We start from the raw sequence: 115313 nt of genomic DNA on the forward strand, positions 1-115313 counted from the left end.
GAGGCTCCAGGACAATCGTGGAGGGTTGGCAACCCTAGGGGCGGGTTGGACCTTGGCACAGGGCTGGCCATCCCTGAGCACCCTCCTCTCCAGAGCCCCTTGCTGCGATGGCTTCCATGGGAGTTACTTTGTGGCAGCAAGAGAATTGGCAGGGCCACCCCAGCCCCGCCTCCTCCAGCCCACCCCGCATGGCCCCCGCCGGGGGTCCTGAGGCTGGCAGAGTTGGTTCTGCACTTGGCTCTCTGTGCTGTTGCTATTCACTGAGACCCTGCTTATGGCACAGCCAGAGCAAAGGACAGCTACAAAGCCAGGGTCGGCTCTAGGTTTTTTGCAGCCCCAAGCAAAAAAAAATTGCCCCCCCCCATTTTTTTGGCTTTTACACAAGTTTGCACTTTGCCATTTTTTTGACTGTTTAAAATTTTACAAAAATGAAAACAGAGAATTTGTAGTTAGTGAAATAAAACAATTCCCTACTAGTGTACTCATTTAATTTTAACAAAATCACAATTACAAACAGTTCGGGTTCAACTGTACACTGTAATGAAAAATGTTAGTGTCTTCCCATGCGCCCAGTTTCTCATACAATAAAAGAATTTATATGAACTGAATTTTTCTGGGTTTCGTACTTGTGTAGTCTTTTAATAATTCAGTGAAATCTACATTTTTTGCGATGGTCCTTTCAACTGAAATTCATGCCAGTCCTAACAAACGATTGAGACATGGTGGACCTCAAATAATTTTTTCGTAATTTCAGTTTTGAGAAACTGCGCTCACCAGAAGCCGCTGATACTGGTAATGTTAAAAGACTGCGTAATGCTATTGCAGTGTTTGGAGTGAGGTGTTTGGGGCTGTACATCCCGCCTGTGGGCCCCCAGCCCGATCTCAGACCCGTCCTCACCCCCGCAGAGGGGACAGTAACTGACAGAGTGGCTGGGGGGCGGATCAGCTGCGGGGAGGGGGGTGGACCAGGGGCGCCCACCCAGTGCCGAGCTGCCCGGAGCAGCGGGTCCCTTACCAGGTGCGGGTCCTGCCCCGACCCCGGGCTCCCCTCTACTCGGCTCCCGCTCCTCCGCCACTTGTGACACGAGCGGCGGGGCAGGCGGGGGGAGGAGCCACATTGCCCCGCTCCCCTGGAGGCGGGGGGCCAGGGAAGGGACCGCCCCCAGGCCGGGATCCCCACACTGAGCCCACTGCCCCGCCCCAAGCAGGGGCTCATTGGTTGACTGAGCGGGGCCAGGGGGAAAAAAAGGATGGCCAGAACGCCACCCCTGGGAAAGTGCAGCCCCATGCACATGGTTGCGTTGCTGGTGCCTAGAGCCGGTCCTCTACAAAGCTGGCCCCAGATGTCCCTGGTGCAGCTGCCAGATGTTGACAGCATATGACACCCCAGATGGGATCTGCCCCAAACACACTCTCTGCCAGCAGCCCCCTCCCTTTAAAACAATCCCCAGTTTGCAAGGCCTCTGTCGTCTGGCTCCACGATCCTCCCCAAAGTGAGATCGCTGAGATTGGAGGCAAAGTCTGGTGCTCTTTGGAAGTACAGACAGGGTAGTTGGGTATGTCAAGCCTCCTCTTGTGTTTGGAGAGTGAAGGCTGGGGCAGTGCTGAGGGGAGTGGGGGCAGCGCCTGGCTAGGAAGGGATGGCAGGCGGACCCTGCGACAAGGGGAGCTGTGAGATCTGACATTGTCCCCCTCAATGTCTCATCATTCCATCAGGCACGAGTTGCGGGTGGGGGGGAGCCTTTGAGAGAAAGGCTGTTTTAGGGTTGCTGGGGATGCTGCCCATGGAGCCTTGCTTTCTGATGCAGACAAATGGCATCTCAGAGGCTTCCACCGCACCCTTCCCCAGCAAGATGTGAAGCCAGGACTGTCCCTTGGCCCAGGCTCAGAGGAACATAGGAGCTGCCAGACTGGATCAGAGCCAAGATCCTATCTCCTGTCCGTGACAGTGACAGTGACAGTGGCCAGCACCAGCTGCGTCAGAGGAAGAGGTAAAACCCTGCAATGCACAATTACGGAATAGGGAATGTTTCTTCCTGTCCCCCCATCAGGTAGCTCATGCTGCAAAGCAGCAGAGTCTGTAGCCTCCTTTTCCCTAGCTAAGGTAACTGGGGTGGGGCGGGGGGTGCGGCATTCTCATTATCCATGTACATGTATAATGCAATTTCACATCCTGCTAAGCACTTCGCCTGAGTTCTGTTTTGTGGCAGTGAGTTCCGCAGATTAGTAAGGCACTGTGTTAACAGTATTCCCTTGTATCAGCTGTGAATGTGCTGCCTTTCTGTTTCATTGGCTGCCCCTTTGGGCTGGTATTAGGAGACAGGGTTCCTCCGTGGGCCTGGGCACCTGGTAAGCTATTCGTTTGTTCCAGCACTCCCTAGCCCTGCCTGGCTCCCCCTCTCCCTCCTTCACTCACTCAAATAGCCCAGCCCAAGCATCTCCCTGATCGCTGTACAGTGTCACACACGGCTGCTCCTGGTGTTTGGAGATGCCTCACTGTGATCAGGCCTGGTTTGGGCTGCTGAACAGTGGCCCCAGTGCCAATCCCTTTTGGTCTAAGACAGCAGCCTGCCCAGGTGCTGCCCTGCCTACAGAGGGTTTTGTTTAATGCTAGTTTTGTTTATGAGCTGGTAGCTGTAGAGCTGTTCCCTGACACCCCGCTCCCCTGCAACCATCCATAGGCTGCAGCGAAAGTTTCCCGTCTGCTCCTTTCATTTCCCCTGAGCCGCCTGTCATTCTCTTCATCTATTGGGCAAACAGTGCTGTCTGTGTCTGGTTTTCCCTGTAATGAGTGGTGCTGGAGCTTGCATTCACATTCAAAGGGCTGCTTGTCAGCTCAGATAGATTTTTCCCTGGAGCTTTATTTTCTTTTCTTATTTATTTTTACCTTCTGCTCTTTGTAAAACTTGCTCAGCACGGGTAAATCTTCTGATTGTTCCCCATTTGTATTAGGATGACAACCACAGCCCTCAGCTGAGATCAGGTCCCCATTGTGCTAGGCGCTGTACAGACAGTCCATACCCCAAAGAGACACGACAGACAAAGAGTGGGGACAAGGAAAGCGTCTTATCCCAGTGATGACCGATGGGGAATTGAGCAGCAGAGTCTGAGGCTGGAATTTTCTGAGGAACCTAAAGGTAGGTCGGTTCGCTTTGGTCGAGGTAGCACACTAAACATAGCACTGTGGCTGCAATCGTATGGGTAGCAGCTTGGGCTAGCCACCCATGTACAAACCTGCCTGACCCCTTGGGTTTGTACTTGGGTGGCTAGTCCCAGCCACCAGCTGTGTCACCGCAGCTACACTGCTATTTTTAGCACACTAGCTCGAGCTGAGCTAGCGCGTGTTCATCTACCACCCACTCTGGGAAGCCTGCTCCCAGCAGCCATGTAGATGTACCCTTAGATACCCAACTCTCAGTACATGTCAATGGACTTGCACCTAACTCCCTTAGGCTGATTTGAATATCCCAACCTAGATGATTTGGCCAAGGTTCGTCCAAATGGTAAGACCCCCTGGGTCAGGGACTTGTCTTTTCATTGTGTGTGTAAAGCCCCTAGCACAGTGGGGTGTTCGTTCCTGACTGTGTCCTCTGGACTCTGCTGTAATAAGAGAGGGGAATTTTCAAAGACACCAAGGCACCGACTCCCTCTGGACCAGAGGTGGGCAAACTATGGCTCGCGGGCCACATCTGGCCCGCGGGACCGTCCTGCCCAGCCCCTGAGCTCCCGGCTGGGGAGGCTAGTCCTCAGCCCCTCCCCCACTCTCTCCCCTCCCCTGCAGCCATGCCTCCAGTCGGGCAGCGCTCTGGCCAGCCGCTCCTGCCAGGCAGCGTGGCAGCATGGCTGGCTCCAGCATGGTAAGGGGGCAGAGAGCGGGGGGGGTTGGATAAGGGGCAGGAGGTCCCGAGGGGCAGTCAGGGGACAGGGAGCAGGGGGCGGCTGGATAGGGGATGGGGTTCCAGGTGGTGGTTAGGGGCTGGGGTGTGGATAGAGTTCGTGGCAGTCAGGGGACAGGGAGTGGGGGAGTGTAGATGGCGGGGGTCCTGGGGGGCGGTTGGGGTGGAGATTCTGGGGGGAGGGTCAGAGGACAGGGAACGGGGGGAGGGTTCGATAGGGTGTGGGAGTCCCGGGGGGCCTGTCAGGGGGTGTGGGTGTGGATAGGGGTCGTGGCAATCAGGGGACAGGGAGTGGGGGGCGTTGGGTAGGGGGTGGGGTCCCAGGGGGCCTGTCAGGGGATGGGAGATCCTGAGAGGGGGCGGTCAGGGGTCAAGGAGCAGGGGGGGTTGGATGGGTCGTGGGTTCTGAGGGGGGTGGGAAGTGGGAGGGGGTGGATGGGGGCGGGGGCCTGGCTGTTTGGGGAGGCACAGCCTTCCCTACCCAGCCCTCCATACAGTTGTGCAACCCCGATGTGGCCCTTGGGCCAAAAGTTTGCCCACCCTTGCTCTGGACGGTCATCCTAGCTCCCATTTATGCCTTTGAAAATCAGCCCCAAAATTTGTGACAGTGCCCAGAACTGAACCCAGGTCTCCTGAGTCCAGTCCAGTGCCTCAACCACGTCATCATCCTTTGGCTGTAATTAACCCTTTAATTTGGTAGACAGTTCCCATGCACTGAATTAAAATCAATGAGAACTGAGTATCCTCGGGGCAGATTTTCAAAGGTATTTAGGAGCCTAAATACCTTTGAAAATTTGGCCCCAAGTCCCTTCTTCAGCTTTGAAAATTGCACGCCAGGACTTTACTCCTTCCCTGTGTAGCCACAGGTCTCTGTTGCACACAACTGGCGAACAGCTTTTCATGGCATTGAATGGGAGCGCTGTCGCCAGTTTGGATTGGCTGATTTCATGTTAGCTTTTCAGCACATTTCAGTGTCATCTACTCTTTGCATCAGACACATGCAAACATGGGAATTGCCACAGGCCTATAATGCAAATATTTTTTGTTTGAAAATGGCCTGATTTAGAGCACATCTGGTGGCTTTATAGAAAGAACCATTTTGCAGATTGTAACAAACTGAACTGAATTTTGAGTCTTTTTTATGTTGGTCTATTTTGCTGCCCTCAACAGGAAAGGAATCCGATAAACCTGATTAAGAATCATTGAATATAAAATGTTTATACATTTGTTATCCTGTATTATAAGTCAGAAATCCTAATTATTACTCCTTAGCTATACTCTGTATGCCAGTTTCCTCTTGCATTATATACCGTGACCTGGCTTATATTACTGCACCATATACAAATCAATAAGGATTCAACATATTGCTTATAATCTGGAGATTTTGATGATATATTTTTCTAATTAGTTGGCCAAATTCTGTTGTCACTTACCCCCCACAATAGGGCCCAGTGCATATAAATGTGAACAAACTAGGAGTGAGTTTGGATATTTCTTCCCTTTCACTCCCTATTCTGAGTTATGAATGTTTTTGTGTCTTGGTTGCTCCAGCAGAATTCTCTGAAATCAAATCAGAACTACCTGAAAGGCTGAGGCTGTTTGGATTACGTGTTCTAGTTCCACTCATCTAGAGAGATCTTTGAGTCACATAGCTTGAATCCAGGCCCAGGAACAGAACTGAGAATACAGCAGATTTGTCAGTCCCCTCCCCTGTGGTATATTGAAAACTACTTAAAATGCAGGGTTTTTTTTTCCTGGTCCTGCTTGCAGCCAGAGAGCTCTGTACAGAAGTGTATGATCAGAGGCAGTCTGCAGACCACCTAGATTAAAAGAAGGTGGGGTGAATTGTGTCACTCCATTTTTAAGGAGCAGCCTGTTTTGTCTCACTCTGTTTTTGGGGTTCTGGTGAATTCTAAGAAATAGAGCAGCGTTAAATTGTCACCGTCCACCAAGGGTGTTTTATGTTTTATTATCTAACGTCTCTGTGTGTGCCATGAACATGATTTCCCCCTCTACTCCCAATCTGAACTTTCCTAGCCCCAAATATTTAAGAACTGACTTAAATCCATCCCTGTAGAGCAAACCACTTAAGCACAGCAGTGCCTTTCTAAGTAGGGATAGACAACTGAATTTGGGCCTTACATCACAGGGGGCTTCAGACCGTGGGGGAGGGAGGGAGGCAGGTCCACTCTGCTCCCATCTCTTGAAAATGGTAGAAGAATCTCTGTACAATATAAAACAAGCAATAGAACAAATGCTCTTTCTCTGGCACTTTTGTCACCCTCATCATACTGCTGTCTTGCCCCCATCCCAAACTCTTCAGGTTACAATTCAATGTACCTTCTAGAGCCCAGCAGTGCATCTCAGCAGGGCTTTGTCCGGATGCCTCATTTGTGCAAACTCTGAAGGGCATTTTTAGTAGATATTCTCATGAAATAAAGGGGCAGAGACAAGCCTTTGACATGTGTTAACACCCTGCTAATAGGATAGTCTCTGACATGTGTCTCCATGTGCCTCGGGGTGTGAAAGACATGTCAAGTGGCTAACAGCCTGAACGTGTTGAGATTTACAAATGGCGCGAAGCCATGTAAGGGAGTGGGATCTCGTGGACACAGTAAGCCGTTGGGGGAGTTGCGGCATTGTGACACTTGACATGACGAGTGTGTTCATGTAGATGTTTAAGCCTGACGTATTGTGCGGAGGTGTTTGCACACACAGCTAAGGAATCCCTATGGAAATGAGTCCACTGCACTGTTAAGAATACCAGCCCCAGTGGCACAGGGTGATCTGATGAGCGATTCAGGAACAGGTACCAGGGAAATGAGAAGACTGCCAGCAAACCTAGGGTACTGCCTGTGGCAGGCGATTGAGACACAATGGCATTCCTTTCTAACTCGCCAGGCTGCCCAGCCAGCCCAAGCTGGCCATGACAAAGCTTTGTAGTCCCATGTAGACTCAGCCCAGTTCCTAGGGGTAAGTTTCTGTATCATAAAAAGCCCCAATGTGACGGGCAATAGCTAGCAGGAGAGACAGCAAAGGCCGCCTGGGCTAAGGGAGGTTCTGATCTCCCACGTAGCACTGGGGTGCATTGGTGAGATGGTGCTGGGACGCTGGCCCTGTGCAGACTTCACTAGTGCCGGGGAGTGCACTCTCCAGGGCCAGCGCGCCACTTGCCAGCGTGACATTTCCTGGGCGAGAGCCTGAGAAAGGCGCTAGAGATCGCCTGCCGAGAGAGCGCCGCATGCTTCCTGCGGGAGAAACAAGCCAATTAGCACCCCTTGCTGAAGTGATGCATCCAATCCAGGCTGGCACGCTGCTGAGCAGCAGAAGTGACAGGTGCACAGGAAAGCCAGGGTGCGGACAGCAGCAGCTCTGCCCACACAGCAGTGACAGACACCTGTCCTTAAGGCTGGTGGAAATGTTTCTGTCCTGTGGAAAATTGGGGTGGTGCACAGGGGCTTGATGAAGTGAAACTTGCCTGGGGAAGTGCCTGGTTTCATCCATTTTTTTCCCCATCAAAAACTGAAATTGGGGGTGTCGGTTTTTTCAACAAAAAATCAAAACTTGACATTGAATTTTTGAGGAAGGGATCTTCTCTTGCACTCCTGTGACGGTGACCCAGCCTGTGCCAGGCCAGGCCCCCATGAAGGGAGCTCTAAGTTGGGCCGCTGCCAAGAGCCCCAAGCAGCTGTTACAGCACCAGCAATCACTGGGCACAGGGATGCCCCAGAAGAACCCCTTTTCCCAAGTCACAACTCCCTAAACTGACCCCAGTGACAGAGGTAACATAGAAACGCCTGCCCTATATGATACAGCATTCTTCCCATAGCCTGCTGAGCTGGCTTTCAGGCCACTGTGCACTAGAGGAATGGTCCAAAACTGCCCTTATTTATTTATTTGCACTACCGTCATTCCTGGGGGTCCTAGTCATGGACCAGGACCACATCACAGCTAAGCATCTGGCCCTGCATGTCTGCTATGACCTCGGAGCTACTGGCCATGGTGGGATACAGGAAGCTTACACAGGGAGCAGTGCAGGGGGCCTTCAGCGCCAGAGACTACTGGCCATAGTGCTCTCAGTTCAAGGACTGGATTCACTAGGGATGCACGGGGATTAGCGACAGTAGGGCGGGGACCCTCTGCTTTCTGTTTGTAACTGGCTGACCTCCTCTTTTTGTGATTGTCACACCCAGGCCCCACTATAAAAAAACATTCTTGGAATTTCTGGGCCTGATTCCCCTTTTGCATCGGTGTAATGCCATTGAAGCCAGTAGTGTAGGACTGGTATATGCAAGAAGAGAATGAGACCTCCTGTCTCCTAACTCTCTGCAGGACCCGAACAATCCTCCTGCGACTGACCGCTCCTTTGGGGAACCAACTGGGAAGCTCCATTGTACAAGCTCAGGAGCCTATAGGCTTACAAACAGGACCGAGTATGATCTTAGTGCCTGTTAACATGTAATTGAAACAATCTTAGCTGCCTGTTTGACAGAGGCTGATTTTACCAGTAGGAGCCTGTGTTTTCAGAAACACTCATTCAGATTTTCCACCCCATCTTTCTGGTCTCTTCCCCACCCCTTCACCAGATGGTAGAGCCACAGTTCCAGAAGACATTTATTTTAGACAAACTACTTGATCATCAAAATCATTAGCTCAATCTGGAGGTGGTTCATTGATGCGTAAGATAAGGAGAAGTAAAGCGAGAGCAAACCCTACCCAATCAGCAAGCACTTGTTTACACTAAGCTCCGTGCTGTGGGTGAGTGGGTGTTTTGCTTTTTGTTGTGTTGGGGTTTTTTTTAATATATCCATATGGCCGCTGGATTCTCCGTGGGAGCTGAAGGAAATAGCAGAGTTAATTCCTTAACTAGACATTCCATACAGTCCATAAATGGACTCCATGCTGTTCTAAACTCATGTGCCTTCCCCTTGTTAACATCATTCCGCTGCATTTCCCCTGCTTTTGGCATGGTGGGTGAGTCTTTTTACAGCTCTGTTTATTTGTCGTTATTACCATTCAGCCTCCCAACGCCTTCCAATCTGTGTAAGCCTCCTGCCGTTGGAAGACTCCCTTTCTGCCTGCGCTCCCAGTATAATTCTCTTCCCTCTGCATCTTGAGGACACTCTGGTGTGTCACCTCGCACCATTGCTTCCTTAAGCCGTCTGGTGTTCACAGGGAATCCCATCTGGAAAGTGGCTTTCCATTGTCCGCTCAAGCGCTAAGTGGAGGTTTAATCACTTGCTGCAAAGTTCGTGCTGAACTGTTTCAATGGTGAGTGAGTAAAAGCAGGGGCTGGCGCAGCCAAGGGCATGGTCACATTTCCAGCCTCTTGTTGAACAGTTACGATTTATACCTAACCATTTCCCCAGAGAGTAATGTCGCCGTTGCATGTCGCATTCTGGGTAGTTCAACCTCTGCGGATTGAGTGCTGGCATTCAGCTGCTGTGAGACCTAGCCAAATCACCTCTTGTGAATCATGTTTGTGAATTTTGGCTGCTTTATGGTTTGAGCCAATAATTAAACTTTGGTTTTTTGTTTCTTTAATTAAAAATGGCTTTTGGCATACAGAGGAAATTGTGATGAAAAATTCGGTGCCAATGTTCAGGTTTTCATAGAAACTTTGAACCCCCACCTCCCCCAACGTCTTGTGTATTCAGCAGCTGAGAAACCAGATTTTTCAGTTTACATTTATAACTTTGGGTTGCTGAAAATCAAAACTTTTCGGTTCTTCTGGGAACCCCCCACCCCAAGCCGCCAAAGAAAATGGAAAAAAATAACTGAAATCTTTTTTGGGGAAATGTTCTGACCAGCTCTAAGAGTTAATCTCCTTAAGACACTGCTCTGCCAGGTGGGGGCTACCAAACTCTTCACTGGCCTGGCCATGAGGGCTTCCCCTTCCTCCCTTATTCCCACACCCTTTCTCTTGCTACCCCCCACCCCTCACTGTACCTCTACCTCCAATTCAGTGTTGCCAACTTTTTTCTTAAAACCCCAGCTCCTAGAAGTAAGACATTGCATGAGAGCTCTCAGCTTTCCTTAAATAAAAGGTAAGCTTCTAGCCATCATGTGGGAGTGGGGGGAGCTGGAAACGGTAGCCCTAGTGCACCCTACCAGCTCAGACACCAGAAGGGAAAGGAAAAGTACCCAAAGTGTATTTTTAAATCTCTGGCTTAAAAATCATCTCTCTTGATGTTTTGTGGAGAGGGAGGAGGTTGGGCTGTCTCCTGATTTCTTCAATGACTGCAGCTGGTCAGACTGAATCCAACACTAACGCATGTAATTAACCAAGCTGTGCCAAACCTTTTCTATCTTCATTTGCTCGTATGTTATATATCCCTGTCCCCTACCCTTCATCTGCTGTGCGTCTTAGGGCTCGTCAACACGGCAAGTTCAGGTGAATTAACTAAAGGAGTGAAATTAATATACACTGGTTAAAGTACATGAAGCGCTCATGTGAATGCTCTCTTTAGAAGCAAAGTGGCCTTAGCTGGCTGTTAACTCAAGCCACGGTCTTACCTTTGAGGCTCCTACAGGCAGGTATAGCCAATATATGTTCCTGGTCAGTCCATCCAGCCTTCCCCAACCTGGCTTATTCCCTTCCCACCTCATATGTTTTACTTGAGATTTTTTTAAATTTATTTATAACACAGGCACACCCCAGATCTGAATTTGCCCATGTGGTGATCAGAGGTGATTTAAAATGTAAGCAGAATGGTATTTCGGGTGCCATCATCCTGAGATTGCATTCTCTGCCCACCCCTCTGTTTCCAGTAACATAGTCGAGATGAGGAATTATTTTGTTGTAATATTTTCACTGCAAGAGCAATCGCCGGGAACAAAAACCGAAAGCCTCAGAGCTGTGTGTCTGCGCAGTGATTATAGCAATGCAGTCTAGGTGGGAATTTCATTACCTGTTGCTTCACTATCCTCTCAGGGCTGTCTCGCTCAATGCAGCAATCGCTCTGATCTGTAACTTCCTTCTCTGGTGGAGAAGGTGGATGACAGAGGTTCTAATATTGGTGCCCATCATTGTTGTTTCTTGGTCTGGAAAGGGTGAATGTGTCAGCCGACCAGGATGAGGCTGGGCACAGGCCTAGTGGCCAGGATCAGAGCCACAGTCAGTCACCAGAGCCAGGGTCAAAACCGGAGGTCAGGAATGGGATACCAGAGCCAGGGGGTCAAGCCGGAGTCTGGAATCAGGAGCCTGAGCCAGGGGTCAGAACCGGAGGTCAGGAAATGGAGTAAGCAGGGGATCAGGTAAGGAAGGGCTCAAGGCAGGGGTGGCACTGAGGCAAGACTAGGTGCAAGGCAAGAGGGGCAGGAACAAGGTGGCGTGGGCACAGTGGCGGGCATGAGCACTGAGAAGCCAGCGAGCTGCTGCTGTTGCTGACTTACAAGCTAGCCTGCTGGCCTCAGCAGCCAGCTGTATTGAGGAGGCTGCCTGGACACCAGCAATGCTGCAGGTCCTGGTTCCTGACAGAATGTTTACTTGAAATTGACGTTGGTTATCATACGGGGGCTCATTTTATCTTCTTCATATAAAGTTTTAAAAAGACTCTTCAAAAATCTTATCTGAGGGGCCGCCAATGCCTTAAATGAGCTAAGGATGGTAAGAGATGTCTCACCTGGGTCTGCCTCCTCCGCCGCACGCCTGCTGCCATCCCTGCCCAAAGTGGCTTCAAAGCCCTAGCACTGGTGTGGTAGTGTCCGGTGCTCATTTTGTGCAGGTGTAAGTGACCAAACAAGCACCAGGCCTGCGGTGAATTGGGCCTAATTAGCACTAGGCAACATCTTTTTTGAACAAAAGGTATTCTCGTTGAAAAGTGCCTGTCTTTGATTTTTTTCCCCCTGCAACATTTTGATTGAAATGATCAAAAATCTTCCTTTATGGTGTTTCCATTTTTGAAATAAGATATCTTCCAAAAACATTCTTAAATGTTGAAACTATTTTCAGAGATTAATTTTTTTGGCATCACCTGGTGGGATTTTTTGAAACATTTGTCAAAATGGAAAATTATAAACTTGAAGTGAGAAATGTAATATTACAATAAACAATTTGTAAACACTTGTTTTCCAAAAAATGAAATTAATCATTTTTTTAAAATGACACCATCTTGAAATTTGTCATGATTTTTTGCCCCAATTCTCCACCTGCTCTGAGCCCACTCTATTCTACGATCTCTTTCCAGTATGTCCCCTACACATGCATAAGAGAGGAACTTAGAGATGGAAATGGAATTAACACAGGAGCAGTGTCCCTACCAAAGTAACAGGGAGGGTGACCAGGGGTGAGTTGGGAGATAAACACCCACAGATCCATCTGGGAGAAGTAGCAGCCTGCTGTTATTCCATTGTGTGCATTGGCTTCAGTGATTAAGGGGCTTGTGTTGATCCTCTATGCAGGAGTGAATTTCACCCAGGGACCTTCTTCTTAACCTTTGACAAGGCAGCAGCGCTAAGGAAGTTCTCAGGAGTTGTGCTGTGAACATCAGGCAGATTCCAGCTGGCGTAGCTCTGTTGAAGTCAGCAGAGCTATATGGAGGTCAAGGGACCTCTGCCAATTTACACAAGCTGAGGGTTTACACCCGCCGTCCCCAATACAAATCAAAAGGAAATTCCCCATTTCCAAAATGCAAACCCACTTGTGAGAAACTGCCGTGTCTTTGGTACCCTCTTTGCAGCAGCAATTCCGCCCTGATGTGGTTTATTGTTTGGGGAGAGATTCCTTTTTAAGTTAAACTGAAATAAAGCTTGCTCTGTTTAATTTCTGAAGGAACCTGCCCAGACTAAGGTCCTCTCACTATTCTTATTTTAATTCCCAGAAAACTTGTTACTTGCACTCTCCATACACAAGTGCGAGGGCTGAGAGTCCTTCTAACCTCCTGTTGAATGATGTATTTCCCATGAAACATGCCTTCTGGAATGGCTTTCTCAGGTTCTCACTGTGTATTAACTCAGCACACCCTTGGCTGATGTTGTCTCTCCATCCACAAAGGTTGGTAATTAGGGTAAAGCAGGTTGCTGCGACTTTGAAAGCACCAAAATAATTTTTTTAAAACCAGTGTGACCTCCGACGTCTAAATCCGAAACTGTGTGTTTGGGGGAGAGTGGGAGAAACAAACCCAAGACTGACTTGCAAAATGCTATGCAGAGGAATAGGATCAATGCTGTTATTTTTAAGCACAGTTTCAAGCTTTTTGCCACTAGCCACACTGTACCCTCCTGTGTTGTGAGGTCAGCTTTCATAGGCAAACCAATGTCAGGTGTGTTCAGTAGCTGGCTGAGTCAGAGAGAAGGACGGCCTTCTGGTTAAGGCATTGGACTGACAGTCAGGAGGGCTTGGGTCTATTCCCAGCTGCAGGCAGTCCGTGGGAATACAACTTTGGTCTTATTGAAGTCAATGGCTAATTGTCTAATGATTCCACTGAACATAGCATTGGGTCTTCAATCTCTCTGTGCTCGTTTCCCATTTGTGATGGGACTAATACTTCCCTGCTCCTGGGCATGTTGTGAGGCTACCTGCACGACCGAGTGCTAATCACATAGTACGGTCATGAGCACCAAGAAAAGCCGATACAACTCAGCCGTTACTGAACAAACGAAACCCTACCGGGTTCTACGGCAATGCTCCAGAACGCCGCATCTCACTAGCGCGATGCTGCAGGACCTGAAGTCGTTGCTCCTGTTTTCTGATGGGACAATGTTTTTTTCGAGGTCAGGAGTGTCATTAACACCATTTTACTGGCCAAATTCCACCTAAGTGACTTCATTCTCCATAGCTACGTCCCCCTCGCAGTTTCAGTGGGATACTGCTCATTCTCACTTCCCGCCCGAGACTCCTGAATGCTGTAGCCACTTTTGTGGGGGAACGTAGCAGCTGGCTACCTTTCTGCCTACATGATGGTCCAGACCTGGGTCCAATTTCAGCTCTACCCTGGACTTTGTTGCATAGACCCTGGTCCACAAAGGGATTTAAGGGCCTCCAGTCCTTTGAGGATCTGGGCCTCAATGCCCTCTCTCTAAAATGGAGAAAATAATCCTTCTAATTCACAGCGGTGTTGTGAGGATAAATACACTCGAGATGTGGGGTGCTCAGATGCTGTAGCACTGGGGCCATATAAATCGAAGAGGTTGGCTTTTGACACAGCACTCCTGGAGGTGGGATACCCCAGCTTGGGCAGCCAGGGTTTTTCATTGTATGTCCTAGGTCCCAGATTTTCGATGCAAATGTCTGTCTGGTGGGAGCTTGAGCCAAGTGTTTCGTTCCGTGGGAAGGATGAGGGAAGGAGTGTTCCTGTGGCAGCTGGCCCCGCCTACCGTTGAAACACACGGCAGAAAGGTCACACGTGTTAACATGCTCAGCACGGCGCACGCTGGGAGTGTGTTAATGCACCAGGTCTACCTCCCACTGGACCGAACGACATGGTTCATTGGGGTCATATTCTCCTCTCGCCATTCAGTCTGTGCCAGTGCCCTGCCCCCTCATCCGATTGCCCGTCTGGCACTGCTCAGTTGGGGAACGGTACTAGGAAGTTCTCCCGGCAGTGATATTTTCTGGCTATGTTTTAATAGTCGCCATTTAAAAGGGAAATCTGCCTGTGCCTAAGACATCGGACTCCTTTCCCCTTGTAAGCCAGGCAGCAGTTTGTGCTGCCAAAGAGCTCAGAACAAAACCTGCTAGCCCAGGGCTCCATGATGGCTTTGGCTGCTGTGCACGGTGGCGGTGTGCGGCTCCACTAGTCGTGACTGGAGTCACGGTGCCCATGCAGGCTGGGAACTGCTCTTTGCAGCAGTTGTCCCAGGGCCAGTGAGCAGGTAGGGGGATTGCCGGGTTCCCCTTGGGGTGTGTAGTGCCCCAGGCAGCACTGTGGTCTCTGCATCTTGCACTTAAAGGGCACGTGAAGAAACATTCCGACCGCCCGTGGCACAAGCGCACAGGAGTTAGGGGGCTGGGCTTTACCCCAGTCTTCATCCTCTGTGCTCGGGGTGCCAGTGGGGTGTGATTTGGGCATCTTTATATCGGGCACAAGCCAAGACCACGCAACACAGGGAAGCTTTTAGAACTGACTGTCCATTTGTTTACACTGGCATAAATCAGGAATGACTCCACTGAACTCTATGGGCCTGATTCTCCCCCTGTAACTCGGTTGGGTTTGGTGGAGCCACTCCTGAGTTACACCCAGGTAAGTGAAAGGAGAATCAGACCCATGGCATTTACTATATTGGCACCTCCATGTCATAAAGTCAGAGACATCCACTGCACACAAACGCTGGTATATTTCCCTGGCTGCATTTCTGCCTCCTGTGCAACCAGTGTCTTGTGCAGCATGGGGCTGATGGAAGACAGCTTGCAGTGCACACAGCTCCAGCGTCCTGTGTTATCCCACAAGCTGGTTAGATTTACTACACTCCTGTTTGGTAGAACGAGGCCAGTCCTAATGTGCATCCCCTCGGTCTGCTGCTCCCACAGTACAATATGATCATAAATGACACGAAACCCACACGCCAGTGAAAGAGCTCAGGGCTGCTTCTGTATTTTTCTATCCAGGCAGAATTACTGTTGGGCCCAGATGGAGCCCACTTTCTCTGTCAGCCACGAATGATCTCTGTGTCACAAACAGGGCACTGGAGGGATTGTTTTCCCGACTGGTTACTCTCTCTTCCCCTAAGCTTCCAGAGCCTGCTTCTCAGTTATGTCAAAGCCTCTTTACCCCACCCTGGCAGCATAAAGGGGCCTCAGATTGAGGGGGAAATGGGACCCTGAGAATACCATATGCAGAAGGCCTCTCAGGCCAATGTAAAACTGGCCTAAGGAGTTTACCATGGCCCATCTGCTCTCACAGTACTGCACTACAGCTAACTCTTTTAAGAGGCAGCAGGTTTAAAACAAATAAAAGGAAGTATTTCTTCACACAACGTATAGTCAACCTGTGGAACTCCTTGCCAGAGGATGTTGTGAAGACCAAGACCATAACAGGGTTCAAAAAAGAACTAGATAAATTCATGGAGGATAGGTCCATCAATAGCTATTGGACAGGATGGGCAGGAATGGTGTCCCTAGCCTCTGTTTGCCAGAAGCTGGGAATGAGTGACAGGGGATGGATCACTTGATGATTCCCTGTTCTATTCATTCCCTCTGGGGCACCTGGCATTGGCCACTGTCAGTAGACAGGATACTGGGCTAGATGGACCTTTGGTCTGACCCAGTAGGGCCATTCTTATGTTCTTATTCTCTGCTCCCCACAGCCTGCAGGGGACCATGAGAAGCAGGGTGTGAATTAGAGCAGCTGGAGCCTGGGGCGGGCTCTGTTTGACCCCAGAATACCAGGAGCACAAAGGTGACTTAAAGTTTGCCCCCTAGTTCCTGCCCCCAGTGCAGTTACTGAGGGTCAGGACCTGTGTCCTCCCAGTATCCATGTCAGGTTTGAAATCCAGGACAGCTAAAACACAGTCACCACAAATCCCTTCATCCACTCCAATGGGGACTCTTGCACCATGGCTGCAGGGGGGTTCTTAACTCTTTGCTCACATAAGACTTATCTATGCTAGAACGTCTCACTGGCAAAAGTCCTGCCAGCGGACTGCTACTGACAGCTCTTTTGGCCGAGGGCTTTCACGTCTGGCTGCCATCTTGCAGTGTCAGGTTGTACCGGCAAAAGACTGTGTGGCATGGTGGCTAGGCATCCCCCACACCACGCTCCAGTGCATTGCCTTGAGGGAGATTTTTTTGCCATGCATTGTGGGAGACCAGCGCCGTTCTTGGTTTGGGATCAAATTCCCACCATTCCCTCTGGTCAGGCCCATAATCTGCTTGTTTCCACACCGTTTTGCAACCTCTCCACCATCTTGCCATTGGAAACAGGGTTGCTGAATGGCTCGGCGGAGCTCTCTTGTCTGTTTTAGAGACAGGGCAACTCCTGCTTTTGTATTTGCGGAACCACCATCCTGGCTACCCAGGCAGCAGGGAAATGGCGAATGCTGAGGAGGTGTGAATGTTACAGACATGAATGACAGTGGCCAGGCACTGTAGGCATTCACTGACCAGATGCATGCAATGGACAGGGGGCCTTGAGGGTGAGCGATGCGGGGGGGACAAGGGGCGGAGAGGAGCGAGCAGTGGGCCGGGCCTCAGGGGGAAGAGGCGGAGTAGGGGTGGGAAGAGGCAGAGTGAGGCCAGGGCCTCAGGGGAAGAGGCAGAATGGAGGCAGGAAGAGGCTGAGTTAGGGCGGGGCCTCAGGGAAGAGGCTGAGTGGGGGCTGGGCCATGGTCCATGTGCTGGTGGCCCCCTCCTTCTAGGGAGCTTCTGGCACTGCTGACAATGGAGTGATGGTTCGGGCCCATGAAATGAGCGACAAATGTTGGCACCGGATCATTAAGGAAATCTGGGTTGATGAGCAGAAGTTTTGTCTACGGAGGCCACGTTTCTGGCGTTGGGTGCAGCACAAGGACACCAACATAAAAGCTGCTCTGACTGGAGAAATAGGTGGCCATCACGCTCTGGAAGCTGGCAACCCCAGATTGCTATTCGTCAGTGGGCAACCAGTTTGGCATGGGAAAGTCTGCAGTGGGGGCAGTCATCATCCAGGTGTACAAGGGCACCGAGCACCTCCTGCTGTACAGCACTGTGACTGGACAGTGTGCAGGAGATAATAGGTGGAGTCACTGAACTGGGCTTCCTGACTCGGATGGAACAACAGATGGGAAACCCCCCTCCCCACCTTGCCTCTGAGCACATAAACAGAAGGGGAGACCTCTCCCTTTTTATGTAAGTGTTGGAAGCTCATGGGGGGCCATTTCACTACTCTTAGCATTAGGTGGTCAGGAAAGGTCCGGGACGCTGATGTATTTAGGAACACAGGACTTTCGGACAAGCCGCATACAGGGACATTCTTCCTGGACCAGCACATTCCTATCTGTGGGGTTTCTTTCAATGCCTACTGTGATTCCCAGGGAGCCAGCCTCCCCTTTGCTTCCCTGGCTCATGAAGCCATCCACCGGGCACCTGGACAGCAGCGAGGAAAGATGTAACTACCACCTGAACAGGGGCAGGGTGGCTGTGGAGAGTGCCTTTGGCAGACTGTAGGGTCGGTGGAGATGCCTCATGAGTAGCCTGGATTTCAGTGAGCCAAATGGTCCTGTTGTTACTGCCGCATGTTGTGTTTTGCACAACACCTGGTAGTGGGATCCTCCCTCCATGTGGCATTTAGCTCCACATGATAGCAGCAGGTCTGGGAAATGGTATCAGACTTTTTGTCACTGTTCTTTGCCCTTTGATAAGCCTGATGTAGCTCCTTCTCCTTTGCCGAGCAGCAGGACTCATCCTGTCGTACCCCTGCTTCTGTATCTCCTTTGCAATATCGCAATAGACATCTTTATTCCTGTGAGAATCCCGCAGGTGGGTCTGCACTGCTCCTTCCCCCCCACAGGATGAAACCATCCAGGGCTGCAGAATGAGGTTGAGCTGGAGTTTTGCCTGGAACCGTATGTGTGCAGTAACAAAGGTGGGCTAGCACTGGCAGGAAAAGAGGTGTTTCCAAAACACACTGGGGGGCGGGGGGGACTTCCAGGCACTGTGACTCCTGGGCAGCTGAATTCCAACATTTGACCAGTGGTCGCTGCCGTGGGGACAGCAGTGGGATTGTTGCTGGAGGACTGCTTGTAGTTGTACCTGTACTTCGGTATCCACACAGGCATCGTACTGGTAGAACGGTAGTGGTAAAGGGCTTATGTTGCTTGGGGAACGGGTCTAAATTCACCAGCAGAAGGGCAGGGTTTTATTGGCAGGACTTGTAATTGAGAGTGGACGCAGGCAAGGCTGTCCGGCAAGGCAAGTTTTGCTGGCAAGACTTTGTAGTGTAGCCCAGGCCCTAGGGGAAGGGTGGTGGGAGCCAGGCAAGGAAGGGGTTAACAGCTGCACAGCAAGGGAGAGCACCTGACCTGGAGAAATTAGGGAGGGCCAGTCTTTCAGGTGGGGCTTGTTGTCCTGGGCTGGAGGGAGAGCTGTGGAGCCCAGCTGGCTGCAGGACACTGTGAGTTAAAGGCTTAGATCTAGAAGCTTTTCTTACGGCCCCCTGTCCTGCTTTCTCTCCTCTGGGTTTGGGCGGAGGGGCTCCTGGAAGGCTGTGGGTACTGACCAGGCTGGGGAAGGAAGGCTGCCAGGGGGCCGCTCCCACATTCACCAGTGGTTGGAGGGAGGCACCTGGCCAATCCAAGCGCTGATAAACAGGTTGGTTATCTGTTAGCTGCCTGCCAAGAGCTCTTCGGGTGGCTGCACGTAGCTGTGGAAGATTGTCTGCAAAAATGTCTCCTGGGACCGCAGCTAATCCCCCCTTCTCCAGAACAGTAGTGCTGCAGCTGAGCTGTTGTGTGCGGTCCTCAAAGGCAGAGAGGAAAGCTCTACGCCCATGTGCATGGAAATGCAAGATCTGGACCCTCTGGGGTGGCAGGCCTGACTCAAGGGGTGGCAGCCCTCTGGATTTGTGCCAGCTGGGAGGATCCAAGCTCTTCGGGGAGTTAGGTCAGTAATTCTACACTTGGCCTACGTGGTGCTAGGTGCTGTACATACACATAGTAAGAGCTAGGACTACCCCAAAGACCTTACAATAGACAAAAGGAGGGGAAACTGAGACACAGAGCTACCAAGGGCCAGATTCACAAAGATACTTTGGCACCTAAAATCTAACATTTTGGCGCTACTGAAATTCTCAAACACCACTGCCCCGCCACTGCCTGACCCCAGAGAGACCCAAGGCCCCATGGGGTCCAAGTTTCTGCTAGTGGGCATGCACAATGCTGCCTAAATCCTGCTGCTACCACTAATGAGCTGCTCAGTGCCCCAGCAGAAGCTGCAGCCCAAACTCCGTGGCCCTAGCCTGTCTCATCAGCGGGCCCAATCCTGCAGACATGTTCTGAGCACACCTATAGCAGGAGGCCTGATGCGGGTTGCAGAGAGATGGAGGGGCAATGGAGTGCCCCACTAGGCTTACCGGCTTCTGAGGATCCCATTCTTAGGTACCAAACTCTGCCCAGTCATTGTTTGGGGCACTTAACTTGGCACTGAGACTTCCCCTGGGTGCCCAGGGGTCAGATGTTGCCATGTCTATGTCAGGGGTCGGCAACCTTTCAGAAGTGGTGTGCCAAGGCTTCATTTATTCACTGTAATTTAAGGTTTCGAGTGCCAGTAATACATTTTTATTTACAGGGGCCAGTGGACGGAACCCCAGACGGGCAGTGGGCTGAGCGGGTCCAGCGGCTGGGACCCCAGACCGGCAGTGGGGGTGGCAGACGGAACCCCAGGCCAGCAGTGGGCTGAGCCACTCGGCCCGCTGCTGGTCTGGGGTCCCAGCCGCCAGCCCCGCTCAGTCCACTGCCAGTCTGGGGTTCTGTCCTGCCAGCTGCAGTCCTGGCCACCAGCCCTGCTCAGCCCGCTGCTAGCCCGGGGTTCCATCCATCTGCTGGCAGCAGGCTGAGCTGGGCTGGCGGCTGGGACCCCAGGCTGGCAGCAGAGTGCCACTGTAAATCAGCTCGTGTGCCGATTTTGGCACGTGTGCCATAGGTTGCCGACCCCTGGTCTATGTCTATTGTGAATCTGGCCCACAAGTGACTTGGCCAAGGTCACCCAGGGAGTCTGTGGCAGAGCCGGAATTGACCCCAGATCTCTGGCCAATACCTTAATTGCAATGCCATCCCTTCTCTCCACTCCCAACAGCCTCTCCAACCCCAGGTGGGAAGGGTAGGAAAGGCTCCCCCTTCCAAGGACCAATCCAGTCTCCCCAACACAGTCTTTCGGTCGGGGAGGAAGACTGGAGCATCCCCATAAGGGCTAATGAAGATTGTGTCACTCCAGCCCGAACTGGAGATCTCTATCACTGTGTGAGGGGGGGGAAAGCTTTTAACACCCCCCCCTCCCCTGCTTTCTGATCTCATTACTGAGGGAGACAAATGAGTTCTCAAAGCCACTCCAGTTCTGGCTGCGGCAGAGCTGTCATCATCAGCTAACTGCCTTATGCAGCCTCGCTAATGGGGACTTGCTGGTCATTTCAGCTTGTTAAAATTATCTCCCCGTCATTGTGCATGCAATATGGTTACTTTGCTGGGGACACAAGGGCTCACTGATTCCCTCTGTCATAGCGTGGGGCCAGGAATGGTGTGATCTGCTGGAATCACGGGAGCAAGGAGGAACGCTGAGAGCAGCTGGCAATGCACATGAAGGTCCGAGCTGGTCCCAGGGCTGGGACCTGGGGATAAAAGCCATCCCTCCCTGTTGGTCAGACCGCTGTCCTGGGGGGCAGGTGCCAGCAGGTTTTAGTCTTTATTGGCTCAGGTTTGCAATGGCAAGAGGCAGGTTTATGGTTGCTACGCAGCTATTTATAGTGAACGCTCTCCTTTCCATCTGATTCATGGCCCATTGCCACCAGTTGAAGCAAAGTGGCCCTCGAGGTAAAAAGGCCTAAAATGAAAGCCGGGGAGTCTGACCCCGCCTATCTTTGCTGGAAGCATGCTCCCAATCTTGCTTTTAAAATATCAGGGAGGGCCCCTGCCTTACTTTAATTTGAAATAATCTGTTTCAGCAGTGGGCCCAGCCTTTCCACAACTGGGGGCACCAAGGAGAGCACACTGGTTCTCCACAAAGTGCCAGGGAGCTAAGGTGAAGGTCAGGAGTTCTGGGTTCAGTTCCTGGCTCTGCCACAGACTCCCTGTGTGACCTTGGCCAAGTCACTTTTGATCTCTGAGTGCCCCAGATGGGTAGTGGGGGTGGGAATTTGGCCTTGGTTGGGTAGGATGTAAGCTGTCCGGGGCAGGACCCGTATCTTGGAGGGTGTGTGTGTGCAGTGCCCATTGGGGCAATTGTAATTTGTTTTAATCTTTAATATGGGAGGTTAATACAGGAAGCGCATGGAGGCAGGTGTCTCAAAGCAGGAGAAAAGGGCTTGGCTGTCTCTAATTCTGGGGGAATCTGTCTATGTGGGAGCCTTGGTATCTCATGCTTGGGAGAGAGCGTCAGTGTCTCCAGTTGTTGGGGAGCCCTCTCCTTCAGCACCCCCTACCCACAATCCTCCTGTCCCCCCAGGGGGGAGAGTCCACCCATCCTTCAATGGCCCACATCATTACTTTGGGGGGCTGGCAGCGAGGCCCACTTTCCTGCCCTAGACAGTCTCAGGTCTCAGACAGGGCAGCTCCTCCCCGATCCCCCAGCATGCAGCGGAGTTTGCTTTACCCCCACTGGCCCGAAACGGGCAGCTTGGCAGAATCCTAGGCATTCGCGAACAGCCGAAGCCCTGGCTGGGTAGCGAGTGGGATGGATGCAGCGGCTGCCCCATGGGTTGGACTGGAGCATACCTGGGCTCACTTGCGTACCGTGAGCGGTGATGCTCACCAAGCTGGAACTTCTCCCTCAACTGTTTATCTAACTAAGGCTAAGGACTTGCTAGGCATTGCTAAATAGTCACTGACCTGAACCTCCACGCTGGCTCCTGGCCTGTCTCTGTTAGCCGGCCTGGAGGGATTGCAGAAAAACCACACGTTCGCTGGGATGTACGTTTGACCTAATAATCTACCTGACTGGACTTCAGTGGAGCAGTGCTGCTTTACACCAGGGTCTAGCCCTATAATTTTATTTTCCGGTAACTGATACAAACTGTCAAGTGCTTGTCTGTCTGCTGCAGGAGTGAAATTCACATTGCTGGCAGCAACCTGCCTGCAGCAAGCACTCGGCTTATCTCTGCACACAGCACAGCTGAGCTTGTGCCAGACTTTTTATTGGTAGAGGCATGGCTCAGATGCTCCAAAGTCCCAGCCTGGATTCTACCCAGGATATCTTGGCCATGCTGTGAGATAGTCTGTAGCCTCTTGCACCTTTTTTCATTGTTCATTATATCCCTGCCGTGTGCCCCTAGTGCATTCAGCATTATGAGCGTCTTGTAGAGATTTTCAAAGTAGCTTATTTTAGCCACCCAGCAGCCTTGAGGGTCAAGGCTCCTTTCTCAGCGCTCAGTGGAGCCTGGAAACCCTCGGAAGGAGAAGCAGTGTTCACTCCCTGCAGCAGTCAGAAAGCTGAGAGCCCTTCAGCATCACCTACAAGGACATATCCCTCGAGATGAATCGGTTTCTAGGCATTTGTTTAACCCTCTGCCTGTAGCTGCTTTTTCTTTTTGCCTCTAACCAGAAGTCCAGTTTTTCATTGTGATCTGGCCCCTCTGCACTACTCAGGGGGTGCAAAGAGGGTGGCCCCCTTCTGGTGGAGGGGAACTTTCTCCATCAAGCTCAGAGAGCTACCACCTATGCTATCTGCCCCATACCCACACGCCCACTAGTGCAGAGAGTGTGTCCGAGCTTTGCTATGCTGATCCTCCACTGCTGTAGGATCTTTTAGGAACCTTAAACCAGTTACATAAATTAGAGCAGCCCATAGGCTGCTGTAACTTGTGCCTGAGCTGAGCCCGGCCCAGATGGGCCCCCAGGATCATGGAGCAGCAGCTGGCTCCCTGTTGCCATCCTGCCCATCCTGCTGGGCTGAGCAGAGCTCAGATGGAGTGGAGAGCTTAGCCAAAGGCTGTTCCCCAAGAGAACATGCCAAAGAACTGGGGAGAAGGAAGCGTAATCTCTAGCTTTCACGCACTCAGCACTATCGGTTCCCGAAGCGCTGCACAAGTGCTGGGATTGGTTTGCTTTGGAGGGTGGCAGGGTCCCTCTCTGTGTCACAGTCCGCCCCTCGCTGTGCCCCTCAGGGACGTGTGCCCAGGAGAGAACTCTAGGGAGCAAAGGAGGAGCCAAGCCTTTGAGTAGCAAATATGCCAATGCAAGGCAGCACTTGCCTGGTCGAACTTGTGCTTTCTCTGCCCCTCCCTCCCCAACCCCCATACGAACGCTCCATCCAGCCCTGTCCTTGTGAACCACAACAGCCCCTGCTTCTGCTGTCCTACTTCCCAGCCCAGTGTGGTTAATGCATCTGGGTCCTTATCTAGAGACTCCCACTACCCCCGTCCTGCCCCTTCCCCCAGCTGTGCTGCCAGTGCCCCTCAGTCCTGACCGCAGCACCCCCTGCCATTCCAGTCCTCCCCTAGCCCAGCCAATGCGCCTTCCTCTTCTCCTGCAGCTGCCCCTGCTCCCATGGCACGTGTTGCACCAGGAGGGTTTTCAGTGCTTAATTTGTGCCAGTATGTAGCCCCGGCACCTCTGGGACTGGCAGTTCGTAGCCCTGGCACCTCTAGGCTTGCTGCATCAGTTATGAATATTAAAAAAATTCCTTGAGCCCCGGCACCTCTTTATTACAAATTAAACACTTCTTGGGCCAACTTCTAATTCTTCCCTCATGCAGGAGCCTGGCTGCTGTCAGCTCCCAGGCCAGCATGGCCCTCTGAGCAGGGCATGACCTGTGCCCTCCAGAGACGCCCCACAGTGGGCCATTTGTTATTGAAGGGTGAGAGTGAGCACCCTGGTCATGCACGGCCCCCCGGGGCTGCTTGCCTGCTCCCAGTGGGGGCTGGGAGGGCCCTGCAGAGGTGTGAGGGGAGGGCAGGCTTCCATGCCCTCCAGAGGCTGCATCTCCACCTCCCCTGAGTCAGAGAGAGGGAGCGGGAGACCAGCCCAGGGCCGAGCCCCTCCATCACCCTGCTGAGCCCCATCGATAGCCTTCGCTGGGGCAGTGGTTTCCATATCCCATTAATGCTGCTGGAGTTTGGCCTCAGCTGGGCTTCCCAAACCTGCCATGGAGCAGTGGGGGGTCCGGGGGACTCTGCTCAAGGGAGCAGGGGCCTGACCCAACACAACACTAATCACTGGGGGCCCCAGTGGAGGAAAGTAGTTCCGGTGCCTCCCCAGCCAGTCAGCTGTCTTGCAGTGCCACTTCCTGGCTTCCCTGGGAACTACAGGGCGAATGCCGTGGTGAGAGAGCCCCACCGGTGTATCTGATGAGCTGCAGTTTTATGGGAAATAACAGGGCTTATTTTCATGTGTGTGGGGGGGCGGCTCTCAGTCTCCAGGATCTATGGATGGAGCAAGTCTCTTCACCTTGTCCTGGAAACTCCCCCGTGGCAGGGTCCCTCTCTGTGTCACAGTCCGCCCCTCTGTGCCCCAGTGACATGTGCCCAGGAAAAAGCCCCACACTGGTGGCGTGGTTGACAGACTGGCTATAGAGGGTTGTTACCAGCTGTCCCTGTGCCCCTGTTCATGGCTGTGTCCATAACCCAGCAGGGGCAGGGTGGCCTCGGTGCAGACATGTGGTGTCAAATGGTGGGGAGCTGGTGGCTGTGCGTGGGCTGGGGGAGGTGTCCAGAGGCTCTGTGGTGGCAGAAGGCACTCCCTGGAGAGAGCCCCTGGCTTTGGAGGCAGAGGCTGCTGAGTGTGGCTCTCTGCGTCAGACACGGCATTGGCAGGAGCACAGCAGCCACCGGGCACTAGGGCGTGGGACACTGCACTAGCCACTGGGGAGCAGGGCAGGGGGCCTCCAGGAGTGTCACCCCAGGAGACCTCAGAGCCCCCTAACTCCCCAAAGGCCCAGTCCCAGGAGGGGTGTCATGCACACTGCCAGGCTGCGGAAAAGCATCCTGCCTCCTGCAGCGATTCAGTGGAAGAGGCCCATGCAGTGCTGGCAAAGGTGCCAGCCTGGAGCCCAGAGCTGCCTAGCTCCCCACTGAACTGCTACCAGCCCCTGCTGCAGAGGCCAGCTGGAAGGACCCACCTCTTGGGACAGGGTTGTTCAGGCCTTGTGGCCCACTTGGTCCTTGGCCTCTGGGAAGTGGAGAATAGGAACATGAAGACCTCTCCTCTGTAACTGGACTGAGCTCCCTCTGTGACTGCCAGACTCCTCCCACCAACCCCGCTGGGCTAGGGGTGCTTTATGGGGCCTGCAGATGGTAGCAGCTTTCTGGCACAGATGGCCTGAGCTGGCCAAACTGATGCTCTAAATGGGAACTGTCCAGATAGCAATCCCCCAAACCATCCAGATGTTCACCTGGCCTACGCTAGTACAGCTCCCTTGACTTGCTGAAGGCATGTGTGGGTGGTGTGGCTCTGTCCCGGTCGGCAGCAGTCTGAAACCTTGGGTGCAGCTCCATTTCCGCACTCTGGCCTTGCCATCCTCTAGGAGGTCCCTGCTGGCCTTAGGATAAGGCAACAGCCTGGGCTCTGATGTCAGGGGAGTTGACAAGGGAGGGTGGGGAGTCACCCTGTATTTAATGTGCTTACACCAGCAGAGGGTGGGATCTGGGATCAATCGACCAGGGTATCTCTACCGCCCTTCCCCATGTGCCTTGTGGGCCTGAGCTCTACTTCCCGGTGAGATCACTACACACCTCCTGTTCCACACCAAAGGGAGAAGGAGGGCCGAGTGAGAGGACTTTCCAGTTCAAAGCTCCCCTGGGATGAGGGGGATCCCAAGCCATCTTTCCATGCTGCTTCCCAACTTCTCTCTGCATGGTAGCGCTTCAGGAGCGCAGGACAAAGCCGACCCAGGCATCGGCTCGTAATGAGCAGGGCACTTGGCTGGTGCCACTTTCGTGAGCTCTCCCCCTCTGCATGAACACGGCCTGGGTATTCCTGTCAGCGAGCGGGGTGGGCAGCTGCTGCCTCTCCTGAGGAATGCACCGGAGCAGGACATCCCTCGCAAAGTGCGCTGCTGGGCAGCTGCCAGGCCATTCACCCCCACTGCAAACGGGGCCCTGGCTGAATCTCCTGAAAGTTCTTCCTGTTGGAAAGTTCTCACTTCTGCCAACAGGGGGCAATGTGATCTAAGTAGCAGTTCCCCCTGCTGTCCTTTGGCTTCCCGCGGCTGGTGCAGCTCCCATCCCCTGGAGCTGGGCGTGTTAACAGATACCAAGGGAGAAACCTGGCTTAATTCCTTCACCCTCTGACCCTTCCCAGGGGCAGGGGGGAGGAAGGGAACGCAGTCTCAGTGACTTAGAGCCTGGTGGCCTTTGGAGCCCATGGAACAGGGCTTCACCAGCCATGGTTAATGGTGGGGCTGGCGTGCGGAGTGGCCAGGAGTTCCCCAGGATGATAAGAGTCCCTGGCTCCAGAGCCACAGTGCAGAAGCCTGGTGGGGGACTCGGTCAACGAGTCAGTGGGGCTGTGCTGGCTTCCGGCTGGCGTGCTTCAGGGCTGTCACGCAGGCCTCTTTCAACTGTATGGAGTCAACACCAGCATGTTTTCCCCTTAAAGTTGGTGGGGAGGGGGAATCACCAGAGATCAGCTCAGAGAGGCCTTCCGGGCTTTTCCAGTCCAAGTTGGGGCTTCGGGGAACCCGCTCAGTTAGCATTTGGGGCCCAGGTATGGTTCTGTCCATACCGGCCTTCACACTGCTGCTCTACCTCCTTGCTCACAGTGACGGAGTCTTCCTTCTCCTCAGCCCTGAGCCAGCCTGCCACTAGTCTGAGACTCTCCTGCCAACGGGATGATGAGCTCAACAGACTCTTCCTATCCAAACGGGAATGTGCAGCCTCTGGTCCCTCTGATGCTGGGCCCTGAGCCGCTCCTCCCCCTCCTCACTCAGTGCTCGATGCTTCCCTCTGCTCCTGGTCTCTGCTGCTGAGGGAACAAGACAAGAGGAAGGCTGGGATGGCATTAAATGCTTGCAGATGGGCTGGTCTCTTCTCTCCTAGCTGTGGGAATATGGCCACTGACGCTCCGCCATTCAGCTCGGAGTGCAGGTGTGCTGGTAGTTTTCTTCTGCCCTGAGGGTAGGGGTGTATTTCAGCCCCAGGACCTGCAAAGGGGGAAGCATTTGGGTTGAGCTGTGTGGAACCTAGTAGCACACCTGAACCCAGGCAGGTGTCGCCTGGCTCTGGAGCTGGTTCTGAAGCTGCGATGACTAGATTGGCAATGTGATCCAATGGGCTGGGAACCAGGAGATCTGGCTTCTAGTCCCACGTTGGCCAAATCACTTCCCCTCCCTGTGCCTCTGTTCCTGCGTCTGTAAAGTGAGGGCAACGATACGTGCCCATCATGGAGACCTACTGGTGGGATGAAGGTCTAGATCTTCAAAGATAGCTCGATGCCTAACTCCCATTGATTTGAGAAGCTGGGCCTGTGCACGTATGGTCTGGGGTGGAAGCCATTGCCGACGCTGGTAGCTTCAGTGGAGTTGTCCCTCCGAGGTGCGGAGTCTGCAAGTCAAAGCAAAATACAAATAGAATGAACCCAGACAAACGGCTGGTCCATCACCTCTCCCACTTCATTTGAGCCCCGCCCCGGGGCATCTCACATCTCTAGCTTTATCTAGACTTTTCAGCCTACCCCTCGTGCGTTAACATCAGGGATGGTTTTGCTATTGATCGGTAACTGGTTTCCTGCAGAGAAATCCTCTACTATTGATGGGGCAGAAGGGGAAGGAGATCTTTAGCCAATGAGCCCCTATTTTTTCTTCTGTGTGAGAGGGGCATGTCTAGCTGGCCCTGCTCTTTGAGTGCAGGAGCTATATAGGAAATTCCTGGTTGGCCTGTGCTGGCAGCTGGAGGAGAGACACCTCGTTCTGAGGCTGGCTTGTCTGGCCATTGGAAATGCTCCCTGCAGGCAGACAGATGGCTATGCTGGGGTTGTGTTGCCCAAGACAATCCTTCCTGGCCTTGATGCAGAGCCTTCCTCCTTTGAACAGGCGATCGCGTGGGAGCATGAAGCAAAGGAATTGGGAATGAAGCACTGTTGGTAAAGAGGACAAATCTTCCCAGTCTGAAAGGTATTTGGTGACGGGCCATGGAAGGACAAAACAGGGCTGAAAATCAAAGCAGTCAGGGAAAGTGGCTCATTAAAAAGACTTTGCAGGATTCTCCCTCCCTCAGTGAGGCCCAGACAATGGGCTGCAGCTTATGAGGCGAAAGACGCTGCCAACTCCACCTGGGATGGAAAAATCGGGCTGTGTTTCTGCCTCTTGCATCGTGGCCAGTAGCAAACTGTCTGCAAAGAATTTTGGGGGGAAGATGCCCAAGGCTGAGTAAGGATCCAGCTTCCTGCTGGCTTGGTAAGGCTAGCAGGAGGAGCCATGGTTTAGTTAGGAAAGAAGCAGATGGGCCTTGAAAACAACCAGGGAAGAGTAAAGTCCAAACCACAGTTGCCTTCCCAGCGGAAGGCAGTGGGCATCTGTTGGGGCTGTAATGCTGGTGGAAAAAGCGAGGGTGGGATTGAGGAAATTTACTCCTCCTGGTCTTCTGACCTTGCCCCATTAATGGTCCTGCTCCTATCTGCGCGATAGCTGAGCTGAATTGCCCCTCCTCGCTGAGCCTATGTTCCTTTGTTCCACCCTCTTTCCAAACAGTCTCCCATCAGTGCAGGACTGCCTCTAACCTGTTTATCATTGAGAATTAGCTGCCGAACAAGATCAGTGACCAGAGACCGAGCGTCTATCTAGAAGTGGCGTGTGAGCAGCCGATACGTGAGCTGCTCTGGCTGGGCTCGTGGGTCATGTGGTGTGTTGCTTACACCCTGTTCTCTGGTGCTGATACTCACGCTGGAGTCCGAAATCATCTGTCTGGGACTGTTTGCTGATGTTTCTGTAGCATTTCTGCCAGAACGCTGGTTTGCTAGAAAGCTGGCAGGAGGTAAATGCAAATGTGGCTGTGCAGCCAGCCAAAGCCAATGGGCATTTCTTTGGATTCGAATGAATATCCTGGGAAATGGTTAAAGACAGAAAGTCCTGGCACCCCTTAGAAGAAAAGGGTATGTTGTTCTGATCCCTGATACAAGATCTTCTGTCCCCTGTGACTGACCTTCCCTCTGCTGTTCTACCAACCACCCAAAATCTGCCTTAGAGGGAACACTGCCTAGTGTGGGTTTCCCCAGACTGCTCTTCCATCATGACGTGAAGAGAGGCCCCATCTTCTAGGAACTCAAATCAAAACTCCCCCCTGCTGTCCCTTGTCTCAGCCTAAACGTACAGGTCCAAATCCTGCTCTTGATTGCATTACCATGGCTTGCTGCCAGGGCTAGAGTGGAATTTGCCTCACGAGCTGCAGTTTTTGCTGAGCGGGTGGCAGAGGCCATGTTACCAGGCAGAGCTACTTCAGAGAGTGACTTGGGGGGTTGTCTGCTGCTCCATGACAGGTGTCCCTGGGCCTCTCCTACACGCCCTCAGAGGACATCTGCTCTGCTACCTTACCCCGGCTCAGGTGGGGAAGCAGCGTCTGCGCTGAGAGAATGGGCTGCTTTGTTCCTGCCAACAAAAGCCACGGTGACCAGACAGGAATAGGGCTGAAGGCTGCAGTCCCATAGCAACCAGTGCTCCTGGCCATCCAGGGCTGGGCAGGCCCTATGCTAATGAAGGAGATTGGAGACTTAAATCCTGATCTATACTTTCCTGTTGATTGTGGGCTCTTTAAACGCTGTAAGTGTCCTTTGCAGAGACCACCAGAGAGCAGCGCAGCATTGCAGTGAGTTGTAATGAGGTGAAATATACAACTCGACCAGATGTAAACAGCACCTTGTGGGACAGACCCCACTTATTGAGAGAGGGTCTGTGGTGCACATCGGTGCCCAGCAAAACCTACAGCCAGGGTTCGCTGACCCTTTAGCTTGGTAACAGAAGACTTCTCATGGACCCACCTCTGTCCCCCAGTGTTTCATGCTGAGACCACAGTTGCAGAGTCTGCTCACCTTACCCACCAAGCCATCCTCCTTATCTCACTCAGATCCCTCCAATGATCTCTGCTTCAGCTGCAAGGAGCGAGTCTCCTGTGCTTGAACAAATCCAAACAAGCAGCAAGTCATTCGTCCTCCTTGTGCTTCCTGGTCCCTCTGCATCCACCTCCTAGGTCCTACCAAGATCTCACGTTCCCATGTAAGCTCCTTGGGGCGGAGACTGTCTGTATCATACGTACAGGGCCGAACACACTGCTGGTGCTTAACAAATTAGAACCGTAGTCAGCCACAGCAAAAGGGAATGCTGCATCTGGCCAGAGGCCATGTTTCTGTGAGCGCCGTTGTACTGCTCTGGGGGTCCTTTGAGTCCTTGTTACTTCATCAATGCACAGCTGGCTGGGGCCTTCCCTATCTGCCCCCTCGCCCTTTCCTGGGGCATTAGCTGTGTTCTCATAGTCACATTCTCCAGTCTTTTCAGGCAAGAAAAAATCAAGTTAATTATCTATTGGATTAGAGGAGATGAGGATGGAGGGAAAACCAGGAAGCCCCCTAACAGAGCGCACTGCTGAGAACTAGCAGCTCATGAGACGAGTGTCCTGAAGACCCTCAAGGGCTTAGACACCTCTGGAGTTAACAAGAGGTTCTGGGTATCTGGACTTCACCCTATCACAGGAGCAGGCTGGATTCATGACAACAGTGTGAGCCTGGAATCAGTGTGTTCGCTGAGCTGGGATGTGCTCAGGGAGAAGGTGGCCCAGCCAGCAGATCCGTTCGGGGGGCAGGCCGTAGGAGGGCTCACAGCCTCCACTCGGAGGCAGAGTGGGGCATTGCTCTCCAGACAGAGCTTTCCTTGTAATCTGGGGGCAAGACCCTTTTAAATTGCGAGATGAAAAGTCATTTCAGATAGGAAACCCAGACTTTTTTGTGTACAAAAGGGTCAGTTTTGACAAGTTTGAAGCTTTTTCCCTCTCTACAAAAAGCCCCCCGTCCCACGGCTCCACTCCCCGTGGAATGGGGCCTCACCTCCCCGCCCCAGTGCGGGAGGGGCCCCAGAATCCATTTAAGCCCTTGGCTGTTTACTTTCAGCTGAGCCACTAGATTAAAAGGTGTCAAGCTGGGTAGTTTGGGGAAAGCCTCTGCAGGGGGATCTTGTGTTTGGAGAAGGGATTTCGCTGCCCCTCCCACATTGGCTGTGAACCCCCTCACCAACAGACGCCGCACAAGCCACAAGCTGGCAGGAGAGCTAACCCTTTCCCTGCTGGACACACACTCACTGTGCCTTTGCTGTAGCTCTGGGGAGCAGCGGGAGGCCGGCACTGATTCCTGCTTGCAGTAGCAGCCCTAGTTAGCCTAGCGTGGGCCATCTCACTTGAGCCCGGTGTGGAGTCGTGTGCTAGGGTCCCTGGCGGACCTGGCCAGGCTTCAGCTTTTTGTGGTCGATGGCAATATTCCTTTGGCTAATCGAAGGGAGAGGGAGCCCTTCCGGGGCTCTGAGAGAGACCGGTTCACAGGCAAAGAGAGAGAAGGAGAACGATGTGCCCACCTGTAGGCCTGTGCTAGCGCCACCTCCTTGAGCCAGCAACTCTCCAGAACTGCCCCACGCCGCAGATGTGGGGGCTGTCGGGCAGAAGAATCCGACGTGTCTGCTGGGAAGCGCGCTGCTGAGGCCCTCCCAGGCAAAGCCAAGCCCCAGGAGCCCAGCAGATCCTGGAAGGGCAGCCAAGACCCAGTGAAGAAGAGCTACGCCCAAGGAGCTAGCGGAGTGGAGTGATGCTGTGGAGCCCCCCCGGCCAAAGGGTAGCTGTGCCCGGGGAGCCTGGTAGAGCACAATCAATCCTATTTTGAGCACCTTCACAATCTACTGTGGGGGGAGCTTTGTTCGTGGGAGGGAGCATGGAAGAATGCCCCTGCTGTTCCCCACCCCACTGCACCCCATGCTCTGTGCAGTGAGAGGCTAGTGGGGTGTTGTAAATCCCCAGGGAGTGGCAAAAGCTTGTCACCTTGACATCCCTCATTTCTGGTTTGCTGTCAGCTCCTGCAGTAGCTATGCTGGGAGGAGGATTCCCAAACTGCCGGTTACCCCAAAAATCCCCCTCCGGGATTCCAGAGAGGGGGATGTTGGGAATCCCTGATTAACATCTCTCTTCCCATGGCTGCCCCCAGATCAGGCCCTGTAACTGATTCTGGCTCTGGGGCGGTAAGGCCAGTCCTACTCCAGTCTGGCTGCAGAGGATGGGCCCGAGCTGAGAACAGGTCCCTCCCTGATGGGGGTGGAGGAGGTCAAGAAACGCTAGGTGATCTTTGACCTGTGGGCTCTGGAGCTGGAAAATACCTGCCTTGTCGAGCCGAGCCTGTCTTCTCTCTCCCTATTGCACCCGATCTCTGCTCCCCCTAAGCCCCTCTGGGACAGTGCACCATGGGGGCCGATTCACCTCGGAGACAGGGCGGCCTGCGTCCTCCGCTATCGGTGCAGGTGGGCGTGCGGCCCGCAATCGGTGCATTGTTGGCAGCCTCCCCAGGAAGGGCTCCAGGAGCTGACCCCCTGGGACGGCCGGGAACATGGGCAGACCGCGCCGGGAAGCGGGTGGGGCACCACCAGCCCCTATAGCCAGACTGGGCTGGGGGCAGCCATGGGTTGAGCTGGAGCAGAACTCACCCCCCATCCCCCGCTGCTGGAGCGCTCTGCAGAGCCTCCCCCGCCCCTTCTCCCTCTCTCTGACTTCTCTGTGTGCCAAGAGCTGCTCTGACTCTGGGCCCCCCACCCCTCCTTTCTCCTGCTTTCTCCTCCTCTTTGCTTTCCCCTCCTCTCCCTGCACAGGGCAGGGACAGGCAATCCAGTGCAGCCAATGTGATCCCAGCAAGGGCTTAGCTGGGGGTGGGCTGTATGGTGCGGGGATGGGGGGGGTCTGTCATTCTTTCTCTGGGCAAGGGGGAGGAGATCTTCTCTCTTCCCCTTTGCTCTCCTCTGCTGCCACTCGTCCCAGAGAGCAGAAGCCCTCTGGGTTCTGGAGGGGGCTGGCTGGCTTGGGGGTGGAAGGCAGTTGGGTCAGACTCCCCCCTTTTCCCTTCCCTAGAGTCTCTCCTCTCCCTCTGGCATGGCGAGGTTCTGCCCAAGCTAGAAGACGTGGAGGGGCATCCCAGGAGCAGAGCAACAGCTGGAGGCAGAGAGGCACCCAGCCACCCACACTGCTGTCAGGGTGAAGTGAGCCAGGATGTCCCAGCTGTCCGTCAACGATCACCTGGAGGGGATCCTCTCGGACTTCGAAGGTAGGGCTGGGATGGGGCGCCTGGGCTTTCGACGGCCGGCTCCTGCTTTGTCCAGGCTGGGCACCTTGTCCCACGCAGCATGAGCTACCTACCCGGCTTTGCTCTCTTACATCCCATTTACCCGCCCGGAGCATACATGTTGTGCAGCACACACAAGCCGTGGGACCAACTACCTCCCCGCTGGCAACAGCAGGCACAGCCACTGAGCTTCACCCCCTCCTGCCAGTGGGGAGCTCCATCCTAGGTCCTTGCCCAAGGGCCTGTGGAAACCAGGAAACAATGCCCAGGAGAAGTGACTCCTGGCGTGTGACATAAAACAATAGCCAGAGGAGGGGGGGAAAGGACCGCCCCAAGCCAGGCTGCTCTCTCTAGATTTGGGAGCCCTGGCTCAAGCTTCCTTTGGGACTTGGACCCAACCTGCATGAAGAGGAAATATTATAACACATGTAAATGGCATTGATCGCACGCCTGGGCTGGGCTGGAACGGTGCCTGGGCCTTGTGTGTGCAGAATATAGTGTGCGTGTGTGCGCAGCTATGCATGTAGTGCAATGCACTTGTGTCAGGGAGTGTGCGTAGGTGTGGTGTATGCAGCACAGTTGTGTGGAGATGGGGTGGGGGGATGGCAGGGGGTTTGGTCTGGGATTTGAGGCTGTCTGGAGGCCTGAAAGCACTAAGCAGTGCTCAGTGGCCGGGCTGGCTCAGGCATTAGACTGAATGCAGGTAATTAAACCCAACCCGCAGTAGGAGTCAGATACAACTTGAGTTTGGAAAAACTCTGGGTCTGGGAGGAAAGCCTGGGAGGCGGGGTTGGAGGGGGAGGCTCCTCTAACCAGCTTGTGTCTGTTGAGACTGGAAGGGGAGCAGGGAAAAAGCTTCCAGTTACCAGCTGTTGCTGTGGCATTGATTCCGCTTCAGCATTTCACAGACTGTAATTAAGGAAGAGCTCTCGCCAGCCTGCAGAGTGCCTGCGAGGCAGGGCTCTTCTCCTTGTTTAGATTACAAGGCAAATGTGCAGCCCAGCAAGCCCGAGAACAATCTCCCCTTTGAGAGCACACCCAGGGACTGGGATTGGGGCCCAGGCCATCACCGCGCTGTCTGTAGTTTCTGTTCGAGGGGGCGGAGAAGGGGCCACTGCATTGTGGGATTGGAAAAACTTGCCCCAAGCTTTTGAGCCCAGTGGCCAAGTGCTTTTGTAACTCTTGGGGTGATGTGGGGCTCGCTCAGTGCTCCAGGAGCAGCTTGTAAGGGGTTCATGGGGTGGGGGAGGGGGGGTCAAAGGGTCAAATATGAGCTTGCTTGGCTTTATTATCTGTATTAGGGTAGTACTCAGGGGCCCTGTTGCACTAGGTGCAACACAAAAATGTGGCCCAAAGAGCCTGCAATCTTGAGAGAAAAATTATGGGAGAAAGGAAGGACTGTTATCCCCTGCTTTGGGGAAACTGAGGCACCAAGACTAATCCCAAAGTCACCCAGGGAGACCGTGACAGAGCTGGGAGCTGCCAGTAAATGGGAGCCAGTTAGCTCCTAAGGGCTCGTCTACATGGGAAAGTTATACTGGCATAAGGTAGGGTGTGAATTTCAACCAGTGTGATATCAGTGTAGCCCCTGTCCCATGTGTACAAGCTGTGCTACAAACCTCTGCTGGCACAGCTGTGTAGTCAGGGGGGTGAAGAGGTGACAGAGCTGTCCCAGCAAAAGCCCCGAGTGTAGTGTCCTGACACCACTGCCAGTGCCCTGTGACCTGCCCCCCTTTCAGCTGGGTCCGTGCCAGGATCGCTGGGCCAGTGCGGTGGTGTAGTTACGCTGGCCCAGCCCTCCTAGGGGAGACCTGGCTCCTCCTGGTCCAGGAGGGCCTTGTTTGGTGGAGCTTGTGTCCCTTGGGAAGTGGTTTAAACCGTGCTGCAAGAAGCCATTCTTAGTCTGGAACAAGAGTGGCCCCGGGGGGGTTATTCCGGGAGAACTAGAGTGGTTCAGTGATAATGATGTAACCGGAAAAGTCTCCCGGGTAGACAAGCTCTAAGCAGAATCTGTGCAAATCGCTGGACTGCAGCATCTCAGCACCTCCTCACTAGGTCAGGACCAGCCTTTGCACTTTCCTTTTGCTGCAGCCTCCTAGGGGAAGGGACTGGGGCAGTGGTAGATGCAGAAGGCACGGATAGCGGGGGCAGGGGAATGCCACTCCTGCAGAGAATACCCCGCGGAGGAGAGAAAACAGGGCCTAGGACTCCCACTGGTGCCCTTCCCCTACAAGAAACGGAAACTGCCCCCTTCTTATCAGTTCTCTGTTGCTCCCTCTGGCTGTCATGGAAATTCTGAGGACGGCTGGGGACGCAGGAGGTGGAAGAGAAAGCGGGACCCATCCTGAGTCAGGGGTGTGGGAGTTTCACACCACTGCCCCCTCTGGACGGGGATCTGCAGCATCCTACAGGTTCCCTCTGTGCTCTTGGAGAGGATCCAAGGCTGTGCTGCTGAGGGATGAGCCAGGGAACTTCGTTCATGGAGCAGCATTGCTAGTCCATAGGAGAAGCCACTGAACTGAGAGCAAAGCTTCTCCCTTCCCTTCAGCTCTGCTTTGTTCAGGGGGGATGTGGGGGGCTGGTCTCTAAGATCTGACAGTCCCTGGCCACCAATCTGCTCCTAAGAGTGGTGAGGGAACCTGAGAATCAGGAGCCCTGGGTTTGATTTCTGGCTCTGTCCCTGACCCTAGGCAAGTGACTTAGGGCTTCTTTCCATGGGGCAATTGTCTGGAGTGACTATTCCAGAATAGCTCCCCGTGGGGACACTGTTCCTAAATAAAGGTCACTGCCCTCTGGAATAATTAGTGCTCTTTGGAAGCTGAGTAATTACTCTGAAACAAAATCATTTTTATTCTGGAACAGAGGGACCCCATGGGGAGCTATTCCAGGAGAGCTGTCCTGGGCAACTTCCCCCTGTGGACAAGCCCTTGGTGTCTCTGTAAAATGGGGATGCTGATTTACCTACCTCATGGGGGTACCGGCTTAATCCACTGGTGTTTGTAATGTGCTTTGAGATCCGTACGTGGGAGGTGCAAAAGCAGTGCCACGCTTTCCCCCACGGTCTCGCTTTCTTGCAGAGGGTTGTTGCTGTGTTTGCAGATGCTGGGAACATTCTAGGAGACAATTCACAGCAGGGTTGCCAGTGCACAATTTCCAGCATGAGTCCTGTGATATTTGGGGATGATCTTAAGGCTCCAGCTCCTGGAGTCAGGTTAATATGGGAGGTTTCAGAGTAGCAGCCATGTTAGTCTGTATTCGCAAAAAGAAAAGGAGTACTTGTGGCACCTTAGAGACTAACAAATTTATTTGAGCATAAGCTTCCATGAAGCTTACAAAAGCTTATGCTCAAATAAATTTGTTAGTCTCTAAGGTGTCACAAGTCCTCCTTTTCTTTTTTTGTTAATATGTGAGACTCTCGGCTTCTATTTCTTTGAAGACAGTTTCTGACCCTTCTGGTTAGAGAGAAAAGCGAGGAGCAGCTAGTGCAGTCTGTACAGTGCTCCATGGGGTGAGCACTGTAGTACCTAATCTCTTTGGGATAGGTGTCCAAAGGGGGGTTGGAGGCTGGCACCTATGGGGCTGACAGTGAGGTCCCTGGCAGTTCAGGTGGTGGTCAGTGCCTCTCCCCCTTGGGTCCCCAAAGTCCCTCCCCTGGTGGGGATCACATGACCTGGCCTTGCTGAGAGTGGAAATGGAGCATCAGGCTGGAGGGGTTGTATCTGCTTGGCCGCTGCAGGCAGCCAGGGGGTGGGAGGTGGAGGATTTCCCCCCTCTAATTATCCTTCGCTCTTTCCTGGAGCCAGTGGCCTCTGGGATCCTGGAGGTGGCTTGGGAGTGAGGCAGGGCAGGTAAGATCAGAGAGTAACCTGATGCCAGGCTCCTGGAAAGCTGCAGCCTGTTATTGCCTGGAAAAGAATGTGCATACCTAGGATGGCCTGCATTAACCCTTCTGCTCCCAGGGAGCCCCTAGCCTAGAGGGACATGGTCCTGCCATGGGCATCTGGTAATGGGTACAGATTGCAGTCTGGGCCCAGCTCAGCGTGGCAGGATTGGTCCAATCTCTGCTAATAATGCAAAGTAAGCAGTACCCAGAGGCAGAGCCCAGGTTGCAAGCTCTCTCCTGTCCCCCATATCTCCATCTCCTGCCACCCTCCACCTCCTCCTCTCTCCCTCCTTCCTCACCATGTGTCTTCATCCCCATTCCTCACCCCTTTCCTCTCCAGCCTTCCGATTCGTGCCATTGACCTCATGCTCCCCTGCCCACAGCCCTAACCTTTGACCCTTGCTCTTTGCTGGCCCTGCTGCCCCTGCCAAGGTGCCATGGCGGCTCCTTCCCCAGCCCGCTCATTAATTGCTGCGGGACTCTGATCTCTTCTGTCCTTGCGTGTGCAATGCTGCCCGCTAGTCTGCTGAGTGCGCAGGCTCGCCTCTGCCTCCTGGAGAACTATCCGCGCGGGCATCGCTTAGAGCAACGTAACATTTTGCTCCTCTGTCGGAAGTCGGAAGCTCTCCGAGCGCTGTGTACACACTGGCTAGGTCTCCTGCTATCCCTCTGGGAGGGGAAAGTAGTGTGTCCTTACTTCACCCCTGGGGAAAGTGAGGCACAGAGAGGCCAAAGATGACACCACAAGTCTGAGCCAGGAAGAGAGGAGAGCTCCCCATGCCTGCCGATCCATGGTGATCACCACTGGACCATGCTGTGGGTCAGTGGCCTGGGTACGGACTGTGCCCGTGGGCTCCATATGTGCTATATCCCTCGTGTGTGTGTGTGTGTGTACTTGGGACTGGTTTTAGCCTGTGGGCTCACCCTGCTCCCTGAAGTTCTATTGGAAGGTGTCCAACCCCACCCCATCCCCTCCGCATTTGATTCCTCACGTGATGCAGCCTCATCAAGTACTGACCTGATCCCCATATGCCACGGTACCAAAAGCCCTCCGTGCACTCAGGCCTTTTTGAAGAAGGCAGCAGCATGGCCTAGTGTGTCGATCAAGGGGCGGAGCTAGGAGAACTGAGTTCTATTTCTCACCCTGCCACTTTCCAGCTATGTGACCTTGGCTGAGTCCCTTTACCCCTCAGTGTATCTGTTACATCGTTTGTTATATGTGAATAATGAAGGTTGCTCACCTTTAATGCAGGGCTTTGCAATCCTCCACTGAAAGGTGTCCACAAGAGCAAAACATTAATACTTCATGTCATTCGTTGCCTGGGGAGTTTCTGGTTATGTGCAACCCAGTCCTAGCTCTGGTGGATCTGTGGGTGCAGAGGACATGCGTAAAGCCAGCCCTGAGGGTGCTGCATGCCCCCAGTGAATTGAAGGAGATATGTGAGTGCCCCATGCTTTGGGTCTGTGAAGCTGTAGAATCCCATAGGATGCCTGGAAAAGGGGGCAAGCCATCCACCTGCTGACCCTGATAAATCCCTGCCCTGCTAGAGAGCGTGTAATAAATGAGCTGGGTCCACGGGCCCCTGACCTCAGTTGTGCACTGGGTGGAGCTAATGGAAGCTGACAGACCAGGTTCTCCAGGGCTGAGAGCAAAGAGTGACCACGACAAGGGAATTACTGTCAGGTGCCCACCTCTGGGCTGGCTGGGGAGCATATCTCCTGCATGGGGAGGCCTCCTGCCCCCATCTCTACTCCACTGCTGGAAGACTTCCTCCTGGTGTACACCCCCCACCAGCTTGGCTCTTTAGGGCTGGCCAAGATTGGACATGACCTAAGTAGAGGTGGACCCACGAGTTAACCATATGGGTTTAGCATGTTCTCCCTCCCCCAGTGCTGCTGCTCGGAGAGGGGCCTCTTTGTCACAGGTATGCAGGGTCTCTCTGCTGTCCTTGAATCATAGAATCATAGAATATCAGGGTTGGAAGGGACCTCAGGAGGTCATCTAGTCCAACCCCCTGCTCAAAGCAGGACCAATCCCCAATCAAATCATCCCAGCCAAGGCTTTGTCAAGCCTGACCTTAAAAACTTCCAAGGAAGGAGATTCTACCACCTCCCTAGGTAACGCATTCCAGTGTTTCACCACCCTCCTAGTGAAAAAGTTTTTCCTAATATCCAACCTAAACCTCCCCCACTGCAACTTGAGACCATTACTCCTTGTCCTGTCCTCTTCTACCACTGAGAATAGTCTAGAACCATCCTCTCTGGAACCACCTCTCAGGTAGTTGAAAGCAGCTATCAAATTCCCCCTCATTCTTCTCTTCCGCAGACTAAACAATCCCAGTTCCCTCAGCCTCTCCTCATAAGTCATGTGTTCCAGACCCCTAATCATTTTTGTTGCCCTTCGCTGGACTCTCTCCAATTTATCCACATCCTTCTTGTAGAGTGGGGCCCAAAACTGGACACAGTACTCCAGATGAGGCCTCACCAATGTCGAATAGAGGGGAACGATCACGTCCCTCGATCTGCTCGCTATGCCCCTACTTATACATCCCAAAATGCCATTGGCCTTCTTGGCAACAAGGGCACACTGCTGACTCATATCCAGCTTCTCGTCCACTGTAACCCCTAGGTCCTTTTCCGCAGAACTGCTGCCTAGCCATTCGGTCCCTAGTCTGGAGCTGTGCATTGGGTTCTTCTGTCCTAAGTGCAGGACTCTGCACTTATCCCTATTGAACCTCATCAGGTTTCTTTTGGCCCAATCCTCCAATTTGTCTAGGTCCCTCTGTATCCTATCTCTGCCCTCCAGCGTATCTACCACTCCTCCCAGTTTAGTATCATCCGCAAATTTGCTGAGAGTGCAATCCACACCATCCTCCAGATTATTTATGAAGATATTGAACAAAACCGGCCACTTCTTGTAAGCTTCTTTTTTATGTTTAAGATCCGCTAGGATTTCACCATTAAGCCAAGCTGGTCGCCTGCCATATTTACTATTCTTTCGACTCATCGGGATGGTTTGTCCCTGTAACCTCAACAGGGATTCCTTGAAATACAGCCAGCTCTCCTGGACTCCTTTCCCCTTCATGTTAGTCCCTCAGGGGATCCTACCCATCCGCTCCCTGAGGGAGTCGAAGTCTGCTTTCCTGAAGTCCAGGGTCCGTATCCTGCTGCTTACCTTTCTTCCCTGTGTCAGGATCCTGAACTCGACCATCTCATGGTCACTGCCTCCCAGATTCCCATCCACTTTTGCTTCCCCCACTAATTCTTCCCTGTTTGTGAGCAGCAGGTCAAGAAAAGCTCCCCCCCAGTTGGCTCGTCTAGCACTTGCACCAGGAAATTGTCCTCTACGCTTTCCAAAAACTTCCTGGATTGTCTATGCACTGCTGTATTGCTCTCTCAGCAAATATCAGGAAAATTAAAGTCACCCATGAGAACCAGGGCGTGCGATTTAGTAGCTTCTGCGAGTTGCCGAAGAAAGCCTCATCCACCTCATCCCCCTGGTCCGGTGGTCTATAGCAGACTCCCACCACTACATCACTCTTGTTACTCACACTTCTAAACTTAATCCAGAGACACTCAGGTTTTTCTGCAGTTTCGTACCGGAGCTCTGAGCAGTCATACTGCTCCCTTACATACAGTGCTACTCCCCCACCTTTTCTGCCCTGCCTGTCCTTCCTGAACAGTTTATAACCATCCATGACAGTACTCCAGTCATGTGAGTTATCCCACCAAGTCTCTGTTATTCCAATCACGTCATAATTCCCTGACATCACCAGGACCTCCAGTTCTCCCTGCTTGTTTCCAAGGCTTTGTGCATTCGTATATAAGCACTTGAGATAACCTGCTGATCGCCCCTCATTCTCAGTATGAGGCAGGAGCCCTTCCCTCACAGACGTTCCTGCCTGTGCTTCCTCCCGGTATCCCGTTTTCCCACTTACCTCAGGGCTTTGGTCTCCTTCCCCCGGTGAACCTAGTTTAAAGCCCTCCTTACTATGTTAGCCAGCCTGCTCGCAAAGATGCTCTTCCCTCTCTTCGTAAGATGGAGCCCGTCTCTGCCCAGCACTCCTCCTTCATGGAACACCATCCCATGGTCAAAGAATCCAAAGCCTTCTCTCTGACACCACCTGCGTAGCCATTCGTTGACTTCCACGATTCGACGGTCCCTGCCCTGGCCTTTTCCTTCCTTCCTTCCTTCCTTGTTCTTACCGCAGCTGGCCAGCAGGGGCTGCTGTGGTAGTAGCGCTGCTGCCTCCACCCATGGGCCTGGGGCAGCACCCAGCCGGGCCATAGAGGAAAAGGCCGAGGTGGGGAGCTCAGACGCAGCTTGGTAGTACTGTGCAGCGGAACACCAGGCCGGCCTCCAAGCAGCGCCCAGGGGAGTTCACTGACATCCCTGTTAACACAGCGCACCTCAGAGGCTGTGAAATAACAGATAAGGCGCGGAGAGGTGGGAATTTGGGCCTGTGAAGGGGCAGCCAGCAGCAGGTGTGACTGGGTGGAGAGCGGAGGAGAACTGGGGTCTGCAATGAGGGGTGGATCACCTCATTCTGACAGCACGGCAACCAGGAACCTCGGCCAGCAAGGCCCAGCTGAGTGAGCTTTGCTATGCTACAGCACCGTGTGTGGGGACCTCCAACCCTGAGGCACAACTGGGTCATCTCCTCTTAGAGCAATTCTAGCCTTAAGCTACAACAGCGTCCCCTCGGACATACTGAATGCACTCAGGGCCGGCCACCTTGCAATACCAGTGTATCACCTTCCCTATAGCCCATCCCCAAGACATGACTGCATCGTCTCCGCCCTAGCACTCAGGAGCCCTCTGCACCCAGATATCTGCCTGCTTCACCTGCCCTCTATCGCAGGACAGCATCCGCTGTGCTGGGACCTAATCTGCATCACCTCTGCTCTACTATAGCCCTCCCCGGGCTCTGCATGGCTTCCTGCTGGAAATGCTGTTCGCTTCTGACTCAGCAACATCAGTCATAGATGCTCCCTCTGCCGTGACGGTGGCTTTAGTTTGGTCCTTCTGTTAGGATCCCAAAAGTCCCTCTCCCCTCTTCTTCCGCAGAAAGAGCAAGTATTCTAACCAGGGTTCATGTACGGAGCACACAGCTGCAAGAGCCTCTGCGCTTCAGAGCCATGATCACCCCCAGGCAGATCTCCCTTCTATACTGACAATAATCATTATTTCCAAGCCTCCAGCCATCTCAGGGAGCAGCACCCGGGTCTTGGAGGACCTCTGGTGGCGGAAGAGCTGTCCTAGTGGTTCAGAGTGGAGCTCAGAAGGAGGGGGAGGAGATGAGTCTAATTTCTGTCTTCCCCCAGGAGATCATAGTCCTTCAAGCCAGGGTTATGGTCTGTGTCCAAGCACTGAGGTGCTCAATGAACCAACACTGCGTTCCCAGCCCCTTCTGGGGAACAGCTGATTAGAATACTGTTGGGTTTCTCTAGCACCGCTTGCCTTCCAGATATCCCGTCTGTTGGGGTTTCTCTAGCACCGTGCCTGGGAGCGGGGCTGAGGGCGAAGCCATGTAGGCAGCCGTCGCAGCTCCGCTGTGTTCAGCACATGCTGGCTTGCAGCATTGGACGGGAGGAGATGTGTTATTGGAGGCTGGCTGACTCTGATAAGCATTAATATGAGCTGGTGCCATTCATCTCCTAAGTCACCGATCAGCTGGGCACAGGTTAGCAGTAAGGGGAATTACATTTCAGGGGCCTATGTGAAATGAACTGGTGGTTCAGGCTGGTTCCTTATCCAAAGGTGGCCACATCATGATAACTACCCTGGCACCCTTGTGGGCATTCTCTGTGCCTGCAAGTGTTGCCACCAGATCAGACTTGAGACTCATTGGCATGGCACTGTCAGGGGAAGGAGATTGCCCTATGTCACTCCAAGTTTTGGCATCTGGATAACTACTAGAGTAGGCAGAAGAGACTTCAGTGTAAAATCTCATGCAGGGGGACTAGCCCCTCTAATAAAGCAGCAGTTGCCTGAGCATGGGTGAATGGCAAAAGGTGAAACAACCGAAGGTTTGGAAGCCGATTGAAATGATTCTCTGAGCTGTGTGAGTCTGCCAACTGGGCTGTCGGTTTCAGGAGCACAGACTGCCTGCTACTGCTTGCTCCACGTACCATGGGTGAAATCCTGCCCCACTGAAATCAACAGCAAAACTCCCCTTGACTTCCTCGGGGCCAGGATTTCACCCCATGTGAAGAGCCTTCCTTCCCCTGTCTTACAAGTTCTGCAGCTGCCCTAGCTGGAATGGGAGGGCAGTGGCCTTGGTCAGGCAGCTTCTCATGCGTGGGTGGTTTCAAGGGGAAACCACTCTCACTTCCATCCTTCTGAGTTTAGTCTCCTCTGAGAGTCAGGGGCTGGGGAGGTGAAGGGTGAACCCCCTTTCCCACACCTGTCTGCATCTCTGGGACCCTTATTTGGCAGCTAGCATAAACCATCACACAGCATTGAACCTGAAGGGTTCTCAGGGAGGGCACTCTGTCCCCTTGCTCCGAGTGGGTACACAGCATGACGCCAGGATGGGGGCTGGCAGTGCACCTGCCCCTTTTGCCCAGCTAGGGTGACCAAATGTCCTGATTTTATAAGGACAGTCCCAATTTTTGGGTCTTTTTCTTATATAGGCTCTTCCCCCCTCCCCCCCACCCTGATCTTTCACACTTGCTGTCTGGTCACCCTATGCCCAGCACTGGGCCATGCACAGCTGGGAATCCTGGGGCACAACCTCACCAAGCCCCATGGGTCCATGGTTTGCCAAGATCTTCACAGACTGTCCAGCTGGGGAAGAGGTTGGATCTCCTTTGTAACCCATGGCACCATGCTTCTGTCCCGTGATTCCCTGCTCTGCATTATCCATTACTGGGCTGGAGGAGGTCACGCTCGCCCAGCTTATACCAGTGCCTGGGCCTTGTGCTGAGCACTGGGAGAGAGCCTGGGAGGAGCGCAAGACCCAGTTCTAGTGAATCCTCTAAAGTGCTGCTCCAGAGCAATGACACTGGTTCAGAGTGTGGAGCCAGGAGCACTGCCCCATGCTCACCCGCCCACCCAGTCTTCCCTCGCTGGGCTTGAGCACAGGCCTCCTGCAGCTTGGCCCTTCACAGGAAGGAGGCCCAGGCCCCAGCGCTGTGAAAGCTTTTAAGTCAGTAGGAGCTTTGCCATCGGCTTTAACGGGAGCCCTGCCGTGTGGGCACAGATAGTGCTAAACCCAGCACGTGGTTTGACGCAGTAATGCGGATAGTCACCAATACCAGCAAGCAGAGCCGTCTGGGCCCTTCCGCGGGTCAGTCACTGCCTGTGCTCCCTCATCCCTGCAGGGCTGAGAATGGGGCTATTGGCAGATCTGTGGGAAGGGAGAAATGAGAGCCAAAGAGCCCTTTGGTCTAATCACAGAAACAGCTCAACCCCCCAGAGGTGTGTGAAGTGGGGCGCGGGAGGGGAGAATGGGGAAATAGCAAATGGCAAGCAACATGCTGTGGAGTGCTGAGATCAGGGCACCAAATGGATCTGTGCTCAGCAGAGCATGTGTGTGTGATGGGGGATGGGAGGAGAGCTGATGAGCCTGTATCTCGGGGAGGCCCCCTCAGAGCAGCTCCATTTGGCATCGTGGGAGGCTGAGGCTTGGCTAATGTGTTTCCTGACCAGATGTGTTTACGAAGGGGTTCCAGCTGTGCGTGCCCACAGCAGTTTGTCTGCCAAGACAGGGACAACCCTGTGACCAGCGCCTTGGGCTGATCATCACACTTTTTACCGTGCAAGTGTCCCGAAGGGCCTTGATTCTGATCTGAAGGGAATCGCCCTCTTCTGCGAGAAATTGGAATTCAGCCCCCTGCCCTGTTTTTCTGATGACGTGCAATGACTGCAAATAACCTCCCCCTCGCAGCTATTCTAACAAGAAGTTTACGCGCTAGCAGACATCTTCCAGCCCTCCCAAATCTCCAGCATCTCAGCGCCTTCAGCTGTTAAACAACCGGGATGTTTTCTCTAGCCCTCTGGCAGCGAGGGAGAATGTCCTTTGGGGAGGGAAGGGATTTACCTGCCAACCGATTCTCCAATTTTCACAACACTCAAAGGTTTAAAAATGAACAGCAGGTTCGCTGGGGCAGTTGGAGAGGATGTAAATCCATGTCTTGCCTGTGAAAGAATGAGCTAATTTTAGGATAATAACTGTCTCTCTCAATAGCAGAGCAGCCTCCGGAGGCTCAATATAAGCATGTGTCCATTATTCTTATTATTACTTTCTATTCACGAGCACCTAATGAGCTCAGCTAGGATCACACCGCCTTTGTGCTAGACACTGTCCAAACACACAGCAGAAGACGGTCCCTGCCTCAAAAAAGTTACTGTCTAAAAACAACACAGATGACCAGATATAGACATCAAATAGCGTTTTTTTCAGAATACAGAAGTTGTAAGTTACAATTGGAATTGGCTGGAGAGCAGAATGTTAATTTCACAAAAAAGAAATCTTTGCAATTGGTTTCATTCCAAACCAGAATGAAAGGGCAAGAGTTGGACACTGTCCATGCAATAACAATTTGAGTGTTTCCGATCTAATCCTGTTGACAGGAAAATGTCGACATTTTAAAAATCAAAACAAACTACATTTTTCAAGGGCGTGAGAGCAAGTGGGGGGTTTCCATTTTTCTTGCTGTTGCGGAAAAGGAGAATTGCAAAGAAATCCAAATGTTTTCACGAAACAGTCTGCATTCTTTGAAATGCCCCTTTTTGTCAAAATTCGCTGTCTCTGGAAATATTTCGCCCAGTTCTGGTTGCAATGTCTCCTGATTTTGCTCTTCACATAACAGCCTCCAGCATCTCCTCTATCAGCTGTCCTAGCCAGTGTCCTCTGCCATGATGCACCCTCAATGCCCTACTTCCACTCTACTCCAAGAGGAAATAGTAAGCCCCTGCCTTTAGTGGCCCTCATGTCAGTTACAGTCCAATAGCTCCTGGGTGGAGCAGGGCATCTTAGCCACATCTGCTGAGTTGTTCCCAGACCACGCTGCTTTTAGGGACGTGAGCAAGCACAGTCCCCATGTGGATATAGATCTCTGTCCATTAGGTCAGAACAGCTCACCTTCCTGGGCATCAAGCAGAGTAGGAAACCAAGCAGGGTGTCTCTTGCCATGGGCAGTGCAAATCATGAGAAAATGCTCCGGGCCATCACTAAGGAAGTGGTAGTTGTGGTTCTCCTCTGTGGTAGCTGGGCATAAAGCTGAGGTCAGTTGTGTACATATGCCACCCACACCTCTTTCCTGGACTTTGCTGAGAAGCCATCTTCGTATCTCGCTGTTTGTGACACCTGCTTGTTGTATCTCCTCTTAAATTAAGGGCAAGCTCTTTGGGGCAAGGATTGTCTCTTACTATGTATTTGTAGGGTGCCTAACACAAATGGGTCTCCACTGCAGTGACATTGTAATACAAACAATAAGATTGCTGCTGGAATGATCTGCAAAGTCATTTAACAGGTTGACCCTGCGCTGTCATCTTTAGGTTTCAGAGTTAACAACCCAGTAATACAAATGGGGCAGTCAACATCTCTCGAAGCTATTGTTTCAGGCTCTCTGCAGACTCAAGCAGACATCCCTGCATTAGTTACATTCGGGTCATCTTTTCAAGTTTGTCTTCACGTCCAGGAGGGTTGGAAACATTTTTTTAAATGAAAGTTTAGATGTGGGGGAAGGGAAGAAGTCTGTGCTGCTGTGGAGTTGGAGAATACAGAGGGTCTTGCTTATCTGGGTCTTTCTGTGTGATTGTAACAGCACCTGGACCAATGGGAGCGGATTCTGACTGGGGCAGCTGCATGTTTCTGTAATAGAGCTATGAACAGTATTCTACACAGCAGTGTTCAAACCAGCCGTGCTCTCCCCCCCTTGTCAAATGCTTCTTCTGAAAACATTCCCCATGACTGAACTGGAATAAAGCACGTGCAATGGACTATATTCCTGCCGGGTGGGAATTCACTGGGGCTGGCCAAAGAAGGGAGAGAATCTGGCCCATTGTGACTGTGTGGTCCGTGTATTTGTTGACTTACGTGTGCTCTTCTTCGAGAGGGAGCCAGACCAACCCCCCCCCCACCCCCCAAACATGCGCACTTCGGAACATTGTGGCTTTCTCACTCCAACCCATCTCCTTCACATTTTTACATCTGTTGGAAGTACCTGCCAGCGGAGAGAGTTCTAGCTGCATTCCCCCCAGCCCCTGTGGAAGATGCCCTGCCACACTCTGAGGGGCTAATTTTGCTCTGTGGATAGCTTTGTCCTCTTCAGCCCTTAGTTAGGTAGAGCAATCGCTGCCTCCTGCCTCAAACAGCTGCAGCCCACCCCCCACCAGCTTCTCCTTTTGCTAGGGCTTCACACAGCCCAGCAGGGAGGCCATCTCATTTCACAAGCTGTCAGTGGTGGTGACTGATGGCTGGCTCACTACAGGACTCTGGCATCAGCTTGTCTGGGGCTCCAGTCCCAGGCTCTGCCAGCAGGGGGTGCTGTAGGGAATGGGGTAGGAGTGCTGGCTGTAGGGGAGCTCCCCTCTACTCCAGTCCCAGGCTCTGCCAGCAGGGGGTCCTGTAGGGAATGGGGTAGGAGCGCTGGCTGTAGGGGAGCTCCCCTCTACCCCAGTCCCAGGCTCTGCCAGCAGGGGATGCTGTAGGGAATGGGGTAGGAGCGCTGGCTGTAGGAGAGCTCCCCTCTACCCCAGTCCCAGGCTCTGCCAGCAGGGGGTGCTGTAGGGAATGGGGTAGGAGCGCTGGCTGTAGTGGAGCTCCCCTCTACCCCAGTCCCAGGCTCTGCCAGCAGGGGGTGCTGTAGGGAATGGGGTAGGAGCGCTGGCTGTAGTGGAGCTCCCCTCTACCCCAGTCCCAGGCTCTGCCAGCAGGGGGTGCTGTAGGGAATGGGGTAGGAGGGCTGGCTGTAGGGGAGCTCCCCTCTACCCCAGTCCCAGGCTCTGCCAGCAGGGGGTGCTGTAGGGAATGGGGTAGGAGTGCTGGCTGTAGGGGAGCTCCCCTCTACCCCAGTCCCAGGCTCTGCCAGCAGGGGGTGCTGTAGGGAATGGGGTAGGAGCGCTGGCTGTAGGGGAGCTCGCCTCTACCCCAGTCCCAGGCTCTGCCAGCAGGGAGTGCTGTAGGGAATGGGGTAGGAGCGCTGGCTGTAGGGGAGCTCGCCTCTACCCCAGTCCCAGGCTCTGCCAGCAGGGGGTGCTGTAGGGAATGGGGTAGGAGTGCTGGCTGTAGGGGAGCTCCCCTCTACCCCAGTCCCAGGCTCTGCCAGCAGGGGGTGCTGTAGGGAATGGGGTAGGAGCGCTGGCTGTAGGGGAGCTCGCCTCTACCCCAGTCCCAGGCTCTGCCAGCAGGGGGTGCTGTAGGGAATGGGGTAGGAGCGCTGGCTGTAGGGGAGCTCCCCTCTACCCCAGTCCCAGGCTCTGCCAGCAGGGGGTGCTGTAGGGAATGGGGTAGGAGCGCTGGCTGTAGGGGAGCTCCCCTCTACCCCAGTCCCAGGCTCTGCCAGCAGGGGGTGCTGTAGGGAATGGGGTAGGAGCGCTGGCTGTAGGGGAGCTCCCCTCTACCCCAGTCCCAGGCTCTGCCAGCAGGGGGTGCTGTAGGGAATGGGGTAGGAGCGCTGGCTGTAGGGGAGCTCGCCTCTACCCCAGTCCCAGGCTCTGCCAGCAGGGGGTGCTGTAGGGAATGGGGTAGGAGCGCTGGCTGTAGGGGAGCTCGCCTCTACCCCAGTCCCAGGCTCTGCCAGCAGGGGGTGCTGTAGGGAATGGGGTAGGAGCGCTGGCTGTAGGGGAGCTCCCCTCTACCCCAGTCCCAGGCTCTGCCAGCAGGGGGTGCTGTAGGGAATGGGGTAGGAGTGCTGGCTGTAGGGGAGCTCCCCTCTACCCCAGTCCCAGGCTCTGCCAGCAGGGGGTGCTGTAGGGAATGTGCCAGCGGCTGTGGAACTCGTGGCGAATTCAGCCCTGAACTCCCTTTGCAATATTTGATTTGAGCCGGGTGACTCTGTTAGGGTGGGCAATGCCCTGCATGCTCCATGCCGTAGCCCAGACGTAGCCTGTTGAAGCAAAGGGGGGTGCAGGGGCGGCGCAGGGAGCAGATCTGATAACCCAGGATGCCCCAGGCAGGATCCTTTACATGTGCTGGTTGGAGGCAAAGAAGCAGTTAGCGTGCTGCTCCCGAGGGGCATGTCTGGAGCTCATGACACTGGTACAATCCAGCAAAGAGAGAGGTGTGAGAGATTATAGGCCTCAGGAGGGGAGCCAAGAGCACGGCTCCAGTTTCCCATTGGGGAACTGCTAACAAAACCCTCTGTTCCATGCAGGCTGCAAAGAGGGAGCCCGGCCGATCGTCTGCCTCCCCAGCCTAGGCCTAGCCCCTCCACCCCACTAAGTTCAGAGCTGGGGAGAGCTTTGGCTGTGCTCTGCCTCATGGGGGGGCTTGCTGGGCGGAGGATTTGAAAGGCAACGCAGCGGAATGCACCATGTAGCTAGCACGGATGCTGTGGGGAGTGGTGCTGGGTTGATTTCTCAGACCGGGGGTCGTGCCAATCTTTCCCCATTTGGGTCCATGTGGGTTTCATACCCTCGGAGTTCCACTTTGGATCTGGGCTTCAAATCTACCATATTTCCCCTGGTGCCAGCTCAGAGCCAGATGGGGGCCAGACCATAAACTTGGGTCTGGCTCTGCCCAAAGCTGATCCAAGGCTTCTCCAAAACCCAGAGGCCGTTTGTGTGAATGCAGCCCCAGCTTGTACGGCGGGCGAGTTTCCTGTGCTTCCAGCTCTTGTTGGGACGCAGAGATGGTCCCAGACCTGATCCCCAAGGGCCCCAAAGTTCAGGGGAGGGTTTGAGCCAAAGGGGAGTCGTGTGGGCCTTTTGCTTTGATTTCTTTGCACAACTCTAGACCCTGCTAGAAGGGCAGGTGGGACTGAACGGGAGGAGGCTGCATGGCCACCGTTGGGGGTAGGAGTCGGCCTGTGAGGAAGGTTCCCGTGGGAGCCACGTGCTGGGTTTCCACGGTGTGGTGTGCGCCCTGGTGTGTATGGGCTGGGGGGTCCTGCTCTAACTCTCCCACCCCTCTCCTCTCTCCCTGCAGCGCTGAAGAGGTCGTTCGATATGGAGGATGCTGAAGAGGCTCCAGCTGTTCCTCCTTCCTGCCTGTTCAGCCCCAGCACACCTGCAGACAGCCTAGCTGCGGGCAATAGGGAGAGCGGGCAGCTGGCCAGCCTCCCACCTCCCACCTATCAATCCCGCATCAGCCTCAGCTCGAGCCCCAGCCCAGCCCAAAGCCCTGTGCTGAAGACCAGGATTAGCACCAGCTTCTCCTTCAACAGAGGAACCATCCAGCTGGCCAGGGCCAACGGCGCCGTGAGCTCCAGCCTGACCCGTGTCGCCTCTTTCCAAGCCAGGCTCGATCCCAACGGCTTCTCCTCCTCCTTGGGCCCGGGCAGCGAAAGCCTCCACAGCTCCTCCTCCAGCTTGGAGTGCCCGCCACCCCCCAGCACACCCCAGAGCGCTGCCCGGCAGCCAGAGCCTCGGGGGCTCAAGGCCGCCCCGGTCACCAGCCCGGCACTGAAGAAATTCTCTTCCCACAGTAATGTCTTCCATTCCGAGGCAGAACGGCCCGTCCAGCTGGTGTCCAAGGCCGGAGTGAACCATGGCTCACTGCCCTCTCTGGACCTGCACATTGCCGAAGATCAGGGCTCCCCCATCCCACTCACTCCTGCCCTGGCTTTTCACTCTGCTGGAGCCTGGAGCAGCAACAGCCAGAACTGTGCCTTGCTCCGAGGGAAGAGCAGCACACCCATTAGTAGGGAGCCTTCCTTCTCTTCCTCTTCCTCCTCTTCCTCCTCCTCCCCACTCTCCGATGCAGCCCAGCGGCCCAGTCTGAGCCCCGCTCCTCCACCCTCCAGGTGGCCACCGAAGCTGCAGAAATTCCCCATCAGCCTGGATGGTTTGATGGGGAAGCCTCTGGATGGCTCTGATCCAGCGCCAAGTGCTGACTCTGCATCCAGACTGCTGCCAAGGACACAGCTCCAGCTCAGCCTCAGCACCAGCCCCAGCCTGTCCCGGCAGCCCCCGGGTAGGGCCAAGGAGGATGCAGTCGCAGCCGTTGTGAGTGGTGTCTCTGCAGTGCCCTCTCCAGGGAAGTGCCCACGTGCCCAGGTCAATGAGAGCCCTTGGCCACCATCTCTGTCTCCTGCTCAAGCTGCTCCTTTCAGGCTCATGTCTCGGCCTCAGATAATGCAAGTGACTTCTCAACCCTCCTTTCTTGGGGGCCCAGCAGCACCCAACCCAAGGGAACATGTCAGATCCGTGGCTGAAAGAGTCAACTCCTTGTCCAGCTCCGAGGTCTCAGGCCTCGGGGCTCCTGCTCCCAGTTCCTGCCCAAGGGAAGCCCCCTACATGGGCCCGACAGGTTCTCCCAGGGTCTTTTCTATGAGCGAGGAGAAGCATGGCCGAGAGAAGACAAAGGAAGGTAGGACTTTTCTCTTTCTTATCTCTCTGGTTGTATTCTGCCCAACACTGCTTGAGGTCAATGAGAGCTGAGCATGATCATCCAGGGCACAGCATTGTCCTGTGTGTTCAAGGCTGCCCTGTCAGATGTCTCTTCTCCTAACTCTGCTGGTGTTGGTGAAAGAAACTGACACCGCATGAGCTGGGATCTGCAGCTGGGAAGCACTGCCAGGCTTGCCAGTCCCAAACAGTCGCTCTCTCTCTTTCTGCGCTTTCTCCAGCTGATGGGAACCTCTGTGCTCGGAGGTAGCAGGCATGAGAAGGGCCTCAGCCAGAGACGTTGCCGAGGCATTTGCCATGCTGGGGCTGATGTACTCTTTGAGCCAGCCCTCGCGTCCCTGGATCAGCTGTTCCTCTGGCTTTGGGGGCCAGTCCCGGGGGAGAGCTAGATGTGGGGCCAGATGAAGGAGCGCAGAAGGGGTTACACATGGATGAGTGGGAGTCTAAGTGGGTGTAAGTTACTGTCACATTCCGGGGTGCAATCCAGACCAGTAAGAGGCTGTGTCACCCCTCCCATATCTTGGGGTGCCTCCCAATGCCTTGCTGCGGTAGCTCCCCTGGGGGCCGCTTACAAGCAGCCTGCCAGCATTCAAGTCATGCCCTGAGCATCTGTGTGCAGCTGAAACCTGCCAGCCACACTGTGGCTTTCACCAGCCTTGGTTACCACATGCAGGGTGACCCCAACATACTCCCAGTCCTGGATTCTCCCCCAAAAATGTGTGTTCTGTACTGCACTGTCCAGCCCTTTCCTGGACAGTTCAGATAACAAAGGTCCATTGTCTCTGTAAAGGAACAATATACAGTAACTTGAGACCTTAAATAGAGTTACCCACACAGTTCACAACACTGGATTAATTTTGATTATAGAACAAAAATGTTTATTTACTACAAAGAGAGAGGTTTTAAGTGAGAATAAATCGTAGGGCATTAACGTTAGAAACGGTTACAAGGAAAATAACGATGCAACGCTTTCTAAACTTAACAAACTAAACTTGGTTGAAGGTGAAGGTCTTACCGCAGGTTGCCAGTATCATTGCTGACCAAGTTTCAGGTCAGGATCTGCAGTCAGAGTCCACAGGCTGTCTTCTTTGGTGGAAAAGAGAGAAATGGCCAGGGAGAGAGAACTTGGGGTGTTTAGTTCTGTCGCCCTTTGAAATGCATTTCCCTGAGAGTGACCCCTCGGTAAAGTTCCTTCCAGCGGAGAGCAAGCAAGGAGACATGGAGTCTTGTGGGGGGAGAGGTTTGCTAAATTGTTTGCTAAGCTGCAGAACTGTTCCTTCCTGGCCAAAGAATGGTCACTTGATAGGTGATTGCCCATCAGCTTCCACCCCTGGCCAGGCGTCAATTTGTCCTTTGTCTTTGAGAAACAGGTACCCTGCTCCAGACTTGTCTAGTAAACACACTTCAGTCATTATTTTAGCTTCTGTTCATAACTTTCCATGTAAATGTTGCTGCGTACATTGCTGGCCAGTGAGTTACTCGTTTTCCAATGAGGCCTCACAAGGCATATTTTGCACAAAGATTATTCCACTAGTGTGCAGGGTGTGAATACAGGGGTGTGTTCCATTGCACTTACACACCGCGGAACTAGGAGGAGGTGTGGCCGAGAGTACGGCTGCACACAGTGATGGCTCGCAGCCATGTTCTGATTGGCCGATCGGGCTTTTCTGATGTGACAGCTCCCAGCACTGCCTGCTGGGTCCTCATCATGAGTCACAAAATCAGTTCAAATGGCTGCTGGGCCACCAAGAGCTGGTGAACGTGAGGCTGGGGAGAGTGACTGGGGCACTTTACCCTGATCCTGGCCTCCTGGTTAGTCCCTTCAGCCTCCAAGATCTCAGGCCTCGGGGCTCCTGCTCCTGGGCTCCGCCTCGCCCAGACTCAGGGGGCCCGGTTGGGAGGCTAAAGGAGGCATGGTTCTGTTGTGTCTCGGTAAGGGGATGCAAGCCCAAGGGCGTCTGTAAGTGGTGTTATGAGGGGTGATTGTCCAATGGCTCTTATTGCTGGGACTGGGAAAAGTTCAACAGGTTAGAAAACTGCAGTGGGCTGGAGGTGATGGGGGCCTGAGAGGAGAATGTGCCTGCTGCATATACCCCTGATCCCACACGCTGGGGGGAATTAGACCCTGGGTTTCACACTACGGGCTCTGTTGAACTATAGCCAGCCTCTTGTCAGTAACTCTGTCCTGGGAACCAGAGCAGACTTAATCTAGACAGGCATCCCTGAACTGGATCTGGAGTCAGAGCTGAGCTGGGCCCCATCTCCAGGATGAGCCAAACTAGCCCCTCTGACCCACATCCTCCAACGTTCTGAGGAGCTCACCCCAGATCTTGGTGCATATCGTGGAGACCCCAGTCAGGGTTCCACCTCACTGGGCGCGGTCTGCACCCCAAACGAAAGACAGCCCTGGCCCCAAGGACCTTACAGCCTGGGTATATAACAAGAGACAACCGGTGGGTACAACAGACAGACAGGGAGCACAAGGCGACCACGAGACCATTGAGATTCAAATAAGTGTTGGGGAAAGGGGTGGGGGAAGATCGAAAGCTCTGTTTGGGCCATGTTGGTCTGGTCTGCCCTGACCTGGTCACAGATATCCCAGCTGGCCCCCATTTCCCTTCTCTCTGCCCCTGGTGATGGGCAGGCCTCCTAGGGCCATTTCTGCTGAGAAGGCAGGTCAAGACACATGGCAGAACCCACGCCAGGGCCATATTTGTAATTTAACACAGGGAACTCGCACCGAAGCCCCCCTCCTTTCCTTGACACAAGGACAGGTGCTGAACTCCAGCATCGTTGCCTCATTTTCCTCCTCGGCCCAGGGGCTGGAGAAGGTGGCAGTTGGCCAAGTGCCTTGCCATGTTTCACCTCCCCGAGCAAGCAGGGCGCAGCTGGCAGGGTTGCGGGGAGCTGGGGCCAAACAGTTCTCTTGGCAGTGGTCTCTTTCAAACAGATCCCTGAAGTGGGACCCTCGGTGAAGACTACGTCCTGCAGAGGCCCCCCATCCCTAGGCACTCCCTACTCTGCAGTGCCATTGGCTCTGTAGACCTGCTCACCGCTTCTGCTGATCCCACTTGCCCCCGCTTTATACTGCACTGTACACTTACAAGCTAGTGAGTTTGCTGGAAAAGCGTTTTGGGGCCCTGTGTGACACTAAGTATCTATCCTGCAGTGATGGATGGTTTCTGTCTTTCCATCCTGTAGTGTCCTATCTATCCATCTAGGGGAATATCTGGCTACCATTACCCCTCGGGTCAAAGTGCCTGACAATCATATAAGGTATCCAACACGCCTGCAAGAGAGGGCAGTGATAATATCCCCATTTTACAGCTGGGAAACTGAGGCCCAGATCCTCAAAGGCATTTAGGCGCCTAATTCCTCTGGATTTCAGTGGAAGTTAGGCACCTAAATACCTCTGAGGATTTGCGCCTAAGTGACTTGCCCAAGGGCAAGCAGGGAGTGTGTGGTGGAGCCGGGAATTGAACCTACGTCTCCTGAGTCTGGCTCCTTCACTGCAAAGATCCTCTTAATCTCGGCTGTTGTCTCCTCCTGACATGGGGCCTGAGCAGTAAGAGCATAACACAAGGATCCCCCCCGCAGGGAAAGCTTTTAAATGTGCCAACCGTACACCCCCGGTGGCTTTCTAGCCACGCCCTCCATGACATGTTCCAAGCAAGACCAGTGATGGGCACCATATCCGGGTTTAAAAGAGCTGGCAAATCTCAGCCCACGCCCTTGTCACCAGCAAGGTCAGAGTTCTCCATTACCTGGAGCCTTCCACACCCTTTGCTTATCACTGTTCATAAACCTGCCACTTACTCTTATCAGCCAGAGACTGGGAAGGTTTGTGGTTCCCACTGGAGAGCTCGGCTCTGCTGGGACAAATCCTGAGCAAATCGACCCAGCAAAGCAGAGTGGTTCCTAGGACCTCTGCATCCCCACTGGAGATGGAGCCTGCCCTCTCCCCTCCCTGTGGCAGATCTCGGTCTGCAGAGCGCAGTGTTTGCTCAGGGTAAGGAACGGACTAGGCCTGAAAGTGGCTGATAACACTGTGCTGTTTGAGCTCATCTCTAAGCCTGTATGCCCTGAGAAAGCTCCCTCTGGGAACAGGGGGCGTGGGGAATGTGCACAGGCTGCGTGCTCGCTCTTTGGAGCGACAAGTGCTGTACAGCGCTGAGTGTGAACTCCGGTGGACAGGCCGTGGGGCAGAGGAAGAGCCCTGTGGGTATCCCAGAGCTCCCGTGGCTGGCGTCCCAGCTGGCACTGACAGGGCAGTCCTGTGGGAAGCTCAAACTGCCAAGGACCTGGCTAGCACTGGGGATCAGACCCCCGGGGTACGTGGCTGAAAGGTCCCATCTCCCAGGAGCGGACACAGAAGTGGGCAGAATGAGCAGGTTTGCAGGGTGATCTGCTCATCACTTCTGCTGGCTTTCAGCATAACAGACTATCTTGCAGAGAGTCCTGCTGTAAGTCTGTAGATGTGTCTGGGGCACAATCCCACAGCCCGCACTCACTCACTCATAGACCTTTCTCCCCAGGTCGCTTACTGAAGGCAGTAGGACTATGTGCTGAGTATAAGCAGAGCCGGAGTTTATGGGGGAACTGGCTGAGGCTGATGAGCAGTCCTGGCTGGCTGCCTTTATGTTAAACCAGTTCTTTACCCCACACTTTGGCAAGGGAAGATTTGATACCAGACCCCAGTTCTCTCCGTTCCGTTTATTTCCTTCTGGACAGTTTTTTGGCCCCTGGGAAAAGATCCCGATTCAGCAAGGTGCTTAAGTCACGAGCAGCCCCACTGCCTGCAACACGATCCCTTGCTGAGTTCATCAGAAGCACTCCAGTGATTTGTGTCAGGGCCTTGCTGAAGCGGGGTCTGTAGCCATTGTCCTGTCTTTGTTGTACTGAAGATTCCATTAAAGCTGGTTCTTCGAACAGCTGATTTCAAAGGCAGCAGGTCCCTGGCAGGGGAGAAAGTAAGTTAGAGGACTTACTGGTACACCCGAGTCCTGAGCAGGGGGCGTGGCCTCAACCAGAAGGGGCGTGGCCTCAACTGGAAGAGGCAGGGCCTTAAATCCCCAGACCCTTTAAATCTTGATTTAAAGGGCTAGGTCTCCAGCTGCAGTAGTGGCAGCTGGGAGCCCAGGGCCCTTTAAATAACCCCTTAGCTACCAGCTGCAGAGGCGGCTGGAAGCCCCGGGGCTCGGGGGCATTTAAAGGGCCCAGGGCTCCAGCTGCCGCTACCGCAGCCGAGCCCCAGGCCCTTTAAATCACTGAGGAGCCCTGGGGGCTCCCGGCTGCCACCGCTACCCCGGGGCTCTGGGCTCTGGCAGAGCTTTAAAGGGCCTGGGGCTCCGCTGTGGTAGCAGCTGCCGGAGCCCCGAGCCCTTTAAATCCCAGCCTGAGCCCTGCTGCCCGAGTCCTGGGGTAGCGGTGGGCGGCCTCCATCGGGGATTTAAAGGGCCCCAGGGCTCCAGCCACCGCTACCGCCCAGGCCCTTTAAATGCCCGCCAGAGCCCCGCTGCCGCTACCCCAGGGCTTTGGCGGCAGGGCTCCAGCGGGGATTTAAAGGTCCGGGGCGGTAGCGGTGGCTGGAGCTCCGGGGCTCTTTAAATCCCCGCCAGAGCCCCCCCACCCCTACCCCAGGACTCGGGCAGCAGGGCTCAGGCGGGGATGTAAAGGGCTTGGGGCTCCAGCCACTGCTACCGCCCCGGCCCTTTAAATCCCCTCTGGAGCCCCACTGCCTCTACCCCAGGGCTTGGGCAGCAGGGCTCAGGCCGTGATTTAAAGGGCCCCAGGGCGGTAGCAGCGGCTGGAGCTCTGGGGCCCTTTAAATCCCCGCCAGAGCCCTGCTGCTGCTACCCCTGGGCTTTAAATTGCCCTCTGGGAAAGCCAGTCCTGGTACGGCACACTGGCTCTTACTGGTATGCCGTACTGGGGCGTACCGGCTTACTTTCACCTCTGGTCCCTGCGCTCCTCTGGAGGCTGTGAAACTCTTTAAATAAATTCCTGATAAGGGACAACCCCTGATTTTGAAGAAAGGCAAATCCCAGCTGCCTGAACCCTGGAGATAAACAAACCCGCACAATGACAGATGGGCCACATTGGCTCTACAGCAGATTCCTTAGACGCATGCCTGGGTCCAATTCAAATTAGGAATAAGCTTGTTCCTCCCGCACCAGCCCTCCTAGTCCCTGAGCATACCTGTTCCTGCCCTCTCCCAAACACAGGGCTCCCCACAAGACTTTCCAGAGGGAGAGCCTCCAGGCATGGCTCAGTGCATACATTGGGACTGCCTCCTCCCGATTCCTCTGGGACTGGAACAAGCCGGCTTTGAGCTTCAGCAGGAACCTTAGCCCTTCTTTGCATGCACGGGGAACCTCCAGCTGTCCAGCTTAGGTATTGGTAAAACGTCCATGAATTTGACAAGATGTTTTGGTGTCACTGAATCTGCAATTTTTTATTTTTTTGCCAAAAAAGATTTGTCCTTTCGCCCAGCTGTCTGGGAGTGTGTGGGGCTGGAAGTGTGTCCACTCCGTTTGGGCCAGGTTTGGGGTTTCCTGCCCTGGTGCTGCCCATTGACCTTTGTGATGGCTGATTGACACATCCATTGCTGCTAACACATCTCAGGGTTGCTTCTGGGTTTCTTTGATCAGTTGTTGATGAATAGCAATTATCTTCCGTCCCCTCTTGGTCCTCCAAGCAGGGGAAGCCAGCATTGCAAGCTCCTTACACTTCCTTTCCAAGGTGCCTCAGACCTACCCCAGAGGGCCCTCCTCTACGAGAGAGAGGATAGTGCAGTCTCCATGGCCCATTCCACCCTTAGCCTCCCCCCAGTTAGTGACAATGAGGATGGTTTTTATCATATGGACACGTGTCTGCCGAGAATTGGAAGGAAGCAAACAAGCTTATGTCATCCAAGCCACCAGACAGCCATCATATGAAAGCAACTGTCAGTGACTCTCCCACCTGGATCCCATCTGGGCCAAGCTAGCGTCCTAGAGGAGAGAGACTCTCCAGTCCATTCTGATCCTCCAGGCCACTCAGGTTTCCTGGGCCTTTCAGTTTCCCTGAGACAGACGAAGGAATTTCGTTTCCCAGTAGCCAAGTTCTAGGCACGAGAAAGCTGCTCAGGATGCAGGCTTGGGCCTGCTCATCTCCCCGGGAAGCTAGCACACCGAGCAATGGGGCAGCAGGCCATGTTTTGCTTCCACTTCTTGTGTCAGGGTCGCCCACAAAGATCCTGGGGCTCCCGTGATAGCGGGGGAAGAGGACAAGCGGCTCAGGGCTGGAATTTCCGCTCCCCTCTTGGGAAAACATCTTGTTGGCCAAGCCCCCATTTTACCCAGTTGACATGAAAGCCCTAACTGCTGAGATCGGAGCTCATGGGCTGTCTGAGGTAGAGGACGATGCCTGCTTCTGCAGTGAGGTGAGGCTATGCTGAGCAGTAGGGGCGGGTCTGTGTTCTTGGAAGGGGGCGATAAAATGATGATGGGACCGAAGGGTTATTTGTATGTCGTTCTTCGGTTCTCCAGTACCAATTCCAACCTCGGATCTCCAGTCTAGCCCCCACCGACAGCAGGGTCTGGAATTGGATTGCTAATGGCTTGCATCCCATTAAGCTGAAGTCTCTCCTGGCCGTCTGAGGTAGCTATCCCATTGGAAGGGGGAAATCTCTGGGCAAGAAAGGGGACGGTGCAGGAGCCTGGTACTTGACTCCCGTGAGTTTTCTCAAGCTCCTGCCAGGCCAGCACTGCTTCAAGTGTGGCAGTTTTCTTGGCAGTTTTCACTTCTGCTTCTGCTCCCATCCAGTCCTGCAAAGAGCAGAGTTGCTCAGCTATGAAAATGGATGGTGGGGAAGCGAGGGAGTGTGAGCTAAAAACTTTATCAAACCTCCCAAGAGTTCTCCATTTCTCCCGCTGCATGCAGAGAGCCATGGGTCTAATACCTCTGTGTATACCAGTGCTTGGAGCATCTATTACCCTGCATTGCCTCTGCACTACCAAAAAATCTTCCTCTCATGCCAAACTGCTGAGCTGGTCACCATTTTCCTTCTAAACATACGGGAGTTGTCAGCTGCTTTCCTCTGGCTCAGGTTACAAAACCAGGAAAGGCCCAAATATTCCTGGGCTGATGTGGGTGGCTTTGTCCAGCTCCTTATATGCATAAACTGACACCGCCGTCAGAGTGAGAACAGACTAGAAGTGACCAGCAGGCATGGAGCAGGCCCTGCCCCAGTGCGAGTGGGATGATAGAAGGGAGGTGGCTGTTGGCACAGATCACGCCTGGTGGGGTGTAAAGGGGACCCCTCCTCTCGATTTACTTAGGCTTGACTGAAGTGGTTTAGGAATGCTTTCTGCTCCTTAGAGGCACCGAGAGGAAGTGGACCCTCAGAGGAGAAGTGTACTTAGCTATTTTGGTGTTTCTTCTTTCTCTTCCTTGCCTCTCTGCTCTGCCTTTCTACCTCTAACCTTCCACTGGCCTCACTTATGGAGCTGGGTGAGCCCTTCTGAAAATGCTGGCCTCTGCCTCCTGGATTCTGAACCAGGCCATGTGGGATGGCTGGATTCTGTGCCAGGCCACATTGGACGACTGGCATCTGTGCCAGGCCGTGCAGGGTGGCTGGTTTCTGACTTATTGATCCTATATAAATAACGTACAAAGCATCTCACCTTCTCAAAGTGCTTTACAAACAGCACGTGATAAAAGTTAATACAATGAGAAGAAAAGAGACTTCAGCTAATTGGAAAGTAGCTTGATTGCTGTGATCATCTCAGCCATTGTTATTAATTAGTAGTATTGCAGTACCGCCTAGCCTGTCCTGGACACCGTTGTGCTAGGTGCTGTACAAACAGTTCCTTGCCCCAAAGACCTCACAGCGACAACTGATGGATACAGTCAGGGGAGCACAAGGAAACAATGAGACAACACAGGTCAGCATGACAGGCAGGGGTATTGGCGCCTAAGCACTGGCCAGTTTTGTGTTGGCATCATGGCAAAGGAGAGTTTTAAGGAGGGATTTGCAGGAGGCCAAACGAGGGAGCTCTGTGGAGGCTTATGGGGAGCTCCTCGAAGTGCTTTGGACACACTTGTGGAGCAGTCAAGTCCTGTGCCGCCGCTGGGGAAGGAGTCGTCTTCTCATTTTACAGAGAATGAAACTGATGTCCCAGTGCTGAGGGGCTGACTGGCAGAGGAGCTGAGTTTCTGCAGCACATATTGACTTTAATTGGTGCCATGGATGCTTAGCACTTCTGAGGATCAGGCCCTCGGGGAAGGTCACCCAAGGTGAGCCAGATCTCCTGGCTCCCTGTCCTGTGCTCGGACCACTAGACAGTGCTAGGACACTGGATATGGAACAGTGATAAGGATGGCTGGGCTAAACACCCATTTGTGTTCCTATAATCTTAGGGCTTCTGTAGATCACACGCTGATTAAACCTTCATCAGTGATTAAATCATTGTAATAGAATGTGGCCCTGGGATTACTCACCTCCTGCCTGGAAAATAAAACAGCTCGAATTAGTCCCTGAATGGGTCTGTCCATAGGGAACCATTATTTTGCGACATTAGCTCTTAATGAGCAGCTTTTGGATGGATTTGTGTGGGTTCCACAGCTGTTACTCCTTAGTCGCAGTGCTTGCACTAATCAGTTGGGGCTTGGTTTTCTGAGCAGCGACTCTCATGGCGAGCTGGGAGAGCGAGTGGAGAGGTCGGCTGTGGTGGAATAACTAGCCATGTGTTTAGAGCCGGGGTGGGCTGGGCAGAAGCAGGAGTACGTGGCACTAGCTGCAACCAGGGAAAGAGAGTCACCAGTGATGGCCTCAATTTTGCTCCCCTATTAGTCAGCAGGAGTTCTTCCGCGGATTTACAACACCCGTGGAGAGCTAATTCACCCCCCAGCAGCAGGGTGACAGGGGGCTGAGGCTGTGATCAGCTCTGGCATCCCATGTTCCCCTCTGAGCCGCGGCTGCCCCTTGCCCCAACCCGGCAGCTTGTGCATCAGCTTGCTTAAAACAGCCGCTCTCCAGCCTAGTGGGGCGGAGGGCAAAGGAGAACATGCAGCACCCTCCTTAGCCCCATGGCTCCCTTCGTTCTGAGCTCCACTGCCTTTAAGACGGCATCGCCGGAGCGCCGCTGCTCCTGAAGGGTCACCCCACGGTCCATCTGGTCTCAGCCATGCACCGTTATATGAACTAACGGTCCTTTTTTGCCATGGCTCAGCCTTCCCGACAGGCCCCGCCTGCAGTAAAGGGCGGAGCCCCCTATGGTGCCACCTCATGCGGCTGTGGCTTCCCACCTGGCACACCAACAAAGGGGACGCTCTTCTCATTTTCCAGACTCCCGTGTGATTGGCCCAGGTTGCCACCTGGCCAGTCCTGGGAGTTCTTTTCCCAAGTGACCTGGTTTCAGGGGGATCCAGACAGCCTTTTGGCAAGGGCCAGCCTTCAGGGGAGGATGCCAAAAGGCTGTCTGGATCCCCCTGCTTGGTAAAGTTATAGGCACAGAGTTTAAGGCCGTCATCTAGTCTGACCGTCTGTCCATCACAGCCCTCTGAACCCCACACGCAAGCCCAGCAACCAGACGTAGACCAGAGTATTACAGCCCCCAGCAGACTGCACTGTTGTGTTCGAATAACACGCTGGGGGGGGGGGGGGTAAAAGAAGCTGACCTTGGCCCTTAGGGGATGTGGTGGTCTGGATGGCCAATGACGATCGGGTGAGTGGGCTATGAACACTGACTCCCCCTCTCACCCCAACACAAAGTGGTCCCTATGGGCCAGGCTCGAAGGCTGCTGGGCAATATGGGGAAACCCAGGGCAGAGTGGATGGAAAGGGCCTCAAATTCCCCTCCCACGCTCTGAGAAGTGGAAGAAGGTCATGATGGAATTCACCAGCGCAGCAGGGAACTCCCTGCTCCACCAGCCCCTCTGGCTAGTTCTCGTCACCTCTGACTTGTCAGCAGGAGGAGGCTGTTTCTGTGCTGGGATTTACCTGACCAGGGGAAGTTTGGTTGGAGAATTTAGAGCTATGAGTAGCATCAAATGAGAATTCAGCACAGCCCAGTGAGGCGGGGCGAGTGAGTCCGAGGCCTGGAATGTAGACCTGGGCACACCTGTGCCAAGCACAGACCTACGCAGCCCCTGTCTGGCTCCTTCCGTTGCCTGAGACCCTGCCCTAAAACACCTCCCTATGCCAGCTTCAGAGCCCAGCACCCAATTTCCAGTGGTGGTCCTGAATGGGCACCCTTCCCACTAGGGGAGCCAGATGAGGCAGAGAAGATCCACCCCAGGGGTGCTCTCCCTAGAGGGGTAACATGAGAGGACTGCGCGAAATGCCAGCTTCTCACACCGCTTTTACACCTGTCTCATTCCATGGTCTGCAATGGAGTCACTCCTGAATTGCACCAGTTTGAAGATCCCCCAACACACACAGAGCTACACACACACACAGCTACAGACACACACACAACAAGCACACAAAGCTGCACAAATGCACCCAACATACACACAGTTACACACATGCACACAGTTACACACACAACACACACACACAGCAACACACACACGCGGCACACACCTCATTTCCTGGCCAAATTGGGCACTTTCAGGACTTTCCCCTGAGCCATGTCTGCAGAGTGCATAGATGTGAAGCGCCATTAGATGCGAAGGGTCACTATCATCTGTCTGTGTTCAGAGCGTGTCCAGATCCTCTCTCCTCTACACAAAACTGACCAAAGCAGGGTACTTTCTTTGTGGAACATAGTGAATGAAAGCGGGATTTTCCACGCAGGTCTTGCAGGACCGGGTGACACTTACGGGGCTGACCAGAAGATTTTGTTACCTATAATAACCTTCCTGCCTTTGCTCCCATTTCTCACCTCACCCTTCAGACCGAGCTTCCCTGCACAGTGGAGCTGCCTGTGTCTGCCATGTGCTGGATACTCACAATGGGTCAATCTCTAGAAGCTCAGAAACTGCTTCCTCTCAGGTTTCTGCCAGTGACCATTGCTGAAGACAGGTTACAGCACTAGGTAGCTGGACTGAGCTGATATGGTAATTGTTATATTCCCACATATGGCCCCAACCCATGGACCGGGATCCAAAATTGGGTCCGCAGAATGCTTCAAAGGGTCGCATGCCAGCTCCTGAGGCTCCTGTCCCACAGGGCTGACTGGGCTCGCCTCCCTGCTCCAGGCACTGCAACCTCCGGGTTCCCAGCACCACGCAGGTTTGGCCCAGCCGTCATGACAACAGGAGTCCAAGTAGGCCAAATCTGAGTGAGTGGCACTGCAACCCTGAGAGCCAGGACACAACTCCACTCTCACAAATTTGGTCCAGTCGGGGGGGCTGAGCCAAACCTGAGCAGTGCTGCAACCCCAGAGTTGCACTATCCAGAGTGGAGAGCCAAGCCCAGCCAGCCCCACAGCATAGGAGCTGCCACTGTGGGTGAGTGCTGGGCAGGACCCGACCAAAACCGCCCCATCCCCCTGACTATTTACGGGGTCACGACAGGCCATAACAATTTATAAATGGGTCCTGAGCCCAGAAGGGTTGAGAACCATTGGTCTAGAGCAGGGGTGAGCAAACTTTTTGGCCTGAGGGCCACATCGGGGTTCTGAAACTGTATGGAGGGCTGGGTAGGGATGGCTGTGCCTCCCCAAACAGCCTCCCCACCCCCTATCTGCCCCCTTCTCCCACTTCCCACCCCCTGACTGCACCCCTCAGAACCTCCAACCCATCCAACCCCCTCTGCTCCTTGTCCCCTGACCACCCTCTCCCAGGACCCTCCACCCCTAACTGCCCCCCCAGGACCCCACCTCCTATCCAACCCCCCTGCTCCCTGTCCCCTGACTGCCCCAACCCCTATCCACACCCCAGCCCCTTGACAGCCCCCCCGGAAGTCCCACACCTATCCAACCGCCCCCTACTCCTTGTCCCCTGACTGCCCCCAAGGACCCCCTGCCCCTTATCCAACCCCCCTGCTCCCCACCCCCTTACCATGCCGCTCAGAGCAGCAGGACTGGCAGCCGCGCCACCCGGCAGGAGCTCGCAACCCCACCGCCCAGAGCGCTGGCAACATGGCGAGCTGAGGCTGTGGGAGAGGGGGGACAGCGGGGGAGGGGCCAGGGTCTAGCCTCCCCGGCCGGGAGCTCAAGGGCCGGGCAGGACGGTCCCGCGGGCCGTAGTTTGCCCACCTCTGGTCTAGAAGATAAGCAAAGAAGCGTATGTAAAGATTTACGGTTGTCTCAAGTTGGGCACCCAAAATTAACATCCACATCTGACTTGCCTATGGTCACAAAGCAAGCGGCTGGGCTGAGAACCCACATCTCCTACTTCCCACCCCTGTGTTCGTGTATTATTAACCACAGAGCCATGCTACCCCGAGTAGGCATAGCCACTGCTTTTGTCAGGGAGAGGGCGGGGCAGGTAGCCAGTGTTTCCCCTTTCTAAACAGATTGGAATAGAAAGAGACTAACCAGCTTGAGAGTGAGAATTGCTGTTTACTCAGCCCTGGCTCAGATAAAGAGGCTTGCCAGAGCATGTCCTGCTTGCAGAGCAACCCTCCTCTACCTGCAATCAACACTTAGCCGATGAGGACCAAACAGCAAGTGGGGCACCAAATTCCTGATGCCAACATGGTACCCCGTGCCCGCCAAATCCTGCCTGTGCACCAGACCCAAGAAGCAAGAACCTCTAACAGTCACAAAGTTCTGGGCAGTGTCAGTTACACTGGCACGTACCTGACTTTTACCCTGATCGCAGCCCCCTTGCAGCCAGTGGGCCCGGTCAAGGCATTTGGAAACTGAAATGGCAACTAAAAGAGGCATCAGTACAATGGCAGAAAAAGGAAGGTGGCTATTCCTTTCTCGCACCCACACCCACACATGCGTGCGTGCTTTTAATGATCCCATTGCTGCAGCTGCAGGACTCCTGCATTTTTACTTCTCAGTCAATCCCGCAAGTTTTTGAACACCCTTACACGTTTGCAAGGTGGTGTCTCCCTTCCCCTGTGCGTGGTTGTTTTGTCACATTGGTGGTGGCGGGTGCTTGGATGCAGCAGAGGTACTGGAGAGGGAGAGAGAGGAGTCCCCTGTGGCACTTGCCGTACAAAGGGTTGCACGCGGGCCCTGGGTGGGACTGTTGTGCTTGCAGCTTCTTGGGACTTGGCAGTATCCCTTTAAGAGAGGCCAATGTGACTTCACTGCTTCTTAGCAACCGTTGCATCACCTGTGCTTTGGTCCCGCCCCGGCACCATCTCCAGTCTCCCTGAGTTCAGTTAGTACCAGCTGGGCCCGAGGTTCCATGGCTGTTTGGGCAAGGAAAGAGTGCCACGCTTGGCTTGTGACATAACGTAAGAGAGCTGGGGGTGGGGAGCAGCCGTCTGGTCCTGGGAGCGAGTGTGGGGAAGGCGGGCTTGGGGGAGACAGGGGCAGGGACACACATCCCTGTGGGGGAGAGGGGAGTGAGAGGGGGCATGGGCACCCCTCCCAGCTGGGGGCAGAGGGGCTCAGGGGGAGAGAGGGGTTCGGGGGGACAGATAGGCAGGGAGACAATTCCCCCAGGTAGGATAGAGGGGCACTCTGAAGGATAATCTGCCCTGGTGTGATTGAGGGGTTCTCAGGGGATTAGAGACGAGTTGCCCCTCCCCAGGCTGGGACGAGGGGACCCCGGAGACCACCCGTCCCCTCCCCCTGGGGCCCTGCAGGGGTTCCCATTCAGCTGCTGGTGTTTGGAGCCGGCCTCACCCCAATACTCCATTTGAACAGTGATTAACCACCTTTGGGACTGAGCAAAGGGTGGGGGTTTTCCCATCCCCATGCCCGCCTCCTCTAAGGTCACAGCCCAGAGGAGTGTGCTGCTCTCCCCTGCTGATGGGCTCAGGTGTCTCCCTGCTGACTCACTGCAGCAGAGGAGTTGTGTCCCACACCCGGGACCCCAGCAGACTGAAGGGGCTAATTAAGCCCCTTACTGGGGTGGTGCGTTCAGAAAGGATCCGTGACCTTTAGCTCCGCCATCCCCTCCTCCTCATGCTCTAGGCGAGACTGGGAGCTGCTCTTTGTCTGGATTCTCCCCCTCCCTCCCTTATTGCTGACACCTGTAAGAGTTTGGGGCTGGGTTGTTTTGTTGCCAGCAGTGATCGGCTGTTGGGGGCAAAGGGTGTTGTGGCATGCACAGGCGCTGCAATCTGCGAGCTCCTTGGGTGAGCTGCTCCATGGGTATGAGCGAGTGGGAACGGTTGGGCTCAGTGTCTTTCCCCCTTCATCATCCCCCCCCGCATCCTTTGCCCTCTCCCAGTCTTTTCCCCACCTCTGATTTCTCTGCCCTTCTCTCGTCACCCCCCTCCCTGACTTTCTCTCCTTGTGACCATTTAGTCCATCCCAGGACTCGGAAATATGTGCGGTGGTGCTGGGCAGTGGAATAGGTGGGAAGTCTAGGAGAACCACCCGGGGTATAAAGTAGGGCTGTCAAGCGATTAAAAAAAGTAATTGCGATTAATCGCACTGTTAAACAATAATAGAATACCATTTATTTAAATATTTTTTATGTTTTCTACATTTTCAAATATATTGATTTCAATTACAACACAGAATACAAAGTGTACAGTGCTCACTTTATATTTATTTTTGATTACAAGTGTTTGCACTGTAAAAAGACAAATTGTATTAGGTGAATTGAAAAATACTATCTCTTTATCATGAAAGTTGAACGTCCAAATATAGGACTAGGTACAAAAATACTGCATTCAAAAATAAAACAATGTAAAATTTTAGAGCTTGCAAGTCCACTCAGTCCTACTTCTTGTTCAGCCAATTGCTCAGACAAACAAGTTTGTTTGCATTTATGGGAGATACTGCTGCCTGCTTCTTGTTTACAGTGTCACCAGAAAGTGAGAACAGGTGTTCTCATGGCACTGTTGTAGCCGGCCTTGCAAGATATTTATGTGCCAGATGTGCATGCTTCAGCCACCATTCCAGGGGACATGCGTCCATGTTGATGACGGCTTCTGCTCGAAAACCATCCAAAGCAGTGAGGACTGACGCACGTTTGTTTTCATTATCTGAGTCAGATGCCACCAACAGAGGTATCTGTTGGTGGTTTGGGTTCTGTAATTTCCACATCAGAGTGTTGCTCTTTTAAGACTTCAGAAAGCATGCTCCCTACCTTGTCCCTCTCAGATTTTGAAAGGCACTTCAGATTCTTAAATCTTGGGTAGAGTGCTGTAGCTCTCTTTAGAAATCTCACACTGGTACCTTCTTTGCGTTTTGTGAAATCTGCAGTGAAAGTGTTCTTAAAATGAACAACATGTGCTGGGTCATCATCCGAGAGTGCTATAACATGAAATATATGGCAAAATGCAGGAAAACAGAGCAAGGGACATACAATTCTCCGCCAAGGAGTTCAGTCACAAATGTAATTAACACATTATTTTTTTAACGTCACCATGGAACCATGTCCTCTGGAATGGTGGCCAAAGCATAAAGAGGCATATCAATGTTTAGCATATCTGACACGCAAATACCTTGCAATGCCGGCTACAACAGTGCCATGCGAACGCCTGTTCTCACTTTCTGGTGACATTGTAAATAAGAAGAGGGCAGAATTATCTCCTTTAAATGTAAACAAATTTGTTTGTCTTGGCGATTGGCTGAACAAGAATCATCGAATCATAGAATATCAGGGTTGGAAGGGACCTCAGGAGGTCATCTAGTCCAACCCCCTGCCCAAAGCAGGACCAATCCCCAATCAAATCATCCCAGCCAAGGCTCTGTCAAGCCTGACCTTAAAAACTTCCAAGGAAGGAGATTCTACCACCTCCCTAGGTAACGCATTCCAGTGTTTCACCACCCTCCTAGTGAAAAAGTTTTTCCTAATATCCAACCTAAACCTCCCCCACTGCAACTTGAGACCATTACTCCTTGTCCTGTCCTCTTCTACCACTGAGAATAGTCTAGAACCATCCTCTCTGGAACCACCTCTCAGGTAGTTGAAAGCAGCTATCAAATCCCCCCTCATTCTTCTCTTCTGCAGACTAAACAATCCCAGTTCCCTCAGCCTCTCCTCATAAGTCATGTGTTCCAGACCCCTAATCATTTTTGTTGCCCTTCGCTGGACTCTCTCCAATTTATCCACATCCTTCTTGTAGTGTGGGGCCCAAAACTGGACACAATACTCCAGATGAGGCCTCACCAATGTCGAATAGAGGGGAACGATCACGTCCCTCGATCTGCTGGCTATGCCCCTACTTATACATCCCAAAATGCCATTGGCCTTCTTGGCAACAAGGGCACACTGCTGACTCAGTGAAGTAGGACTGAGTGGACTTGTAGCCTCTGAAGTTTTACTTTGTTGTGTTTTTGAGTGCAGTTATATAACAAAAAAAATCTACATTTGTAAGTTGCACTTTCAGGACAAAGAGATTGCACTACAGTACTTGCATGAGGTGAATTGAAAAATACTATTTCTTCTGTGTATCGTTTTTACAGGACAAATATTTGTAATCAAAATATACATTTTTGATTTCAATTATAACACAGCATACAAGATATATATGAAAATGTAGAAAAAATCCAAAATATTTAATAAATTTCAATTGGTAGTCTCTTGTTTAACAATGCAATTAAAACTGAAATTAATCGTGATTAATTTTTTTAATCGCGATTAATTTTTTTTAGTTAATCGTGTGAGTTAACTGCTATTAATCGATAGCCCTAGTATAAAGACTCCCCTTGGTGTTCCTTCCAGGTTCCATCGTCCTTGTACCAACAGGGTCACTACTCCTCTGCCCTCATTCCTTCCCCATCTGGCTCCTGGGGTGGTTGACTCTGGCTGCTGTATTGATGGAGCGGGAGTGGGTAGGGGAGTGCGGTTTAGACAGTCCCGGTCTCCTTCAGTGTTGTCACAGCTGGTAGCAGTTACTGCCTGAGGGCACTGGTGTTGAAACTTCCTTCCTGGAAAGGCCACCTTATCCTATCAAGAAGACAGAGGGCACAGGCTTGCTGGATGTATCCTGCATGCACGTGGATGTGTGTGAAATATTCACAACAGCATTCCATTTGGCTTCCAGTTTGTGAAAATGGCCAGATGATCAGTAACCCAGTCCTAATTTTGAGGGAAATCCCTCTTTCTCTGAGCGACAGTGGGAAAGTTTCCCCCACTCAACCATTGCCTTGGCTTCATCTTTGAATGTCAGCATTAGAAATTACACTTGCCCAAAGATTGCCATCTGCATCGAAATACGGTGTCTTTGCACGTGTTGGTGCAAAATCCCCTTCCCTCCCTCCTGTTCATGGCCATTATGTGAACAGTGACACAGCCTCTGGCAGTGCAGAGACGGAACTTCTCGCACAACACTACTCCGTCCACACACGCTGAGGCTACCCACTGGCCGTGCTCTACAGCCTGCTACCTTTAGCTTGTTTGCTGTCATACTGCATACATGGCTGTCCCTGTAGCCAGTCAGAGACCAGTGTCTTGCACTGCACCTCTGCTCTTACTGCTTTTCCAAGTCTAATGAGGGAAAAAGCGCCTGAATCTACAGGAGGGGGGTGGGTGAGGACTGGGAGATTGGGGGAAAAAGCGCCTGAATCTACAGGAGGGGGGCAGGTGAGGACTGGGAGATTGGGGCACCTGCAATCCAGGGTAAATACCCATCAGCATGATGCCTGTCTGAAGTGCTCTGCAATGAGCTTCACCTGCTTTGTGTCCCAGGGCTGTAATGTTTGCTTGGAGCTGTGAGAAAGTGGAGAACTGGAAGCCTTGAGCAAACAGGCCCTTGGCGGAGTGGAATTCCCCTCCTCATGGCCGGGTCTCTCAGCACCCATGGCACAATGGTAGGAATGCAGCCCGTTCCTCTGTTGCGCCTTCCATGCCAGGAGACGCCAGAGGGTGGCTGAACTTGCCTGCCACTCGTTCGCCAGCTCCCCGCCCCCCATCCCCAGCGCTGCCTCTCTTTCTTTAAACCTTTTCCTTGCTCTTTTCTTTCCTTGCCCCTCCCATAAGGCCCTTCTGCATGCTCCCTCCCTTTGCCGCTGCTCACGAAGATGTGTGGCAGGGTCCAAAGTGGGGTGAGCTGAGGTTTAGAGGTTCAGAGGCAGGATGGTGTGGGTTGCAGCTGCAGGGTTTCTGCGGGCGGGGGGGTTAGTGGCTTATCGTTGGCTGAAAAAGTCATCGCGTCCGAGCCCAGCCAGGCAAATGTCATGCTATAAACACATTCTGCAGAAAGCTTCCTGCGCGGAGACCAAACCCGGGCTCTCCCTGCTGTTGTGTGGGAAGGAAAGGGCCTCAGAAGTCTGACAGAGCAGCTGGGAGAGGCCTAGTGTCCGCCTAGGAGAGGACTTTCCGTCTGCAGAGTGTGCCATCTTCCCCTGGGAGCTGATCCTGAAGAGCTCAGCAGCCTGTTTTCAAACGCAGCTGCCGTGGCACGTCGGCGTGCCAAGCTCCAAGTCAGGTTCTTTGGGCTGGAGAAGAGGCTCCTGGTGGGATGATCTCAGAAGCACCTCGGTTGGACGCAGGATTGGTGCTGGTCTCTCGCCCTGCCCTGCCTAGCCGTATCCTTGCACCCCTCGCTGCCCTGCCGCTTCCACCGTTCTCCAGCCCACGTTGGAACCCCTCCTGGTGCCAGTGACGTTCCCCTCCACCCTCGGCTCTCGTTCCCATGACAACGAGCTCAGTACAGCTCAGCACTCTTGATAGGAAGCCGAAACCACCAAGCAGGAAGCGCAGCATCGGTTTTGCCACCACCCGCTCTGGCCTGAGCGTCACACACATGAGAAGCGGACGGCTCTGCCCCTGGAGCAGCCCACGCGTGCACAGGGGGCTGGAGAGACGGCCCTGCTCTGCCTAGGAGGTAACTGTCCTCTCCCTCTTTTTAACCCCGCTGCCTCGGGGGGGGGGTCGGGGTGGAGGCGGTTGTGGACCACGTGAAACTGGGCTTACGAATAAGTGCATTGGGCTCCCCCCTGAGGCCTCTGCGGGGCTCTGGGGGTTTGGCCCATCTCTGTTTGTGGCATTTCTCCCTCGTGCGGTGGCAAGCTGAAAATGTGGTCTAGGCTACCCCAGCCAAGAAGGCTCTGAGGCATGAAGCCCAGTCAGTGAAGAGACCCATTGACTGCGGGTTGCTGCTCGCTGCCTGCAGCCCTGGCTGGCGTGTACAGTGTGATTTCAGTGTGGTCTGAGATCCCTGTAGGACTGTATAGGTAATTCAGGCCTGTTGTTACCTAGCGGTGAACCCGTGCCCTTCGTTCTCCTCTGGGGTCTGGGTAGTTACCAGATCCATCTGCTCTCCACTGTGGTCATGCAGCCAGTTGTGCCTTACTGGGTCTGCACAGGTGCAGTGCATCTTACCTGGCATGGTACTTCCTGGCACATGCAATGTCCAGGTGCAATGAGCCTGCCACGCAGCTGGGGGAGACGGTGTACCCAGGTGCAGTTTGCCTGCTGCACTGCCAGGCGCATAGAGATGCGGCACACCCATCACGCAGTCTGTCCTACCATACTCCATACACCCAGGTGCAACGTGCTCCTGGATGAAGCAGGTGTGTCCTAACATTGCATTCGCTCCAGTGAAACGTGGCAGCCATTGGCAGAGCAACAGGGCAAGTGGCATTCTAGAACTGTCTGGAGGTAGTCGGGGTGGTGGAGGACCAGCGGTGACGGGTTAAACAACTGCTGCTTTGGGGTGAAGGTGGCACTTGTTGGGGTTTCCTGTTTCCTCAAGTCACTAGAGAGCAGCTCGGCCTTTGATTCTCCAAGTTCCCGCAGCCGGGTCAGCCCAGCTGTGTGCTGTTCTCTGACGGGGCTGGGGGACTCTCTGGCAGGTGTGATTTCCTTGTTCTTACCTCTTTCACAGTGTCACTTCTCTGGTGTGTCCTCGTCAGTCGCATGTCCTGCTCATGCCCTGTATTTCCGGGATGTGGCTGGGATTGGGGAGTGGTTGGTTGCACAGAAGGTTCATGCTGTTGGAACCAACTGCAAATAGAGGTCCTTAACATCAGCTGCTGGGCACATGCTCCCCTCCCCATGCCGCCACCACCAGCCCTACCAGCACAGGGGGGAGGCTGGGATAAAGGCAGCTTGCTGCGTGTTTGGGGGTGGGAGAAGTGCTGCTGGCTGCCGGCTGCTCCGGGGATGCTAACAGTGAGCCATCAGAGTCGTGCACCCTTATTAAAAGGGATCAGAGATCTTGGGCTGGTGCAGGGGGAGCTGATGCAGCAGGGAAGGGGCAGAGCAGGACTCTGACTTTCCCCAGTGGCCCCACGCGGGACCCTGGAGCCGAAGCATCCGAAGCAGGTGAGGAGCTGAGCCTCAGCTAGTCAGCCGTCGAAGTGCCCTGCAGCCTGAGCTCCGCAGTAGGAGACCGACGTGGTCCACGGGCTTCTTTGTTGTGGCACCAAAACTACAAGGCAGCACAGGGGCTGTTTTCTAGTCCAAAGCTCACCTGTTGACATCCTGTATCAGAGAGCATTGGAGGCCACAGAGACTGCATTTCCCCTTGGGAGGAAGGGGGTGGCTGGAAACTTGTGCTCTGCATGGACAGACCAGGCTTGCCTCCCTGTGAGCAGTCATGCCAGGAGCAGGCCCTCGCTGGAGTGGCTGTGACCAACAATACTGGACAGCTCTTCTCTAAGCCCAGCCGCGCTGCTGCTCCCAGCCAGGCCGGCTCACGACACTGAGCATGCTCGGGCAGTTGGGCAAACTTCTTGAATGGGTTTGTTGCTGAAGGAGGGAATCCCGGGTGGGGGGGGGGGGAGGAGGGGAGGATTATTACCATGCAGGTCATGTGTGACAGCCTTGATCCCTGTGGGGGAGCTGGCAGAGGGGAGGGGACCGTACTGTGTACTGACAGACCAGATTGGGAGCCCCGCTGCACTCCCAAACCCGCAGGAGAGGGACTGTCCATGCTCCACACACTGCCCATGGAGCTGGGGAGCGGAGAGCGCCCTGCACTGGCTGCCTTGTAGCCCTGGGCTGGGGATCTCGGCACCTCACAGACAGGTAGGACTCAGACAGTGGAAATGTTGGGGGAGGAACTATGGAGGTGGTAGACAAAGAGCTCAGGGAGGAGGAAAGATGCTGAATCTTCTCTCCGCGCTGCTCACCAGCCCCTTTGTCTCTGTCTCCAAGCAGGCAGGGGTCCTGGCCCCATCCCTGCTGGGGACGAGGGGCAGCCCTGCTCCATGGGGTGATGGGCTCTAATGGACAGCCCTTGAATAGCTCTGGAGCCGTGATCTCCCGCATGCTGCTACCCTTGGAGTCACAGCTGGGAGACGGGTCCAGTGGGGGAGAGGGGCGGTCTGAAGCTCAGCTTGTAGAGGGGATTACGTTGTGGAAATTTCTGTGCCCCTGTGTGCATACCCAAACAGGTGCCTATGCGGGGTGTGCATTGTGCACAGGTGGCTGATTACAGGCTGGGGATGCTCCCCTGGCAGGCCTTGGAACCGTAGAGCAGCCTAGCAGGGGCACTGCTCTTCTTAGCCCCATGCTGCCTGCCATCTGGTGTCTCCAGTGTCCTCTCGGGGCTGTCAGGTCTCTGAATCCCGTGATTGGTGTCAAGGTACAGGGAACGTGTCTGCTCACTCCTGCTGCAGCATGGTTCCCAGCCTCCCCCAGGACCTGGGACACTGGCCTTTCTCCCTTTGGAGATGCTCATTTAAGATGGCTCCACACCTCGGTTCTTATTGCTCTGAATGCCCATCTGTCCTTCTACTGCCTTAAGATCCATGGGGTGGGGGGGGGAGGCAGAACAAGTCCCGCCTGATCTGCAGGTGCGAGCAGGTGAGCAGGAGCATCCTGTAGCCTCCCTACAGCCACCTGGCATCCTAGTAATCTAGCCTGCTCCTGGAGACTATGCATTGAGATGGATGCTTTGAATTTTGGTGTATGGGTCTTAAGATGAGAAGGGGGCAACATGTTTAGGTAGAGCAAGAAACCCAGACCCTGGGCTGGAATTCCCACCTGGACTGATGACCTGTGCTGGTCTGCCATACTGGTACTATGGAGCCACCAGGCATTGTAGGCTGGCCTGGTCCTTATTGTCCTTAACCCAAAACTCAGCAACCCTTTAGGTAGCCCCTCTAGCAGCACTGTTTGGCTGAGATCAGAGTATTGGGTGAGTGGCGGCTGGGGCTGGCGTGAGACCCCCCAGAAAGGGAGCTGGGCACTCATGGGCGTGAGAGACCAGCAGGTTGCCTGGGTGCGGGTTGGGATGGATGGATTATTTCGTTATTTGTGCTTCTTATCCATGATGGTGAGTGAGGGGCCGTGCTGGGCGCTGGTCTGCATGGAGAGGGTTGGGCAGGACAGTTGTGGGACTGGTGGTTGCTTATGATAGACATTGTTACCTGCCCTGGGGGTTCTTATTCAGGCCCCTAGCTGCCACCCCCCAGTGAGCACCTTTGGGCAGCGGAGAAGGCTGAACAAGGCTGCTGTGCACTGGCATATGGAAGACCCAAGGGAATAGTTGGTGTGATGGCTTGTGCCCCTCACTGCTGTAGCGTGCAGGGGAGGGGAGACAGGAAGAAACCATCACACTTGTCAGTGCAAGAGGTGTAAATCAAAGGCAAGACGTTTGGACTCAATTCCTTTGGGGTATCAATTCCCAGGAGTGCAAGGTGCTAGCGAGCAAAGCTCTGGTTCGCTGTTCGGGCTGTTGAATGCTGAGTTGCTGGCTAGCACAGTTAATGCCATCCTTGATTTGATAAAGGATGAGGCCCCGTCTTTGTGTGCATAATCAAGATGACCCTGCAGACGCCTCGTTGGGATGGTAGTCTCTGGCTGGCTACTATGGTAGTGATTAAATAGCCAAGGGCTAGCAGTGCTAGATGATTGTAATGTCTAGGTAGATGACAATCCGGGCATGGTTCAGATTTCCGTGACTGCCAGGACAGCAATTGGACTGCTTTGAGTGGCTGTCAGCTCCCTTGAAAGACTGTCTGTGTTGGGTCTGGTTTTGAATTGGGAGCGCATGTTGGAGGAGGCATTGATGCTACCCTCCGGCCTGGACCATCCGTGGTCTCTTAGTTTTGAGGTTGGGGCACACCACTCCTTACAAAGCCAATGGCCTGTTTTGATGGCCCACCTTGAGAGGTTGAGGACACCATTGAGGGCACCAGACACCACAGATAAGGCTGTTCAGTCAGGCCTCTCTGTTGATGGTTTAGGATTTCATCATCTGTCTTTCATCCCTCCCGTCGTTGCTCCAGTGGCCCTGAAATACCCTCTGTGCTGGCCTTGCCCTCACAGTCACCATGGTTTACTGAGGACCTGGAAGAGGGGAGACAGCTAGCACGCTGGTGGCAGCGGTCCTGCGCTAAGTCCAATGGAACATGTGCCCTATGGCTGTACAGGAAGCCATGGCTTCTTCACTTCCATCATAGCAGCCACACAACTGTCCCGAGGGGCAGACAGCTTTGGCGAATCCTTGCTGCGTCCACTGGGTTACCCGACCGAGTTTTCCCACCAAGAAAAATTTTGCAGAGAAATGTGTTTGATTCCAGCTGTCTACGCCGTGGAAACAGCGCTGTGCGTTGAGGGAAGTAAAAGTGCATCGTCTTCTGCCGCGGGTGTCGCTCACTGAGGTGGCGAAAGTGCCAGCATTACAAGTCGTGAGCTGGAGCCTTGTCCTTCCTGCCGGTGAAGGCTCGCAGGGAAGTACGGGATCCACTGTGGGTCAAGGCTGTCAATAAGTGCCCGTAGCTCTTAAGGAATCGATGATGAGGGCCATGCTCAAGAAACCAACTTTTGACACTGACAATCTGACTGACTACTGACCTATGGCACGTCTCCTATGTTTAGACAAGGAGATGTGTGCGCTGGGGCAACTCTGGTGGCTTCTTGGTATCTCAGACTTGCTAGCCTCAGTTAATCAAGGTATGGGATTGGAACTGTACCAGCTGAATTCATTGATGATGTCCTCCTAGCGATGGAGGATAACAAGTTGACTGTGCCAGTTCTCTCAGACTTGTTGTCAGCCTTTGATGCCATTCATAATGAGGTTTTTGCTGACATACTTGCAGACCTGGGGGAGAGGATCCATCATTACCTTTCAGAATAGCAGTGGGAAGTCATTCCTCTGCCCAAGGCGTTCTCTTGTGAGGGATCCTGGTGACCAACGTTGTCACTGCTTCTGCTCCATGTGTATATGAGGCTGCTGGGAGAGTTAATGAACAGGCCTTGGATTGCTGTTGACCCCTAGCTCTGCATCTCTCACCTCTGACCTGAGCAGAAGAATGAAATACCCAATGGCTAGATGAGCTTTTCTTAGAGCTTTTCTAAATACAGAAATTGTTCTGACTTAAACTAAAATTGTGATGATACACTGAGTTAGTTAAATGTACAGGTGCAAGCTAACCCAATGTAAACCAGGTGTAGACTAACATGAGTGTCCACACACAATGAGGTACCCATTGAAAGTAGCGCCTAGTAGTTAAACCAAAGCAACCCTTCTGTAGGCCAGGCCTTTGATGAGGGCTTACCAGCTGTGACGCAGTCCAGAGAAGAGAAGGCTGGCTTGAGTGAGGGACCGTGTCTGTCAAACAGGTGCCTGAGTTTCGCGCGGTGTTAGATCCTGGGCCCCTCCTGGATGTGCCTTTGGCCAACAGTTCTGGTATTTTCCTCTGCACCTGGTGAAGTGAATGCGACCTCTTGTCTCTGAAGCAGGGTCTTTGCCACTAGTATCCACACCCTTGTCACCTTGAGGCTAGACTGCTGTGCACCCCAAGACCATCCAGAACCTGAAGTTAGTGCAGAATCCCACAGCCTGCTCCATACTTTCATTAAATCAGTGCTCTGGGAGGTGTACCGGCTTCCAGGTGGGATTCAAGGCATTGGGTTTAACCTCGGAAGCGCTATATGGTCTCGGACCTGGAAACCACGCCATGATGTACTGCCACAGTTGAGATCTGCTGTGGTGCTTGAACACTGCCAGTATAAACGAGGGAGCTACCAACAGGATGTTGTCCAAGAGGTGTCCTCAGATTTGGAATCTGCTCCTTCGATCTGCCAGAGCAAGCCCATCTTTGTTTTGGGAGGGCATGGGCTGAGGTTTGGAGAGGCTTCATGGCTGCATATGTCTGGCCAGCATTTGTACTGTGCGGCTTGACTTGTGGTAGGCACCCAGAATGTAGGCTGAGATTCAAAGGTCTTAATTCTCTGGCAGGTGAGTGTTCCCAGCACAAAGTGCCATCCATGATGCTGGGTTAAGTGCTCTTGTTGGCACAAGTTTCCACAGTATGCATCCGATGAAGTGAGCTGTAGCTCACGAAAGCTCATGCTCAAATAAATTGGTTAGTCTCTAAGGTGCCACAAGTACTCCTTTTCTTCTTGTTGGCACAGGGGCTGACTGGCCCAGAGTTGAGGCCCATCAATGAGATGGTGGGGGGGAAGCGTGCACTGCTTTTGCCCATGCTGTGTCTTTTCTGAAGGTTATAGACAGGTTCAGAGCTGTTAATTTAGCCTGTTCCATGGAGCTCCCAATGCTCCATGCCAACTTCTTAGAAGTTTGGTGACTCCTGTGCATATGTTTCCCTTCCCCACATGCCAGTCCTCTGGTTTCAGTATGACTCTGAAATCCAGTGCAAAGAGCTTTTCACGCAGCATTTGCATCTGAGCCTGAACCGAGCTGTTTAAAAAATCCTGACCCTGCCTCAGTGTGAAATCTCTCCTGACTCCTGCACCAGAGCGCCTGGGCTAAGTTTGCAAGCTTCTCGGCGTCCCCTAAGCCCCTAGCCAGATCTTGCGAGCTTGTCACTACTCAAGAAGCATGTGTTGATGAACTCTGAGCCATTGTCCCAGCCTTGGCTGTGTCTGAGAGGTTGCCAGGGCAGCTGGAAAGAGGTGCTTCTCTCTCCCCATCCCCTCTTTCTCCCAGTGTGTACAACCCATCATCTGGGAGGGAGCCAGATCCCACGCTACATCTGGATAACAGTGCAAAGGCTCAGGAGTAAAACTGCAAACGCCGCTCAGTCAGCCCCATCCCTTTCCCCCTCTGCTGCAGCAAACAGCAAAAACTGTGCAAAATAACTGGGGCCACCGCTGTCCTGTGACATGATCCCTTTGCTGCATGGTCAGTAATCATGCCACATTTGTGCGAAGGCTGTTACTCTCTCACCCTATTCTGTATCTGACCCATGCATCATTGTAGATAGAAGGGAGTGAGAAGCACAAGCTGCATCTAAGGGCCACCAAGAAGATAGTCCAAAACAGGAGGCACAGGGCTCCAGGGGGCAGGAGAGCACCCAGGTATTATGTGTCCCAGTAATTATCCTTGAGACTCTCCTAGTGGCTCTGGGCGTGAGTGTCAGTCATCTGTGCTGTGCACCAACAAGGAAATATCCTGCCAAAGCGATCTGGTTATTGGTCAGGCAGAGGCTGGCCCAGAAGGCGTTCAGCAGTCTTGCCTCATGCCTGTCTCTGGTGACTTGTAAAAATCTCAGGTCCAGAGCTGGAGACTTGAGCGCTCAGGCGTCCTGTCTCCAGGGTACCTTGTGACCTCACCTGCCACCTACAGGAGGAGGCTGCAGCACGAGGGTTTCTTGGCGTATGGGCGGGATCTGGGTCCTTTTGTGCTCTCTCTCTCTGCCAGGCAGTATTTGTAGAATAAAATGTTCACTTGCTATGGCCTGGCATCCTGGGTATAAATTAAAGCTGGGGGGTGTCTTCTAATTCAGCAAAGGCAGGGACTGTCTCTTTGAGTGTGCGAAGTGGGGAGGGGAAGGATGGGCCCGGGGTTAGGGTGCTAGCCCAGCAGTTGGCAGACGGGATTCAATTTTGTGTTCTGCCACAGGCTCCCTGTGTGACCTCGGTCAAGTCCCTTGGCCTCTCTGTGAAAGTTTCCCCATCTGTCGAATGGGGATAATAGCAGTGCCCTATTACCTACACAGGGTAATACATTAACGATTGTGTGGGGCTCAGATACTATGGTGAGGGGGGCATATTAGTGCCTTTGGTAGTCAGACACAGCACCAAGCAAAATGTGAGTGTATTGGAGGCTTCTCAGTACTACTGTAATACAAGTAATATAAGCTCCTCCTCAATCCAGTGGTGACACGTTGTAAAGGTTAATTTGCTTTGCTAGGCGCATTCCTGTGTGCCATTGATGGGAAACCTTTACTGGTCCTGCCACCAACCGTCACCGCCCTTCTGCTGGTCACAGAGCCATAGGGGTCTGAGATTGAGCCAGGGTGGGGGAGGTGTGCTCTCTAGTCCGTCATCTGGCACCAGAGGAACTAGATGCTGCCTACGTTTCTGTGTGGACTTGACGGTAGTGTCTGGGATATTCGCCCTCCCGCTTTGTGTGCGTCACCATGGCACTTCCATGGGACTCTCCGTTATCCTTCATGTGGCTGGAATCCTCAATCTGCGAACCCAGCTGTGGCTGTGTGGCCAGCTGGCCATGTGCCCTGGCAGGGTGAACTCATTCAGACCCTGACTTCCTTGTGTTTGTACAGCACCAAGCGCAGCAGGGCTCCAAGCTTGGTTGGCAGCCCCTACATGCTACCATAAGGCATGTAATAAATGAGTCAGGTTGTGCTTGCTACCTGGTAGCAACGGCCAGGCCCCGGTGAGAATACCAGTCTCCCATGTCAATGTCGGGGCAATCTGTGCTGGGATCCTCAGCCCCCTTCCACCCGTTAACCCAGTCTGCTCCCCGCGCAGTAGCCAGTCGGGTTGCACTGCTGACACCCCGTTATCGCCGAGTTGCAAAGTGGGTACCTGTGGCTTTTGCACCCCCTAGAGAATCTGCCCTTGAGAAACTGCTGCTGCACACAGTGGGCTGGGCTGCTTGCATGCACTGTGGAGGCCTGTCAGGGTAATAGCACCAAATCCCAGCCCTGCCCACGGGTTGGAACAATCGGGTACCATGCGCCCAGGCACTTTGGGGTGCAGCCTGTGGTGGGACCGTTGGAACTAGACTGAGCACAGCCCTAGTATGTCACAGCGGGTAGGATGGTCGAGGTGCCGCGCACAACGGAAAGGGTTTACGACAGGGCGTATTTTGGGCCCCTTTGTGGGGGTGGTGACAGAAACAGAGCCTCGTGATTTAAGGCAGTTCTCACTCCAAGCCTCAGCCCCCAACCTCTAGATTTACCTGCTAACCCCCTGCTGTTAGCTCCAGATATGTAAATACATGCTGGCCTCCAGAGACTGTCTCCAACCAGCCAGGCCCTGCAGAAAGCGTAAACGGGACCGGGGGAGTTTCACTTCCTCAGCCATTTTTGCAAAATGAATGTTTTCAGACTCCTGAGCTGCAAGCTGGAGCAAGGCCTGACCCGGGGCAGTCTCTGAGCCTCTGCACTTACAGGGCGCTTTGTGATGCCCCGTTGGTTCTAGCGTGCCAGTGGCAGGGCACGGTGTGTGGAACTGGGAGGATCCTGCCAGACACTGCTGCCCTTCCTGTTTCTTTAGCTGGGGCTGAGCTCAGGTGGATTCCGTGCAGGCGAGAGACTGACAGAGCAAACACACAGGCTGCAGTCAGACCTGTGCTCCCTTCCGGGTGGGTATCTCCTGGAAGCCTTCTGCAGTTTTGGCCTTCTCTTCAGAGGCCTCTTTGCTGTCCTGTGGGATCCCAGATGGTGCAGCACAGCCTCCCTGCTCTGCCATCCTCTCCTTTCCTCTTGGAAGCATGGTAGATGGGGGCCAGCTGTACAGCTCCTGGAGGACAGACTGGGAAACTAGCTGCAAAGCTGCAGAGGGGTCCAGGTCATGAGCTCATCAAGAGAGGTGCCCATGGAATTCCCTTCTCCAGTGGTGCTAGACCAGGGTGAATTTCACAACCCAGGCCAGGAGAATGGCTGTGACTTTGAGCTCCCCATACAGTCTGGAAGCCTGATGGCTTTCTTTATTTAGGGAACTGAAATATATTTGCAGCTGAGCATGCTCTAGAACAGTGGTTCTCAACCTTTCCAGACTACTGTACCCCTGAAGCCTGAGCCCGGGGCTAAAGCATGTAACTTAGCTTTGCGGGGCCCCTCGTGGTGTGGGGCCCAGGGCAATTGCCCTGCATGCCACCCCCTAATGCCAGCCCTGCACTTGCAACCCCCTAAACCCATCCTATGACCCTCCCCCAGGTTGAGAAACACTGATCTAGATGAGTTGAGTCCCCCCGGAAGACCTGCCTACCCCCAGGGATACGTGTGCCCCTGGGTGAGAAGCACTGCTCTAGAATCCTTATTAACAAATTTATTTTTGGGCACAGGGGTTGGCTCTAATGATTTTTAGGTTTCAGAGTAACAGCCGTGTTAGTCTGTATTCGTAAAAAGAAAAAAGAAAAGGAGTACTTGTGGCACCTTAGAGACTAACCAGTTTATTTGAGCATGAGCTTTCGTGAGCTACAGCTCACTTCATCGGATGCATAGCATATCCTATGATTTTTAGATTATTCCTAACCTCAACGCATTTGTGTGTTTTTGTTTGTATCACTTGGTGAAGCCGCCAAGTATCTAACTCAGGAATCTCCTTCCCCTACCAGGGAGTAGCCCGGAGCCAGGGTGTATCAGCATGGAGGGGCAGCCCGTCCAGCCAGTGCCCGAGGAGACGCCCCACAATGCTAACCCGGCCAACGTGGGGCTGGAGCTCTTTGGCTACGTGGGCATCGAGGCGGTGCTGGATCAGATGAGGATCAAGACCATGAAAACAGGCTTCGAATTCAACCTCATGGTTGTAGGTGAGCGCTGGGTTTAACTCCCATGGTGAACTGCTCCCCCTCTCCCTGGGCTTTGCAGAGGGATGCTGATGGGGGCGCTGTGGTGGGGAAACCCGCACTGCTGGAGTCCCAGCTGGTCCTGTCACCTGGCCAGGATCTAACACCATTGCTGTGCTCTGTGAACATGAACCATGGCTCTGTTCTCACCTTGGTCACAGCAGGCCCCTGGCAGAGGGAGGGAGGCACAGGCAGCTGACAGGCATTCCTGGCCTGTGTCACATGGTGCCATGCAGCTCCCAGCTTAGGGCAGCAGTTCTGATGATCCTGCAAAGCTGGCAAAGGGCAGAGAGGATGCCTGGGATGTGGTGTTAACACCTTCTCGGTAAATAAAGGGCCCTGTCCCAGCTCAGGTGCTTCCTCCTGGAGTGAAGGCTGCAGCTTTGCGTGTGGTGGGGTGTGCATTCTTCTCTCTCTGCTGGGAGATGTGTATGTCCCTCGCGCCCGCTGTCTGTGGGGGTCATCCTCTCTGCTGTCTCCCTCTTTCAGCTGCTGGGATGTTGCGTGCTAGTTACCCTCTCCCTCTGCATCCATCACAGCATGACATCCTCTGTCCCTTTCCACCTAGCAGGGACGCTTCCTACTAGTTCCTACCCCAGTCCAGGACTTCAGGGTTCCCAGAGCCTTTTCTGGACTCACTAGGCTGATAAAAACACCCAGCACTGTGCCAGGCCCTGCTCAGCTGTTGTCTCATTGTCAGCTGAGCCATGTTCATGTGGTCTTATTTCAGCTTGCATCAATATTGGAAGGGGAGCAAAGGCGTAGGAGAGGAATGATCAGTTTCTTCAGAGATGCAGAGAAATTGGAGCTCAAGGGGCTGGGAGGGGAGAGGAACCTAGACATGGCGCTGGGGTCATGGTAACCAGGTTGCAGCAGCCTTCCCAGGACAGCAAGTTGTATTTGCAACTTGTTTCCTTAATACTGAGGTGGGGTTGGGGTGCTGGGCAGGAGTGGGGGAGGGGAGAGAGGGAGGGCTTGAGTAAGGGAAGATGTCTATCTCGAGAGGAAAACCCCAATGTGGAATGCTCGCTTTCACTCAGCCTGCCCCCTGCTTCCTTAAAGCCCGGCTCGCAGACAGAGAACCGAGAAGAAACAAGCTGGGATTGCCAAGTTACTGTCTCGGCTCGGATAGTCACGAATGTGCACGTGGTGCTCCGAACCGAATGCCCAGCTCCAGGGAGAATGGCCATTTTGCATGCACGGCCTGTTCAGACTGGTCCGGGGAACTGCCCGGCCCGCTGGCAATGGCGCAGTGTGCGGGGAGGCCAATGAACTTGGGGCCAGTAATGTGGTGGTGTCAGAATGAAAGACGTAGCTGAAATCCTGCTGCCTAAATTCAAACCCAGCGCGAGCACCGACGGCTTGGCCTGGCTGGCTCTGGTATTTCAGGGTTTGCTCTCTGCCTATGACAGGCCATGAAAAAGGGAAGCGAGAGTGGGCAGAGTGAAAGCAAATACACAGCGTGGGGAAGATGGCAGAGGGGTGGTCTGATCGGATCTGTCCCATTTCCTGGATTATGAACTCTGGGGGGTTGTGCAACACCTAGCCCAGAAGGCCCTGATCTGGCCTGGGACCTTTGGGTCCGAGTGCAATGCAAATTAATAGCTTTTGGGAGCTTCTGGCCCAGAGCTTCTGCACTACAATGATTTCAGCCTAGCTTTGACTTAACTTGCTGTAGCTCCATTGATTTCAGAGGAGACAGTGAGTCACTGTCGCTTTACCCCGGCTGAGGATCTTGCCCTCTATGAAGAGAACCCTGGGTGTGCTCCGCAGCTGGAAAAAACATGTCAAGAAAGAATCAGCCGGGGGAAGGGCTGGGATTGGTTAGATAACAAAAGTGTGTGCGCACAGCGGGGTGGGGGAGAAGGGCTGGGAACCTGAGCTACCTCTGGGAACCCAAAAAACAGTTCAAAGAGTTCTCAAAGCTACGAAATTCCATGCGGATTTCTTCTCCGGGAGAGAAGGGCACTTGTATGGAATTCCTGTGGTGCCTGCGTACTCGGAGAGAGATTGCCAGGGGCCAGAGGGGAAGCCAGAAGCATTCACATATCATGGGCTTAAACCAAGGTCAGCGGGCTGCACTTTCCAAGGAGGCGTCTGGATGAAATGGAGCCGGGGATGAGCAGGCTGGGAGCCAGAACAGCTCTCTCTGAGTGGGGCGGAGGGAGTGTTACAGCTCTGCAATGGATCCTAATAACCGGGGGAGTGTGACCATCTGGCTAGAGAGATAGTGAGGCTGGAAATGAGAAGGAAGGGCTGTGAACAGAGCAAGCAATGGGAGAGTCAGATCCCAGGATGGGCCCTGAGACACTGCATCAAGGATGGCTGTAGAAAGTCCAGCTACAGGCTAACTGCAGCCGACACTGCTTGTCTTTAATCCAAAGCTGAGGTCTATAGAGAGTACTGGTCTGAGCGGGCATTGCTTCCTCAACCCACCTAGATGCACTGTATGCTAATCGGGAGTCTGGGCAGGCCACGCCTCTGGAGTAAAGATGAGGTGACTGCAACATGCTGTCATGGGAATGAGGCGCAGCCCTCACGCTCCCTGCAAGGTGTCAGTTTGCCCCTCAGCTGGCCGAAGGTTGACTCTGACTTTAGGTGGAAGGACTAAAAGGCTTCCCCCTGCCAGGCGCTGAGCATCCTTCCTTCCCCTACCATCAGCGAGAGCATCCGGCACAAGGCTGTGGTAATGTCAGGCCCAGACGATAGACTATTAATACTTAATATCTGTATTGTGCTAGCACTCAAAGGGCCCAGATTGGCCCTGTTGTGCTTGGCGCTAGATTTGAGGACTTGGGATAGACACACTCTGGCTTTTCTCTGCATGACCTGTAACAGGGAGAGGCAGAGTGGAAACAGGTCAGCCCCACGTGCCAAAATCATGAGTCAGGCCTCGAAAATCATGAGATTTCAAAATAATACATTTAGGGAGAGTATTTGCCATCTGGCTTTTGAGTCTTTAGGGGTCACTTTTGCAAGCTTTTCTCTGCCGCCCTGAGGTCTAGGAACTTAGTGTTTAATGACAGCTGGGATTCCCATGTGATCCCATGGCTCCAGGAGCTGGAGCTTTAAGAAAAATGAGACTTGTGATAAAATCATGTGTGTTGGCAACACAGGGCCATGGCTGTTGATTTTTGAGACCTGGGAGGAGGCAGAGGCAGTGACCGTAATCCACAGATGTGTGTACTCAGCACCCGAGTGAGACCAGTCAAGGGCCTGATCATTAGGATTCAGCAGAGCCGGTTTTGGACGAATGTGGGGAAATGCAGAGTGAAATACAACTAGATAAAGCAGCAGAATGGGGAGCACGGAGATGAGGCCAGAGAATTGTGTTCAGATACATTCTGTCAGTCCATGGTATGGAACTGCTTTAAGCTTCTAGAGTTCGGCACATGGAACAGTTGTTTGACAGCTTGTGAAATCTGTATTTAAAGGGGAAAGAACATTAAAATGACCATACTTTAAAAACTAAACCTCTTCACTCTGTTACTATTAACACCTTAGATGATTCTAAGGGCAGCAATTGACAAACCCCTATTTATTCTTCATGTAGTTTCCTTCTTGCGTTCTACTCACCTCTGGCAATTGAACGAATCCCTTTCACTCTCAGGCAGTGGGGAATGCAACGGGATGCTGCAGTATCTCTATAAGGCATGTTTAAATCCACCCTAGCGTTTAATGAAAATGCAACAACCACGAAGCAGTTCAGTTTTATATCACCTTGTGTTTACAAAACCTAAACGTTGACCTGAGTGGCCCTTAAATTAACAGGTCCAGATCCCCAGCCGGTGTAAATCCGCAGAGCTCCGTTGACTTTAGTGAAGCCACATTAGCTTAAATCATCTGCTGAGCTGGCCTGAAATATCTATTTTCATTGGAGTTAGAGTTTTGAAAATCTGTTCTTTTAATTTAAAACAACCTCTATTGGTGGGCTACAGTTAGTCAAATTCATCTAACTTTAAACTTACCATCAGTCCTCTTGGCTCTTTCATCTCTGCACCATATTTCACTGATTGTTTTCCTCCAATGGCACAGTTTTGGACCAGCTCCAGCCTCCAGATCCAAACTTCCCCAAAGCTCTGAGGCATTTGGATCTGGAGTCTTGCTTTGCCCACTTTGCTGCCAACCCTTTGCAGTGCTTCATTTCCATTCCCACCCCCAACATACTTAGAATCTTTTCTCTTTGGCCCCGGCTTGGCACTGTACCTCACCAAATCTTTATGGAGCTTTTTCTAAAGCCTTGGGTATGTGCTCTGTCCAGCAATAAATACTCCCAGATCAAGAGAAACAAGCCAACATGGAGATGTCAGAAAGTAATCCAGGGGAAGAAAGATGGCTCTGTGGAGCATAAACTATCAGCTAGAGAGGAGGACGGGGAAGATTACAGGATAATGGTTTTAAAAGAGCTAAGCAATGATAAGAAAAGCAAAGAGAACCAAACCCAAGGGAGTCAGATAAATCACTAAGGATTCCTCCACGCACTGGAGGAGCCAAGAGGCAGGTGAAGGAGACAGTGATAGCTTCAGGAGAATTTAACAGGCAATTTACTTTTTAGCAAAAGAGCTGGGCCCTTATGCGGTGACCTCGGCCGGGCAGAGGAGAGCCTGCCGGGCAGGAAGAGTGAGAGAGAGACATGCTGCCATAGGATCTCTGCATCCCAGTCACTGGAGGGGATAATATTGCTGGGCTTCATTTGATACTCTGGAGGGGGCGGGGAAGGGGGCCCACCGAGCCCACCTCGGCATCGAATCCCATGCATCCCAGAGACCCCCCTCTGCAGGCCTGGGCCATGTTCCCCTCAGTGGGGAGGGGAGGGCGGAAGCAGATGCAGAGGGCAGATCCCGAAGGAGCTGGAGAGAGAGTGCAATCGGAGCAGTGAATGGAAAGGGGGTGGGGCTCCTCGCCAGAGGAGAGGCAGGTTTGCACTCTCCCCCACATCAAACGGCCCCTGCTCTTAGCTCCCCGCCCCCGGTCTGAGGGGCCCCAGGGCTACTGGAGGTGCCAGAAGAGGGAGCAATCTGCCCTCTCTCCCAGCGAGAGAGCCACCCCCGGCCTCTAACCACGAGGGCTCTGTGGCCCGCAGCTGAATGGCGAGCCAGAGTGCATCTGCTAGCATGCCCTGGCTTGCCCAGGAGGGCAGCAGCATCAGGGCCCAGCAGGGCATGTAGAGGGACCCAGGAGGCCAGGCCAAGCCAGCCAATTGCAAATGGGAACATTCAAGCTAAGGGCTTCCAGCTGTGTGCCGGGGCTCTGCACATCTGCTTCTCATCAGCCCAGGGAATTTTTCATATGGACAAATTTGACATTTTGATTTAAAAGGGAGAGGGAGGGAGATTGGAGCTGCCTGGGACAGCGAGAGGAAACCCCCTCCTGCAAGATAAACCCTACCACGAGAGAGCATGTGCTGAACTAGCAGGCGGCCGGGGGGCGAGGGGGAAGATCTCTATCACCAGGCCCCATGGCTGTCCCATGACCATAGAGCTACTGCATAGCAAGGCTGACTCCATGCCTGCTTCTCCTTGCTCAGTTGCCTGTGACCGCTGCCTCCCCCTCGCAAAGGAAGGGGCATTTTCAAGTGAACTGCAGCTGGCCAGCTTCCAGCCCTGAGTATCTGCAGTCCCCCCAAACCTACTCTAATAAAACAAGCACCTCCAAGTTCCTGGGCACTGCAGAGTGCTGGAATCTTTAATTTAAACACTTTTGATGATGCCCAGAGCTGGAGAGCATGGGTGGGTTCCCTCTCTGCCTATTTGCATCTGACTGGGGGCCTCCTGTCAGCCCCAAGCTTTCTGGGATGCTCCCAAAGGGCTGTTCCACTCTTTCCTCCTCATTGTATCTGTTTTTTGTTGGTTGTTTCTAACTCCTTCCTCTGAAACATCAGAGATGGCTACGGGTGGTGTGGTGAGTTTGGCAGTCAGATTGGCAGTGACCTTGGGGGATTTTTGCCTTCCCCTGCAAAAGACAAAAGACAGGTTACTTGCCAGGAGTATCTGGGTCTAGCTCACTCAATCAATTCCCTGCCATTGCCTCAGGGGCCTCAGGCACTGCGCCTCAGTCCCTTTTGTTCTCTGCCTGTGACACACTGTCGTTTAGCCTCCCGAGGGTCAGAGTGCCTTGGCCTGATTCCAGTAGTTGGGTTTTGCGGGTGGGTGCTGGAGGTTGGTGGTGGCCTGTGGTAGCCAGGAGGTCAAGCAAGGTGATCTGGTGGCCCCTTCTGGCCTTGGACTCTGTGGCTACACTGGTTTCGTTAAAGTGGTGTCACCTGCCTGTATGGGTGCAGTTATTGGATAAAGGTGCTTACACCAGTGTGGCTGTTCCCCACCAGGAAGGGAATAAGCTCTACAGGTATAAGGCTCCTCTTCTCACTGCATGCACACTAGTGGTCGTTCTGGCATAAAATCAACAGCTGTGTGGGGAGCAGGCTCCAGGCCCTGCCCCTCTCAGTGGCTTGCCTCTCCACCTGGGAGAACTCTGCCATCCCTCTCCCATCTCTGGCTCCCTCTCTCCACAGAAGCCAGTGGAGAGCCCTATATCGCAGCTGCCCCTCCTGCCTGCCAATCCGCCCTCCCCCTGTCAGGGCCACACTAGCCTTCTCCCTGCCCAGCTCTGCTGCTGCTGCCCTTTCATTGCTGGGAGGCTCAGCACAGCGGGGGAAGCTGAGGCCCGTGTGCTCTGGTGCTGCCAGTGCGCACCGAAGCAATTTCACTGCAGGCCCTGCCGCAGCAGCAGGGCGACCGGTGCCGCTGCTTGTCTGCCACGCTGCTGGGAGGGGCCCGGGCGCAGTCAGACTCCTGGGGAATAACTCCCAATAACTCCCATTGACTGTCCCTGGTGCTTGCTGCAGGGCTGTAATGCCTCCGAGGCTGGACTTAGGCGGGGTTATTCCTCTCGCCCCTCCCTCACGTGACACCCGTCTGCATTCGCTTTCTCCCAGAGCCAGGTTTAGCGTGGCACCTCGGCCCATGCCCGGCTAGCTCAGGCAGGGAGCTGAGGAGCCTTGACAGATGAGCACATGCTCTTTCAGCCGTGGAGTAGGTATTAGTGACTCGGGTGCCAGTGATATAGGCACATTGCTAGCGGGGCCCTCTTTGGTGGGCAGGCGCTGCCTTTGCCAGTGGCATTGCACCCGGGCGCGGTATGGCCACACGCTTCAGTCTTCGGTGCCGCCGTCTGCTGCTCGTCTGCAGGGGCCGCGCCTGCTGGCGACCCCCAGAGGGAGCGAGTGGAGAGGCCAGCTGCCCACTGAGAGGAAGCTGGGGGTGGGAGAAGAAAGGCTGCTTTGTTCTGGATCTGGGAATCCTGCGTCAGGCTGACGAGTGCGCTGCCTCCTGCAGAGGGAAGGGGACACCCATCTCGCTCTCAGAGCTGGAGGCTGAAATTCCCCGTGGCTTGTGGTGATGTAAAACTGGCCCCCGCCCCCAACTTTGTGAGCTTTGATCCCCACCCTCGAGCGGCACCGACCCCCCCCCCAGTGGGGCTGCTACGACCTCACTGCGGGCAGAGGTCAAGAGGTGACCTGCCCCAAGGAAGGTGATCTCCTCCTAGCACAGATCTGGGGCTGGGAAGCGGAGCTCAAAGCATTCTCGAGCCAGAAGTGCCTCAGAATACCAGCGTGGACACGGGGGTTTCATTGCAAACTTGCCCTGTTTGCACTCAGCGGTGGAGCCGCTTTAGTGCTGAGAGACCTTGGATCGCCATCGAAGCCAGCCATGTAGCACCTTACAAAATGGGGTGGCTATTTCACCCTCCTCCAAAACTGCCCCACTTTTGTGGCTGGGTGGGGAGTTCAATGTCCTCACGGAGTCTGAGTTCCTTGCCTAGGTAGATGACCCAGCACTGTATATCCATCTTCAAGATCTCACCATTTCCCTGCATGGCTCAACTGGCTTTGAGTTATTCACATGGAAATGAAGTATTCCCACAGGTCCCAATCTGAACTGCTGCTGTGAGCACCACAGACCAGGCACGGCCAGTTCAGGGGACTGGCCAGCTGCATGGCCAGAGGTGGTGTCTTTGCAAAAAAAACTCCATGTCAGTGCAAATCAGGACCCTCAAATCTCCAGAACTCCCCTGTGTTAAGGCTGTTCCTGCAATGTTAGCCAAGCCTGGTTGTGCATCCCACATGATTTACTCGCTGATGGCCCATAGGGGGCACTGTGTGGCAGATAGGAGCAAACCGAACCTGTGGACCTTTCCCCTTGCATTGTGCTGCAGTAGCTTTATCCCAGTGGAGTGTGTGGCATGCCTAGGATCCAGCCCAGATCCCATCAGGAGTGTTAATGCTGCCTTCCCCTCCAGTTCCTCTCGAGGAGAGCGTTTCCTTTGCTCTCAGAAGAGGCGCTTGCTGGCAGGAGACTCACAAGTCCACGAAATGCTGGCTTGACCCTGCTTGGGATGGAGGCAGGCTAATGCAATAGCTTAGGCAGGAGAGCGGAGGGCCTGGAGGTCTGATCCTCAGGGTGAAATAGCTAAACTCCCTGCAGGCCTGGGTTAGGTAGCAGCAGAGGGACCAGAGTGCATCTGCATTAGCAACAGGAGCTGCTGCAAACTGAATGGTGGCTGGCCCTGGCGTAAGTGTCCCCAGGGCTGCCCGAGCTCTCCAGGGAGCTTTGCCCTGCATTTGTGCTGCACTGCTCCGTTGCAGTTGCCCTCTCTCGAGGTACTGTCCCAGAGCTCCCAACCCAGCCCCCCGAAGGGATGGCTCGAAGGTGATTTGGCAAAGCTTTGGGGGGAGGGGAGCATGGGGAGTTGTGGGAGAAGACGCCAAGCTCCTCAGAACACGCTTTGGCGAAACAGCCCCCACCCAGGCTCCCCGGGGCTACATAGAACAGTCAGTGGCAGCTGCCAACCTTGCCCCCTGTGCAGCACAATAGTCGACTAAGCTGGCCCTGTCCGTGGTGACCTGAGGAGTATTTGCACCATGGGGGCTATTGCACCAGTGCTTCCTGCCCATGCTCCAGGGGTCCTTGGCACTGCTGAAGGCCTGGGAGTTAGCCTGGTTTGAAGCACATCTAACCGAGCCCGTGCTGTGCCTGACCAGCACCTTGGGAGAGCACGTGTGTACAGACACTAGATGTGTTACCGGCATGGGGAGGCAGGGTTACCACTTCAGCTATCTGCAGCCCACTGTCAGCACAGCTCAGCATGGGATGGGTGTGGTTTGGGCAGAGGGGAGGGTGCCACTGTTTCACGCTGGCTACTAGGCTTTGTCTTTTGGCTACTAGCTGTCAACTAATCGAGTCAAGCCCTGGTCAACTTGATATGGTACCAGCCTGACCCTGGCTTGGAGACCGATCAGCAACGCACTCTGTACAGGACAGATTTCAGAGTAGCAGCTGTGTTAGTCTGTATTCGCGAAAAGAACAGGAGTACTTGTGGCACCTTAGAGACTAACAAATTTATTTGAGCATTAGCTTTCGTGAGCTACAGCCCACTTCATCGGATGCATTCAGTGGAAAATACAGTGGGGAGATTTATATACAAAGAGAACATGAAACAATGGGTGTTACCATACACACTGTAACGAAAGTGATCACTTACGGTGAGCTATTACCAGCAGGAGAGCTGGGGGGGGGGCACCTTTTGTAGTGATAATCAAGGTGGGCCATTTCCAGCAGTTGACAGGAACATCTGAGGAACAGCGGGGTGGTGGGGGGGAATAAACAAGGAGAAATAAGAAAAGGAGTACTTGTGGCACCTTAGAGACTAACCAATTTATCTGAGCATAAGCTTTCGTGAGCTACAGCTCACTTCAGCGGATGCATACTGTGGAAACTGCAGAAGACGTTATATACACAGAGACCATGAAACAATACCTCCTCCCACCCCACTCTCCTGCTGGTAATAGCTTATCTAAAGTGATCACTCTCCTTACAATGTGTATGATAATCAAGTTGGGCCATTTCCAGCACAAATCCAGGTTTTCTCACCCTCCCCCCCCCACACACACACACAAACTCACTCTCCTGCTGGTAATAGCCCATCCAAAGTGACCACTCTCTTTACAATGTGTATGATAATCAAGTTGGGCCATTTCCAGCACAAATCCAGGTGTTCTCACCCCCCCCCTCCAAAAACCACACACACAAACTCACTCTCCTGCTGTTAATAGCTTATCCAAAGTGACCACTCTCCTTACAATGTGTATGAAAATCAAGGTGGGCCATTTCCAGCACAAAGCCAGGTTTTCTCACCCCCCCCCCCCAAACACACACACACACACAAACTCACTCTCCTGCTGGTAATAGCTTATCCAAAGTGACCACTCTCCCTACAATGTGGATTTCCTACAAAGGGGAAATAGTTTTACTTTGTGTAATGACCCATCCACTCCCAGTCTCTATTCAAGCCTAAGTTAATTGTATCCAGTTTGCAAATTAATTCCAATTCAGCAGTCTCTCGTTGGAGTCCGTTTTGGAAGTTTTTTTGGTGAAGAATTGCAACTTTTAGGTCTGTAATCAAGTGACCAAAGAGATTGAAGTGTTCTCCGACTGGTTTTTGAATGTTATAATTCTTGACGTCTGATTTGTGTCCATTTATTCTTTTACGTAGAGACTGTCCAGTTTGCAGGTGAACGAGCCTCTGATAGTGTGGCTGATGTGATTAGGCCCTATGATGGTGTCCCCTGAATAGATATGTGGACACATTTGGCTCGTTCACCTGCACATCTACCAATGTGATATATGCCATCATGTGCTAGCAATGCCCCTCTGCCATGTACATTGGTCAAACTGGACAGTCTCTACGTAAAAGAATAAATGGACGCAAATCAGACGTCAAGAATTATAACATTCAAAAACCAGTCAGAGAACACTTCAATCTCTCTGGTCACTCAATTACAGACCTAAAAGTTGCAATTCTTCAACAAAAAAACTTCAAAAACGGACTCCAACGAGAGACTGCTGAATTGGAATTAATTTGCAAACTGGATACAATTAACTTAGGCTTGAATAGAGGCTGGGAGTGGATGGGTCATTACACAAAGTAAAACTATTTCCCCTTGTTTATTCCCCCCCACCACCCCGCTGTTCCTCAGATGTTCTTGTCAACTGCTGGAAATGGCCCACCTTGATTATCACTACAGAAGGTGTCCCCCCGTACCCCACACTCTCCTGCTGGTAATAGCTCACCTTAAGTGATCGCTCTTGTTACAGTGTGTATGGTAACACCCATTGTTTCATGTTCTCCATGTATATAAATCTCCCCACTGTATTTTCCACTGAATGCATCCGATGAAGTGAGCTGTAGCTCATGAAAGCTTATGCTTAAATAAATTTGTTAGTCTCTAAGGTGCCACAAGTACTCCTTTTCTTTTTGTACAGGACAGAGTGACTCAAGACTGGACTAGTGGGGGGAGTTGCAGGTCTCTGTTCCTTGGCCGAGCTGGGAGAGTCGCAGAGCTGGGATGGCAGGGGGCTGCTGGACAAGGTGGAGGTGCATTGGCCGAGCTGGGGGAGTCGCAGCTGGGATGGCAGGGGGCTGCTGGACAAGGCGGAGGTGCATTGGCCAAGCTGGGGGAGTCGCAGGGCTGGGCTAGCAGGTGGGGCTGCAGATCAGGCTTGAGGGGCTTTGGCAGAGGCATGTGGAGGAAGCTTGTTCGCTCCATGCAGAGCCCTTGTCTCAGACACCACCATCCGGATCCATTAGCAGCTTCCTTGCCGGCAGGGCTGTCTCAGCTGGAGCCAGTGTGTCTTGACAAGGGAAGGTAAATCATGCTGAGGAACTTCTGCGCTCCCCAGCTCCGTGCAGCAGGCTGGGGGTTGCGTTCAGCAGGTGTGAGGCTGCTTTCCTCGCTGAAGGGAGCTGTGCAGGGCAAAGCCGCCTCATGCCAGGAAGGTCTAGAAAGGCAGGAAAATCCCCAACATTCCTGCTGTCCTGGCAGGGGCCTGGGAGTGTCAGGGAGCCAGGGGCTTATTATGGGCCTGGGGGAGACAGGAGCTCGGCCTGGGCGATCACGGTGGGCCCATCTGGCCTGGGAGTCTGCGACTCGTCCCCCGCGCCCTGGTTTCCTTTGACAAAGCAGGGGTGGAAGTGACCCTGGTCAGTCGGGCTGTGTCAAGTCCTGGGCCAGCGCGCAATAGCCCTGCAGGGCCTGCATTTTAAGGGCTGGCGTCCCACACCCCTCCAGAGCTCGAAATGGAGACCAGTCAGAGAGGTGGGTGCTCCAGTTAGCTACCAGTGTGTAGCACGTGTGTCCGGGGCTGGGGGACCCATCACATCACAGCTCTCTGAGTGCCGTTCGGCCTCCCACCCGCATTGTGCTGCCTGGAGCTAGAACAAACGCTCTGCCCTGTCTGAGAGCAGCTTTAAATCCGCCCACTCAGCTGAGTGCAAACACCCGCCCTGCGTGCACACCCATCCTCTCCTCCATCTGCAGACCCCACCAGTACACCCTCCCCACCTTCCTCCCTGTGCAAACGCCCGCCCTGCGTGCACACCCACCCCTCCTCCATCTGCCACCCTGTACACACCCCCGCCCCTTCATCCCTGTGCAAACGCCCGTCCTGCATGCACACCCACCCTCTCCTCCATCTGCAGACCCCACGTGTACACCCTCCTGCCCCTTCCTCCCTGTGCAAACACCCGCCCTGCATGCACACCCACCCTCTCCTCCATCTGCAGACCCCACCTGTACACCCTCCCGCCCCTTCCTCCCTGTGCAAACGCCTGCCCTGCATGCGCACCCGCCCCTCCTCCATCTGCCACCCTGTACACACACGCACCCTTCCTCCCTGTGCAAACACGTGTCCTGCATGTACAGCCACCCTCTGCTCCATCTGCAGACCCCACCCTGTACACCCCCCACCCCTTCCTCCCTGTGCGAACGCCCGCTCTGTGTGCACATCCACCCACTCCTCCATCTGCCACCCTGTACACACCCCCACCCCTTCCTCCGTGTGCAAATAAATGCCTGCCCTGCATGCACACCCATGCCCTCTCCATCTGCAGACCCCACTGTGTACGAAACCCACCCCTTCCTCCTTGTGCAAATGCCCACCCTGCATGCACACCCACCCCCTCCTCCATCTGCAGACCCCACCTGTACACAGCCCCACCCCTTCCTGTGTGCAAACTCCACCATGGGCGAATACCATCTGCTGTCCCATGCGTGCAAACTCCATCCTGTGCAAACCCTCCCCTGTATGTGCATACATGTCCCATGCATACAAATCCCACCTTGTGTGCATGCCTGCCCCCTGTGTGTGCCAGTCCCAACTCGTGCACAGCCCTCCCCTGTCTGTACAAACCCCACCCATGTGCAGGCTCATCCCTGCTCTCCTCCTTGTGTCAAGTGCCCCTAGCAAAGCACATCAGTGTTGGAATCCCCCTCCCATCTGCACACAGCTGCGGCGGGGGCGGGGGGAGGAACCCCTGCAGTTGCATCCTGGGGGTGAGATGTGATGGCAGCGCAGTGTTCCCCACCATGCCCTCTGGCCGCAGTGTTACCCCTGCGTAAGGGCTGAGCCAGCTGGGACAGGGGCCCGGCCGGGTTGGCCGCGGGTTCAGGTGGTGCCGGGGGCTAAGAGAGCACTGGGGCTGGCACGCTGATTTCCTGTGCCAGTAGTGTTTGTTTATGGTGAACAACCAGCCCTGGAAGAAGCAGCCCCACCGCTCATGTGGGCTTCAGTCCCTTCAGGCTAATTCCCCCTGCACCTGCAATCCAACAGCTGCCCCAGCACCGCCTCCTTCTCTGGACACATGACTGACTCCAGTCCCCTCCTTGGCCCACACCCTGGCAGGGTCACAAAGACGAGCCTCTGGGGAAAGCTGTAGCCCGGGAAAGAGGGGAGTGCAGGGCTGCTCGAAGGGTCCTGCATGGGGAGGCAATGGAGAGGTCTAGGATGGGGACTGAACACCTGCTGAGCTGTCCTAAGCCCTGGGAGGAACATACAGAGGGCCCAAGAGTCGAGAGGGCAGGTGGGTGGGTGGCCAGCCAGGGCACTGGGAACACCAGCTCCTGCCATTCTCAGGACCCCAACCACAGAAGCAGAAGAGTGGGAGGTGGATACAGTGTTCGGGGCTAGACGGACTCTTGCAATGACTCCCCTTCTGTATGCTGGTCACTTTCACTTCTCCTTGCCAGGGGTCTAGCTGCCAGCCCCTCCCTCCAGTGCAGAATCCCCAGGCCTGCTCCCTCCTGCTCTGTGTTACTGACGCTCCGGGGAAGAATGTTCTTTAAACCACCAGTGACTCCGAGAGCGGCAGGATCCAGGCACTGGGGCTGTGCCAGCCCAGCCTCCCAGTGCAGCAGGGACTGTCCGCTAGCCATCTCCCCAGGTTAGGTTTCCCAGCTGAGGTGACATAAGGGGCCAGCGGAGGTCACTGGTCACCCCATGAGAGTCTCCAGCAGGGAAGAGATCCTAGACCGCAGTGATGGTGGAAGGGGGAGTGGCATACCTGCCATCTGCATTTGCTAACACATGGGGAGTCTAAGAAGACAGCAGTAAAATCCCTAGTCCCATGCCCAGGTGGGAGTGCTGGGACATGTGGGGTATCCGGATTTTTGGATGCCTGGGGGCATGTGGGGCTGTCGAGGGAGGTGGGGGCTAGGCTAGCTTAGACACCAGGACATCTTGGGGTGCATGGGACTATCAGGGGTTCTGCTAAGCTAATGGCTGAAGGGCTGCAGCAGAAAGCCAAGCAGGGGAAGAGAGGAGGGGAAGTGAGCAGTGGCCAGTGCTTTCTGAACCGGGACCTGGGGAGGGGATGGGGACAGGCTGGTTGTGGTGTCCTCCCATTAGTGAGTGAACCAAGCTTGTGCCCTGCCGATCCTGCACCCCCATGTCTGGGGACCAGAGGCCCCGCCATCTTCCCTGCCTGCTGTCCATTGCTTCCTCTGCGGCTCAGCAATGCTCTGCCGGCCGTGTCCAGGAGCTCAGCGGAGAGATGGGGTGGGGAAGAAGGAGTGGCCAGTTTGGCGAGACAGGGGAGTGTGTCCTGGATCCCACATGCCCATCTGCTGCCTCTGGGCATGGTGGGAGCACAGCTCACACAGCCCTCTCTCTCTATCCCCATGCAGGGCAGAGCGGCCTGGGGAAGTCAACAATGGTGAACACCCTCTTCAAGTCGAAGGTGAGTCGGAAACCTACAGGCCCCGGCTATGAGGAGCACGTCCCAAAGACAGTGCAGCTGCAGTCCATCACCCACGGTAAGGTCCCCTGCTCCTCAGCCCTCCAGGAGCCGCGGGAAGGACCCCTTCCTCTCCCACCATGTCTTTTCCTCTGGGAGCCCCCATGACATCTGTCTCTCATGCAGCCCCCCCTCCTGCCAGATGCCCCACCCTGACCCCCTCCCCCATCCCTCTGGCAGTTCTGGCATAGCATTGGACCCTTCCCCCCATGAGTGGCAGAGTGGACTCTTTGGGCCCAGCAAGGCCTCACCCTTGCCCCATGGGCCCCACCCCACCCTGCCATCCCCGGCCAGCTGGCGCTCATTAGTCTCTTCCCGACAATTTCAGAAGTGCCTGCTGCCCTGGGAAACAGAGGCTCCTTTGCGAGTCTCCGGCTTGGCCGCTCCCTGTCCTGAGAGCAACCCCCCCAAGGGAAGGCCTGCCTGCCTGTGGCTCCTGCCTCTCTGCTCCAGGCAGGGGAGTGAGAGCTTAGCAGGCATGGGGGCACTTCCCTGGCCACGGCAGAGCTCCCATTGACTTCACTGGGGCAGGATCTGGCCCCACAGTCCCCGTCCTCCCAGCCCGGCCTGCCAGGGTGCCCCCAGGGCCGTTGCTGCTGCCCCCTGGCCTGGTCAAGCCTAGTGGATGGGATTCGCCACACTGTGCCCCAGGTGCTAGACAGTCACCAAGGTCCCTCTCCAGCCCCCACAGCTGCTAGTTCCAGGCCTGGATGGCTTTGCTGCATGTGTCCGGGGAAATGCCCGAGCGGAATGTGCCCAGAGAGCAGTGGGAAGCCAGCGGGAGCTGGGGAGGGGCTCTGTGTAAGGGATGCCCAGTGGGGGGTCAGGGGACTCCTAGAGCCACCCCGTGACCTTGCACCCTCTGCCCCCGCTAGTTATCGAAGAGAAGGGCGTGAAGATGAAGCTGACTGTGACAGACACGCCGGGGTTCGGCGACCAGATCAACAATGAAAACTGGTAGGTTCCACCCGGTTCTGGGGACCCCAAGGGCAACGTGAGCTGGGCGGGAGAGAGCCCAGCATTGCTGGCCAGGGGTGGGCCATAGAAGGAGGGGCACCAGGAAAGGCTTAGTCTGAGCAGCTGGTTGGTAATAACATGACACCCTGGCACCAAAGGGTCATACCCTGGCACTGTGGACTCTGCCTTTCAGCTGTGTGAACTAGATCCATTGAGCTCCGGGCAGTTACTATGGGGGGTTTCAGAGGAGACCCTAAAATCCAGCTCTACTCTGCTCTGCAGGGACACCAAAGTTCTTGGGACACTTCTGTAAGAGTTAGGGATTTGGTTAAAACACCACCCCCTTCCTCCAGCCCCACCTCGCCAAAGGCTTTGTGCCACACTGTCAGATCTGAGCACCTTCTGCGGTGTGCCGGTGCTGCTCTCTGCCCCAGAGGTGGCTGCCTTTCAGTGGTGGGTGGGACAGTTCCTGTGTGTGCACTGCACACAGTGCCTAGGGGTTGCGGGTGATCAATCTCTTGCCTCCTTTCCCATTGCCCAGCTGGGACCCCATCATCAAGTACATCAACGAGCAGTACGAGAAGTACCTGAGAGAGGAGATCCTCATCAGCCGCAAACAGAAGATCCCAGACACCAGGGTCCACAGCTGTGTGTACTTCGTGCCACCCACTGGCCACTGGTGAGCCGTGATCAGTCTCTGCCTGTTCCTGAGTGCCCAGTGCCCTGCCTGGCTAACCAAATGCCCTGCTGGGCTGACCTCTCCCTAGGGGGGGCAGCCTGAGCCCTTTGCAAGGGATTGGCTGGCTCATGGAGCTGCTAGTAGGATGAGGAAGCCGGCTTGCCTCCGGCCAGGGCAATAACCAGCTCAGCTGGCTGGGGGCCGGTGTGCAGCATGTGACTCTGTCTTTGGCCAGTTCCTAGCGAAGGAGAGTCCACGTCCTGGCTGGCCTTCTGCTGCCCATCTCAGCAGGCCCCTCTGGGTCAGCCCCACTGCTAGGGCTGTGTGGGTGAACTCACCTCGCTGCTGCTGCTGTCAGTCGCTGGAGGCCTTGGCTCTCCATTCCCATTGGCCTCTCTGCTCTGGATACCTGGTGGTGCCACTGGTCTGAGGACAGTGGCTGGCTGTCTCTGCCCCAGTCCGCCAGGGTGGGGCCCATGTCTGGGGGGAGGCGGGGAAAGCAGCCTGAGCATGGAGCGTCTCCAGTCTTGTTGCGCCAGCGCCCCCCCCCCCGGCCATGCTGAACAGCCAGGGCTTTCCCTCCCAGGCTGCGTCCCTTGGATCTGGAGTTCATGAGGCGGCTGAGTAAGATCGTCAACATGGTGCCAGTGATCGCCAAGGCGGATACCCTGACCCTGGAGGAACGGGCCGAGTTCAAGCAAAGGGTGAGGGGCCTTGTAAGGGAGAGATGGAGCTCTTACCTCCCCTGGGAGGAGGGCAGGCCAGCACAGCTGTGCACGGGAACCCCAGAGCCCTTGGGGCAAGGCTGGGCATAGGCAGCATGGCTTGAGGTGCCTCTCAGGGTGGGTTGGGGGCTGAGCGATGTTAAAGGGACTGGCCAGGACCACAGCACCGAGGGCTGGCCTGGGTAAGATTGCCTCAAACAGCTGGGTGGCCTCCAATAGGGCCAGGGCAACCCAAAAGCCCATGGGTCTCTTGCAGTAAGACAGAGGCGTCTGTGTGTCTCTTCTCCCCCCAGCTGAGCAGAGGCACATCAGGGACAGAGAGGAAAGCAGGAGGAGGCCGCAGCTCATGGTCATGGCATCTGACACCCGAGTAAGGGGGTTAACCTGAGTGTCCCAGCCAAATATCAGCTCGTGCAATGACACCCTGCCCATCTGAAATCCCCCCATGCGAGTCAATTGGATACAGGGTCTAAGCACATAGGTAGTGTTGCTGCGTGCTGTTTAACAAGTTCCCACTCCACCCCAGAGGTGGCCACATTTCAGTGGTAGGAGAGATTATATGCTCTCATGAGGGCTTTAGGATGAACGGTAGCCAACTCCATTGCTAGCACAGAGCAATTTCACAGGCGCTGTCTCCTGCAGATCCAGAAGGACTTGAAGGCCCACGGCATCAGTGTCTATCCCCAGGAGGATTTTGATGACAACCCAGACGACAGGATATTGAATAATAAAATTCGCGTGAGTGCTGGGAGGCTGCGTGTGGGGGGGGGAGAGCTGAGCTGGGCGGTGATTGGCTGTGGTGGGGTACTCTGTGTCCCTCTTTGGCTGGGACAGGCGGACGGGCAGCTGTGCTGGGCAGTGACAGCAGCCCTGAGGAAGGAGCCTGCCCCTGAGTGGCAGTGCCAGGGATCACTGATCAGAGAGGTGGGCCTGTCCCAGTTCTACAGTGACTCTGCCCCCTCTTCCTATCCAGGACAAAATCCCCTTCGCAGTGGTTGGAGCGGACAAGGAGCATCAGGTGAACGGGAAGAGGGTCCTGGGCCGCAAGACCAAGTGGGGGATCATTGAAGGTAATGGGTCCCTCGAATGTGGGTGGGGCACAGCTCCTAGCGTTGAGATGGATCTGTCCCCCAGCTCCCAGTGGATCCCCGCTAACACTGGCTCTGTCCCCCTGTCATGGCTGGTCTGTGGACGGAGGGTTTGGAGGGCTCCTGAGCCTTGGGCTGGTAGATCCACTGTCCCTCGCAGATGCGACCCAGCCAGGGGCCTGGTTACACCCTGGTGAAGTTGGGTTCTCCGGCATATCGCTCCTCTTGCATCTGCACTCCCAGCCCCTGCTGTTTTCGGCAGGCTTCTGGAGCCCTGTGCCCAATGGTGCCCTTGTGTCCAAAGCCAGCTCCAGCTGTCCTCCCAGCTCCTTCCCAGGCCCACTGAATGGGCCGCCTTTCCAGGCCAGCTCCTCCTCCAGGCCAGAAGGTTTCCTTTGGCCCTGAGAGTAGGCTGCGACCCAGCAGTGAGCAAGGGCTCAGGTAGAGGGCACTCAGCAGCAACAAGCCTGGCTCTTGGTATTGAGGGTTTCTGGTCCTGCCCTGACCCCCGAGGCTGGCATTGGGGCGGAAGGAGTGGATGAGGGTTAAGGAAAGGTGCCCAAACTTCTTAGAGTGGGGCAAAGGTTCAGACTGGCCCATCCTGCCCGTACATTCCTAGTCAGGCCCTTCAGCCCCCGTCCTGGGGCCTGTGTGTGTGAGTGTTGGGGCAGTGGGCAGAGTGCCAAGTGGCCAGGACCCTCCCCAGAGCTCCGACACGCCGTGCTTGCTCTAGGAACTCTCCTGTGCTGAGCCCCCTTCTGCTCCTGTAACGCTGCCCAGCATCTGTGGGATGCAGCTGTGATCGCGCCACTGCCTTCACCTCTCCGCCACCCTCCAGCACTGTGTGTGTAGGGCGTGCTGGGCTCCATGGGCCTCATCCCCAGGCAGGGACGCTGTGGTGCTCTGCCATGCCTGTGCTCCTGCAGTCTGAGCGACGGGACCACCCGTCCTCCCCCCTCATCCCAAGCAGTTGCTGTAGCCTCAAGCCCTTTCCCCTTGTGAGCCCTTGCACCTGCGCCTGGCTGGTGCTGGGGGTCAGCTGGGGCCTGGGAAGAGCTTCTCTGGAGCGCGTTACCAAGGGCCTCTTCATTTATCAAAGGCAGCTGGAACCATGCGGCCACGGCGCTGCCAGGTAACCCGTCAGAACGCTGGCTGAAGGCTCCCAGCTGCTGCTCCGTGCCAGAGGGAGAGCTCGCCAGCGTCTCGCCGTGCGTGGAGGGGACTGGCACGGCTGCAGGGGGGAGCTGGCCTGGCGCTCCCACACCCATGCAAAGCCAGGCTGACACACATGAACCCCTAAGCACGCGCTGTGTGTGTGGAACTGCGCCGGGGGACACACGTAATGTGACAGGCATGGGCTGGAAGGGACCTCGAGCGGCCGATTAGTCCAGCCCCCTGCGCTGAGGCAGGACCAAGTAAACCTAGACCCTCCCCGACGGGTGTTTGTCAGCGGGCAGTCCAAGCCTGTATACCCATGTGCAGCCATCATACGTGTGCTACTGTGTATTTATTTGTATAATCGCAGGGCTCCCCCCGTGTTCACAACCCCTGTACGTGCACGCACGGTGAGTGCTCCCTGTCACTCACATACCCAGACTCTCACTGCACATGCAAAGTCTCTGAACACCGCTGGACACATAGCTACCCCCAGGAGCAGCCCCACAGACACACGCCTCCACGTACGAATGCACGTGCCACCCTCAGACATGACTAGATCCCCAACAGAGACGTGCAAACCAGGGCTGTTCCTGGGTCCCCCTGCAGTGCTTGTTGGGGTCCCGTTGCTGTGCCCAGTCCATCCGGGCAGGCCTCATGGAGCACCATGCTTTGGCTGCTGCCTGGACGTGGCACCCTGGAGTTGGGCTGCTCTTTTGAACACAGGGATGCTGCTGTTCTGTTGAGATTGCAGCTGCCTGGATGTCGCCCCTGCCTTCCCGCCCTCCCCCACCCCTTGCCATTTACCCAGTGCACATACATAGGAGCCTGCTGCCCCCTAGTGACCACCTGCCTCCTTGCAGTTCCCCAGCAGGAGTGAAGGGCTCCGAGGTTCCTCCGAGGGCAGGATCTAGTCTCCCAGTAAGGGACAGAGCGGACAAGATGCAGCTAAAAGACAAGGCGGGGGGTTGGATGGTGGCAGGACATGGGGTGCTGCTCTGACCAGGGTGGCTTTGAATGCATTCCTTGGGCATCTGAGTCACTCCCGTTCTCCACCAGGGTGGTAGGGTCTACAGCTAGTCTGTGTCTTGTTTTTCAGTGGAGAACCCAGCGCACTGCGAATTCCCCCTGCTCCGAGACCTGCTCATCCGGTGAGATGCCCGGCTGGGCCCACCCCCCTACTGCACAGGGAGAGGGGTACAGCCCCAGGCACGCAGGGTAGGGTTGGGGAGGGCCTGGCCCCAGCTGGGAGCCCATCCCTGTGCGGGGCTCAGCACTCTCCGCTACCAGGGAAAGCCGTTGGGGTTGGGTCACTCAGCAGGGAGTGCAGGATTGGGCTGGGGTCCTGGAGGGGAAGCCATGGGACAGTGAGGGCAGCCCTTGGGGGACTGGCAGAGGGGGTGGTGCTACTGGAAGGAGAGGGAGGGGGCTGGAGCCCCTCATAGTGGGATGGCTTTTAAAGCACAAGCTTAGCCTATTTGGGGGCCTCTGGCTGCAGGGCCTAGGTCCTGGCTGGAGCTGTTCTTCTTGCCCCTTTACCCCCTAACTCTCACTTTCCACCCGTCACAGTTCCCACCTGCAGGATCTCAAGGACATCACCCACAATGTGCATTATGAGAGCTACCGCGTGCAGCGGCTCAGCGAGAGCAACCAGCTGGCGCTGAGCCCCGTCAACGGGCTGCTGGGGAAGGACGAGGTGGAGAGCAACCTCTGAGCAGTGAGAGCAGGGCGTCCTCCTCCCAGACCGCGCCCACAGACTGGCTGAAGGGGGGAGGAGATGAGATCCCCACCCCCTGGACAGAGCTCCTCTGTTCTCACTGCCCTGCCCAAGTGCCCTAGTGCTGGGCCAGACACCAACTCTGCCGATGCACCAACACCTTCCGGCCGTGCAACAGCCTTAAGGAAGGAGCGACTCCTGGGGGGGCCTCAAGGGCCCCACTGCTCCCCATCCGTTCCTCCTGCTTCCCCCACGCCTGTCCCCCTTGGCGACTTTGCATGGAGCTCGTAGGTTCCTGGCACACGCACCCCCTGCACCTCTGCCCCGACAAGCATGCCCCAGTTCTGGAGGGAGCCCTGCCCTACCAAAGAGGCACAGTCTGGAGCCAGTGGGCCTGACCCCCGGCGACGCACCCACAGGAAGGTGTGTTGGCACAGGGCCTTTCCCACCTCATGCCATTGCCCCCAGGACTGGGGCAGCCTCAGGCCTGTGCTGCTGAGAACAGCCTCCCCTCCTGATCTTCCCCACGTGGGCTGCTGCCCTGAGCCTCCAGCTCCTTCGGGAGTCCCTGCGCCTGCATCCCCCAACGAGGAGGGACTGGAGTAGAACACTGCCCCGCATGCTGTGGGGCAGAGGGGGCCTGGGGTGAGAGGGGCAGAGCTAGTCCTTCCTGCTATGGGGTAGAGGGAGCCCTGGGGCTGGGGAGGCAGAGCCAGCCCTTCCTGCTGGGGACGAGCAAAGCTCTGGGAGATGGAGGTGCCCAGCCAGCCAGCCTCTCCTATGCCCTTAGGGGACAGCCCCGTGGAATCCCTCTCGGGGTTCTGACCCATCCTACAGAGGGCTAGAGCCTGTAGCTGCCCCACAGGGTTAGGGAAAAGGTGGGATGGGCAGTGCTAAGGTTTGGGGAATAGCAGAGAGGGACGGAGGCCCAACCGTCTGCTCATTGGGCAGAGTCACCAGCACTGTGTGTTCAAAACACACGTGGGCTGGGAAAAGCCGGGGGGGTGAGGAGATGGATGCAGGCTGTCCCAGCCAGGGGGAGAGGCATTGGTGGGAGGGCCAGGGCTGGGGCTGAGCTCCAGGCAGCAGGAGGAGCGAGGGGTATCACAGGGGAATCCCCCCAGCCCGCAGGGCGGGCGGTGCTTGGCCATTTACTCTCCTCTGTACAGCTGGGGCTGGGGCTGGGGTTCGTTCTCTCGCTGGAGGCTCTGGTCACACATTAAAGATCCCCCTGCAACCTTGGCCTGGTGTCCCCCCTGTTCATCCCCCCACAGGGAAGGGGGCCATGCAGAGTTGTTCCCACCCCGGCCCCATGTACAGTGCTTCAGCCAGGGTCCCTTTCCTGCCGCCTGGTGCGTCTATGCCTGACCCATCCCTGTTTGGACCCCCTTCCCCGCCGGGACCCTTGGCCTTTTCCCAGAGGGGAGCTAGAGGCTAAAAAGGCCTGGGTGCCCTGAGCTGTTGCCACTGAGAGGGAATGAGCAGCGGGGCTCTTGAGACTCCTTCCAGTCAGAGAGTCCCCTCTCTCCCCATCCCAACCCAGCTGTGCTCTGCCTGGGGCGTCAGCCAGACTAAGCTCCCCAAGAGGCCAAGTGCCTCGAGCCCGACAGGGAAGGCTGCAGCCAGCCCCTCACAGGGACAGAGGAATCAGCAGTGGTCAGCTGGGGCTATGCCCTGGCCAGCCTGGAGCGGCCCACGCTGCCAGCCGCCTTCTCCACAGGGCCCTCCAGCCAGCTCCCCTGGGCCATTCCCCCACCCTGCTCCCTAGCCCCATCCTCCTAGAGGTCTGCTCGGGCACAGATGACCCCACCCAGCCCAAGAGTGAGTCGAGTCCTTTTCACCCCTGCCCCTGTCCCTGCCCCTTGTCCTTGGGGCTCAGCCCCGAGGGGGCTCCCCACACCGCATGCCCATGAACCGTCTCCAGCTGCCTTGCCCGTGGGGTCAACACAGCAGGCTGCTGCATGCCCCATTCCTGCCAGCCCCAACCCCCCGCTGCACTGTGGGTGCTGTGGGCTCCTCAGCACGCTCACTCCGCAGGGCATCGGCACAGTGAGTTGGTGGCAGCTGGCAGGAGCAGGACACACGGCTGCTGCCTCCCTGACCCCCCGGGCAGGAAGAGTGAGCAGACCCAATCCGAACCCAACCCTTGCCGGCTGGCCCCTCGGGCTGCAAGGCTCTGCTCCCCACCTCCTGCCAGCAGGGGCCAATGCACCTGTAAGGGCAGCTGGCCGAAAGTATTGGGTCTGGGATAATTGCCCTAGAGTCCCCAGCTGAGAGCAGAGCCCTTGTGGTGGGTACTGTCCAGCTGGCACGGTTGGCTCCAGCTATATGTGCAAGCCGCCAATGCAGAGCTCCACGCAGGACCTGTTTGTCTAGGGGTGGGAAGGAGGGCAGCTCCCTGCATTGCCTGGCAGCTCTTAATACGCTCCCATGGGGCTCTGCAGAGCCTGCCTCCAACCCCAACCCCCCTGCCCGTTAAGGGCTGGCCAGGAGCTGGGGCTGAATGGTGCTGCTGGGAGCTCCCCAAATGGTCCCACCACTCCTTTGCCAGCGTGCTGCAGACCCATTTCACTGCCCATCACTGGTCGCTAAAGAGAGTATAAAATACTGCAGACTGGTCGCCAGGGCATAAAAACACCAGCTCCCACCAGCCCAGCCCCTGCCGCTCCCCCTGAGTACAAGGGCTGCACAGGGTCACCAGGAGCATGCTAGGGGCTCTCCAGCCTCAGCCACTGCGCTGCCTGCCCTGGGGAACAGGCTAGGCTTCCAGGCTAGAGGAGATCCCCAGGAAGGAGGGCGTAAGACCCTGCACCACTATTCTCGGGTGAATCCCTGCTCCAGGCTGAGTCCCAATGTGGGGCTGGCCCGCAATTCTGGTAGGTCAGTTAATGCGCGGACAGTGCGAAGTCTGCCCCTGCAAAGCTTATTTGCTCACTGCGGAGAGGAAACCCCAGGGATCTGGCACCAAGCAACGGTCCCTGGCTTGGCGACCTTAGCAAGGGGCTTTGTCCCCTCCTTGGACCTGGGTTCTCTATCTGGAAAATGGGGCTACCTCTTCCCAGAGGCTGAATCCACTAGCAAACGGGAGGTAATATGGGGACAGGGACAAGCCAGGCCTAGCCCTGCCATTCCCTTCATCCAGAGCAGTGGGGCCCTTTATAGAGCTGGATTCCTTCACATTCCCAGCTCTGGGGGTAGCACCGGCCTCTTCTCTCCAATCACTGCACTGTCCTGCTGGCAGGCCCTGTTAATCATTCACAAACAGCAGAGAAGGAGTCTGGCCCTGCCCCAGCCTGTGCCCCCACCTGGCTTGCTCCTCATTCCCAGCAGTGTGCCGGCAGGGAGGAGCACTGCTTATCACGTCTGCCCTAGCTCTGCGAGCAAGGAGAGGTGCTATGAGCCAGTGGGCCCCTCCGCTCACTGGCTGTCTCCATCTCCCCTAGCCAGAGAGAGCGCTCCCACCCAGGAATGCTACAGCCACTGATTTCATAGAATCATAGAATATCAGGGTTGGAAGGGACCTCAGGAGGTCATCTAGTCCAGCCCCCTGCTCAAAGCAGGACCAATCCCCAGTTTTTGCCCCAGATCCCAAATGGCCCCCTCAAGGATTGAACTCACAACCCTGGGTTTAGCAGGCCAATGCTCAAACCACTGAGCTATCACTCCCCCCGAGGCCAACCTGTGACCCCCTGTGCCTGGTTTTCAGTGGGGCTGAGTACCTTACCTGCAGCTTGATAGCAAGGTGAGCCACAGCCACACGGCCCCGCCTCTGGAAATCAGGCCCCAGGTGCCCAAGCTGGTCACCCAAGCGCTGAGTTCCCAGGATCGGGGGCATTTTACATGCAACTGCCTGTGCCAGGAGCATGCTGCTCTCCTCCTCCTCTGCCTCCTTTCACCACCCTCCACCCCTCAGGAACCCAAACGCAATAACCTCGCACATTCTGGAGCCCTGCCCCCACCAAGGCATGTGCAAACACCACCTGAATCCCGTCATCCAGCAGTGAAATGCAGCCACCTCTGGGGGTGGAATGCAACAGGTGTTTGACAGAGCCCAGCAATGTTATAATGCACCAGCTGGGAACTCCCAGGATGTGGATGGGGTGGAGGGCAGGCAGGTAGGTGGAACCCAGGAGTCCTGCACCCAGGCTTGTGCTTCAATCTCAAGAGCTAGTCCCTTCTCCACTGGGACGCAGGGAGCAGCCAGGAGGACCCTGCTCTGCTGTGAGGAACAAAATTCATCAAGTAGCATGGAGCAAACCAAACCCACAGACAGAGTGCGCCAAAGGGCAGCCTCCTAGAGCTTTCCCCCGCAAGGGGCTGGCATGTCAGGTTCTCAGGCCAGCGTCCAAAGGAGCGTGAAGCACTAGGTTATGCAAAGAGCCGTTCCCACCAGCTCAGCTCAGGCCAGGTTTCCTTTCACGTCACCTGCCAAAGCTGCTGCTGAAGGATGAATGAGGTCCTCGCCCAACTCACAGCCTCTGCCCAGTAGCTGAGGCAATAGGCCTCATCCTGCTAGTTCTTACTACATGGGATTACAAGTTGTGGGGGAGAAGGGGTTAATAGTTCCTGATGTGCAATACCCCAGCAGCCCTAGGCCTAGCCCTACAATGAAAATGCAGGAGGAAGAGAGCCAAGGAGATCTCCCAAGGGTGATAAAGGGGGGCCAGTCAGCACCAACTCAGCCTGGATCGCTCCAGGGCTGAATCCCCTAGGGCCACTCCTCCACCCAAACCTCCTCAGTCTCACCTGGAACAGCTACTGCATCATCCAGCCTCCTGCCACACACACCCCAGGGCCTCGCTCCTGCACCCACAACCCCTGGCACCTACATGGAGCCAGCTGCAGGCTCAGGACCTGGCTTGGTAGCACATCCAGCTGCAAAGAACACCAGCTATCTTCACATTCCTGGATGGCACCTCCCGTTCTCTGGGGGCCACAGGCTTTAACGCAGCCTCACCCTGTCTCCACCCCCCTTCAGCGCAGGTGGGAACCTCCTGGCATGCACCCCCCCTTTGCTTTACAGAGAGAAGGTAAGCACGTGGGCTGCCAGCTGCTAGCCCAGCTAAGGGGAACCGGCTCGCGGGGGAAGCACTGAGGTGAGCAGCCATTATGAACGCATGGCACCTTGTACCACTGACACTTGCTACCAGGTACTAGGGCCTGATTCTCCCTGGCCCCAGCTGTGCAGTGGTGTAGCCCTGTTGACTTCATTGCAGTGCCTCCTCATTTACACCAGCCTGGGTGAAATCTGAATCAGCCCTGTGAGCCCCGCACACATACACACGCACCTCGTCCAGCTGTGAAGGACCCCATGGGGCCGGGGGGGCAGCAGGCTCAGGGAGGTGTGAGTCTGTGTGGACAGAAGCTTTGGAGCATGGCCGTGTGAGTGGAGGGGCAGGCGATCTAGTTACACAGAATTCCCAGGAACCAGCCAGCTGCAGTGACACCACAAGTTGCTCTTTAACCAGCTCCCATGTGAATGATCTACTCTGCTGCTGCCCTGCCCTGAGCTGAGAGGGAGCACAGGGGCACTTCCTGGAATTCAGCTCCAGGAGCGAGCCAGGCAGCCATTCCCCGCGATGCCACAGAAGCCCTTCACCAGCCAGCACAGTGCAAGGCAGAGAGCCGGGGAGCAGTGCTGTGAGCGGGACCCTCCTGCTCACTCCAGGCTGGGCTCAGGCAGAGCGTCAGATAATCGGCCATTTTATTAAGTGTTTCCTCCCTAGCTCCATCTCCCTGGACCAGGGTCCCACCCCCTTTGCCCAGATAAGAGCAAACTCCAATTGCATCCGCTCTCCCTGGTGCTCCACTTGGGCGGTGCTGCAAGCCGGGCAGGTAGGCTGTGCCCAAGATTGGCAGCGCACACTCTGTTCTAACAATACAGCCTTCCAGACCCGCTCCAGCCCTTCACGCCCAGTGCATGCCAGCCTGGGCCAAGCTTTGTGGGCGAGGGTGCCTGAATTTCTTGCCTTCCCACCTGGCTCTGCAGTTTGAGAGGCAGAGGCCACTGCAGTTGGCACAGGTTGCTGGGGTTCTCTCATGCCCAGAGCATCATGCCAGTCGTCGAGCTGAATTTCCGCTCCTTGATCACCCCTGTGGGGATTGTCCGGTTCTTTGAGATCTTCCTGTCCTGCACGGCCTTCAGTCTGGCGGCTGCTTCCGGCCACTTCCAAGGAACCTATGGGACCTGGTGCATGTTTACCTGGTGCTTCTGCTTCTTGGTGTCCATGCTGATCGTGGTGCTGGAGCTGTTTGGCTTTTCTGAGAAGCTGCCGCTGTCCTGGGATGACTTCACCAGCGCCTTCGCCATGCTGGCGGTGCTCATGATCTTCACCTCTTCCATCATATACCCTTCCACCTTCATCACCGACACTTGCTCTGGCAACAAATGTGCTTATCAGGCAGCAACTACAGCCATGTCCTGCGTCTGTTTCATTGCTTACACCATCGAGGTTGGACTGACCCGAGCCAGGCCTGGAGATAGGAGCAGCTTCCTCACCACTGTCCCTGGCCTCCTGAAGGTGTTTGAAGCCTACGTGGCTTGTCTTATCTTCTCCTTGGTGAGTGAACCCACGACATATAAAACCGAACCCGGCCAGCTATGGTGCATAGCTGTCTACAGCATCTGCTTCATTGTCACTCTGTTCATCATCATCCTCACCATCGGCCGGTGTCTCACCTACATTCCCTTCCCTTTGGAGAAAGTCCTGGTGGGTTACAACGCCTTGGCTGTACTCCTGTACCTGACGGCTGCCATCATCTGGCCCGTCTTCAACTTCAGAGGGAACCCCAGACCCAGTTCAGGTGACAGTCTTCGCATTTGGAACAGACTGCTGGGCGTGACCTTCCTCACCTTCTTCAACCTCATCGCCTACATCGTCGACCTGGTGTACTCCTCCAAGATGGTCTTCGTGACCAGTACGGCCTAACAGAGTGTGATCAGCCACGCGCACCCGGGGGGGTATGGTGGGAACCATCAGCACTGAAGTGGTGGGAAGGGACCGGGGCCGCCCGTCGCGCAGGGGGGAGCTGCTTTGGCCTCAGCTGTTTTGCATTTCTTCCCCCACATCCTAGCCTTCTTGGCATGTCCATGCACCAGGGGGTTCTGTGTGTATTTGATCTGGCTGCTGCTCCAGGAGCTGCAGGTGGCTACCGCTGGGGCCCATGTGCTGCTGCAGGGAATCAGGGCATTCCTTGCAGGACATGTTGGGAGGGGAAGGGACAGAAGGTGCTGCCTGTTGCCTGGGTGTACAGCAACCTGTGAGTGAGCCACAGAAGGGCGGGGAGGTCAGGAATGGGGGGATCCCAATCCAAAGCCCACTGAAGTGAATGGGAGACTTTGCATTGATTTCAGCCTGTGTTGGATTGGGCCCTGGAAGCCCAAGGAGCATCAGGGTGCTGGGGCTGAGGCTGGGTTACTGAGTCCTGGCTAGTTAGTGTGTTATGATGCTGCGACTCGGAGAAACTTTCCTGTGCCGCAAACTCTGGTCTGAAGGCAGATAAACAGCGCACAGGGCTCCCACCCTCCCTCCAGGAAATGAACTTTCAAAGGCTGTGGCTATGCAAACAGAGGTGTGTGTGCTTAGAGGGCTGGGTACCGGGCCGGGGATGGGAGCATGCCAGGGTCTGCAGCAAGCAGGGTGTGGCAGGTAGGAATGGCTGACTGCAGAGGGGTGACATCAGCATGGCCAGCCCCAAGGTTGTGGAGCTATTTTATGATCAGTCAGGCTAGTGTTCATAGACCTACTATCTGAGGATCTCACCTTTCCGGGAAAGCTCCCCCCTCACCGGCCCCATTAGGGCTAAAATCCAACCTGCAACACATGACCCCATAAGACACCCTCCATGCACAGCCGGGCCTCCACTTCCCCTTCCGATCCCTGGGGCGTGGGAGCTGCCATTCTATCCTCCTCCCTACCTAATGGGCAGCTTCCGCATTCGTGCTCCCCTCTATTTCCTCACATTCGCCTGATCCACACCCCACCTCAGTCTGGCACTGCACCGTTCCCTCCCTGTCCCCTTTGGCAACCCCATTCCCGGGTCGCCACATTTTCCAGCCTGACCCTCACATGGCCACTCCCACTCCTGCGGGCAGCTTGGCTTCTTCCCCGCTGGGAGCAATGGGAGGTGGTGGCCATTCCTGCTGGGGGAACTGAAGGCATTTGTTCACCTGCAGTGTCAAAGGGACATGGCAGCCACCTTGCTGAGGGCAGCCTGTGGCTTTGGCCCTGCTGACAGTGATGGGAGATGGCCGCCATTTGGAACAGGGCTAAACTGGAAGGCAAAAATGAAACAAAATTTGTGCAAACCCGTACATGTGTATACAGAACATTGCAAGGCTTGCCGTCAAACCAGGGGGGCTGGCACCGGGCCTGGCTTTAAGCTCTGTGTGTGCACATGTCTATGCACAGCTATATGTGAATCCACCCACGTGTTTCTTCCCATTCTTTTTCAGTAAGCAAAAAGTGCATCAGCATGCACGCAGTGTGAGTGCCCCCTGCCAAAGCAGTGCATTGTCTCCAGGGGCAGCTTCACGTTCCAGCTTTATAGTCTTCCTGTAACCTGAGCGAGCTGTCCTCGTTCCCCAGGACAGAAGTTTAAAGATGACGCGCAAACGAAGTTTTTTAAATGGAGCTTTTGCTCTTTTTTTGGCTGCTTTATGATTGCAAAAAGGGAGAGCGAGAGAGCGAGTTTTCCTGCTTGTTTTGTACTTTAGAAATCTCAGGACGGTCATGTCTGGTCTCCCTGGTTTTGTTGACAGATGCGGGGGGCCTCAGGGATATATAGTGTGAGCTCCCACAGCAGAAGCGAAGGGCTGGGTGTGTTGATCTTTAGCAGCAAAGGCAGCCTTTCTTCAGAATGCTAATTTGTCATTGGAGTTAAATATGCCTGAAAACCACCCCCATCCTCCCATCAAAACCCCCCAAAACAATCTGATTAGACATTCCTTCGTCTCACCTGCTCAGGTACTCAGCTTTCACTCTCTTGGCTTTTGCGATCTCATCATTTCGCAAGTTCTCCTGTCACCATCGAATCTTTCCAAGCTAGACAGGACTTGAATTGAATTGTGAAAAGCAGAATTTTTTTTTTCAATGACAAACCCTTTCAGACCGTCTTTCTCCATCATAAAGAAAGAGTAAAAGAACACAAGGCTAATGTATTGTACCCTTTGCCAGGTCACCTTTGGGCTGTGACCTGGAGAGAGGCTGGGGAAGGCTCAGTTCATGGTTTCTCCTTTGGCTAATATCAGCCCGTCCAAGAAAAACTGAGTCAACATGATGGGGAAAGGGTTACAGAAGTTTCGCCAGGAAAGAGTATCCCACCTCTAGTGATTAAACTGATTAAACTCTGTCCAAGCCAAGTGGAGTGAGATCATGAAGACTGCAAACCCATGGATGGAAAACCCTTCCCTGCCTGCAGCATTCTCAAGGTTCTAGCACAGTCCAGAGCCTTGGACTAAGCCAGCAATCCCAGGCAGCGCGCAGGAAGGGCTCAATTGCAGTGGGATCCTTACCGTGTATGGAGCCGTAACTAGGCCTGGGACGAGCAAGCCTATTTGTGCCCTGTATCGTTTTGTTTTGTTATTTTTCTGACACATTTTTCTGGCCCCACCCCGGCTTTGCACCCTGGGCAGCTGCCCCACTTGGCCCGCCCTGGTTACGGCCCAGACCGTGCACATCACATGTGTGTGTTGATTGTTTCTGGGGTCAGGTGCACACTGTAAATAAAGTTTACTAGCACGGACTGACAGTTTTAATGTCTTGCTTTGTTTTTTGTCTGAGCATGTGTTTCAGCCCAAGCTGTTACGGAATCCCTGGGCCCACAGCACTTTAAAGAGGACTTTGTGCTTACGGTACTCAAGTGGGCTGAGTTCAATTCCTGGCTCTGCTACAGACGTCCTGGGAGATGTTGGGCAAGTCATTTAACCTCTCAGTGCCTCAATTCACCAGCTGTAAAATGGGGATAGTACCAGATTTCTCCCACCCTCTGTTTGTCTCATTTATTCCCATTGTAAGGTCTGTGGGGCAGCGTTTGTCTTTCACTATGAGTACACAGAGTGCTTAGCACAAAGATATCCTGCTCTTGGCTGAGGCCTCCAGGTGCTACTGCCAATTTATAATTGTTGCCTTCTTAGTGTGTCCAGAACAATGGCTCTAAGACTGAAACTTCCTGTTTCTCTAATGCCATCACAACTAACGGGCATTCTCCCATTTCAGTCTGGCTGAGCAGAGTGGTGGGTTTAGTGATGTCTGAACTGTAAATTATCTATGGCGATGAGTCCCAGCATGCAGGGATTTCTGTGTTTGTTCCCAAAGGAGACCGATTCAGGGAAACAGGGACATCGGGTCTTGCTGCCGAACTGCAGACCCTGTCCCCGCCGCTGCTGTCACAAGTTCCCCTCATTTCCCATCGGCTGCTGGGTTTAGTGGGTGGGTGTTGGTGGCCTGTGATAGATCCCATGGGATGATCTGGGGGTACCTTCTGGCCTTACGCTCTATGACTATGAGTTGGAATTCAGTGGCCAGAATCGGAGAGGACCCTGCATTCACCACTTCGGGGGAGATGTCGCTCATCCATTGGCTCTCCCATTAGGAGAGATGCTGGGGCTCTGCCTTGAATTACCCCGTGACCTGGACTCCAGTGTGGGGCAATGCCTGTCCAGAGTCCCAAGGAGTCACCTGCCCCCAGCCAGCCCTTGTGTGTGGGGCAGCGAAGCAGAACATCCTGGGGGTGGAGCAAGACCTTGGGAGTAGTATGGAGTGGGACTTCTCCAGCGACAGCTGGGACTGGGCGCTGCAGCAATGGGCCAGGAAGAGGCTCCAAATTGCAGATCATGGCAGATACTGTCAGGTCCCCAGAGCACATGGCATGCTAATGGAGAGATACTGTGTATGCTGGGAATGGGAGCTCCCTAGAGGTCTGGTTGGGAGAGTCCAGCAGGGCGTAGGTCGGGTAGGTGTCTCTGGAAGGCACAGGGGCTCCGTAATGGTGGCCTTGAAATGGTAGGCAGCTTTTACTGGACTA

General features: G+C 54.6%; 2 protein-coding genes across 5 annotated transcripts; both read left to right on the forward strand.

The window, feature by feature from the left end:
• Positions 1-33430: 33430 nt before the first annotated feature.
• On the forward strand, positions 33431-104870 carry SEPTIN12 (septin 12). Of its 4 annotated transcripts, XM_074965565.1 has the most exons (11): positions 33431-33728; positions 50727-52109; positions 82608-82802; positions 97858-97986; positions 98843-98924; positions 99466-99603; positions 100190-100307; positions 100971-101066; positions 101302-101398; positions 103671-103722; positions 104141-104870. In XM_074965565.1, the coding sequence occupies exons 1-11, from the start codon at positions 33674-33676 to the stop codon at positions 104283-104285; spliced, it is 2490 nt and encodes an 829-aa protein (XP_074821666.1). In that variant the 5' UTR covers positions 33431-33673; the 3' UTR covers positions 104286-104870. The 4 variants fall into 4 exon arrangements, with proteins under 4 accessions (XP_074821666.1, XP_074821668.1, XP_074821669.1 ...); XM_074965567.1 differs by lacking the exons at positions 33431-33728; positions 50727-52109 and adding an exon at positions 66383-66491 and having other exon boundaries at positions 104141-104815; XM_074965568.1 differs by lacking the exons at positions 33431-33728; positions 50727-52109 and adding an exon at positions 71835-71987 and having other exon boundaries at positions 104141-104815.
• Positions 104871-105652: 782 nt separating this feature from the next.
• LOC141994956 (myeloid-associated differentiation marker-like) lies at positions 105653-114027 on the forward strand. Its single transcript, XM_074965569.1, has one exon. It carries the CDS (start codon positions 110342-110344, stop codon positions 111215-111217), a length of 876 nt encoding a protein of 291 aa, XP_074821670.1. The 5' UTR covers positions 105653-110341; the 3' UTR covers positions 111218-114027.
• The last annotated feature ends 1286 nt before the right edge of the window (positions 114028-115313 follow it).

This window comes from Natator depressus, chromosome 10 (genome assembly GCF_965152275.1).
Source record: "Natator depressus isolate rNatDep1 chromosome 10, rNatDep2.hap1, whole genome shotgun sequence".
Taxonomy (NCBI): domain Eukaryota; kingdom Metazoa; phylum Chordata; order Testudines; family Cheloniidae; genus Natator; species Natator depressus.

Coding starts and splice junctions, on each gene's coding strand:
- LOC141994956 (XM_074965569.1), top strand. CDS start 110,342: ATGCCAGTCGTCGAGCTGAATTTCCGCTCCTTGATCACCCCTGTGGGG.
- SEPTIN12 (XM_074965565.1), top strand. CDS start 33,674: ATGTCCCAGCTGTCCGTCAACGATCACCTGGAGGGGATCCTCTCGGAC. Junction 33,729..50,726: donor GATCCTCTCGGACTTCGAAG/GTAGGGCTGGGA, acceptor CTCTCCCTGCAG/CGCTGAAGAGGTCGTTCGAT. Junction 97,987..98,842: donor GCTGCAGTCCATCACCCACG/GTAAGGTCCCCT, acceptor TGCCCCCGCTAG/TTATCGAAGAGAAGGGCGTG.